Here is a 144,179-nt window from a genome sequence, read left to right as displayed (position 1 = left end):
GAATTCACACCCATCACAAATAAGTGGTTCTCAGCAAAATATGCAGAGATGATGATGATTTGTCTTCATCTTGGAAGTGAATGGCAGTCTTCTCCATGGTAGTGAAGATACCAGTGGACTCCACAATTTTTTCAGCACAAGTACCATAACATGTGATGTATGCAGGATCTTGCCCCTGGAAAGTGAAAGTGAGTTTCTCATTGATGACAAGATTCCTGCTCTTGTATTGACTGGGCCATTGAACTTGGCATTGGTGGAATCATAGTGGAACTATATAGATCATATAGTCGAGGGTAATTAAGAGGTCACTGACAGAAACAATACCCACTTTACCAGAGCTAAAAAGGGTTCTGGCTTCCAGAAACACAATATAGTTAAATTTGTATACAACTTTTATCGTAATGTATTAGGAGCATAGATGGTTCTACATGTCTCTTAATGAGTAGAAATAGAGCCGAAGTGTCATGATTTTCAAGAAGTAAAACTATAAGCTTTACCTAACATAAATATTAATAAACTTCATCATTGAATTTGAATATTTGAATATAATGGCATTATATAATAAATATAATTTTAAAATAACCCAGAACATCTACTAACATTTTTTTTTAATTTGAAAATTTTTTATTAGTGCATATAATTATACATCATAGTAGGGATTGTTATGTCTTATTCATATAAGCACACAACATAATTTGGTCAATCTCATCCCCCCAGGCTACTTGTATCTTTTCTTTATTCAGGGGCCCATGAGGAACCCACACTGGTCTTTCTGATTTCCAAGTAATTTTGATTGTCTCAGTGGCCCTTTTTGAAAACCCAATCATGTCTATTTATTTCTTGATTTATCTGAATTGGTGCTGTCATACCTTGTTCTTGTTTTCTTAATCTTTTTTCTTTCCTAAAGCCTTGTCTAGCCCGAGTAGTGGGCGCGTTAGGACTGATGTTATTTGTTAATGTCAAACCTAATTGATCTAGGACATCTCATCCCCATAAATTTATAGGAAGATGATCCAATACATAGGACTGTATAGTTCCTTCACATCCTTCAGGATCCTTCCAATCTAATACCATTGCACTTCTATGGGGATTAGTCACCACTTCTAGGCCTCAAAGCGTTTGAGCGGCTTGTTGTAATGGCCAATGTTTTGGCCATTCATGACAGGATATGATGCTAAGGTCAGCACCTGTGTCCAGTAGCCCATTAAATTTATGCCCTTGAATATTTAGTTTTAGCATGGGGCGAGAATCTAAATTTAAAGACAGCATAGCCCAATCTACACCTGTGGAGCCTAATCCCCTGGTACGTCTTTCTACAGCACAACTGGAAAATTTATCATGTAGGCTGGGTACTATTAATGCTGGGAGCCATCAGCCAAGTAGGTGTTACAATTTCCTTGCCAGCTTACTCCCATGCTGTCTAGTGGAAGGACTCTTGAAAGGTGACCTTGCTCAAGGACCAGGGCGGATCCTTGTTTAGGGTGTCCACAGTTTAGCATAATAGATTAGGGTGTTCCCCCTTTAGAATAGGGTGGTTTAGCATAATAGGAGATTAGGGTGTTCCCCCTTTAGAATAGGGCGTATCCTGCTGCTGAGTTCCTCTTGAGTTCTTAGGGTCAGACAGTATATTTTGGGAGACAGAAGCCCAGGAGTAGTGGATTTGGGCAGAGTGTGATTTTGGGCAGAGAACGTGGATTTCCCCAGAACGTGTTTGCAGACTGCCGATGTGAGATCGGGAATAAAGAATTGCTGTTTGAATCTGCAAGTTGTGTGGTGGCTCGTGATTTGTGCCCAACCAGAGACTGCAGCATATTAATAACTGTGCTATTCTATCTCCTGGTGAAATAACTGATATACCTATTGGAGAACTAGCTATAATTTTTATTTCACCTTTATAATCGGGATCAATTACCGTGGAACTTATCATAAGTCCTTTTAGTGTAGAAGAACTGCATAACAATAATAAGCCTACTGCTCCTTGGGGAAGAGGTCCTATTACTCCTGTGGGAATGATTTGAACTCCCATCTCTGGAGTTAGTACTGTTCTGACAGAGGCACAGATGTCCAACCCTGCGGTCCCTCTAGTTTGTCTGATGAGGGATTTAATGGATAATATGTCCTGGGCACTACCTTGATGGTGCTGCTGGGTTCCTCCATTGCCAGGTATATTTGTGGTTTGGGGCCCCCAAGCATTGGGCCCTCCAATCCATTTTTTGGCAATGGAGCCTGATGTCTTTTTCCACGATATCGTGGGTAAACACTTGGTCCTTGTCCGTTTTTTGATAACGGAATACCCTCTTTGGTGGTTTGAGAATGGCATTCATTAGCCCAATGTCTCCCTCTACGGCATCGTGGGCAAATACCTGGTATTCTATTCCTTTGAAACCTAGCTTTGTTAAACCCTCCTCCTATGGGGCAACTCCTTTTAAAATGTCCTGTTTGATCACAATTATAGCATGTTTTTGGCCTGGCATCTAAAGCCTGTTGCACTGGTGCTAAGACTTGTCCTTGTTCATTAATGTCTCTACATAATTTAATAAATGTGTTTAAATCTTTATGTCTCCATGGTCTAATGACCTCTTTGTGGCAACGATTTGCTTGGTCATAAGCCAGTTGTTTTATAAATGGCATTGCCTGTTCTGTATCTCCAAGTATTTTAGAAGCTGTTTGAATAAGCCTATCTACAAATTCAGCGTAAGGTTCATTAGTTCCTTGTATTACCTTAGATAATTGTCCTTGTAAATCTCCATGCCCCTGTAAAGTTTTTCAAGCCCTAACCACATCTACAGCAATTTGTGTGTATACACCAGGATCATATTTAATTTGTTGTCGTTGACCCTCATAAGGTCCCTTTCCTAACAACATTTTTAGATTTTTTTTTGAGAGTAACCGGCTGCTGCATTTTGCCTAGCTGTCTCTGTGCAAAATTTTTCATTGGCAACCTTCTATAACAAATATTGTCCTCCATTTAGCACAGATCGAAACATGTTAGCCCAATCTGCTGGTGTCATGTCCAGGTTGGTAATAGATTCAACCATACTTATGGTGAAGGGTGCTTGCGGCCCATAGGTTGTTACAGCCTCCTTTAATTGCTTCACTGTTTTGAAATCTAAAGCATGGTGAATTCATTGCCCTCCTGCCTGTTCAAGTACAGGGCATGCTAATCTTTGGGGTCCTGCCTCAGGATTCCATCCATCAACTACGGGACTTGAGGACCGCTCAGCTGTAGATGGAGCTGTTGGTTGAATTATGCCCTCTGGTGATAGAACGGAGTTAGTAGCAGCCTCCTGTTGTAATTCCCCACCTTATGGTTGTTTTTCCTCTAAGCTTTCTTTTTTCAAATTTTCCTCTGTCTGACTAGCTCAAGAGACCTTCTCTTTTGCTTGACCTAACATGTTTTCTACCATAGTCTGGACCTCTAACAATTTACTTAACAGTCTTTTGGTTTGTTTTTTACTAGTTTCTAATCTACTATAAAGGTAACGCAACCCAATAAGATACCATAAAACAAAACCGAAACACAATGAAACAAAAACAGAACAAAGAGTAGTTGTATCAATTTTCTCTTTCTCAGTGCCGAACAACTTCATACCTTGAGCCAACCATTTTTCCCAGTTTGCCTGAGAAAATTTTAGGGATAGGCAGCTTGAAACAAAAATAAAATGAATCAAAACAAGAACACACTGTTTTTTGAAATGGTCACCCATTCTGTCGCGTTTCCTCAGGGGCAAGCAATTTTACTCACCTCCAAGCTTCAGGCGGTCCCCATACGGGCCACCAATTGCCTCAGTCTGGCTGGGCACAAAATCACGAGCCACTCAAGCAGGAACAAACTTTATTTTTTGAAACTGCCACCAATGCTCCCTACGCGTCCGGGAAGATTCCCAATGGACCCACGCCACATTCTTCTGGAACCCCAGAGGAAGGTCCTCCTCCGGAATTCCCTCCTACCGCACTTCCCCAACCAATGGGAACTCTCCAGGAGTCCTGTAACAGGCCAAGGTGGACAGCAGGAGTCCAATATCCATATAAATGCAAATCTTAACATAATGATATCATCTCAATGGCTTGCTGGCATCACCTAAACCAAAAATGCCATGCATCATATTACTTGGCTGTGGCTCTTAGCAACCATTCACTTTTATCTTTGACTTATTTTATCATTCAGCTCTTGATTTAGGACATCATCTTCATATTTTTTTTTTTTTACTTTAACATATAACATGAATATGGTAATAAAATTTCAACGGGAGTAAATTGATTTCCATTTTAATCTTCATTGCTTACTCAGTCAGGTAAAATAGTTTAAAAATGCCAATTATACCTTGAATTCAGTAGTTACTTCCCATTGGTTCTAGTAAGATATCTTCATAAAAATCAAGAAAGTTTGCATTCTTTGAATTGAAATGATTCCTTTATCCTGTGTGCTCAAGAACTTCTAAGGCAATCATCTTCAAAGTCTTTTCTCTTTTGGGTGGCTATATACACAGCATTTTATAGAGTCTGTGTTCAGTCTTTCTACATGAACCTAACAAAGTACTTTTTGCAATTACAGCCTAAGGTCAGGCTCTGGCTTTCTATTTAAACTTCCTGGAAGTTAGATTTTTATGAAACAACAAATCACACAATTGCAACTCAATCTGAAATCAACTATTTTGTAAGTATAGGAAAAATAATCAATTGCCCTGTAAGGGAGATGACAGAAAAAAGCTTGTATTTCTAATATAATGAAAACAATTATCATGATACGTCATAGAGTGAAATAATTACAATAAAATGTATCCCTCTAGATTTTCTGGGCATCTGTTAGAAGAATTTCTAGTCATGTGTAGTGTTTCACTATAATAAAATGGTTTTCTATTAAATAGTTATTTTCATCTCCTAAAGGCAGAATAATAAATATAATATACTATATATGTAACATAAGGTACATAAAACACATTTAAAATGGTACATAAGAATTTTGATATTAAAATGTATGTTAATATATAAATATTTAATTTAAAATGCATGAGTTCAATTTATTTGTTTATTAAATAATCATTTTTTAGTTGTAGCTGGATACAATACCTTTATTTTATTTATTTTTATGTGGTACTGAGGATCCAATCCAGGGCCTCACACATTCTAGGCAAACACTTTACTGCTTAGTCACAACTCCTGCCCAAGTTCAATTCATTTTTTTAGCTTGAAATAAATTTAGCATTTGTTTCTAAGAATACCCTACATAAAAAGTCATAGGTAAATAATTACTGGACAAAAAGCAAAGTAATAAACAGCACATACAAACGCAAATTTTTAGGAAGACACTCTCTGGAGTGCTATTTATGGATTTTAGTCTGAATATATTTTGTGTGCCCCTTTAAATTAATGAATAATCATTAATTTTCACTTACTTTCTATAATTTGCAGGTATGGGATGGATTCTTTTGTCACAAACACCTTCGTTAGAATAAATGTTTCTCGAGGGTTTCCATGTAACCTCAATTTTAGAAAATATATTAAAAAATAAATGTGAAAAAATATTATCCTGCAATGGTTTGCTTTCTCTAACATAAACAATATTGAGTATTTACTATATGATACTTGAGACATGCCAACATAGACTAGATGAAGTTTTGTTTTCCACATAGATTATTTTTCCTCTGGAAAATATGGAGGAAATAAGAGCTGCCTTCAGGGACTCACAGTGCAGGAAGTTCTGACTCTTTTAGAGTACAGCTAGGACATAGGGCAGTTCCAGGAGAGGCAGAACAGGTGAGGTCACTAGAAGGAAAAGCACAAAGGGAAACCTAGAGGGAGGGTTATGGGAGAAGAAATCAAAAAAGAGCAAAGAGAGCAGCAGCCAGAGAGCTCTCTGAAGTAAATTCTGCATAGCCTAAAGTAATTGGACAAATCTAGATATCTATATTTGATAGAATCAACTTGTATTTGATGTTATCTAATAGTAATATTTCTGATAGTGACAGTACCTAAATATTCTCTTAAACATTATGAAATTATTAAGGAATTGTGGAAAAGTGCCATAATATAGGGGGATACTGAATCATGACATTATTTCCACCTGCACTGAACTTACAGGTTTGGGGTTTCTTCAGTGAGCAATCAAGAAAAGACAGTGCTAAAAACTCTTAGTGGAACAAAGTTTCAATGGTGCTTACATTCTTATTCTCAGATGGAGGGTGAGTTGGAGGTGGTTACAATCAGTGTGCTACAGACAAGAAGGCATAAGGATATAGGAACTGATAATCCATCTAAAAGTTTGGTGATGGGCTTTTCTGTATAATTTTATCTTAAGTATTGTAGGAAGGAACACATGGAGCTTGGTTAACATATCTCAATTGTCCAATATTGGATCACTAAATTTATCACAGAATTGTGCCTGGAAGAGCAATCTCTGGCTCTGCTTAGGCTCCCCCAGGCACCTGGGATAATCCAAGAGAGAGTCTAAAACCAGTAAATTTAAAAGGAACCTTGAGATAAACACTGTCAGACCATCTAGATTCTTCTGGGGATATAGAGTAGTTTTCAGAATTCAAAGTTAATAAAGTATAAACTGAAAGGAGTACAAATACCCATCTAGGAAAGAACCATAATATGAGAAGAGTTGTGTTATTCATTAGAAAATTCCAAAGTGAAGGATAATGTAGCGAAGGGAAACAAGTATAAGTCTAATTATAGGTATTATAGTAAAATTGGGAGATAAAAAAAATAATTATTTGTGAACTGAAAATAATTATTTGTGAAGAAGCTGGACCATGCAGATCAGAGTAATAAAGATAATGGCCATCAGAGCTCCCCATCTTGTTCAAGAGATCTTAAAGTGCCAAGTTAGCAAAACCTACAATACTTCGTATTAATCCTGAAAGTGTCAGAAACAATCATGCTTTAAAAGTGGTAAACTTTTTCATTATTATAGTTGCATTATAATTATATGTAATATAGTGGGATTCATTGTGACATATTCATTTATACATGTGACAATTTGGTCAAATTATCTCCTGTACCTTCAGTTTTTCTCCCCTCTTTCCTCCCTTCCAAATTCACTCTCTCTAGTTTACCTTAGTACTTTTAGTATTATTATTTTAATTAGTGCATTAGTGTTATATACAAAATATGTATTCCTTGTGATATATTTGCATGTGCACATAGAATAATTTCTTGGATTTTGTTCCCTAGTATTTCCCCCATGCCCTAACTTCCTCATTTTCTCTGAATTCCTTCCTCTTCCTTCTATTTTTGTGAGCTCACTAACTGAAGTAACAACATTTCCAGATCATGCAATGTTTTTATCAGTAATATTGTTTCATATTTAGTGACAAGATACATATGAAAAAGTCTAATTCAATCAGATCCCTAAAGATAAGATTATATAAACAAATCCATTGTAAACTATTTGACCTATATGATTGAAGACTAGAGTTTAGAGTACATAGTGAAGAGAGTTGCAAATCACTTCAGCAAGTTTTCAATTTTTATTATTGTTCATAAACCATAAGTAATGAGTCCACACTGATAATTAGATTGTCAGGAGAAATTTTTGCATTACAGTTTTTTTTCTGTCCATTGTAAATGTATAGACTATTCTAAAGTGAATTAGTGATTCACAATCTTCACAACTTTAGTGGGATATATTTGACATGCCATAAATTTTGTCCTTGTTTTAAATGCACTATTCAATAAGTTAAAGGCAATGCTATATTGCATTATGTGTCATTGAACTTTTTAAGAAAGTCTGGACATACACAGTTATTAATGAAAGAGGAGAATTATACCTTAATTGAAGATGTAAAATCTTCTTGTTATTGTTTGAAGTGCAGACTGGACTCATTCTACTGCATTTTTTAATGTGGTACAATACTCTTCTTATTAAAAAGAATTAAGGAGAATCCTAAATCCTTTTTGCCCCAAGTTGGACCCACAATGATTTGTAATTTTACTCTCTGGTTTAGTGCCTGGTTATTGTGAAATTGAGTTGAATGCAGAACTATGAGTTTTAAAAGCCAAAGAAAAATCAATGGTAAGGTTAAATTTTTTTTATAAAATAGGACAAGTTGAATAATATTGTTCCTTCAATGGAAATGATTCTACTAGAGAATGATAACTGGGCAGAGTTAAGATCAGACTTTGATCATTTCACTTAGAGAAATGGCAATTTCAAAATGAAGTTTAAGGATTTAAGATATACATTGTGAAGCAGGTGCATGGTATTCTGGTTTGAGTCCAGTGAGACAGAATACACTTGTAGGTAGCAAGATACATTAAGTAGATTCATTACTTATAAGGAGGCTGCAAGGGACAACAGAAGTTTAGGATTCATTGCATTAATTTAAGGTAAAAAATGTATGTACATGTTTAAAGTATTACATATTTTCTTTGTGATTCCATGACTATCTACCAGTTTCAAGATTTAATCAAAGTAGTCAAATGATTTACCCTAAGTCCATATTTACAGATAAGATTTATGACAATAAAGTTAATAGGAAAAAAATTCAGAAAAACAATATATATATATATATATATATATATATATATATATATATATATATATATATATATACAAAGTCATATATAAGTCAGAGAGGTCATATGCAGTTTCTTTGTCCCTACTCTTATAGAAGTTAAAAGAAAACATCCTTCTCACTTCTTCCAAATGGCAGGAGCATATAAGAGAAATTCCTGACCCTGAAAGTCCTTTTGAAAAAAAGTTGATAAAATGAACTAAGAATCATTTACTTTTACTAAAATGATACAAATATTTATATTTCTCTTAAAAATCAAGGGAAGAAATTGCAGGTTATTGTGGACAAAAGTAATTTATGTTCATTAGTAAATGAAGTATAATATTCTTTATAAAAATACAAGGCATCTCAAATAAAAGTTGGAACACATTCAAAACCAATAGTCTTAGTCTATTATTTTAATTCTCAAATTAGTTAGAAATACTTACACATGTTTTTGTATAATGATGACCCTCTTCTTCCACCATCCTTGCTATTCCCCTTGTATCTCCCTTTCCATCCCACCCCTATTCCCTATCTAGAGATAATCTTCTTCCCATGCTCTCCCTCCCTACCCCACTTTGAATCATACCCCCTTATATCAGAGAAAAGATTCAGCATTTGTTTTTTTTTTTTTTGAGATTGGATAATTTAGCATAATCTTCATGTGAATTTGGTGTCAACATACCTTATATGCAAACAGAGATCTGATAAATTATGGTATAAAGTGTATTAAAAATTGCAATGCAAAAAAATAAGAGAGCTCAGTATAATGGCATAATTTTGCATGAACATACTTTATATACAGAGTTATGAGAAACTGTGCTGTGAATGGATAACTATGAATGTAATACATTCCACTATTGTCATGTATGAAATAAATAAATAAAAAGAAAAAAATACTTACACATGTTCTATTCCCTATGTTTCATTTTCAAGAGTAAAGTTGACAAGTGAAAATATTTATTCAATGTCACAATAAGATTTAAACCATTTTTCCAAATGTAATATGTTATGTTTAAGGCACTATTGTTGAACAAAATGTCTTTCAATAATTTTGTTCTCTAATACTCCTAGGTCTGCATAGCTATTGGCAAAGAGATGTATCACTGCTATGATGGACAAAACCCAATTTTTAATTTTATATTTTATTCATTTTAATTCAATTAGGCCCATGCAAATAATGCCCCCCATATGGGCAGCACAACTTGCAGTTATAGATATGGATATTCTTCTGGACAACCACTTTATCTGGAAACCTGTGGCACATGCTATCAGTGTCCACTCATTGAATATTGTTCATATTGTTCCTGCACTTTCTGTATACTCTCACCCACAAATAGGGAAAACTGTAGGGAAGTTTATTTTCATGAAATATAGCCTTCAGGAAAGAAGCAAGTGGATCGATAGGAAAAGACTATCATTCTCACACTGCAGTGGGTGTGGAGATATTCTGAGGACAATGCTATTACTGGTCTGAGGATCTGCAATAGGATTGAATCCAGTTGCTCACTCCAATTATTTATTTATTAATAGTCCTTATTCTTTTTCCCCTGGTATTCTTCCTTTTCTTAAATGAATTCATTCTTTCTTCTTACCAGTAATTCCTGGAATCATCTCTCATATAAATCCTTGCTTTAGGAATAACTTCCTTATTTACTCGAAACAGAATTAATAGACTTTCACTTCTATCTCTCCATATTCATGATATTCCTTCCTTTTCCCCTCACTAATACATTTGTGAACCATGTCAATATTTTCATCACCATTGCTACTCAAATATTGGTATACTGCCTGACAACATCAATGAATATAAATATTTAATGAATGATTGGTTGGGTAAGTGAATAAATAAATGTATGCATAATCAATAAAAAATTAAACAGAGTAAATTTCAAAACTCAGTGGTAGTTTTCCACTTTTCTACTGCCTCTAAGCTGATGTCAGTTTTCCTTTTTCTTATGATTGCTAATTAATGTATTTGTTATCTACTTTTTATATTATTGGGTTTTGTGTTTTTATTTTCTTTTTTTCATATTTTCACTGTTCTCTCAAGAGAGCTTATGCACATATTTTCTTTGCTAGATTAACATACTTAATCTAGGTCTTATATAGTGCTTTCTTCCAGTTTTATCCTCAGAATCTACCCTGTATGCACAACCTTCTGATTGTTTTGTTATCCAACACTTTCATCAGTGCACAGTTTTTAACAAGCACATAAGCTGGGAATTGTATTTCCTTAGTTTTGCAAATGAGGTTAAACAATAACAATTTTTAAATTAAATGTTGAGAAAAAATTCAGATATCCTAATGTATCTGAGTCCCAATAGGAAACACACAACACATTCTAATTTGAATAATATTACCAAGTGGTTAACTGCAGAAGCACCTCAAGAAATAATAGTGCATAAAGCTGGACCTGATCAAAATTGCTATCAGTGTCCCTAGAGACCTTTTATTGAAGAAATCTAGTTTTCTGAGTTTCTCATACAGGCAGAACCAAGGAAAAGTTACTCTCCCTCTCATTTCTCTGCTTTCTTGCAAGGGCTCCTCATTGGCCAACCCCAGCAGAAACCAGAGGACCCAGGTCTATTCGTCCAAACTATACAGATTGCTCTGTCAGGATGGTTGAATAGAGCAGGAGAAGTTACAGGGTAGACCTGGAGTAGCAATTAGAAGACCTAATACATACTCATGAATAGAAAGCTCAATTCAAAGCTCACTCCTATTCAGACAATTTGTACACTTCCAGATCCCCTTTAGCGAATAAATAAAAATATTTTGAAGAACATCTTAATATTTTGATAATTAGTATAATGAAAAATGTGGTAAGAATATCTTTCTATTCTGCTTCAATCACATTTAAGATATTATAAGGAAGCTTACAACTGCTAATAGCATGCTAATGCTTAAAAATAACAATACAGTTATGTGGCATTTTTAAAGTTCAGAATTAAAGCAGAATTAATAATTCAGGTATGCGATTGCTCAGTAGGGTGACTATATATAATAATAGCATATTGTGTATTTCAAATGGTAGAAGAAGAGGTTTCTTAAGTATTCATTACAAAGAAAAAGTGATAAATATTGGAGAGGGAGAGATATGTTTAATGTGATTCTACAATGTGTACCTATTACAAAACATCACTTGCTGAAACATTAATTGTGTATTTTTGTCTTTTTTAAGTATCAGTTCAAGATAAATTTATTTTAAATAACAAAATTTAAAAATAGTAAAATATTTATGCAAAAGATCTAAAATCAGCATATTATAGTGATATAGTATTCATAACAGCACAATACACAATTGCAAATTTATGAAAGCACTCTATGTGCCCATGAAAGGCAAATGAATTAAGAAAATGTGGCATATAAACACAATGAAGTTGTAATTAACCATAAAGAAGAATGAAAAGATGGCATTTGCAGGTAAACTCATCAAACTGGATAATTTTGCTTAAAAAGTAAAGCAACACATATAATACCATGTGATAAAAACATTTTTCTACCTTCTCAATATCATATGAATATTTTTATTAAAAAATGTAAACTAATTCCCAAGTATTTGATATTTTTATGTTTTTACTGTATTATTATATTTTTTGTTATGTAGTGAAAAATGAATGTATTTTTAAAAATCATTTTTGTGTTCCTGATATTAAAAAATTATAGTTAGTTTTTTGGCTCTTTTAATTGTCTACTCATTCAATATATTAATTTTTACTATGATCATTTCAGAAATTCAATTCTATACTAAATACATTCAAAGATTGAATACCATTTTCAGACACGGTAAAGGCGAGATTCAGTCATGCTAATATAGTTTGTTTAGTAATGGTGATGTTTAACATCACTGTGAATTATCCTAAGGAAATGTTAAGATAATATCTCATGCTTTAACAACTGCAGCTAAAATTTCTAAGAACAAGGCCATTGTCTCTTTAAAGTTGAAAAATATTAACTTTTTCCCCATATAATCTTATAAGTACATTTTCAAAAGCAATTTTAAATATTTGGACATACTTTTAAAATTTGTTGTAGTTGAGAAAATACTTGCCAAATTCCCACAACATAGTTTTAAGTAAAATATAGAATTTATTTTCTTTAAAATATTGACTCGTAGATAATATTTTTGAAAAAAAGTTTTAAGAAATTTGATTTAAAAAATCCATGATTAAACAAATAAAACAAATAACAGTATCCTCAGAAAAATACAACATAACTTATTTCTTAAAACATTAAATATATACTAACCTCAATATAAAAGTGTTGAGAATACACATTACTTTAAAAAAATTGAGTTTTATTTCTTGGAGAATAAGAAAGACAAAAATATGTTTGAATAAATCACACACTGATAGTAGACCTTGTGTTAAATCCAAAAGGAAACTGATTTCTTCTCATGATAAAGGTCCATGTAATATTTATAATTCTCATCCATTCCTCCTTCTTGCAATAATCCTTGGCATCACAGTCTTTCTCCAAATGACTAAATGGTGCTGCATCTACCCTGAAAACATTACTGGATTCCAGTTCAGCTGCTTGCACTCTGTTGTATTACATTTTTCACCTATAAAGTCTGAGTCAGTTAGCATCAAACACACAAATTTCCTCATTGAGAAGGAACATTTAAATCAGAAGTGTAAATATCCCTTTGAAGGAAGCTCTGATTAAGGCAAAGCTCTTGATTAGGACTTATTTTATTAGTATTAATTGATATTAACATTAGTATATTACAAAATATTTTTCATGCATTAATTGACTTACAATATAAAGATTATAGTATATGTTAATATGAAATAAAAGATAAAACAATACTATGCTTATTTAAATTTTGTTTACTGTGGTCTTATTTTGTAAATTCCTCCTACATGATGGTAAAACTCAATGTAAACACATTTGAACTAAACACAGATTATGGCTAACCATATAATCAGACTTCTGCAAAATGTGGGCGTGTGCTGTGATATGTCATATTGCTTTTCTTTCCTTTAATATGAAGATACTACAAAGGCTTTTCTATGAAAATATTTTATTATAGGATTCTGTTTCTCCTAATGTTAAGTAAACTGAACTTTTCTAAGGCTGTGTGGTATCTTGGATGTCTTTGCAAGTTAAGTACATTCATTTAAAATGTTTTATAATTGTGTAAGTTATAGGCAATGAAAGGTTCTAAATTGTGCTATCTGTGTTTTCATTTAACCAGATATAAGTTGTAAGAAACTTTAGGAATATCAATAATTTTTTTGCACATCTGAGTCTCTCTTTGCCAAAATATCTATCATAACAAAAGCAAAATCTCTAAAACTTAGGTAAGTAAAATTGTTTCAGTTTTGAAACCTAAAAAGAGCTCAGGTGGAAAATGGCATGGACAACCAGAATTTTCTCTCTCACAAATCACATTAATTTTGCAATATGTCTCTTTTCCTACAAAAATATGGTTTATTAAATGTTTTGCTAATTTGATTGGGGAAAGATCTGTAATATTTATTTTCCTATATGTACCATTGGTAAAACCATGCTTTGTCCCTCAATGGTGCTTAATAAATAATTTGATAATATTTTGTAAAGTGAGATTGAATTATGTGATAAGGCCTAAGGAAGTTCAGACGTTGAAACAATTAAAGATAATCAATGATGAGAGAATTCCCCAATATATTTTATTACACACTTCATAAAGTTAAAAAAAAATAGTTTATATATTTTTTTCTGATGGAATCCAGATTCTAACACAAACATTTATTGAAATATATTTTCAAAATTCCAAATACTAAAAATTAACTCAGATATTGCTGTCACAAGTGAAATAAGAAGTCAATATTCTTACATGTGAATTTATTTTTTTAATTATGGTGCTTTTTTCAAAAATTGCACAATCTTAAATGATTTTATTTTTAGAATATTAAATATGAAGTACCCTTTGATATCCTTATTTTGGTAGAAAGATTCTTACTGTTATTTCTGACAAAAACACCCGTGAGGCATTCCTCCTCACTTCTACTCTGGCTGGAATCCACATGAGCATTAAGTGGGCTCAGAACTTCTAGTTAGCACCATGATACTTATAAACTGGCTGAACATGTCAAAGAGTTAAATACATCATACTCCAGAAGTTAGTCTATGTTCTCAAAATAGTATCTGGTACAAATACTGGGAACTGAGACTATTTCTTTTTTCTTTCTTCTTTTTTCTTTATTTAATTTATTTATTTACTTGTATTTATTTAAACTTCTTGTTGAACCTCCAGGGAAAAGGAGGTCAAAAATGGTCTCTTTGGAGAATCTTTAATTTGATTACTTTTTTAAGCTGAAATTTTCTAAGGCTGTGTATTATATTGGATGTCTTGGCAAACTTCTTATTTTCTCTAAATTTCAGAACTAAAATTGTGTTGAAGAATAATTTCCTGAATGTGTTTTGCAATACAACTTACTAAAGCTCCATTTTTCAGCATAATGTTCAGTTATAAACCATAAATAGAAAAGTTCTAACTGGAATTAGACTTAATATTCTCATTGCTTTGCTGAAATTTAAAGGCCCAGGTGCTGTTACTCTTAGATCCTATCACCTGAAAACCTATTTACCACTGCTGAAATCAAATGCAGAATACTTTTACTATCAAAATAGCACAGTTCATTAATAATTTTCTTTCAAATAAACTTCTGTCCCTGGGCTATTACTTAAATACCAAATGATCTTTATTCAGAGCTTTAAAAGGCAACAAAAACACATTGAGAAATGGTTTATTTAGCACAGGTTGTACTGGAACACATACAAATAAAGTCAGCCGCTGGTTCTCATGCATTGCAGTAAATCCCACTGTTTCTCCTCATTGCTCCAATTCAGAGATTACGAACATGTATAAACTATTTTCAACTAATAAGATATTCTCTCTGGAAATGCATTGACAATTACAATGAAACATAAATATTAAAAACAATTTTAAAAACAAGACATGATTATATAAAACAGAGACTTCAACCTTTGTGTGTTTCTCTAATCCTCACTGAAGTACTTTAATCACGCTTGTAATCAAATTGGATGCATAAATTTGCTTTATCTATATACTCTATTTTCTATTCCACATCAAGTCACTCTTGTTTCTGGTATTTTCCTGCAGTTTACATCAATAAAAAGCCACACTCATCCCCACGGAGAGCATTTTATTACCAAATACATCTGATTTTCTAAAGTGTAAACAGCTTTGTATCAGTGTTATCCATGCTGTCAACAATTAGCCTGGGAAGCAGCACTATAAAGCACATAGGGCTGATGTTGATCAAATTTCAGTACTTTGACTCAGGATATAATTTTGGAACTAAGTGCCTGACTTGCACTGATAAAGAAACACTATCCTCATTTATCAATGTCTATCTGAGGGGTCAGAATTCCAAATATTCTCAGATGGGAAGTATAGTAGTTAAGACTGGGAAAAAAGGCTATCTTTACTAATAATGTTAAAAATAATATGAGTTTCTTGGAGGTGTTACTCAAAATGTGAGCCCTAATGAAAAGGAACTTATGCTATTTAGCTCTAGTTAATTTTTCACATATGGTGCTGGTAACCTACAGCAGCATAATTTTTTCATCTCTATGTGTTTTTAGGAGTCAGAAAATTTAAATTCTTTTCTGACTTCTCCAATAGTTAAATGTTAGCAAAAATACTGACAGTTCTCACAAAAGACTAAACACTATATAACTACTCTTGTGAGCTCTCAAGTAGAATAATAGTTTTTTATTTAATACAACACATGTCCTTAATTGAACACTGGTGGTACAACCAGTATGGAAAGTGGGATGTATATTTCCCAAGAAACTTGGAATGGAACCACCACTGGCCCAGTTCTCCCACTCCTTAGTATATAGCCAAATAACTTAAAATCAGCATACTACAGTGATGCAGCCACATTGATGTTTAGAACAGCTCAATTCACAATAGCTAAATTATGGAGCCAAACTAGGTGCCCTTCAACAGATGAATGGTTAAGAAATGTGGAATGAATATATATAATGGAATATTACTCTGTCATAAAGAAGAGTGAAATTATAGCATCTCCCAATAAATGGATGGAAACAGATACTATAATGCTAAGTGAATAAGCCACTCTTAAAAAATTCATAGGGCAAATGTTCTCTCTGATACATGAATGCTAACCCACAATAAGGCAAGGTGTGGTGAGATGAATGGAAACTCATTGGATTATATAAAGAAGGATAAAGGGAAGAGAAGAGGGATGGGAATAGGAAAGACAATAAATGAATCAGACATAACTTTCCTATGTTCATATATGAATACACACCAGTGAAACTCCACATCATGTACAACCATAAGAATGGGATCCTAATTTTATACTCCATGTATGTATAATGTGTCAAAATACATTCTACTGCCATGCATAAAGGGAAATTGCATGGAAGTGGAAGGAGACCCTCAGTGTTATACAAAATTACATATAAGAGGTTGTGAGGGGAATGGGAAAAAAACAAGGAGAGAAATGAATTACAGTAGATGGGGTAGAGAGAGAAGATGGGAGGGGAGAGGAGGGAAGATAGTAGAGGATAGGAAAGGTAGCAGAATACCACAGTCACTAGAATGGCAATATGTAAAAACGTGAATGTGTAACCGATGTGATTCTGAAATCTGTATTTGGGGTAAAAATGGGAGTTCATAACCCACTTGAATTTAATGTATGAAATATGATATGTCAAGAGTTTTGTAATGTTTTGAACAACCAATAAAAAATAAAAAAAATAAAATAAAATAGAAAAATTTAAAAAATATATTTTAAATAACAAAATTAAAAAAAAACTTTAAATAATATTAGAAGTAACCTTGTGACTTTCTCTTATTTTACATATAGTATGGATCTAATCTTGTAGGTTATTTGCCTTGAAGTCAAAAGAGTATATCAAATTATGCACACCAGCAAGGGACATGTCTCTCTCTTTCTTTCTCTCTAACTCTCTCTCTGATTTCATTAAAATGTGAACGAATTAAAACAATGAAAAACTTTCTTTGTTTTAATGAAAATGGGTGAATGTAATGCATTAAAAATTGAGTCTGGGGTTGTGGCTCTGTGGTAGAGTGTTTGCTTGCGTGGACCTACACATGCAAGGCACTGGGTTTGATCCTCAGAAGCACATACAAATAAATAAATAAAATTAAAGTATTAAAACAGTTTATTTTATTTCATTTTAAGTCACATAAATTTTTAAATGAATCAATATTTTAGGAAAAGAGTAAGACAAAATAAAGCAATAATAAATTTTATAAACATCTTTTAATCAAATCAGTATTTGTAACAAAATTGATAGAATTCCTTTCACCATTCATATATAATACATTTATATATTCATGCAACTAACATTGATATTTATAATTATGAACTTAGAAAGACCTAAAGAGAAACAGAAAATTTGATTAAAATCTCTATCCTTCACTGTTAAAGCACAAATAATTTAATGTGGTTAATCGAATTAATTTCTTATTGAAATGCAAATTTAAACTACATTGAGGACTGGTATTGTAGCTTCGCAATGGAATGCTTGCCTTGCAAGTATGAGGCACTGGTTTGATCCTCAGCATCATTCATAAAATAAATAAGATAATAAAATGTATTATATCCATCTACAACTAAAAGTATTAAAAAACAAACAACAACAACAAAAAAAACTACACTGAGATTTTTATCATAATCCAGTCAGAAAGGCAATTATCAAGAATATAAGTAACAATAAATGTTGGCAAGGATGTGGGAAAAAAAGATACATGCATACATTACTAGTGGGACTACAAATTTGTGCAAACACTCTAGAAAGCAGTATGGAGATTCTTCAGAAAACTTGGAATGAAACCACATTTGACTCAGTTATCCCACTCCTCAGCATATACCCAAAGGAATTAAAATCAGCATACTATAGTGACTCAGCCACATCAATGTTCATAGCAGCTCAATTCATAATAGTTATGCTATGGAACCAACCGAGGTGCCATTCAACAGATAAATGGATAATGTGGTACATATATATAATTTAATATTACTCACCCAGAAAGACAAATGAAATTATGACATATGTCAGTAAATGGATGGAACTGGAGACTATCATGCAAAGTGAAATAAGCCAATCCCTGGAAAACAAATGAGTGTTCTCTCTGGTAGGTGGATACTGACTTACAATAGATTTGGGGGTGGGCAGGGAGAGAGGAGTGAAGTTCATCAGATTACATGGGGGAGGGGGGATAGGAGGAATGGAAGATGGATAGGAATAGGAAAAACAATAGAATAAATCATACATAACTTTTCTATGTTCTTATATGTATATACCACCATTGTAACTCCACATCATGTGCAACCACAAGAATGGGAAGTTATACTCCATGTATGTATGAGATGTCAAAATAACATTCTACTGTCATGTATAACTCAGAAGAACAAATAAATATTTTTCAACCACTGTAAATTCCTAAAAACTCAATTTCAACTTTTTTAAGAAAATAAGGGATTAGACTTTAACAAATTAAAAAATTCAAAAGCATGGCACTGAGATTTAGCTTTGCCCGTTTTACTTCTGACTTTCCTCTCCCTTAGTTCTGTGAATAAATTCTTAGACTCTATTGTGATCAAGTAGCTATTTGTTGCTTCCAAGTTCATCAAAGTAAAGGGATTTTTTTTTCATCTACCAAGAATCTCAGTTTTTTTTTTCATGTATTTAGTCTTGTTTTCATATTTTAAGTGCTCTCTGTGGGGATCTGACTCACCAAACAAACAAAACAAGGTTGTCACTGGTCTAGTGGGTGTGTTCGGTGACATCAGAATCAAAGGGCCAACAATGTGAACTGTATGTAATTCACAATTTCTTGGCAAGAATGAATGCTGACTGGGTGATAAACCCTTCTATATTGAAAATATCTTATGAATTGCATATTTGAATAATTTGATACGGAAATGGAAACTGAATAAATAAAAATCAGTGAATTATTTAAGTTTCTGAATAATTTAAATCCAAATACAAGTAAAATATGTCAGTCCTCCAATGAAAATTCATCATCTTCTTTTCACCTTCAAGCATGTTCAAAATGTCATTGAAAGTCTATAGTCATGCTACAGCTGTTATCAGTGGGTGGTGGGCTTACCACTGTAAATATGTCCCTACCTGCTGCTGCTTCTCATGGTGACTTAGATTTTTCTTTATTTTGGAGGTCATTTAAAATGTTAATTTAAAAGATATTTTAAATTTTATTTCTTGGCAAAATGTTGTTTTAATAATTTTCCATACATGCTATGAAAAATTACATTTGTTGGATTTGAACAACAGTAATTTATGTTTGCACAGGTCTGGAGGAAGAAGTTTGATATTAGTTCCAGTAGATCAAAACTGAAATATTGGCAGGGCCACATGCCCCCCAGAGGAAAAGTTGCTCCATTCCTGTTTGCCTTCTGATGATTGGCAACGGTTTTGGTCTGTTGGCTCTGTGCAGCGTTCAAGGAGAACATCTTCAGATTTTACCTTACTTTGTATTGACATCACCTTCTCTCCTCTGTTTATTAGACACCCTTTTTCCCTCTTTCATAAGGTCACATGTAATTGTATTTAGAAACCAAGCACAAGCTGAGATAATTTCTCTCAAAGTTCTTTTCCTTATCACATCATTTTGCAGGGAGACATTTTTTAGCATAGCACAATAAAATCTGATTTATCAAAGATCTGAATGTAAACCTTTGTAAATATACTATTATTGTCTGTAGATTTAAACATTCAGATTTTCTTTTTTCTACTAAATACACTCAAGCACTATAATTTTGAGTTATTTGAATATATAATTGCTTGATCAACTATATGAAATAAAATATATAATTTAATTGCATATAATTGTAATATTTGTTTTTTTTTTTCAAGATTATCTTTTGTCTTTGATTCTGCTGATGGTCCACTGCTCATTAAACACTTTCTGGACCTTTGCCATATGCTACCCTTAGTTCCATAGGTATGTGGTATAGCAGAAAACAAATGAATAAAAACAATAAGAAAGAAATTTTAAAGCCATAAAAACTTAGAAGTCTGTAGGAACAAGCAAAAGAGTAACTGTGAAGGCATATTGCCTCTAAATTGCTATGCAGATATTATATATTATTTAATAAACCCCACACTAATCACATAGTCCCTATAGCTAGAACAATCTCAACATATATCTTTGTATCATGCTGTTATAGAAGAAAATTCTCTAAAATGTAGGGGTTTAAAAAAGCATTTCTTCTGTCAGTCAACAGTGTGCCTTGGGCCAACTTTTGTGGTTGTTTGCTGGTCTTCTATGATTACTCAAAAGGCTGTGATCAATAAACTTGGCTTGAGCTGTATGATCATGAGGGCCACGTTTAGGATACTCATGATTTTTCTTCTGGCCATGTGTTTCCGTAAAATCAACATAGGCATTCTCATAAGGTGAATAAATCCAAAGCAAAAATGGAACAGAGCATGCCCCAGGTGCAGTTTTGGCTCCCTATTTACCCAAATCATGTCACATGATGAGGTCCTCAGGCAATGTTCAGAGCATGGATATAAAGAAGCATGTATCATTGATTATTGGTGTTATAATATTCTCCCACAATTCTTGTTTTTTTTAAGCAATTTATGCAGTGTCATTAAAAATGCTTGATTATTCCATACCCGGGACCTAAGGGAATCTTTAATTATTTACAGGAAAGATTTTATGCCCTTGAAAATGCTCAATTTATTAGTGTCTACAGCTTCATACATGAAATATTATTACATTGTTTTAAATTAAAAAGGGTCTTCTGTTTACCCTTTGGAAATTCAATATATCACTGAACAAAATATTTTGGAACAATGATATTACCACTGTACAAGAGTTACTAAGTTTCTTAGGCATGTAAGCCAAAAGAAACCAGAAAATGTGGATAGAAAACATACTTGGATGAGACTGTAGAATGAGATGCTTTCAAATAATGTACTTTCATAATATCTAACCAAATAGTTTCTTATTAAATCCTCCTCAAATTTCTCTCATATCTGAATGTTCTTGTTAAAATTAACTACCTGTTCATTATTTTCTAACATGCTAAATTTTGTGTTAAGCATAAAGAAAACAATTGAATAGTTTATTACTTCATTTATTCTTGTAAGAATTTGTTTCCTGCTTTATGGACAGAATACTAAGATAAGTCTATACATGCCATACTATGAACAGAAAAGTAAAACAAATCCACATGTGATTAGTTAAAGAGAATTAGGCTACATAATAAAGTGAAAGTGTCACCTCATTAATTTTGCAAAGATAAAATTCATGAATAATAATTATGTTTCATGACATTTATTGACTACTTTGCATGGATTTCAAGAAGGTACACTAAGCACTGGGAAAATGTGCAATTGATTAATCCACAATATAAACACAATTTCCTTCAGATATCTAGTATATATACATACAATCTGATGGAATTCTTTTATTTTAATAGAATGGAAAAAATAAGAATGAGCCACATGCGGTGGCTGGAATGCCAGTGGCTTGGAAGGCTGAGACAGGAGGATCCTGAGTTCAAAGCCAGCCAGCAAGAATGTGAGGTACTAAGTAACTCAGTGAAAACTTGTCTCTAAATAAAATGTAAAATAGGACTGGAGATGTGGTTAAGTGGTAGAGTGGTCCTGAGTTCAATCATCAGTATCAAAAAAAAAAAAGGAAGAAAAATGACTTTATAATTTTTACATTTCCTTGTGTAATATAACATCTCAGCCTACTAAATTATCAATAAATATTTGTTGCAAAAATAAACAAAATGTTGAATTATTGAATATAAAGCTACCTGCCTATTTAATAAAATGCTAAAATTTATAAAAATTATGACTTGAAAAAGTTTTATATTGTTGTAGGCTATTTTTAAAATGAACCTGTTATCTGATTGGATAAATGAGTTTTGGTACAGCTACTATGAAAAAAGTTATTTGTTTATCTGAAGCAAAACATTTCATATAAGCCTAAGAAAAAAAATCATTCTTAAATACTTCAGTAACTTTCAGTGATAATCTTAGTAACCTGAGCCTGAAAACTTGCAAAAAAAGATGGCTCTATTAAAGAAGCTTTATACCATTTATTTTTGTGTGTGTGTTATCTAAAGAAAAAACAATTGAATATTTGTTACTTATGTTATATGGATGTATTAAGAAATGAACAGTTTTGTGTCCAAATTATTTATTGTTTATCTGGCCTAATTCATGTAAAGACATATAAAAATGCCATCGTTTTTATTTTTCCAATGTAGCTTCTTTTCTGACTGGCACAAAATAGATACACAAGGAATGGTATTTCTTGAAAGAATTTATAAATGACAATGACAGCACTCAAGAGAATATTAACATAATTCTGATAGTTGATTTGAAAACCCTGACAACTTGATAATCAGCAAAATAAAAGATAGATAAATTCTTAGAAGAAAAAAGATAAAAAAATGTATAGTGACTTGAAAAATATCTTCCTTGGAGCTTTATCCGTTAAAATAATTTTCAAGAGTACAAGCAGTATAGTATGCTTTGGCTCAGATACTATCAAATTGACACTACTGAAAATTGTGCAAATGCTATCTATAAGAGACAAGGGAAGAAGGATGAAGTGGGAAACTGTGGAACAAAGAGAATTACTAGTTACTCTATAAAGCTGCAAGTATGATTTTCTGCAGAGGTGGGTGTGTGCCAGTGAACGTAAATGAAACCACCAGATAATTTTTAAACAACTTCTATAACAAATGACAAGAGAAACCGGCCAGGGCTAAGTAAGTGATTATCAAGCTTAGGTATGTCAAGAAGAGACAGAGAAATGAAATTGGAAGAGCTTAACTCCTGAAGGAAATTCAACAAAAGCTCCTATTAGAGTTTTCAAAATTATTAACTTTGAGGCCGTGGAAAATTGTATAACTTCTAGTGTCTCAGTTTTCACACCTGAAAAAAAAAAATTAGACGTTCAAATCTGACCACAAACAAATTGACAAAACAGCATATTTTGCTTTTCCTTCAGAGTGAAAACTGAATCTTAAAACAAGACTTTTGTTAGGGAAGAGGTTTGCCTGTCTAATTGTACTGATTGTCAATGAGAGTGGCTTCTTTTGATAGAAGGGTCCACTTCAGAAGTGAAGTGCCTGAGAAGGAAAAGAACAGACATCAGAGCAGATGAACTTCTACATCTTTATGCAGAAACAATTCTTTGTGGAGTTTAAAACTGAGCATTTTTTTTTTCTGATCTCATTTTTATCATTCCTGTTTTTGTAAAACTGGGCTTTTTTTCTGACCTTTGTTTTTACTGTTACTATTTTTATTTTACCTTTTTTAAGAGAGAGAGAGAGAGAGAGAGAGAGAGAGAGAGAGAATTTTTTAATATTTTTTTTTAGTTTTTTGGCGGACACAACATTTTGTTTGTATGTGGTGCTGAGGATTGAACCTGGGTCACACCCGCACGCATGCCAGGTGAGCACACTACCACTTGAGCCACATCCCCAGCCCACTGTTATCATTTTTATTGGAAATACTTTTCTCCTCAGAAAACTTGTCACGTAAGAGTTATGTAACTGTAGGTGCATTTTAAACTCAAGCTGATAATTTCCATAAGGTTTTTGTGTAGATTAAATGAAAAGATGGCAGTAACTGAAACATGAATGTTATTGCTTAATATTCATTCAAATAATTATTCCAGTCGAAAATTACATGTCTATATTTTAAAATGCATTTCACTAAGTCTTAAATATTTTTAAATTATGAATTGTGCTATTGTTTCTTTATGAAGCTTTCTTAGAACTCTATAAATTAATCATATTATTTGAATATCTACAAGGTAGCATTCCTTGAGAGATAAATTCTCTGAAACAAAATACAGCATACTTATGAGAGCAAAGCTTTAAGCATATGTCTAATTTGCTTTGTGAATTTGACTTAATCTTTTTTAGCCATTCAGAGATGCCATAATGAGGCTGGATTTTTAAGGGTAATAATTTCAGATTTTCCTCATTTTCTATCTACAGCTGGAACATTCATATGCTGTGTGCATGATGTATTTTTATCATTTTAGTTTGCATATGACCTTTTCATTTTTCAAGAATTTAAAGGAGTTTATAATAAATGCTCATTATTAACCACTAATGAGCAAAGCCTAAGGTTTTTCTCTGCTCATTTTTTGTGTCCATAGTTTAATAATTTGTTGAGAAATGGCATCTTCCATGTTTTATTCCTAAATAACAACTTGGTATGTGATATTGCCATAATTGAACAAGTGTGTATAAAATAGCCAGCCATAATATACCAAACCCTACTTCCATTTCATAATGTTGCGGGGTTAAAGAACAGTACATCCAACGTGTTTAATATTTAGAGGAATGTGTATATGTATACACACACACACATAAACAATGATATTTCAAAAATCATCTGAACAGGCTATTATAATTGAATGTTCAGCAAATTTTACTTGTTTTTTTCTCATGTATCATCAGCAACTCACTTTTATTCTAGTATATAATTAGGCAGGTCTAATTTTCACTTTTTATTTTAACTTTGCATTTTTGTATAGAGAAAATTGAAGCAACAACTTATAAGAGTATATGTTGACAATGAATGAAAAAAACATTTCTGAACTACAAATAGAAAAAAAAATAGTTTGGAAACACTAAAGAGAGTAAACACCAGATAATAAAATAAAATTCTTTGTCACAGAAAAGTACTTTGAAAAGTCATATACTTGAGATATATTTTTAGTGAAACATTGATATTTAATCAGAAGAGTAGAGAAGTCTCCTAGTCCCTCACACTCCCCAAATGCAAATGAACTGTAGTATAATATTTCATATATGCCAATTAAAAGTCATAGATGATCAGAGTAAAGAAAAAAGAAGTATTGATTTTTCTATATAAATACTGAGTATACAAAAATAAGAAATGGATGCAACAAGATGTGTTTCAGATTTTGGTTTATTTTTTGTATATTTGAATATTTGCATGTGCATAATGAGATATCTTGGGGATAGAACCCAAACCTAATCATAAAATGATTCATTTGCAATTTATATTCATAATCTCTTGGTATTTTTGTACCATATTTTTAGAGTGCATATATTTTGACTGTGACTTCTTCCATGAAGCCTATTATGACATTTCAACTTGTGGTGTCATGATGGTAATCATAAGATTTTAGATTTTGAAGCATATTGAATTTGGCTTTTCAGATAACCTGCACTTGAAAATAGGTTTAAAATTATTAAGAGGTAAAAATCAAGAGGTAAATGTATGCAATGCTAGCATTAATCAAAAGAAAGCTGTATTAGCTATACAAAATTTAGAAAAAGCTAATTTCAAAACACAAATTTTCAGGCATAAAGAAGGACATTTATCAGGTGTTAGGAAGGTATCAACTCTCCAAGAAGAACCACAATTATAGATAAGTGAATGAGGCAAAAGAAACAGACATGGGAGAGATAGAAAAATCCAAAATTTTAATAGGAACTTCCACATCTATTTGTTGGATAGATATTTACAAATCAAATTGGTAAAAAAGTCAGTGAAGATATGAATGAGATGTACCTACCTGTCCATTTTATGTAATTGACATTGAATATTCCATCCAAAGACAGTACCATGCACATTCTTTTCAAACAGGTATGGAACATTAACCAAAATAAACCATATTCTTGGCTAAAATCTTGCCCGAGCAAACTTATAAAATTAAAAATAATACAAAATAAAATGCAGAAGTCAAACAAAATATTTTCTAGATTTTCAGTGGAATTAAAAGTATAAATCACTTGAATCAAAGTGTGAAATATGATATATCAAGAACGATGTAATGTTTTGAACAACCAACAATAAAAATTAATAAAAATAAAAATAAATAAAAGTATAAATCAATAACAGAAACTTGGAAAAAAACTTAACTGTTTCTACATTAAAGATTCCTCTCTAAATAATACATAAACTAAGGAAGTTTTCAGAGAAGTTAAAAATATGTAGGACCCAATAGAAATTAAAATGTATCCTGTTAAAATTTCAGGGACACGGTGTAAATTCTCTCTTCAGAGAAAAGCATGTATGAAGTTGGACCACTGTGGAGTGTACCTGCAATCCCATCTCCACATAAACAGAGAAGGAGCATCAGGAATGCAAGAAAAGCCTGGAAAACATATAAAAACCCCACCTCAAAAATGCATATATTTAAAAACTAGTTAAACTGATGTTCTACCTAAAACATCATAGAAAAAAGATTAATATAAACCACATAAGGTAAAAGAAATAGTAACAATTAGAACAGAAGGTGGGAGTGGTTGCTCAAAACTGTAATGTAGCTACTAGGCATGATGAGGCAGGAGGTGCAGGAATTCAAAGTCAGCCTGGGCAACACAGTGAGACCCTGTCTTAAAAGTTTGAAAAAAGGTGCCCAGGGATATCTCAGTGATAAAGTGCTGCTGAAGTCATTCCCAGCCCTGCAAAACAAAAACAACAACTATAAATAAAATAAAATAAAATAGAGCAGAAATAAATGAAAATAGGAAACAGTATAATAAAAAATCTGTTTCATTTAAAAATATAAATGACCAATTTATTTTTATTTAGCAATCAAACTAACCATGAATAAAAGTAATAAGACAAAGATTAGCAACACCAGAAACAAATTAAAATTGATCACCATTGTTGTGAATTTGAGAGGCATAGAAATTATAACTAGTGAATACTGTGACCAAGCCTAGGGTCACAAATTTTATATCCTTGATACCAGAGTTCTATTGTAAGACACAAACTAAAAACAAAAACAAACAAAACCCCACCTCACACAAGGAGAAATATATATCCCTGAACCTATTAAATCAATTAAACACACAATAAGTTTATACTAAAAATGTAACAGGTCCTGATTATATCACTTGGGATTTCTTACAAACTTCAAGTAAGAATAATACCAATTCTAAATAATATGTTTCCAAAATATGCAAGGATATATAATACTAGCTAATGTATTTTATGAAGCTAACATTACCCTAATATCAAAACTACAAGTGATATTCAAAGAAAGGAAATCCAGGTTATATGTATATAACAAACACAGGTGATTCATTTCAAGTCTGCTTCGATATTCAATATTTGTAAATGTTATCTACAATGCCAATTGATTTACCAAGAAAAATCATTATAATCATACAATGAATAGAAAAAATATTGACAAAGTCCAACAATCATTCTCTATTTTTTAAAAAGTCTCAATAAATTAAGAATAGAAAGGAATATTCCTAACTTGATTTTACCTAAAAAAAAATTATCTAACATCAATCACAATACAGGAACATGACAAGAATATCTGCCATAACTATTTCTTCAACATTGCAGTGAAATTCTTACCTAGAATAATGAAATAAATAAAAGGATATATTGATTTTAAAGGAAGAAATAAATATTTGTTTATTTGAGTATGACATAAATGTCTATGTATAAAATTTGCAATGTACAAAAATCTCAAATGATTAGCAAATATAGCAATATTACAGGATGCAAGTTTATTTAGAATGAGTCAATTGCTTTCCTATATACCAGTGAACAATTAAAATTTTAAAAGTTTTATATGCCATTTACAATACACACCAAAAAAGAACCATTTGTGTATAAATCTAATAAATTATATACAAGGTCTTTACACAGACTACAAAAACTATTAAATAAAGTAAGAGACATATAAATAAATTGAGAAGTAGTCAATGTTTAAGGATTAGGATATTCATTTTTGTTGAGAAGTGAATCCCTTCCAAATCAATTTAAAGATTTGAGTCATTACAATGAAATTCTAAGAAAATTACCTCCTGACTATCAACAAATTTGTTCAAAATGAGTATTAAAAAGCAAAAACCTTCAATGACCAACACAACATTGAAAAGAAAAACAGGAGTACTCACATTCTCTATCTCAAGACTTAAAGAAAGTGATGGTGATCAAAAGACTGTGGTTTTGTGAAGGAGTAGACACAAAGATCAATAGCACTGAACAGAAAGTCCAGAAATATCCTCCTAAAAGCCACTGGACTTCTAAATATTTTCCCAAGTAATTTGAAAATGTGTGTTTACACAAAGACCTGTATGTGAATCTGTATAAATCTTTATTTACCATCTCTGAAAGCTAGAAGCAACCAAGGTGTCCTTCAGTAGCCAAATTGATAAACTGGTACATCCATACAGTGGAATGAATTCCATAAAAACAAATGCATTATCACATCACACAAAGTCAAAGATGACTCTTAAATTCATATTGCCAAGAAAAACATCCAGTGTACAAGGGCTACACAATGTATTATTCTATTTATATAACAGCATGGAAGTCAAAAACACAAAGATAGTTCATAATTTATGTTTCACAATAGTCTAGAGAAGTCTCTGGAGATTACGAGAAGTGCAGCAGATTTTCTTTTTTAAAGCAGTAAAACTATTTTGTTGAGACTAAAATGGTAAACTAACAACACTATAAATGTGTCAAAATCTATAGACCATTATATTACAAACAGTAACTTTTAATATGCAAACTAGAATTTTTATTTAGGAGATAAAATGATCTAAAAATTGAAAGAGAATGTGACAAAATAATCTCACTGTTTGACAAATGGTCAAAACTGCATCACTGGTAAAGTTATGATGAGTGACATTGAAAAATCTAAGACTGAAGGCTAAAGAATTCTGATAAAGTCGTCTTATGGCTTAATAGTTCTTAAACACTATACTGGGATTGAAGAATTCCTAAATGGAGGACCGATGCTAAGAAGTAGTTTTCTCAGTAATGGAGTGAACGTTTTTCATAAACAAGAAAGACTACAAACAATGATGTAGGTGGTAAAGAATTATAGATGTGATGTTACCCTGACTCATTCTGAGCCTAATGAAGCCACCACAGATGGTTACACACTGCAACACTTACAGACAGATTCTGATCCTCACACATGTATTTTCTTGTTCTATTATCTGAAGACCTGAAACACACACCTGGTAATGAGAAGCACTTTTACCTTCCCACAAATTTGTAAGATAATTTCCAACAAAAAGAAATAAGCCTTTTTGAAGAAATGGCTAATTCCAGAACTCTGTCAAAATAGTTTATAAGACAAGACTGGAGATTGCAGTGGCAGACTGTAAGATAGTGTTCAGAATAAACTAACAACCAAACACACACACACACACACACAAAAAAAAAAAAAAAACTATTGAGGACATGCAAAGGGCTATATGAATGAATGGAAATAGGTTTATGAATAAAGTAACATTGAATTATAGGCCAAAATATCAAATATCTATGAGTCCATTGTCATATAAATAGATGACTAAATATTTAAATTGAGAATAGACACATATCTCATGCAAAATTAAAACGTTTTATGATGAAACTCTGCTCTTAAGTCACAGAACATAGCTCCATGCCTCTTACATGTGTGCAACATGAATTAACTCTCTTGCAAGAACTGCATAAGGATTTGGGGAAAATTAGCAATGTACAATAAGAAAACCTGAAAAACTAACTCAGCCAGAGGGTAAAAGTTAATATCAGCAGTGATGTCATTTGAATAGCATATCATTCTGATCTATGTGAAGAGAGTGGCACTTTATCTCTCTGTTCTTCCCCAGAACACATCCTCAGTCAAATCATGAAGTGAAAATATCTGACCAATACCCAGTGAGGGACAGTCCACAAAGCACCTGATCAGTAATCCTTCAGACTTCCAAGAACCTGTGAAGTAGAAATCTGAGAAACTGTCACAGCCATGAGAATCTTAGAGTGACCATATGAAATGACAACCCTGCATGGGATCCTGAATGGTGAAAGCACATTAGGTAAAAATAAGGAAAAATACAGATTTTAATTGACTGAAAATTATCAGTACTGGTTCATGTCTGTAATCCCAGCAGCCCAGGGAGCTGAGACAGGAGGATTTTGAGTTCAAATCCAGCCTCAACATAGTGAGGACTTAAGCAACTCAATGAGACCCTGTCTCTAAATAAAATACAAAATAGGGCTGTAGAAGTGGCTCAGTGGTCGAGTGGCCCTGAGTTCAATCTCTGGTACCCTAACAAAAAATTATGTAAGAGTAGGGGAAACTAAATATAGGGTATTTATATGTATATATACATATATGTTCATATTTATACATATATAAGTTTTCTGCACTTAGTAATTTTAAAAGTTTATTTTTAACAGTTGTTTTATTACTATAACAGCAATACAATGAGACAGTGGCAATAGTATTGGAAATAAAGATTATTCATATCTCGGTGGAAGTATATTGACATAATAGGGCAAGTGATAGGAAGGTTTTGTGTGTGTGTGTGTGTATGTGTGTGTGTGTGTGTGTGTGTGTGTGAAAGAGAGAGAGAGAGAGAGAGAAAGAGAGAGAGGGGGGGGCAAAGAGTTTAGAGTACATTAGAGTTCATTTAACAACAGAAATATTACATTCAGAAAGTGGAATACATAGATTTGGATCTAATGAATTCAAAGCCAGTGAATTGCCAGGAGTATATATTTAGAAAGTAGCAAATACTACTTACATATGAATATGTTTTATATATAAATATATATATATATATATATATATATATATATATATATATATATATATATATATATATGCTATAGGAATTATATGTATGTATATTGTGTATATAGATATACACACATAAATTTAAGAATTCTTTGAATGCTATTTTCTATAGAGATAAAAATTGCTTCATGAAAGAACTCCAAATGTTGATGATACCAAAACAAAGAAAGAAATGAAAACAGAGTGAGCACTCAGTGGAATTACCTCTGTAGAACATGCGAGGGTATAAAATACTTAAAAAAAAGAATGAACCGAGGGGTAGAAGCAGAATTTGAAGATGAGAGATGACAATGTGCTTAAAACCATGGAAATCACAGGAAGATGAAAGGAAAGGTCGTTGGAGGGTTTCAATTTTGAAGTTACTAGTGAGCTTCAAAAGAGACAGACTTCAGGCTGTTAGTCATGAGTGAGTGAGGTAGGAGAGTACAGTACACTGTACCTCATTACTGACTGAAGTGTGCATTTCAGAATTCTGTTAGGGTCCTGGCTCTGCCACTTGCTTTTGTCTAAATAGAGGCCTTTCGTTACATTTTTAAACCTGATATACTAATTTACAAAATAATAATGATAATTAGTGTCTCATAAATGTATTATAAGAATTAAATGTTTATAGTATAATTGTTAGCATAGTGTGTGCTCAGTAGAAACTCTATTTTAGTTGTTGCATTCTTTAAAAATGGTTACAGAGCAGAAATTTGGAAAGAAAAATTTGATAATTGTTACTGACCATCTTAAATCATTCAGTGACCATATATATATAGTAATTTTCAATCAGGTCAAGCATCATATTCAGTGAATGATGTATTGGGAGAAATATAAGGTAAGTAAATTACTTTTGGAATTTGTATCTTTAGTGTTGCTAAAGGTTAAGGTAGAAGTGCACTCAAGGCAGCTAAAAAGAAATGACGTTGAACATAACTGCATTGAAAAATAAAGGCCAAGGTTGTATTTAGATGACTTATGTGAATGCAGTAAAAGGTAAAATGCAAGGTGGTTTCATATATTTGGATTACTGGTAATACACACATGGATATCTTCAATTTTGTAATAGAGTTCTATTTGTACTGGGGAAAAATATTGTGTCATTCAGTCTTGACTCTTGGGTAAGATATTGGATATCAGAAATAATGATGTTATTTTCTTGATTAAGTATAATAATATGTTGTATTATGAACCATAATTCCAAGAAGTTCCTGTTGTTTTTATTTTTCATTGTAGAGTAGTAAATAACAGTGTTGTGGTTGGAAAACCAGTGAGAAAATACCAAGAATGGAAGTTAACATTAGATTTATTTAACTCTCCATGAATAAAGAACTTTGCTTCCTATTCATTTTTTATTTCTCAACTTTGCACAAGTTGTTTGGGTATCAGTACATCCCATAACATTAATTTTAAAGTGAGAGAATAAAAAATGTGATTAAATATAAATACCTAAGGAATTTAAGAACTTTGGAAAAAATAGAGATTCAGACTGACTGTTATAAAAATATGTGCACTAAGAATTTCAAGAAACTTGAACAACGTGGTGGTTCATAATAAAATTTAGACTTATTAACATGCAATGGCTAATATATAAGTGTATTATTTATATAGTGTAACATATATTAACCAACCATGAGGATTTAGTCTCACTGTTTTATAACAAATGTCAGAGACAAATTATTAAGGTTTTCCAAGTCTTTATATAATTGTGACTGTTTATATGTCTCTGCCATAATTAGACAGAGTGATGAAGATAAATAACATAATGTTAAGGAAACAAATATTTATGAATCATCTAGATATGCTATTTTTATATTATTCATATATGCACATCAGTGTATTTGTATTTTTACACAATAAAGAATGTGGCATATTGTCTAATAGCAGTCAAGAGTTTTGGGTAAATGACTGGAAGTTTGGTGTGAAATTATAAACTCCAGAACTCATATTGCTGCTGTTTGAGATTCTATCTTCTCAACAGAAAACTTAAAAGTTTCAGAATTTGTTCATATCATGTTTGGCAGAAAACTGAAATGAGATCTGAATTTGAAATGGAACACATTACAATTAAATCTATAGTTCTTTTTCCTGTACTCATTGAAGCTCATAATGTATGAAAGAATAAAAAAGTGTAACTGTTTTTAAAAAGAAACTACAATTAACATCATCACAGAAAATGAAGACTCATTTAAATATGACTCATCTAAATATAAGAGCAGAGCAAGCAGGAAAAAAAGAGAACTACCAAGAAAATTATTATCACAAAAATAGGATAAAATATTAAAAGATACAAAATTAAGTATAAGACAATGAGCCATTACATCCAGACCACCAAACAAACAAACTAACAAAACAGCAACAAAATAATGAATACCAGAAAATCTGCCAGAAGTGAAGGTTCTGAGGCTGCATATTTACAGAAGCCCTCAAATGTCTAGTCCTAAGAATTAGGAAATTCTCATCCTTGGCTCATTAGTATGAAATTTTGTAAATCCGAGGGTAAGAAAAAAAATTTTAATATCATCCAACACAAACCATTTCACATACACATGAAAGAGTAGTGCAATCATATTTGTCTCTTCAGCTGAGTTGTATGCCAGAATATGATAGAATACTTAAAATAATGAGGAAGGAACGATTACAACAAGAACTGAATATCCGGACAAGCTGCTGTAGTTGAGGAGGCAAAAATAGATATTTTCAAGCAGGGGGTGATTTATACAATGATCCATTGTACAGGCATACTCTTTGGAAGGATACTGAGACTGTTTACTGATTTTTTTTATCACCTCGTTTTTATTTCTAGTCACAGTTTGACCACCTCACATATAATACATACGCAGTTACATCTGTTATTAGTAATTCTCAGTTTTATACAATAGCTATTGAAAATTTTGCAAAGATTTCTATAGGGAATAGTGAATATCTTTTAATCTTTCCTTTCGATGATTTATTTTTCCTCTTTGCCTCAAGATCTGGGCTGTAGCTATTTTCATACTATTTTCTCTCTCTTCCTATGCACACCTAAAGAACTTCTGCATCTGTATTTTAAAAATGACTCCTTTCTGTGATAGAAGTGGAAAATTTTAATGTATGATCAATCAACAACATACTTCAAAGATTTCTGTGATTTATGACTTAAAGATCTCTATGAGTCTCAAGATTATTTTGTAATCCACAAATGATTTAATGGACTTGTGATTATAGCTAGAATTTAATAGCCAATAAATTTCAGAGGAAGCTTACAAAACATTAGGGTGCAACAAATTAAGTTTACCACAGTGACCACTAGAACATTGAGAGATGAAGAAGGAACTTGCCTCCTTGGACATTACTAGCCAGAGACAGAATTTGGTACAAAAGCAATTTTATATTATTTCTAGTGTATCAATCACAAAGTTTCACTGCTGGATGTTGATAAAATTTCTTTGAATAAAATCAAAGGTAGTATATTTAAAAATTTATAAGTAACATACTTACTTATATATAATATGTACATATATATTTCTATAAAGATACATATGCAAGACAATAAAATTATAGTTTAATTATAGTTAATAGTCAATATTTACCCATATAAATATAAATTATTAATAGTTTTATATTGCTTAAAACTTGAATGAAATTTTGTGATTGTTAATATAAATTTTTTAAAAAAATTGACTGGGTATCTGGTTCAGTGAGAGAGTGCTTGCCTGCTACATTGAGGTACTGAGTTCTATATTCAGCAGCACATAAAAATAATTTAAAAATAAAGGTATTGTGTCCATCTACAACTAAAAAATATTTAAAAATAAAAATATTGATATATTAAATCTATTTTTTGTCATACCATAAAAAGTATTCTGTAACACTTCTAATTAGTTAATACTAACAGATCTCTTTCCCCATATCGATTTTTCTAGTTTCCCATTGTAATGAAGATTATTTCCATCACTTTCTTTTGACATAATTGGGTGGTTGGCTATTAGAAATCAAATGCTTTTTTGGTTGAAAAAAAGTTTGCTGTGATTATCTGTATTATTGTTATATGCCAAATCCCTATGCTGAAATCTATCTCCTAATTTGTCTTTGCGACTGCATTCAATGCTAGGGACCTAGAAGAGATAAGTAAGGTAACAAAAAGGTTACATGACTAAGACCAAATCTAATATTCAGCAGGTTCTTTTAAAAAAGTAAATAAAAACATAAACACAGAGTGAAGACAATGTAAAAACACAGAACAAAGAATTTATCCTAAAGAAAAGAGAAATGCCTCAGAAGAAACCAACCCTCCAGAACTGTAAGGAAAAGCACCTCTTGTTAAGCATTTCAATCTTTGATATTTTGTTAAAGTAGCCCTACCACACAAATAGTGTTGAAAATGTAAAAGAGATAGATGTCCTAAAAATAAAATTTATTAATATGATTAAAATAAGATCCACAGGTTTCATACTTTTGCTTAGTATTTTAGTCACATGGTTTCACATAATCTGCCCCTCCTAATTTTCTTCACGTCACATGGCTTCTGTTGAATGTAGATCCAATGATATTCCTTTACAAAATGTCAAATGCAATAATTTCTGCCAATAATAATCATTTCAAAAGGGAATGATATTGCACATTAACCTTCTTCAGGAGGTTTTTCTTCATTACATAGTGAATCATGTTGTGTGGGCAAATCTAGAAATTATCTTAATTTTTCTCTTGGGAAAGATGATGATATTATAAGCTTCCTAAAAAAGTATGTAAATATTTCCCAAAGTGTACTATATTAGAAAGTATTATACTACATGAATATTGTAGTTCTCAGGAATGAGACTGAAGTAAAAACTGGGTGATCAGTAGAGGAAAGCAAGTTCGTCAGTCATTCCTCAGAAGGAGAAAAGGAAACTATGCAACTGGTAGAAAGAGGAAAAAGATGGGAAATGCAGATTTGAAGGATCCCATTGCCATAGCATCAATAATAGATAATTTTAAAGTAAGCATTTGTGTGTGCATATGGCTGAGTATAATTTACCAGTTATTCATATTTCCAGGTGATTTTCCTATATGTGAATTCTTGGTTTTATGATCTTGTAAATGTTAAATATATTCATAGATATTTTAAAACTATAGTTAGATATTGATCTTAGATTTCAGATGGAACTACAACAACTTTAATTTTCTAATTATACATAGTGTTTATCTTTCAGAAGACACATTTATAGGTTTAATATTGAGAAATATACAACTTTAATTATTTAATATCTGTTATGTGTATTTCTAAATAGTATACAATCCAGTTGAAATTAACATGAGTGAAGTTTACTAATATGCTCATTAAATTCAATATTTCTTAGGAACTTGTATCAAATTAAAAATCTATTTACAGGGAAGTTGTAAGGGATGATGAATCTGAGGATTGTTGTTTGTGAGATAGCAAAGAGTTAACTCTGAGCTGTAGTATAGAAGGGCATTCACAAAGTACATGTTAGTAAGTGCATCAGCTGACTGATTTTGCATTTGTGTCCCTTTTAAGATTTAGTCATTGGATTCAACATTCTGAAGTCCCTGACTTATTTGTTCAATAACATAAAAAATATTTAGAGATGTATTGTACATCTAGCCTATGTTATTTGGTATGTATTTTTTTCATTGGCCAAGAAAGAATCACTAGAATGTAATAAAAATCTAAGAAACTGTAATGAATTGCTCTTTCTCTATTTAAATTAATAGTTGTTGTTCCCTTTGAAAATATTCATAGAAATAGAAGCTGGTATTTTATCTACAACTGAGAGTTTAAATGATTTGGTGACTTTTTAAAACCAATTTCCACACACCACTACAGTATAAAACAAAACCAATATTTATTTTAATGTGGAATTTTAGCCCTGAGGCCTCCCTTTATAAAGAAGGATTTTTTTCCATTTCTTTTTTAAAATTTTATTTTTTTGGAAAAAAACTAATATATTAATTAACATTCTTTAATATGAACTAATGTTACGATCAAACATTGCTTTTCAAATTCATGGGTTACATATTTAATTTGATATTATTATATTTATTTCAATTTTCTGAAAGGGTAGGAAAAGCAAATATGTCTTGGCATACAGTTTTAAAAAGAAACACCTTTGAATTATAAGAAGATGGAGATCAGAGTTTCCTTTTTGTCTCAAAAGGAATGAGAAGAGTCAGCAGGGTGCTGTTGCTCCTTGAAGATGACTTTGTTTATTCCTCTTTATCACTGAATCCTGCAACCACATCACAGCAGAGTGTAGGGTACACCACTTTAAATGATAAGAGTTTCAATAGGCACTTTAGTGGAATTAAGAAAAATCTAACACTCTTCCACCGTGATGCCACATAGCTATCTTCGTTGTAGGTTGTCATGTCAGTAAATCGTATTTAATAGGCCTGAGCTTGTCTCAGCGTGTTTCTGAAATAACAAAACAAAACAAAGCAAGTACATATTATAGGATTTATCTTGTGACAACAGAATAAACCAAAACTTACAGTGTGATAAATACAGCCACTTGCTAGAAACCAGATCGTCAAAAGAATCCTGCATTATAAAGCCTGTGTGTGTGCGCGTGCGTTGATGTCTACTTGTGTTGCTCCTGTTAAAAAATCTCTCCTCCTCTGCACCTAGCCTCCGCCTCTCTCTAAGTGACTTTGTAGGGGTTGTAGCTCTCTTCTTCACGGAACATGTCAGCAAGGACCTTGAAGCCCGCTCCCCAGTCCGCCGGGTAGTCGTAGTCCTGGTCAGCATCAGTGGCGAGCGAGTCAATGGAGCTGAGCGACCTGGCTAGCGACCCTGCGCCCTCGTAGGCGAAGGTGGCCAGCGAGTCATAGGGCGGGGCAGCAGGGTCCAGGTCGTGCTCCTGCAGCCTCTGATGGATGAAGTCCCTGATGTCCGTGCTGTCTTCCACCGGGGGCCTCTGGCGGGGCAGGCAAAGTGAGTCTGGCTTGATATCCCTGCGGGTTTTGTTTTCTTCGACTGCTGTCGGGTTTCTCAGCGCCCCATGTCGAAGGCCTGCGTGTCCTCCTCTCCACCTCCTTCGTCGTCATAGTGAATAACGTTGTCTCTTATGTCTTCTTTGGAGGTCATCAAGGTATCCTTCTTCCTCTGCCTGCGCAATGCGATGTACAGCACAACTATGGCTGAGAGGAGACAAATTGCAATTGGGGAAAAGAAGGCAGATGAGTCATTTATCATTCCAAGAAAGTTAAAATTGATCAAGGCATGCTGTTTCCAATCTTAGATTAAAAACACTACAATCAATAGGAGCACGTATGTGTTTATGTTTTTCTCATTGTCTGAAGTCAACAACTTTATTTGGAAATGATAACAAGAAACCACAGAACAGTTATTCAAAATATCATTTTTGTCCTTATATTTCCATATTTTAGATTTCAGTTTGACAAAAATGCCGGGGTGGGTGGGGGTGGGGATGTTCTAACCATACAGAGTTGTAAGAATTGATACCAAAAAAAAAAAAAAAACTTAAATATCATCATCATCTGCAAGATGTAATTATCATGGTTAATTTCCAAATTGTAGTATTCTCATTTGGAAATTGGAAATTTGTGTTTTTAATGAAATAAATAATTTTTTGAGGTAATCAATTAAAAATAATTAGGGGAGCAAAATCATTTTGATTTACAATGGAAGAGTCTGGAAGACTCTTGTCATAAAACTAGAGAGAAGAGAAGAATACATCATGATGAAAGTACATTATTTCACTTTCTCCAAAATTAGAGTCAGGGCATTGGAAGAAGGGATAGAACCTAGGGAGGACTTCTGTACACTGAGACTTTGAGAGAAGTTTAGCAGCTCTGCACTTTCCCTATGACTTAGAGAATCCCCAAACCTAAGAGACTGTTGTTTGATTGCCTGGGGAGTATGTGAGAGACTGAAAGCCTCATAGAGAATTCCTGAATGCAAACTGGTTTAGGAGTCATCATGGCAGTAAAGCAGACTATTATAGACTTCCCTGAAGTCCACCTAAAAGAAAATCAAGTAACACTGAATTCTTGGGCTTCCCATCAACTCACAAAGGAAATGAAAATGGCAGACCTAGTGAAGTCTGTTATTGGTTACAGAAGTCAAAGAATAGTGGATATTTAAGCAGACACCATGGAAAGATGAAGAGTGCCAATATTCACTACTCTGTTTGAGTGAATTCACAGCCTCTAAAATAGCACAGGTATTTTGCAGGCATTAGGAAGCATAGAATGAAGGAGTGCATGGTAGATTTCAGGGCTTTGTAATGATGAGCAGACATGTTACTTGCTACCCTGTTTCAAGGTAACAATACAAATAGACCAATACACTCCCAATGTGCCTTCTCATTTTAATCAATTAAAAATAATTAGGGGAGCAAAATCCTTTTTACTTATATTGGAAGAGTTTGGAAGACTCTTGTCATAGAACTATAGAGTTCTTTCATCATGATGAAACTCGGTTATTTCTCCCCAGGCAATCAAACAAGTCTCCTAGGTTTTGGGATTCCCTAAGTCATAGGGAAAGTGCAGAGCTGCTAAATTGCTATGGAATTACTCTGGCATTCCAGTAGTCACAAGACAAATGAGCAGAATGAGAAAGGAACACTTGATTTGAACTTAAACCTAATTGATTATGTTCAATTCCAGATGTTAGAATTTTTTTGAATGTGCTCTTTTAAGTTTTATATCAACAGCACAAATAGATACTAATAATTATTTATTATAAATTATAAGGACATAATATTTCATTATGCTTATGAAAGTTATTTAGATGTAATTAATAATACACATGTAAATTGGACTACAACTTTATCATTCAACACAGCATGAACATTTGACTCAAGGCATGTTCCCACAAGGTATCATCGAATTTCTTACTCCATGTTCTACCTCCTACAAGTGGTTTAACAGTTTTGCTTTCTATCCTATAGTTACTAGAAAGTGTTCATCTTTTTCAGAATATTTTTTCCTGAATGGAAAATATGCATATACAAACTTATCCCACAGTGCCCAGCAGTGCATCTGTTGTAATTTGATTTTAAAATTTAAATCTCTCTGTACTAGTGTGAATATGGCAATAAATTAGAAAGTGAAATAGAAAAGCTGAACAGTTGATGGGAGAGGCAAAGCCCTGAAATTGGTTGACAGTCACCATCACAGAGATGGTGAACACATTTTACTTCAGTCCTTTTCCTTTGTTGTGTACCTAGATATTTTAGTCAGTTTTCTTCAGAGTAGGAATAGCTAAAATTTTGATGTGAGGGGATGTGGGAAAATTGGAAGAAGAATTGCTTCTGAAAGGCAGTTTTAACTGAAGAAAATAAAATTTGGGGATTCCTGTATATTCTATTTCTTTACTGCCCTTTTCTTTCTTCTCTTTTCAGAATTTGAGACCTTTTGTTCACCTAGTACATTTCTTAGAAGACTATAGGATCTTTTATTCAATTGTAGTAATTACTAGAATATAAAATGAATTGAGAAATTGTTGCCAAAAAATAGATATATTTAGAGAGAATCTCATTTTGCAAAGGCCACAAACTTGAAAATCCAGTTTTATATTTTAAATTATGTGACTTATGAGGGATTAAATAAAAAATATATCTCATAAAATATTGTAATATAGATAAATTATAACAAGAAGTGACAGCTCACTGAACAAAAATCTATTTACATGGTAAACTGAGAGGGAGAGCATGCCCGCTCAAGAGAGAGAGACAGACAGAGATAGAGACATAGGAGTGTGTGAGAGAGAACTTGATCAATGTTGAAACTAACCTAAAAGTATAATGATACATAGTAGGATTGCAATTAAAGTGCCAGTGCTCAATCCAACAGGCAGAAAAATTGCTTCCACATTACAAGACAGGATGGTACCGTCAGAGTCACACCTACAAACATGAATAGTCATTGTGTTTGTACTGCTCTGGACAGGGTAGCTGCTGTCTTCTATTACAACAGGGAGAAAATACAACTCTTATTGTCTGCGGCTGTATCCATTTCTTCTGGTTTCAATTCCAGCTGTGTTGTCTACAAAACAGGACATTCAGATAACATGGTTACTGTGAGTTTCACTTCAATTCTTTAAGTTGGTATCCACTAAGTATAAGAAGACCTTCTTGAATTGGTAAAATGCAACCTTATATTAGTTATGTCATATATCATCATGAAAGCTGCCAGAAAAATAATCCTTAAAGAAGGAGGAAACACTAATCTTGTCTGCTACAAGAATTACCTTTCGTATTTGGAAAAAAAATACAGAATGTTTTATGAGAAAAGAAGTCGTTGGGTTACTCTTTTTTCTTTTCTTATATGAAAATGTCATTGAGGAAAAGAATATTTCCACACATATTAGCATAACAAAAAAATTAAAGCATTAATCTGTTGAATATCTTATATAAGAATCTATTCTTTAAAATTCATTAAAAATCTATTGACGGAGGCTATGGTTGTAGCTCAGTGGTGGAGTTCTTGCTTGCCTAGCATGTGAGGCATTGGGTTCTATTTCAGAACCACATAAACAAAATTAATTAATTAATTAAAGGTATTGTGTCCATCTGCAGCTAAAAAGAATATTTTTTAAAAAATCTATTGACTCTTTCAGATTAAACTTGTGATTTTTCCTGTGTTTTACATGGATCATTTATACATAAACAAATAAACATGTTTATATATGGACCCCCCATATTCACACATTCCATAGCCATGGATTGAAAATTTGAGAAAACAAGCAATGGAAAAAAATTTCCATTGCTATACATAAAGAGTAAAATTGACTGTTTATTTTTGTATCATTTACATTGTGTTAGGTATGATAAGTAACATAGAAATGATTTGAATTTTTCAGAAGGCTGTGCACAGATTATGTGTAAATATTATGAAATTCTTTATAAGAAATTTGTATTTCTGAAATCTTTGGACTCTATGGGTGTTAGGGTCCTGGAATTAATCATTAACATACCAACAGACAACTGCAGGTATGAGTGTGTGTGTGTGTGTGTGTGTGTGTGTGTGTGTGTGTGTGTGTATGCATGTGTAGGTATTTAAATGCTTTCACTCTTGCACATCAGATAAAAAAAGAGAGATGGAAAAATACATTCCAATTATAAATGTAAAAATACATAACAATTTGTGAAAATCATGAACTATTACCACTTTAATGTAATTAAAAAGGAAAATCATTTTAACTTGAATAAAATTAATAGTAGTGATATTTGTAGAAATAAAAGACACCAAAATTCCATTTCATATAAATTTAATTAATGTTTCAATTGAAAATATTATTTTGCATTCATTTGCTCTTTTCTTATATGTTTCTATTCATGAAAGCATAAATTTTAGTTTATTTGAAAACTCTTCATTATTATTTCCAATAAACTCCCCCCAAATGTTTTATTTTTACAAATAAATTGACATGTAGTTTATTATTTATCAATATATTAACATTCATAATTCCCACTTGAAAATAGATTTAAAAAATTAGAAAAATATATTACTCAATAAAATATAAGTCTGTTAAAAATGTTATCATTTCCATTATGTTACATTGTACTGTTTGTTGATACTCAATGGAGCCAACAGAAGTTACTGAAAAATGGAGTACCTTGATGAACAAAGTATACATGTGATAAGATCAGGGTTTGTTTTGGTAAGATTACTTTGTTATTATTACAGACATAACACTTTAAAATTAAGAAACAAAACTTTAAAATGCCAGGTGTCTACTAGGATACTCCCAATTAAATTTACGTGTCAAATGATTGTGGGGACAATAAGGATAGAAAAGTGGAGACTAGTCGAAGCAATGCTAAAATCTTCAGCACTTGATGTTTTTCTACATGAATCTGAGGAAAAGGAACAAATATTAAGTGTTGTAACCTGAGTGAAAATAATAAATAGGTTTATTTGTGTAGCAGTACTGAGGATTGAACAAAGGAATGTTCTACCTCCCAGCTACTTCCCCAGCCTTTTATGTTTTTATTTTGACACGGGTCTCGCTAGTTTGCAGAACCTCAAACTTGTGATCTTTCTGTCTCATACTCTTGAACTATTGGAATTACAGAAATGCACCACAGTGTCTAGAATCTTTTGGGATATTTAAAATATTTATTTTCAGTTTATTATTTTTTGAAAATAGATTGCATGAAAATTGTACATTGTCAATAGTGAGAAAAAAAAGATACAGTAAACCTCATTTCCCCACTTAAAACATTTTCTGTACCCTAAAAAGTGTACAAATATAGCTTGCAGTAAAGAAGAGCAATAATTGACATTAAATTCTGTAGCAGGTATATGTGCAGTCTATAAGCAAACACTGCTCCTGAGACCAGAGGGTCTGGTCCATATTATCATGATTATCTTGGTCTTCCAACAAAGATGAATTAGGGGGGCATAGCAGATACTCAGAGTGAGTAAGTGATATGAGCGTCAATCTTATGATCTGGAAATCTGATTTGTCTGCATTATATTCATGAATTAAACCAAGGGCATCTTGCATTGAGCTCTATGAATTCTTTCTCCATCCTCTTGTCTTCATCTTCACAGCCAGTCTCACACGATAATGCAAAGGTGCCAGGACTAATCTTTTCTCCCTCTCATGTCTTTTCCATATTACATAAGACTGATCTTCCCAAAATGAATATCTGAACATGTTATACTGTTACATAAACTTTTCAATGACTTATAAAATTAATCTATTTGAATTACTATACCTTTAGCTTATTTATAAATAGTGTGAACATAATGACCTGATTTGTTTTGGACAGCTCTATTTTAGATGAGTTGCTCTAACTGAAAACTATAAATATTGTCTACTTCTGTTCTCAGAAGTGTTACCATTTTCATGATAAAACATGTGGTTTTTTTATTCATAAAATCCTTCAACTTTGGGGTGCTGTTTCATGTACAGCTGTTCTTCAGTCATTCTCACTCAACTTTCTTTGGTGACAATACATGGGTACTCCAATTTCTTTCTGTAATTATTTAAAGCAAACCCAGTTTTCTCAAAACATCCTTGGGCGTCTACCAATAATCACCATCATTATCATCCCATTATAATTTAAGTACTTAGTTCTAGAAACAGAATTTATTAAAACTTTAGCTTCTCACTACCCAATATTATAAAAATTGGCATTTTAATTCTTATTTTTTAGCATATAGAAATTTTGAAGCCAGGAGCAGTGTGGCACATGCCTGTAATCCCAGTGGCTCAGGAGGCTGAGACAGGGGAATAACAAGTTCAAAGCCAGCCGCAGCAAAGGCAAGGCTCAAAACAACACATTAAGAACCTGTATCTAAATAAAATATAAAATAAGGTTGGGGATGTGGCTTAGTGGTCGAGTGCCCCTTAAGTTTAAACTCCAGTGGTCACTTTATTTATAAAATCAAAAAAAAAATTAAGAGATAAAAATGTCAAAGCAAAAAACAAAAACAAACAAAAAGGCAAAAAGCAAAATTATAATTTGCAATTACTTAATAGAGAACACATAAACCTTAATATAGACAGTTCCCAACTTCATGGTTAAATATTTTTAGTCCATATGTTGTATGAAAGCATACCCATAGTATGAAATTGTTACCCTTTTCATTTTTAGTATGATATTTAAAAATTGCATGATATATTCCAAACTTTATTCTAATATAGACAATCTGTTAGATGATTTTGACCAACTGCAGATTAACAAACTGTTCTAAACACATTTAAGATAGGATATGCTAATCCCTGATGTTTAGTAGGGTAGGTATATGATATGCAATTTCAATTTAGTATATTTTCAACTTTACGATGAGTTTATGGAGACATAATCCTATCATACATTGAGAAGCATCTGAAATCCAGTATTCTTAATGTTTTTTGTAGTGGATATAATAGTGTCACATGCAATAGTAGTAGCAGAAGTAGTAGCAATGTTGGCGAGAATAGTAGTAGAAAGTAAGTATAAACATGGTATATGAGGGGATAACTAAAATTATAGTGGCAGTAATATATTATAACCATTATGTTTTATACTTTGTATACATGAATTTAATACAAGTTGGGTGAAGTTCTCATTGTTTAGTACAATTTTCTGAGCGTCAACCATTTTGGTATGGCCTGGGAATCATTCTGATTACAATATCTACATTAGTAACCAGTGCTATACTGAGTGTTATTAAAATAAAACAGATACTATAGAGTTACCTATTTGTATGTACAAGAAATATGCATGGGAGCCAAAGGATATATTTGATAGGGACAACTTTCAATTTGTCTGGTAGCTTTTTACATGCATGGCTCATTAAGAGACATTCCTTTGTATGGTGGAAATACATTGGCCTTCTAGATAGATCCATATAGATTAAATATTTAACTTATTACTATTTAGGCAATGTTGGATTTCTCATATGTGGATTTCTTTATTTTACAAAATTGAATGCTTTTAGGAAAAGTATTGATTCCTCTATGTGTGCCCTTTGAAAAAGCTACTTGAAAAAGGTAAATCTTTAAGTGTTTATACTTACTTCTGAAGTCACGGACTGTAAAATTTGGTTTGATGGCAGCCTCAGGGGATAATCTAAAGGAGAACTGCTGCCCAGCAGGTGAAAGATCTCGATCTGCAGCACTGACTATCTGAATTATCTGAAACAAAGTTAAGATTAAACTTGAAGTCAATCAGTTTTGAAAGGAACTTTACATAACAGGTTTATAAATCCATTTAATAAAGTATGCTACAGAAATTATACTTTTTGAATTCATTTTAACAGGCCAATTACTCACACATAATTTTTTTAAACAATTTTCTAAATGTTTACAGGTTTTAATAGCAGGCTCAATTATAGGACACAGGTTAATTCTAAATCAATATATGTCAAACTGAAAAGCTTAACAGCATTGAAAATTCTCACTAATAAGCAAAATGAAATTAAAATGTACTTGTTTGCATTTTAAATTAGATGAATTAAATTCTTTCCAGCCTAAACATGAAGCTGCCTACTGGAAACAAATATTTGATTATCTAAAAGTGATAGAAATAGCAAAATTTTAGAACTGTTGTTTGTTAGAATGAGTTTTATTTTCATGTATAAAACAATGGGAAACAAAGAAAGAATGTGTATATTGTTTCTGTTGTTACGTTAATTTTCCTTCATTGGTTAGGAACAAAAATATGTTTTTATAGATTTCCATAATAAGCATTACAATTCCTATTTCAAAAAATGTTCTTTGTCACCAAAAGTAGCACATAGTCTAGTTAAATTCCTGATATTTCAGTGAGATGCTCTTAAATTTGAAAATAATCAAAAAGTAATTTCTCAGAGCCAAACTATTACATTCATAATTCACTACATAGATAAGCAAGTTACAATGGCTTTAAGTGATTAGACAGTCAGCTCAGTGGTAGAGTGCTTACTTAGCATGCACAAGAATATGGATTCCATTCCACCAAAAACAAAACAAAACAAAACAAAATCAGAATGGCTTCCAGGCACTTTTGAATCAACATATCCAATAGCTGTGTTCCAGAAAGACTAATTTCAGGAAGCATGTGTGGGAAAAGACAAAAGATGTGTGCTGATCAGAGGATCATGCTTTTGAACTAAATTTCAATCTGGCAGATGAAGACGTTATATTCAATTATGGTAACCTGCCATAATTGTGAAAAATATTCATCATATGGCTGATGCTATTAAACTGATGCTTTTGATTTTTGTTTTATTTCTGGTTTTTATTCCTGGTTAAATCCAGTCTCCGGAATACAATTTACCTTCCCATATGTTTGGGCACACAGAGAGATACCTAAATAATGGATAGATGAATCACAGTTGTTATTGGCATTTATGTATCAGTGCAGCATTAGTAACAAAATTAGGGATTTTGGATTCTGGATTTGAAATTTTAATTTCTTACCATAGTGCAAACTCTTTGCACAGAATTTATTTTCCTTGTATAATTGTCATAAATGAGACTTTTATAATTCATCATTAGACAATGGAATATGATAATTTAGAAAGAATCTTGATACATATCCTGAAAAATTAACTTTTTTGACTCAGACCAATGTACTCCAATCATAGAATTTCACCCCTAAAAGTTCTGTACATTACTTAGGGACCAATATTTGATTGTCAATTTTTATTTTGTTTTCTTAATGTTGTTAGCTAGTGCCACTATTAAATTAAAAAATATTTAACAACAAAATATCAAGAACATATTTTTGAAGAAAGAAAATCATCTTAGGACAGCATATAGAAACTATTAAAGACATTCATTTATCTGGAAACGTTATTTGGATAGCACTGCCCTGAAGAAAATAACTCTCACATAAATTTTCACAGGTTTACATAAGACCAACTTATTCCCTACTATTTCTCTCCTTTTTAGAAAAGTACACACACACACACACACACACACACACACACACACACACATATATATATATATATATATATATATATATATATATACCCATATATGTATTTTATATATATTCAAGAATAATCCAGAAGAGAGAGCTATTTGCTATGCATGGTTTGTAGGCCAGGGGCACTATAGTCGGGTACCCAAAGCAGAAATGGCAATATATCACACACCCTGCAAACTCAAGGGACATTTCAGCACTGTGCTTTGAACATAAGTATTGAGGAGTAGGACACAAAAACCCAAAAGATATTTTTTGATATAGAGTTCGCAAGAACACAACAGATTTTTCACTACTTTGTCCACAAATAAGAAAATCTGGTTGATCTCTAGTAACATGCACTTGTATCAGTATTTCAAATCTTTTACTTTATTAGACAAATAGAGCTAAATAGAGCTCTGTTCCCAGAGGCTAATTTCATTTGGAGCATTATAAGATTTTGATTAGTCTGATATTATTGATATTCCTAAGTATCCAGAAGACAAAAAATGGCTTTTTTATATACTTTGGCACAGTGGAGCTCCTCAAAAGTGAAAAAATAGTTAATTTGTAGAAGTTTTGTAAACTTCTTTTAATTTTCCAATTATCAAAAAAATTAATTTATCCTCAAATACTTATGTAGCATCTACTATTAAAAACATTGGAGCAGAACAAGCGAAACAGACATCCATATTGTGGATGCTTTCAAGGTGATAAGGTTTAATCCATTCTGTGACTATTATAAATTAATGATGCAGATTTCTTATTTGAGGTAACATGATGAAAATATGTAGTAATGTAATTCATTTAGTGATTTCCTCACATCATCTATGAATGATTGGGACAACACAGTCAATCTAGAAGTCTCCATGCTTATGAAAATGTAACTTTACTCAAGAAAATGGTGTCTGCTTGACACATACAATTACTGAGCACTTGAAATGTTACTAGAGTGAACATGGGCTCTAAATTTTATTTAAACTTCATATAATAGTTATATTGATAGTACATATCACTGGTGCACAGCTTTTGGACAAATAATCTACTAAGTAGTATTACATGCACAAATTGAAAGACAGTAAATTTTAAAGCGTGCCCTTTAAAAATATTGTTTCAAATGTAAAATTTATTTCAAGAATTAAAACTCATTCAATTTACCTGAGTAAGTGGTTATGTTATTTAAAAGTGATTGAAGTTCACATCAATATATCAGCATAGAGTGTTTGCTCACAGTTAAGTTCTTTAGAAAAGCCACAGTAAGAGAGTACAAAAATGGCAGAATGCATAATCCAAAGAACTTGCTAGGAAATCAAAACTTTATTTCCCATGGGATTATTTTCACATCCATATTCACCATAATCCACTCAAGTTTAATATCTCTTATGATGTATTTTATGAGGACTTGTTCTGAAATATGAGCATATGCACATGTATATATGTCTGGACTTAGAGTTGAAAATATACACATATGATGTGTCTTTAAACATTTTTTTTTGGCATGGGGCAGTGGGTTCTGGGATTGAACCCGGGGTTTCTTTACCAATGAGTTACATTTCACTTTTCTCTTTTTGAAATAGGGTTTCACTAAATTTCTGAGGCTGACCTCAAACTTGTTATCTTCATTTCTCAGCCTCACAAGTCAATGAAATTACAAGTGTAATTGGTGTACTCTCGATTCACACTATTTGTAAGATACTCTCGATTCACACTATTTGTAAGATACCTGTCCTGGTTTTGCATTTTCACAGACGGCTGTCTCCTATGGCACAGATATTTCTGGAGGAAATTCATTGACATCTAAGACATTAATTAGTATGTTGACTTTGCTGGTAAATAATGGATTACCTGTTGAAACATAAAAACATAAATTATGATTAAAATTGTTTTAGTTATTCTTTATTCAATAAAGAACATCAGTGCAACACTGATGCTTAGGTGTCAGAACACAAACAAGGCATATTACCAGGGTTCATCCCTGAAACTCACCATTAGGTAAGACCAACCACTTAGCTGGCATTTTATAAGTTCAGGGCATTTCTGGTGGAATGACTTACCTATCTTACCAGGATTAGTTCACAAGACTAATCTTTGCCATTAGCAATATTTTTTATTAGATTAAAAAAATATAGTTTTCTAAGTTTTACAAATGTAGTAAAAATTTTACTCTCTGCCATGTTTTACATCTTAAATTACCCTTTTGAAATTAATCGTCTCAGAAGTTTCTTCCTGAATAAAAGAATGATGAGTATGAAGAAGAAAGAGAAATTGATTTACATAAGTTATAATTAGAAAAAATAGCTTTAAGGGAGTAAAATCAAGGAATATCATAGAAAGCTAGGATATCCTGAAATTACTTGTTGATTATATGAAAGAAAAGAATAAGCAAACTTTTGTTAGAGAATAGGTTCTTTCTACAGTATCAAAATAAATCTCAACTGAAAAGGTATCAGTTAAAATCCCATCACAGGGTTTGGGATCAACTTAATAACTTACCCTTTGCTACCTGTCATTTGCTGAAGTATGCTCTAAATAATTTCTTACAAAACATAAAAGTATTACTTACAAAACATAAAAGTATTATGTTTTAAATAATTAGTTTAATAAATTATAACATAATACTTTAATATTTTGTAAGTTTTAGCTTACAACATACAAAATTTACCTTTAAGATTTTACAGATGAATCAGTTGTCTCAAATTTTTAAAGGCCTACCCAGATCACACAGCTAGAAGAAAGGGGAGTTAAAAATGTAAGTCCAGGAGTATGAAAATTGAAAGACGTATATATTCTACCATACATTCTGTCTTGATTCTTCTGTAGAAGAAGTTAAATTCTTCTATAGTGTTATTGAAAATTCAAAATATTCTTATACACCTCTATCTGGAAAGCTTTAAAGAAATGAGTACACAAATATTTTGAATGACTGATTGTCATAAGTCTATAAAATTCAGTAGAAAGAAATTTTAAAATGTTGAACGTTAACACAAAAAATATCTACACGTTGCCATATGTCACTGTGAAATCTACTCATGTATACCAGTATGGACAGAGAATATATGAAATGAGGATACTTGGTGTAATTATGAAAACTATGTTGTTAATCTTGAAGAATGATTGTGAAAATACATATGATGTAGACATTGATATTGGTGAAAGCATACTAAATTATTTGATAAGAAAAACTTTGGCTTAGTTTTCAAAAGTTATTGAACCTTTCTTATTCAGTTATTTCACTGAGTTTCCCCATATAAAACACAGGATATCAATAAGTCCTACCTCATAGATTTGTTGTATTAAATAAGATGATGTTTTACATAACTTTCAATGTTTTGGTGAAATTCTTATTATTCTTATGACCAGTTATATTCTGTGGAGATTAGCTAGAGACAGTTATTTTATTAGTACTTACATTTATGTAGTGCAGAATAGGGATAAAAGTCAGTAAATTTGCTAAACTTGGTTTAAATTTCTAAAAAAAACTGTATATCAACAATAAAAATAAAACAAATGCTTAATACTTTAAAAAGTAAACAATGAATCAACAACATTCTAAAACACATTATACAGATTAACTCATTTATGGTTCATGGTAACTATTATATAGACACTATCATCAACCCTATTATGCATATGGAACTCTTAAAAAAAATGGCGAGTTGTGACTTTTCCAAAAACCACAATTGAAGGTAAAAATGCTGACTTGGAATCAGATGTTCTGGCTCCTTAGTGCTTCTCAATTCTATTATTTATTATTATTTTTAAAAAGCACACTGATAATTATACAGCCACTTAAAATAGATAAATAATTTATATTATGTCTTAGATTTTGCTGTTAAGAAGAATGACAACCTGTTCAACATCTGGACAATGGGAAACAGTCTACTTCCTATTTTACATGGTAAAGTGGGTTCAAGTCCAGAGCCCACATGAAGAGGAGAATTTCTTTTCCACTTTTTTCTAGGGTAGGAGTTTTATTTCATTAGGTTAGAATGAGAGGGAATTTCTTCAAGAGGAGACAAGTCTTATCCCTCAATTGTATTTATCTTAACAATCTACTTTTATAATATGTAAAAAGATTATCAAAATGAATTCAGGCCTACATTCATTCATCAAAAATTCTGGGTATTCTTTGAATTATTGAATTATTGCCCTAAAATGTCATTTTAGTTGATGTTTTCTATGAGTAAATTTTCACAAAAAAAACATCAATACTGTAATAACTTATTATTAATAGTGTTTCTCCAGGGGATGCTTTAAGCGTTTTAACTAAGACAAATCTTTGTTGTGTGAAACAATTCTGTGCACTGCAGGACACCTAGATTTCCTGAAATTAAATGTCAGAAGCCAGCATTGCAAAAGCCATAAAATAAATGTTCAATCAAGGATAGAGGAAAAACAATAAAAACAGCATGTTTATATTGCTGAAAATGAGTAATGGGTTTATGGATTTAATTCTGTTATTTTTTCTCTATTAAATACATTTTTAATTTTTCAAAATTAAGGGCTTAAAAACAATATACTGAATTCCATAGTGCCAAGCTAGGTAGGAAGAACATCTCTGTTTGAGAACTACTGAAGTCTAATAAGCTTTGAACTTTTTGCCATAGTATATAATTTATAAAAGTAATGCAGCATTCTTTCATTTAGGTATACAATTTACTAAAGTATGTTGACAAAGTAATGACATATTTTCTTTCTGACCCATCTAATCTATATTTCACAGAGCAATAATGAAATTTTATTTAACTTTGATTCAGCAAGAGTATAATGACCAAATATTTGACAACAAAATTATACAGGGTTTAGTTATTATTTAATACTTAAAAAACAAATTCAATTGTTGGCTTAGTAAACATTAAACAACTGATGTCACACATAATTGTGATGTTCCTAATAGACCGTTTAAATTTCCATTATCATTAGTCTACTTTGTTTATATTTTAATTATCTGCTAATTAATAATTTGTGGTCCATTTATGATAACCAAGATATAATTCTGGTCAGGTGCAGGGTGCACATATGGCTGCTTTGAAGGCTGAGACAGGAGGGTCAAACAAGCCTCAGCAATAGCAAGGCACTAAGCAACTCAATGAGACCCTCTCTCTAAATAAAATACAAAATAGGGCTGGGGATGTGGCTCAGTGGTTGAGTGCCCCTGAGTTTAATCCCTGGTACCAAAAAAAAAAAAAAAAAAAAAAAAGAAAAAGAAAAAAAGAAAAAAGAAAGAAAGAAGAGAAATAAAAGAAAGTATTCTGTATTTGTATCTCATGCCTTCAAAATATTTTGTCAGATGTTTGTCCAAATCCTAAACGATATTGCAGTCCGTTCTCATGCTCACTCAGTGAATGAGAATTAGAATTGTTTATTCATATTTAAAGTACAACTTTAAAATAAGGAAAAAGAAAAAAAAATACCAAAATCAGAATAAAATAAGAAATATATTTTAATCATAAACAAAACAAAATATTGTAAAGAAATATGATAAGTTATTTTATTGCAAAAAATAGTAAAAAAAAATTATGGTCAAATTCTTATAAAGATTCAAATGATCAAAACTGACAGAAGAAATAGGAAACATTTGTGTTCCTAAAACAGGTATGAAAATTTAGGTATAATGAAAAATCTCTTCACGATTAAAAGCCTTTTTCCAGATGTCTTTACTAGAAATTCTATCAAACGTTTAAAAACCAAATAGTGTAAATTCTTCAAAATAGAGGAAACATTTATCACTTGATAACAAAGCCAAACAGAAACTTCACAAGAAAGCAAAAGTACAGACCAGTATATTTTATAAACAAAGGCCTTTACCCCCTAGCTCAGCAACAGAGCCCACTTCAAGCCCTACCTGGGCGTTACTTAAAGGGAATGAGCAAACCCCTAAAACCCAATCCTTGCCTTATTTGAGTAGAATATTCTTGAATATCTTTTCCCCAATAAACAGAAAGTTTCTCCGTGTGCTCACTCTTTTGTCTTTCCAGGGCTGGAGCTGACCCTTGGGTTCACCGAGCTGAGCCATCCTGTCTTATGTTTCTGTACTGTGTGGTTAATTAACCATTTTCTTAGTTATTGATACAGTCAGGTCCTTTGATCCCTGCTCATCGCCAGTCCAGCTAGGTGGTGATAGGAAAGGAGAACATTCTCAAGGCGAAAGCTGGGTTGGTCCTCTCAGAGAATGAGAATATTTCCTTTCCTGTCTTTAATTTTATTGGGGATCCCAGGGAAGTTTCCAGAGAATCCTACCCAGGTCCACCTCTTGTCTTGACTGATAGCAGGATGACATTGGACTTTCAAGTCCTCACTGTCATCACAACTGTAGGTCACTTTGGACCAAGCTGCCTGTACTCACAGGAAGCTGTTCTTATAGATTCTATGATTTGGGTGGATCATACTTTTCATCCTGAGTTACAGGATCTGGTATGTGTAAAAAGCCCCCCTTTTCAGAGAGAATAATTTGCATTCTAATTGGCATTTGGGTCTGCATTTTTCCTTCATATAATAGATAGTGTGCTGAGGACTGTTAACATATTCTGTCAACTTAAGCCAGGCAGGACTGCAGGTAAATTGGTTTTTAAAAAAGAAAGCATGTGGGAATTAACACAATTAGTACATTTAATAAAATTATTCCCTTCATGTTCCCATAACTCTAGTCTGCCTGTTATCAATTGGAAATTAAATCAGAAATCTTTTTTAGAAACAGGTAACTAGTGACTATTCTTTATATATAACATTGATAATCCTAGATAAATAAGACTATTACCTAAAGAGAATGTAAAATTCATGTAACTGTACTATTCTCTCCCAGGTCTTCTCAGTGCCAAGTGGTTTCATAGAGAGCAAACCGAAGGCAATACATTTATGGAGAGCTCTCTTTTACATAGTACCTTGAGACTCTGTACCAGATTTAAATTTGCCATAGTGTCCTAGTGATCTACAAAATCTTAAAATTTTATATCTATGAATAGGTGAGAAAATGGGCAGAATCTTCCCTAAGATTTCTGCAGAAGCCAAAGCAGAATTCTGAGTCTCCTCAGTGTTTTTATCAAATCCTGAGATCTGAGATGTCTATGAAGGAACTGAAGAGCAAGAAGGCATGCTGCCTGAGATTGCCCAGGCAATTATCACCTCTCTTCCACAAGTCACCTCATAATGCACTCCAGCCACCATGCTATGGGGAAACCCCTTTCAGAGCCAAGAGAGAGTTTTGCAGTATTCAGCTCTGTAGATACTCAATAAATATAGTCAAATAATGCAACATTTCTTAGAACCAAGTGAGAAGTCTAATACAAAATGTTTTGAAAATTGTAAAGTTCTAACAAATACCAGGTTTTGGTTATATTAATAAACATGGGAGCTACTTTGCTTCCTTATTTAAAAATGACAAGAGCTTTGGAATAGCTATATCAGTGAAAATTCCATTTTGTGATTGTGTACTAAATTATAACTACAATCACTTCAAAATTGGAATTGTAGCCTTTTATACCAAAAACTGAATTATAATTGTACAAACTGAGTATGACACATGTAAATGAGTGAATAATAAAGGCTTTCTTTGGCTTTCCTCTTTAAACCAGTTCACTTCTAAATTGCAAGTCAAGTTAAACTATGTTTAATAATAGCTCTGTTTTGTGGTGTGATCTGCAACTAGACTGAGCAATCCATAAAAAGGATTTAAATTATTCATAGATGCCTATGGTGAAGTCAAATATTACCTTTTGTGCTTCTGGTTACAAAATGTGATCTCCAAAGGAAAAAAAATCCCTAACAATACCACTAATCTTTTTATTTTTCATAATGAAAACTGTATGAAGTGTAAATTATATATATATATATATATATATATATATATATATATATATATATAAATTTAAAATAATATGAAGTATTAGATACTTTGAATTCCTTGAGGACAAGAACTGTGCCATATTTATCTTGACATTTAGAATATAACACAGTGCTACTACATGATACTCAATAAAATATACAAACAAATAAATATAGTATTAAAAACAGACTAGGCTGAAAAGCTAAAACAGTTTCTATGGAGTTGACAAGACAAGAAAACTGTATGGATCACGCCCCACTGATTCCTTGGTTCTCAGTGTATGTTCCCTGAATTAATCCATGCTTAATAAAATCTATACACCTATCAATTCTATTTTACTTTATGTAAAACCATTAATATAATATAAAAGGTTATTCTCAAATTACTTTCTCTATAATAATTACAACAACATTAGATTAATATTTTATGGTCAACAAAGAATAAGAAAACATGCTAAACATCACTAATCATCAGGGAAAAAAATGAAAACCACAATGAGGCATTTCATCATCCCAGCAAGAATGCTGTCATCAAAACACTAAAGATAACAAGTGCTGGGAGAAAATAGAAAAAAAGGACCCCATGCACATTGTTGGTGGGAATGTAAACTAGTACAGCCATTTAGGAAAACAGAATAATAATCCCTCAGAAACTTCAAAATTGGGCTACCATATGATATAATATTTCCACTCCTGGGTATATACACAAAGGAAATGGAATAAGTATGTCAAAAAGAAAAAATACACTGCCACGTTTACTGTAGCCAAGAAAAGGAAACAACAGAAATGCAACACTTGATAAATAAATAAAGAAAATTTGGTAGATATTTACAATGGAATATTATTCAGCCATGAAAACAAAATGAAATTCTATTACTTATGACAATAAAAATAGAAATAGAGATAATTATACTGTATACTTCAGAAAGCTAGAGAAAGGATTCTGTTTTCACCATAAAGAAATGATTAATGTCCAGGCAATAGATATAGTGATCCTGATATAAATATTACACAAGTTCAAAGATTTTGAGATATTACTTGTTATTCCACAAATATGTATACTTTTTAGACCTTAATGTATTAGTTAAAGATAAATGTAAATAAAATTAATAAATGAACAATAAATAATTTGAAATATTTGAATTTTGAAAACACATAGAATTCACTAATATTAATTTTATAATAAAGATGATTTTATATCAAAATTAATGAACAAATGTCCTTTGGTAAGTAATTAAATTTCTGAAACACCCAGTTACAGAGATTTAATAAATCATTAATAGTTTATATTTCTATGTAATTTTCTTTCATTATAATCAACTAAGATGCAAAAGCAATAAGAATATAATGCACAAAATAATCAGTTGTGTTTAAGCCTCTTCTATAATTTCTTGATTATTCAAAATGTGGTTTATAGCTCCTAAAAATATTTGTTCATTTCTAGGCATTCATGTCTTGTTTGTCTTTCTACATCCTCATCATTTTTTTCTTCTATGGGCACATTTTCAGTTTACTTAACTTTTCTTTTTCATACTCACTTATAATCTATTTTGCTGATAAACACATATATCTACTGAAATCGAACACAGCCCCTCATACATGCTAGGTGAGGGTTCACCACTGAGCCTCAACCCCAGCCCCACCAAATATATTTTTCAAAGCTAAATTGTTACTGAATTATGACAAGTATACACAAATGATGGCAATGATTTGTATGAGGAGCAAGCATATTCTACCCTTTATGTTCAAAACTAAGCTCAGAGTTTGCAAAACACCATTATTTCTGTTTCTCTGTTCTACATCAGTTTACTGCACCCCTTACTCTTATCTCCTACCTGAAACCTGACCCCTAATACTGATGTCTCACTCCCCACCCTGTATTTTAACATTAAATGAGTTTCAATTTTCATCATTTTAATCTTTCCATTTTCATCCACTGTCAACGCTTCATAGAACACTCAAGTTTTTGTCTTAAATTATAACAAAATTATTTATTAGCTTTTTCTACTGTTCTCCAAACCTGCTTTTCTTAAATCCTTTTAATTATTCTTCAATCAGCATACATTTTCAAAAATACAATTCATACTTCTATTTCATTTTTTTCAGCTTTTACCTCTTCATAATAATATTGAAATATCACATAGGCTGGAACAGAACACAAACCTTAATTTTTTCTCACCTTGATTATCTTTATTATAGAGATGAGAAAAGTATAGGGAAAGAGAAAAAGACAAATACAAAAGAGTGTCACCTTTTACTCACCCTAAATATTTTCCATATACTTATTTCTTTTATATTCAATTACTTTATTCTTAGTATCAGTGCTTTTTACAATCAAGAATGAAATAGATGATATTTCTAGTATCCAATATACTAAAATTTTAATATCTTTTCCCTGACATTATAGTTAACATGCAGCAGTATTGTGGAGGTACTCCCTGATACCTTTCTCTCTGCTCCCACAGCACCCTCCTTCTTTGCTTTCTTTTGATTGACATTTTTACATGCTATTTTTTTTACAGTATACTGTGCTTTATGGTCATTATTCCATAAGCCCATCTAATGAAGTTTTTTTTTTTTTGTTTTATAAACATTAAAAATGGCATGTTAAGATACACAAAGGAATAAATAAATGAAAAAATATTAAAATATTGCTGTCTTATTTATACTCATGATGAATAGTTTTGAGATTCTAATGAATAGAAGGTATAATGTAGTGTTGGTGACTTAAATTGTTAATATGTAATATATTTCAAGAAAGGTTGAACATACACAATATATTAATTACAAACATATCCATGTAGTTCATAATGAGTAATATACCTTGGAATCAAAGATGTATAAGATAAAGACATTTCTTCTAAAAGTTCATGCTAAATTGATAATATCACTCTACAAATATATTAGATATGATATATCATGTCAATGTAATAGTTTTGATATTTTTTTTTCTATTCTTGAACTCTGTCAGGTTAAAGGAATATTTCTGTGTTAATGGAACTTTATCATATTTGTATAAATATATATTTGTATATGGATTTCAGCAATTAGGTGAAAAGTTCATCATGTAGTTTTTACTTCTTGAGAAAACTGATACTAATTAAGTAAAAAATAAGGCTGACATTAATGTTGTACATGTGATTTTGTTGAAGCAATTATATTGATTTAAAGTACTCTTAAGCAGTTTGATTATGTTAGTATAATCATAAGCAGTTGAAGGTTTAAAATAAAATATAAGCTCTCACAACATAAATTTGGATTTCATTATATTTGCATAGCATATAATAGTGAGCAAAATGGAAACATTTCTAAATTAAGTTGATGATCGAGATAACATTAATGATTATTTTTCCATGTTTTATGATACACTGCAGAGCTTTATGAAATAGTTTGAAAACTTTACAAGTGATTCATTCTTCACAGTATCAGTCTTAGAACTACTATTGAAATGTTGCCAATTCTAGTATAAATAAAATTTATTTTCATTTGAGAATACAAATTAGTTTCAAATAGTTACTTGGGGGAAGAAAAAAAGAAAATTATAAAATGGTAGACAAACTACCTAGATTCTACCAGGAATCTATGAAAAGGCTTCTATGAAAAGTAAGAGAAGGTTAATTATCTGGGCAACTGAAGGAAGAAAAAATGACATGGGGTTAGAATCATAAGCAATTGCTCCATGCCATCATCAAACCTCATCTACGCTGAGTAGTGACAGGTTTCACATTTTTATTTCCCTCAATTTGTGCTCATCTTTAGGACACTGGAGAGTTTGGCAACATTCCCTCTGTACATCCAACTGTCCCACAATGGTTGCAGTATCTGATCTCAACATGAACTTTGATGCCTCTATGACTTTGCTTAAGCAGTTTCCCCACCTGATGTTTGTTTAATGACATAGGGTGCTTGTTTCCAGTACAGGTTTCTTGACAATAATCCCAGAAATTCTGATCCAATGTGACTTGAATGTACCCAAACATCTGTCTTATAAAAAAAATTATCCCAGATGACTGTGATACTTGTGATCATAGTTGGGGAGTAGAGGAACAATAGTAGGAAAAAAAAGGCAACCCAAGGATATTAGTTTTCAACAGCATGCATAGAAATATTATAACTATTTTGAAAAGTGATCCAATCAACGGGGGAAGGAGAGTAGGAGAGTACTGCTGGTCAGACACCACAAAGAATTCCAACTCACCCTTGTCACCAGCTCCCTGGTCAATCACAGTGAACCAGATAATACACTGTGAGGCAGTCAGTGCTGGACTAAAGAAATGCATTCCAAATCCACCAACAAAAAAAGTTGGAGAAATACATGCCTTTTAGAAAGGTGTTAAGCAAAGGACATACAGGTAGAAACAACAAAATGAGGGTAGACTCAAACATATTGGAAAAACTAAATTTTCAGTGAAGCTTTAGCTGGCTGAATGAGACTACAGACAATCTTTCCCCTCTATTCCCTCTGTACATCCAACTGTCCCACAAAGCTTGCAGGATCTGATCTCAACATGAACTTTGATACCTCTACGACTTTGCTTAAGCAGTTTCCCCACCTGTAATCCCCTCTTCTCCCTATGACAAGGTACATTTTTCCGTATGTTTCTTTAAGCTTTAAAGTTTTATGTGGTGGTAGGACTTATTGTTCCTTGTTCTTACATGCACACAATGTATGTGTGTGTGTTTTAATGTTTTAAACACTCAGTTTAAATTAAAAGTTATATGGGATGTAGTGAGAACACTTTTTATTTTGAATTGGCATTTAAATCATTTCACCAGATATTTGCTTCTCTCACAAAATTTTCAGGACTTAGAGGCCAGATAATATGGTTCCTAAATTTTCTTCTTTTTAAAATAACTTATTTAGTTGCCAAGAGTCACATAAAATAGTCAACCTTTTTAAAATGGTCTATAATTATCACTGCCTTCTTTTTACACACTTGCTTTACTCTCTGTTTTTACATGTTGTTTAGATTTAGTAGTTTGCCTCTACTGAACCAAAATGTGGCAAAAGCGATGTGATGCAATTTCTCAGAGTAGGTTACAGAAAGTTCAATTTCATGGAGTTCAGGTTGAGGCTCAGTGGTAGAGCGCTTACCCAGTATATGTGAGGCACTGAGTTCGATTCTCAGCACCGCATATAAATAAAAAACAAAATAAAGGCCCATTAATGTCTAAAAAAAATTACAAAAAGGATTAATTTTGATCTTTCACACATTCTCTGTCTCCTGTGTTTATTTTGATCGCACTGACTGAGAGTTGTAAACTGCCCTAGAAGCTCTCATTTACAGGAAACTGAGAACATCCTGGGAACAACAGCCTCTGAAATTCTAAGTCTCAAGTCCATCATCCTACAAGAAACTGAATCTTAATATCACCTATGGAGTGAACTTAATTAAGGTCTAATGAGAGAACATTTAGAGGACTCATTTCACCCATGAATGAATAAATGAGATAATAAATGTTGGTGTTCTATGTGACCGAATTCTGATGCAATTCGTAACATAGCATAATTATCTAATATCCCAAAGTTAAATAACACCACACCTTTAAGGAGAGGTCTTTTTTCTACTTTCTCATAGGCTTCCTCTGCAAAGACTGAGAACCTGCTGACAAACAGCAGTGATGTGCTTGAGAACACATTTCAAATCTTCCTCTCTTAATGTGTAAATATAATTCCCAGTCTCATGTCCATCTATTTTTGGAAAAAGTGTTACTGGTTTGTTTTTGTAGCATAGCCAGCCCATTTACAGAACATCTGTACCATATTTTTTATTCAAAATGCATTTGAAAATTACCATGACTATTGTTATTACTCATTTAAAATAAAGGAAGGAAGCAGAAGTTAGTGGATACGCATCCCAAAATGTATTTTGGAGAGTCAAAGGGTCCAAACCCAGGTTTGTTCTCTTTAGCTGTGTGGTGCTGGGCTACGAAGAAATGTCTCAAAGCATTGATTTCTTCACTCCTACACCATGGATAGTAATACTAACCTTGAAGTATTATCAAAGGGGACCATATGAGTTAATGGGTACACAAGTATTAGAATAGTTTAACTATTTTATTATTACTTCACCTTGTCTGAGAATATAATTTCATAGCTAGTTTTTTGGCATACAGAGAATCATTTCAGAATATTCTGCCAGGGGCTGGGGCTCAATGGTAGAGGACATATGAGGCACTGGGTTCAATCTTCAGCACCACATAAAAATAAATAAATAAAATAAAGGTATTGTGTCCATCTACATCTAAAAAATGTTTTAAAAAAGGTCATTTATTTTTACTTAAATCTTTCATCACTTTAAAACCACATAGTGGTCAGTCAACCCTTTGCAACTTCTTTCTAGTGTTTACTTAAATATGAATTTTATGGAATTAAACACAATTTTAACAATTATAACTTATTTTAATTCATTAATTTGGTTAATTTCTATCTATACTTTCAACTGCAATGTCCTTAAGAATTGACATTATTTATAGTTTTCTCATAACCTACAACAAATGATGTTTGCACAAATGGTTCTTAATATAGTAAATAAAATAAATGCATAATTCATGTTGAGCTTGAATTATAGTAAAAAATCTTATAACTTGATTTTTCTGTACATATGAAAATCATATCACATGTTCTATATTAAGTAAAATAAGTTCTAACATAAAACTATCTTCATGCAGACACCTTAAAAATTGATTACCAAACAATTAAATTTCAACTCATGAACTTACACAAATATATGAAATTTCACAAAAATAGCATTTAGGAAAAGAGTTCATTGATTTTTTTTTACTTATTTCATAATAAATAAAACCAATCCATGTTATTATTTGAATATCAATAAGAAGAAAATTGTCTCTTATGTAATTTGTATATATTATAAATATGAAATAAATTATAGGACTTCAGTGTCATGGTCACTTACCCTCTTTAACTAAGGGCATTTGTTACATTAACACCAAAATATTTAGATACATTGGCCTTTTGAAATTTTCTGATAATTTGAATGAGGTGAAATTTTGAAGCTTCCCTCTCTTTTAAAATTCTTGAGAATTATTTGGACCTCTGACTATAGCAACACTGATAAATGATTGATTTTTAATTAATTTAAAGTTGTTCTGTCATTGTACCATTTCACTTAACCTGAGAGGTTTTAATAGAAGAGTCAGGTCAAAACATATACTAGTTCAACCTGCAGTTTGGTCTACTTAAACAATTTCATTCTTCATGCAAGAGCAAGTATTGGGTATTTATTTCTCATCCATTCACTATGATAATAATATCTGATCAGTGGGATAGCTTGATCAACGAAGTCAGCTTAAGGAATTGGAATATGAATCATGTTTACTTTACAAGTTCATTTGCAAAAAATAAAGACTCAAAATTAGCTTTTATTATGGAATCTCTAATTATCATGTGATGATATTTTGGCATCTTTATTTTGTCCTAGAAGACTTCTTTGATGGGTCTAATATACATTCAATCATCTTTGAAGAGATACTGAATTCCTCAAAATGGAATTGATGGTCAGTCTGTTTTAGGAATATTAATTTGGCATCACTCTCATATTGTGTGTGTATGTGTGTGTGTGAGAGAGAGAGAGAAAGAGAGAGAGAGAGAGAGAGAGAGAGGAGTATATATAACCCACGTAACTCTCATGAATAAGCATGGCTATACAACTGTTGGTACCCAATCCACAAAATCTACTTTGGTAAAGAGTCCAGGGCTCTAATCTTAGGTTTGTCATCATTAGCTGTGTGACACAGTGCTATAAACAATTTGAATTCCTTTACTCCTATACTGTAGATAGTAATACCTTGCAAGTTTATTGAGGAAATTGATTTCTTAGACACATGAGATACATATGTACAGATGTATCTTATATACCTAAGTTCCAGTGCTGACTATTAGGGCTAAGAAACTACTTGTTATCCATAAACTAGGATTTCCTTACTCGCATTTTGCTAAAATCTACAGCTTACAATTTGGGAGAGCATTGCACTAATTATAGAGATAAGTAACCAAATATGGTTCTATAAATTTAGGAAATCTAATTTTTCAGTGACTGAAGACTTTTATTTTCACACAAGGGTTTATACTTTCTTCCCTGCTTCAAGCAGTTGAAGCTAAAGGCTCTAAAAGGAGGCCCTGGACATTATTTTTATGTCTATTCTCACACCATTACCATGGTTTTGTAGCTACTGGGAGAAAGAAAACTTTTATAGTATGGTAAAGATTACCAATGGATTATCCACAAACATTTAGCTTGAAGTAAGGCAGGGGTCTATTACTCCTACTTCAAAGTGATTTTAGCATTACTCACAATGGTTTTGTATTAAATAGTTTAGGAAAATAATTTTCATAAATTAATTGTCCTCAAAATTCTATAGAAATTAATCATTGAAAGTTATCAAGAGGGAAGAATTAACCTATGCAAGTACAGCAGATACAGAACAGAAAGGAAGAAAGATGTTCACCACAAGTGAGACTACAGCAAACAGTGTACAGAGAATGCAGGTGGAGGGTCCACCAAGACTAGCTGACTGGTATTCAACTCTACAATAGCACATTCGCTCAAGTAGTTCACTTCATACTCTGTGTCTGAGTCTAGCTGAGCAAGAAGGTCCAATCTGAACAAAAATGACAAGAAAAAGACATTGTGGTAGCACAGCCTGTAATTTACCTTGGCAAGAGTTTTTGAGTTTTCGTAGGGTACAGTGGACATAGCAGATAGGAACTGGCATGGAGAAATTATACTGTTATCCAGAATTATACTGTTATCAAGAAGGCTGCTTGACAATCAAGAGGAAGTTAAGAATGTTTAAGGTTTACCATTGTGTGGTGGTATCTGATTCCTATGCAAATGTCTCCAAAAGCCCCCAACATTAAAGGATCAAATCACACAAGAAAATAATTGGCCTTCAAACATTTACCTTTACTATCAGTGCAACTCAACGCTAAAAGTGGTGGGACAGATAAGAGGAATTCATGCATTTTTATTTCCTTCACTCCCAACCCAAGAGACCTGAATGTCTATATCCTTATCCTCACATTCTCAAATATACAAATTATGGTTTCTTTGGAATCTTCAGTGATTTATTTCCATTTTACCAAAAAACAACCTTGACATGGAAAGTAAAAAATAACATTTTCATGTTTCTCACAATTCCATGAGTTAATATTAGTTTCATAAGGCAATGGGGAGTACACTGTGGTATTCATCTAGCAAGTGGAATTCATCTAGAAAGTAGATTGGATGAGGGGTTTCAAGACTGACATAACCATCAACTGACATGTAGTGTTGGAAGGCTGAACTGAGCCCCAGTTGTAATCTGAGCATCAACAGGCGATCTCTCTTTTATGGCAGCCTCAGAATAGCTAGACTTTCCACATGACAGGTTAAAATTTTAAGAGTTAAGTATTGAAACAAACAATGCAGTAGTTATTTAGCAATCAAGAGTTACCTGAAAGTCGTAAAATTGGCTAACAATATTCTAAAAGCATGGGGGTAAGGTATCTGACTGTTCATGTTGAGCCGCAGTTGTTACAGATAAAAAAATTGTTCCACATTTATGCCCCCACCGAGTTGAGACTGATCAAAACCCTTCCACAGAACTATTCATAGCTTCTCTCTGATCTGAAAGGTGAAATTAGCAGCAAAAGTGTTATAAATTTGCACCAGATGCACAAAACAAATGAGAAAACGAAATGAAAGATACTTAGGGATTTTCCAAAACTTTTAGGAAATCATAAGCAGAAGAACTAGGGGAATGCATTTCTGTTGAAAACAACCAAGTAAAAAGAGTCAAATGTCACATTTCCACTCTAATTGATTACTTAAAGAAATTTTTATCACATTCTCTATTATACTGTTAAACCATAAGAACTACAATTAAGCTCAGTTGACAGGATTCTATTTTGGACCAAGCAGAAATGAACACAAGGAACAATTAAAAACAATTCTAGGGATTCTCTGCAGCTCTTTGCAGAATCGCACTTAAAAGTGTATTCCACAGTTACATTTATTAAAAATATATTCTAGTTACAGGAAAGAGACAGGGAGAAGATTTTTTAAATGCTCTTCTTGATTTCAAAAAATATTTTAGAGTGAGTAATTTTATTTGATTATTATTTCTTCTTGACCAGCCTATGAAACTCTTAGGATCATGCATGGCAGAAAAGCTGTCACTCTGGTGACTTTTTGAGAGTACAGAGTGAAAACGATGAGACCTCACAATGAAATGCTTTTCTAGGTATTCATGCGATACTGCAAACAGGGCTCATTGGCAGCTGTCACAATATCTCTGGACTTATGCTAGGAGGAAAAGGAACAGGTTTCTGAGTTTCCCCGGGAGACCACTCAGCTCTTATTGCAAAAATAAAAAACATCTCAGCAGGGACTCATTTAAAAGTGTTAAATCCAAAGAACTGTGGTATAACATTGATTCTGTCCATGCCATACTTACTAACTTTACTCACAATTATGGAGAAATTATACTCTGTCTAGTAATTCATTAGTGGCGATGGTTCCTTCTGTTCCATCTATTGTAAAGTAGCTGTCCCCATAACTCTTCCAATTTATGAAGTACCTGCATGTGAAAAGAGTAAATGCAAATGTGCAATGGTTACACATTAATCATAATGGCAGTTAGGCTAACTTGACACAGTTCCTTATTTTTCTCCCTGTAGCTATTACCCACCTTGCAATAAAGAAGAGTGTAAATGACAGCTTCTTTATTGCAAAGTCAGTATGCTCAAGGGGAAACTGGAAATAATGAAAGATTTAGTACTCCTGCTGTTCATATTATTTTAGGGTCTTGACACCTTGAAAGCTCAGCAGAGACTGAAATTCTAAAGCTGACCATGGGTTTCCTTAACCTGCTGAATACTAAACTTTTTTGAGCAGTAAAAAAAAAATCCTTAACAGTGGCTGTGAAAGGGCTTTGGATGAGGGAGATTTCTGCAAACAATAACAAAAATCTATGCCAGAACTGAGGTAGAATCTTGATTTTAACACAGACAGGGGAAAAAATCACATTATGGAAAATGAAGGAAAAACTTTGACAATTTGGTGATTGTACAAAAATATTTGTCTTTATACAAACATAAAAGAGCCATTGCTGTTTTATTATACTATATGTCAGGACAACTTTCAAAAAGAAGTGGTGACCTTTGCTAATGATGTCTTTTTTATCGTTTTTATTGTCTGACATATTTGGTAATAAATGTTGCTGACTTATGTGAAGCAATAGGAGTAGAACATCCAAGAAAATGAATAACAAAACAGAAATTTCATTCACTTAAGTCGTTAGGAAATGGTGAACACATTAACTGGTATGTTATCAATTATAATAACAAGAGTTAGCATTTTTAAAGCTTGCCATATTTCTCTCGATGTTGATAAATATTATCATTAATTCATACAGTAGCTCTAAAAATATATTATCAATCTCCCCACTTTACTTATGAAATTATAGAAATGAAACCATAGAAACAAGAAAGAATTTGTCCAAGTTTCCATAGATTCAATGTTTTATGCTGATATTTGAACAAGTCAGTAATGATCCCCATATGATCATCACTCTGTATTATTACCAAATTGACAAGGGATATTATAAGGAAGAGCTCTGCTAATCATATGGTGTGATGCACAGAACATTTACAAACATTATGTTTCTGGCAGGGGAACAAAAGATAGGTTCATAACAGTGGCTGAGAGCAGGTGACATTATTGCAGCTGGCCCATTAAAATACCCATGCCACAAAAAGTGATCCTGTGTTCATCATGAAAATTCAGTTAAGGGAAGTGTATCTCCAAAGAGCAGGTTATTATTCTGGCAAGCTTGTTATTATTCTGATAAGTTTGTAGTTCTCATGTCACTGCAGTCAGAGATCAAAACTTATTTGCCTGTACAAATGAGATTTATGAACTAAACTTGTCAATATTTGTTAGTAATTGATTTTCCCACCTGAAGTTACTGAATGTAATGGAACAGGGTATAAACCGTGCAATTAATCTTTTTATATCATGGCTGTTGATTTGAGGTGTGAGAATGCATTGAAGCCATGTGATTTCAATATAATAGCTTATCTTTTAGAAATGCTCTCAAAAATATAAATGAAGTTAAGTTACATTTAAAAGTCAGGAAGCATGAGGATATAATAAGTCTAATTCTCTCTGTAGCATGTTCTTTTTTGAACAAGAAAGAATTGTCTCACAATAGTCCTTTTAAGCACTTCTATTCAACTAAATATATGCCTAATTGAAGAAGAAAATTGCTACTGAATGTGTTTATCAGCTAGCATTTTAAAAAGAATTTTCAATGCATACTATGTTCAATCATGCAACTCATTATATTTGCTGGGTGTACATCATGCAGTAGACACCTTGCTAGAGCTGAAACATGAAAATTAAGTAAAATAAACAAGAATTGGGGTTACACATATCAACACATGATCTTAATGACTGATAGAGGGATAGGGAAGACCATAGGAGAGCCAAGAAAAGGCATCAAGTGTAAAATCAAATGGTTCAGGCAAGACATCCTGTGCCTGATGTTTGGTGGCACTAGAAGGATATGGAGAAATGATCTTGAAAAAGAGACTAAAAAACCCAAAGTGAAAGGGAAAAGATGGTATTTTAGAGAGCAATGCAACCACACTATCAGACCTGTGAAAGTAGTATAGAGAATTATACATTGTTAGTAATTGCTATAGAAAATACTTGAGAGGAACAATAATGAGAAGATGAGTGATTTAGGTCAAAGAAGACCTTAGACATACTATTAAGTAGGTAGACCACATGCTAAGGGAGATCAACACTGCTGAGCAGGGTCACAGGGGCTTACATTTAACCCCTAGAAAAGTAACTTGTTGGATGTATTTGAAGAGGATGAGACTGTGAGCATTTCTGGATCTTCAAAATCTTGACAAAAGACGGAGAGTAAGCAGGGTTGTAAAGAGACTTGATTCAACAGGCTTTGAGGAGTGATGAGGAAAACTAGGGACACTTGCAGCCCAAAGAAGACACAAGATACATTAGCTGACTTTAAATTGGTAGAAATGGACACGTGCAGGGGTGACAGAATTACTTGTTATGTTTTGAGGGAATAGGTAGGACTGAAGAAGAGAACATATATAAACACAGATTTCAGATACTTAAAGCAAATATGTTTATATTAGAACTGTAAACATTTATAAGGGGTTTCCTCAGGAAATAGTACACACTGTGGGCGATTTTGGAACTGCTCCAGTAAGTTCCCACTTTGCTAAAATGTACTTCACCTTCCATAAACTTTATTGAGATATAATTTATATGCTAAAAATTTCACCCACTTCATCCGTAAAATTCATTCATTTTAGGTATAATGAATGTTGTGCAAGAATGTGGTAGTTTTTAGAAAATATTTTAAATTTATTAACTCTATATGTATATATTGTTATGTGTTTAATTTTCTGGAAATTTTATTTTTATGGATAAAAATTGTGATGGGGTCAAGGAATAAAATAATTCTGTCCCTGAGGAGTTTTTAATGATAAAAGACATTCTCTTGCCTCCTGTTTAAAAGTCATTTGTTCTTGTGTAGGTAGACCTTGGTGCATGATTTATATTAGGTACTCTCCAACGTGACAGACAAGAACTGCTACTTTATGTTATTTTTAAATTTAAATTCATCATACATTTCTAAGAACATTTTAGAATACCTCTCCAATATATTACTTGATAATACTTTCCACATTCATTTTTAACTACATGTACACACATGTATTAATGTTTTAACAGACATATTTGAGAGTACCTTAGAGGTTTTATATCCCCTGGATCCTAAATATTAACATGTTTCTCCAAAATCAAAGACAACTAATTTGTCCCAATATTGTTGAGGGTTAATGTTAACAATTTGGTTAGTGCAGAAATAAATACTTACTCATACACTTAATCTCAGAATAAAGTAAAAATAAACAGAGGTGAGTTCCCTGTAATTTCAGGCAATTCTGATGCCCAGCCTATGGGAAACTACAAGTCAAAATTAGTGGCTTTAACGTTTTTATGGTTTAGATATTAGGTATCGCCCAAAATATTATGTGTGAAGCAATGCAAGAAGGTTTAGAGAAGAAATGATGAGGTTATGAGAGTCTGAACCTAATCAGTGAGTTAGTCCCCTGGTGGAATTGGCTAAGTGGTAACTAAAGGCAGGTAGGGTGTGTACAGAGGACACAGGATGTCTTTGGGGTATGTATTTTGTATTTGGTAAACGGAGTCTCTCTCTTTTCTTTTTCATCATCATGTGAGCTGCTTCCCACTGTCACACTCTTTCATATAATGTTCTACCTGACCTCGAGGCCTAAGGAATAGAACAGGCTGTCTATGAACAGGACCCCTGCAACTGTGAGTACTCAAATAATCTTTTTCTCCAATAAAATTGTTTTTTATCAGATATTTAAGTCACAGAAATGAAAAAGCTAACCTTTATTGAAATCCTATGCTAAGCGGCAGAAGGAGACCCTCTTACCAAGAAAGGTCACTGACTAAATGTTTTCTCAGGGTCAATTAATCTGTGTTTACAGACTGACTTCACTTCACCCACTTTCATATTGCCCCACACTCTGTGGCAGGCCGAGTCTGATAGGCAGAAACTTTCTCAGCTCTCCAAGATCAATATCCCTGAGCCCTTCCCCTATCTATGATCTTTGAAGTCCCACAGTATCAGATTCACTGAGGGAAAGATGGGATATACTGCAAAATGATATAAGTGTGTTATCTATACAAAAAAGGGTTGAGACATTTGTGAGGCCCAAAGAAGTAAGGTTGCCTAGTGTAGTTACTTGCTACAAAATGTTGAAAAAAAATGCGTGGCCATTTGCACAGAACCAAGGACTCAAATTGGATAACTTTGCTACCAGAAATTTATAATCATACAAATCATGTTTCATCAGATTTTATGTAGTTTTATATTTTCTGCCATTTGATTAGATTGTTTATTCCTTTTACATATAAGGTCTTTGAATTAATATTGAATCTGCATTTGCCAGTTTTTTTTCCATAAGTTTTGTTTCTTTTTTCCTCTATTCCTTCTCTACTGTTTCCTTTTTCATTAAGTGAATATTTTGCATTGTAATATAAATCCTTATACTTTTTTTCATTGATTTATTTTTTCTTATACCTATTCTGAGGTTTGACCATATACACCTTATCAGATTCAAATTCCCTAACTGAATTCCAGTACTATCTAGAAATATTGCTCCTATATATCTATGTGCTTTTATTAAATATGGTATAAACATATTTACACCAACCTTTATGTATCTATGTCACAAGTCTAATAAAACATGGTAATAATTATGAAATATGTCTATTAAGGCTTAATAAAAGCAAGTAATTGGAGAAGAGCTTCAGATCTCTGGGTTCTCAAGGACTCTGTTTCAGCCTGGGCAAATTCTCTGAGCCAGTGCTCTAGGCATTGGGTGTAGACTGCAGCCTGTGGACTTCCTGTTCTGCCTCTCATTGTTCAGGGTGTTTGGGCCCCACATTATTAGTCTCACTGGGATAGAACCTCCAGCTGTGTGTGATACTGACTGGAGGAGAGATGCTACTGGTCCCTTAGTCACACTCACTAGAAATTTAGCTTCTGAAACCTGGAGGTGGAGGGGATGAGAAATATTGGCAGCCTGACCCTCCTAGCAAACCATTATCTCTTGATTGGCTACTGAAGAGAGGGAAGACATGTCTCTTTAACCACAAATACCCAGGGCAGGCATTTCTACCAAGGTAGCTGGGACATAATAAGGAGGGAGGTAGTGGCTTTGGGTCCACTGCCAAAGTCTGTTGCTTTTCACAAATTTTTGTTTACTTACTTGAGTAAATAGTTCTTCTTGTGCTGTTAGCCTTTAGAAAAGTTTTGAGAGACAGTAAATAATTGTTTTTTAGTTTGATCATTTTTTTAAAATTTTTATTTGTTTATTTGTTTTACCAAGGAAGGCCTCTGCAGAGTTCCACATTGGCCATTCATTAAGTGGAATCTTCATCAATTTTTACAATTCTTTTCTTCCTTTATATTGCACTTAACCTGCATTTTATTTTTAAAATATTTCATTATTTGAGACTCTACCCATCTTGGAAATGTGAACATCTTTCTTCCATGCAATGTAATATGTTAGGGTCTGTAAACAAGTCAAGATGGCGCCTGGCATTTTGCCAGAGGGAGTGGTTTGTGAAGTAACGCCAGAGAGCCATTAAGTGTGGAGATTCCTTATTGGTTGACTGCTGTATCTAGTTTATGTTAATTAAGATACGCTGTGTGGAATGTATATATACCCCTCCTATTCTACAATAAACGTCTCCCACTCCTGCTGTATCAATCTACACAAGTCCCTTGTCACCCCCCGGTTATTTTGCTGCAGCCGGACCCCAGCAGATGGTGGCCCATATGGGGAGCCCCAGGACACTCGGGGGTAAGTGACGAAAAAAAAAAAAAGCTGCCCGTCCATAGATAGGAAGGAAGCAAATCTGCTCGTCCCTAGACAGATAGGGCGAGAGGACAAATGGCCATTTCGAGAAAATGGAGAAGATTGATACAGTATGTTTGTGTCTTGTTTTGTCTTGAAATGTTGTATTGTCTTTGTGACGAAAATATGGAAGGGGTGAGAAGTAAATTACTAAGAGAAGAAGGCACCCCAGTGGAACCAAGAGGAGTTAGGGCATGTGTTGATGGAAGTCCAGGAACTCTAGTCAGAAAGAAGAAAGTTCAGAGGAGCAAGGATTATCAGGAAAAATGTTGCAGCAAAAGGCTATTACTGAATCTTTTCGTTACTGGAGGGTGCATGAATTGGCGTGGCACGGTGGCTGCCATGTGCGTGAGCCAGTCATGGCACAGCAAGGACTTTCCAACCGGTGGCAGTAGGCTCTTCCCCGCCCCCCCCCCCGCCCGGGGAGCAGGACACCACTGCGAGAGAGCCCAAATCCAAACCTGACCCAGAGGCACAGTCTCACAGGCTCTTGCTCCCTGTGCCCAGTGGCAGTTTGAGTCCGGAACACTCCCCGGACTCTCCCTGGGTCCATCTGGGGCTGCCCGGGATGCTGCAGGCGAAAGATGGCCCGCATCCCTGAAGTTTGATCATTTCCAAGGCCGGTAACTACAATGGTTCCCCCACACCTGGAAGCTAATGAGTAATGAGCAATATTAAGGCTTATTTCAAATGTTAAAAAAAACCTTGAGATAATGTACTAAATTGTTCAGAAGGTTGTTTTCTTAGCACCTGCTGGAATACTACAGGATTTTCTTTAGCATCATTGCTGGAGTTCCTGCCTTTGTCCCAGTGCCGGTGAGGACGAGGGTGGAAGAATTTCCAGTGTTGTTGAGAACCAAACAAGACTTCGGATCAAGCTAGCTGCCTGCAGAACTTACCTGGACTGTGATTTAAGCTAGCTGCCTGCACAACTAACCTAGACTGTGATTTACCTGAACTGTGAGTTAATCTATTGAGACACTGCTTTACCTGGACTGAGACAACAAACTGTAATCTACAACAAATTATAACTCGATATCTTTGCTAACAGTGTCATTGCTGGTATTATTTTTCCAAGGGCTCCTTGCATAGAGCCATCAATTGGCTTGGAATTGTGGCATTTTGTATCCTCCCCTTCTGCTTGTAGCAGATTATTTATGGTGTTTGTGTAAAAATCACTATGGTTGTTATTTAAATTAAACAAAAGGGGGAAATGTTAGGGTCTGTAAACAAGTCAAGATGGTGCCTGGCATTTTGCCAGAGGGAGTGGTTTGTGAAGTAACTCCAGCGAGCCATTAAGTGTGGAGATTCCTTATTGGTTGACTGCTGTATCTAATTTATGTTAATTAAGATAAGCTGTGGGGAATGTGCATATACCACTCCTATCCTACAATAAACAATGGCTCCCACTCCTGCTGTATCAGTCTACACAAGTTCCTTGTCACCCTCAGGTTATTTTGCTGCAGCCGAACCCCGGCAATAATATTCGATTAATACGGTAGATTCCAAATAAGATAACATAGCTTGTATATATTTCCTGTAGGTGATTCAATCTCTTTTCTTTCCCACTGCCTTTTAAATTATTTAAAAGTAGAGACTAGTTTTGTTCATCTTTCTGTTACCAACTGCCTGGGATAGTAATCTCCACAGACAACTTGCAACTTACATTTTGCACTTAATTTGATGCACAGAAACAATAATTCCAGTTTATATGACAGCCAAATATTTCCACTAGAAGGCAATAAGAAATTTTAACATGTTTTATTCAGGAAAACCAATTTATTTTTCTGATTTGCAGAAGAATTTATTAGCTTTAATACTCAAATTCCTAAATCCCAGAAAAAACTTCACATTCCCAGACAAAATAAAAATTTACCATTTTACTTATACTTAATACTTGGAGACATGTCATAATTTACAAATTTGATTCAAACAGAAATACAACTTTGTTTAGTTAATTACATACATTTTAAGTTTTTTGACAACATATTAAATATTCAATGATTTGCATAATGTATGCATAAAATAATATGTCAGGCTGAGGACTTAACTCAGTAATATAGTACTTCCCTAGAATGCACAAGGCCTTAAATTCAGTCTACAAAACAAATAAAACCTCTAAATAAATAATAATGTGTCTACAGCATCCTGTATTTTGTTACCATAGTAAGCAAATTTCATTTACTTTGCTCAGTCTGACACTGACATATAAGTGCACTGCATAAATTGACTATTACTGAAATGCAATGAAATAGTTTGAAGAACACTTGTTTTCTGGACAGAGTGAGTGATGTAAAATATCACTCATTCTTTTTACAGTTAGGTGTGAAATCTTTCTTTCTAATGCACACTATTCTTCATTTCTACAAAATTTGGAAAATAATATGTACCCGACTGTGTAACTGTCTTGTTAAAAAGATAAAATGTGTTGCTTAGACCCAGAATCACACGTGTCAACTTGCACTGTGTGTTTTTGTGTGTGTGTTTTCCCTTTCCTCTGTCTGTCAACATTATTTCATTTAATTTCCAGATAAAATATACTTCCATACCCACAAACTTATGCTTAGTTCTAGCATCAAGTTATGCTATACATTATCTTCAACTTTAAAATACCTGAACTACGAAGCTCCGCACAAATCTCTCAAACACAAACCATGAGCACAGATTCTCAGGCTCTGTATTATAAATGGTTTCTGTGTTTGGCTCTCATTCACCATTTTATGTCACCCAGTTTTTAGATTGTCCCCTGGTGAGATTTGGTACCCTTTTCTCTGGATGTTCTCCTATGAGGAAGCCCCCTGACTTCTGGAATATGGCTGAAACTTATACAGACTAGTATTTTTCTGATGTCCTGCCTTCACATGACTGACTGAATCCAGTGCCCAATGAAAGAGTAAATGTTGAACAAGAGCTATCATTTTTTTATTGTGATATTTTACCCAATATAACAATTGGGAGACCAGTAGCAGAAAAAAAAATTGCCATGATCTAACTGACAATGAAACCACAACTATAATTTTTGAACATTTCAAGAAGACACGGCATAGTTTCTAAATATAGAAGGGCTTTTCAGGAGATACACGTTCCTAGAGACAACAATCACACACTTTGAGTTTCCAAGAGTCTTCATTAAAATCTAAGGATAGATTGATATTTACTTGCAACTAATCCCAGCAGTACCCTTTTCAATAAACAAGAGACATAACAATAAAGTATGTTTGTACCATCTTCTACTTACTCAGTAATAGTTGAGATTTAAATGAAAAACTAAATACTTATGATATATAAAACAATTCATACAATTTTTCAATGACTATTGCAAAGAAAACTGGTTTAACAATTGAATAGAAATAAATTAAAAAAAAAAAAACAGTAACCTGACCTGTGAAGGCTACCTGATAGAGTACAGTTTTTATTACTTCTTTGTAAATGAGTTTTTAGAAATGCCTCAAAAACTTTTATTCTCTTCATTAGGTAAGCATTCCCCTTAAAATTCTTTCTTTTAATTTACCTAAATAACTTCCTCTGAGTTAATGGAAATGCTAACTTTGACCCTGTCCTAATTCTCAAAACATTTTGTAAAAAGTACTTGATGGTATTGAACTATACTAAAACTATTACATCTTATACTTAGTTAATAAAATGTAAAAATAATAATTCAGGTCAATCTAGAAAACAGTCTTTTGTTTAGGTAATTATTATATATCAAAATCTCTTCATTCTTATCTCTAAGTTGCTAATATTTTGTTGTTGTTGTTGTTGTTGTTGTTGTTGTTGCTTTTGTGTTTGGACAGCTAATGAAATGAAAGTCAATTGAATCTATTTGCAGAAACATTTTAATGAAAACTTCAGCCATATACATCAACACTCAGAGTGTAATTGCTTCCTTAACAATAACAATTAAGCTTTAAACTTTTTTCTTAGAGATCTCAGTGTTTATATGAACCTTTTTAGGCAAATATAAGTTTAAAAAGGTTCATATAAACACTGAGATCTTTATTTCTTTCATTTATTTATTTCTTTATCTTATATTTCTCCTTATTTTTAAATTTTTCTTAATAAATTCAAAGTTGTATCTCAGTTTGGATAGTTGATTGTTTGTTTTAGATGTTTAATGACAAACTAAACACATTATAAAGTTAGAATGGTTAAATAGTTGGCACTCTTGCTGGGACATGGGACACAGTGAAAGGGGAGGCTAAGGAAGAATGATTGTAAGTTTCAGGCCAGCCCAGGAAGTTCATTGAAACCTTGTATCAAAATAAAATAAAAAGAACTAGGGACATAGCTTAGTTGCAAAAACACCCTGGGTTCAAGAGAGTATTAGAGAGTAACACACACACACACACACACACACACACACACACACACACACAGAAATGTTTCACTTCTTTGTTTAAATATCTCATTTGGATATAAGTAATATGCTTAGAATAGGTGTCTAAAGAGGTATAAATATAAAATGTGTTAATAAAATTATATATATATATATATATATATATATATATATATATATATATATATATATTAGAGAGAGAGAGAAAATTTTAATATTTATTTTTTAGTTTTCGGTGGACACAATATCTTTGTATGTGGTGCTGAGGATCGAACCCGGGCGGCACACATGCCAGGCGAGCACGCAACCGCTTGAGCCACATCCCCAGCCCCTAAAATTATATTTGTTATGTATTCATTTTCCTTTAATTTTCTCATACTTTCCTTTTTTTTTGGTTTGGTATTGAGGATTGAACCCAGAGATGCTTTACCATTGAACTATATGAACTATATTTTCATTCCTTTTAAGTTAAGACAGAGTCTCACTAAGTTGTCCAGAATAGCTTTAAAATTGCCACCCTTCTGCCTCTGCCTCCTGAGTACCTGGGATTACAGTTGTGCACCAAAGTGACAGGCCTGTTTTTGTTGTTGTTGTTGTGGTTGTTTGTTGTTTGTTTTTTTTCTTAAACAGTCACACATTGTATTCTAACTATGAATCTTTTGATACATGTGCATGTCAGTGTTCAGACTCCCCTGTACTCTGCCATTCTCTTGTTCTATGTGGACCATGTATTTTGTCTTTAGATACTCTCAGAAAAAGATTTTTTTTTCTTTAAAAAAACATCATCTGTTCCCAGAGCATTATATATGACCATTTGTTCAATTTGTTGAGACCTTGAAGCAGCTTGCTGTAATGGTGGAAAATGTGGTTTACACCAATACTAAGCTTGGGTTCTGAACTTGATGTCTTGAATATAAAACACAGGTTCTCAGCTTTGTTATGTATTGAAACATACAGATAGCAGGGTTTGATAATACAAATAAAGAATGTGCTTAATAAATGTAGGCATTTCATCCCTAGAAATATTTCTGACTCTGGATCTTATGCGTCCTTCATTGGGCCGTGGTTCTCAATTCAATCCAGCTATTTTCTGAATTCCCTGCAGCACTAAATGCATGTTTTGCCTTTGCTCGTGGTGTTCCTATGAAGGGGCCTCAAGTCCTTATGAGTGACATCCATCACTTCTTTCCTACAAAATCCTCCTGTGTTATTTCTTTTGTCTAACCTACATGTTTAAATTGATGTTAATGTTGGTTTCTCAAAAATGAAAATAGCAAAACAAGAGTTTTGTATTTTGTTTTGTTGAGTACATAAGAAGTTCCTTTCATTAGAGTTTATCAGTGAGTTCCCTGTTCAGTCATAGGGCCTTGTACTTACATGGGTGCACTGTATTATTTTATAAGAACATCTGACTGCTCTTATTAACAATATCCAGGCTAGAGGGTAGACATGGAATTTCTTAATTTATATCAATGAGTGTTAAACATACTTATCCTGAAGTACTTTCCAGATAGCTTCATCATAACTACTTCATATTAGTGCCTTGAAGTAGTATGTTTGTTCATGTCATCATTAATTTTATTTACTGTCTCTAGGAGCCACAGCAAAATGGTCTGGATCTGTTTGCTATTTTATCTAAAGCAATTTACCATTTGTGTCTTAAAAGCTTATATTATGCTTTAAAGAATTTTTTATTTCTTTTATTTCTTCTAAGTAAGCTTGATTTCCTACAAAACTAGACATGTGTACTCTTTAGTTAATTTACACTAAAATTATTCACATTCTAATAATTCATTGAATGGTTTATGACAGATTATTTCATGGACTAATTTCTTTAATTTTCTAATGATTATTGACTTTTACCGTATTTTTTCAGGAAAATATATGATGATTATTTACTATGCATTTAAAATAACTAATTATTATAGGTCAAACACATACATACACAATTTCAAATTAGTGTGACAAAATAATTATTCTCCAAAAGCAACTGAAGAAATTATAGAGAGAATGAATGGAGCCAAGTGTTGTGGTACACGCCCATAGTCCCAGCAGCTCAGGAGGCTGAGGCAAGAGGAGCAAAAAGTTAAAGCCAGTCTTAGCAAAGGTGAGGCACTAAGCAACTCCTGTCTCTAAATAAAATACAAAATAGGGCAGGGGATGTGTCTCAGTGGTTGAGTACCTCTGAGTTCAATCCCTGTTACCATCACCCTGCACACACACACACACAAACACACACACACACACACACACACACACACACACACACACACACGGTAGAAAAGAAAAGAAAGAGAATGGAAAGGGTTTTTTAAATGTTTGCTCCCTCAGCACTTGGAGATAAAGCAAGTAACCTGAACTACTACAAAAGGAAAGCATAGCAATTCAGGTCCATGATACATCCCATGTTCACCTGGGTGGTCAGAACTCCTGAGGAGTTACCTAAGGCAAAACAGGTTGGCCTCTGAAATAAATCACCATCCTTTCCATTACAGTGACACTGCGTAATTGAATGTATTACTAAACTAATATAAAATTTCTTTGTAAATTAAAGCTAATTCTTTGGCTATTTGTTCCAAGGTTTATAATAATGAGAACTTGGGGATCTAGCTGTATTTCTTCAAATCTTTTGCCATCCTTTCTGAAGACATGATTTGATCTTCTGGTATCTTGATTTCTCTCTCTGTAAAATAATATGAGCTATTCTATTGTGTGTGATGTGAGACATGTGCACATTCCAGAACTAGTACAAATTAAATATGATGATATCATTATATGTTGATAGTCGCTTGCTACCAATATAAATAAATCCTTATTTGGATATAAGGTTTGAGGGAACAGAATTTTTTTTCCTAGTGAAAACAAAATAAGCAATGCATGCTTGTAAGAGTGTTGTTGTCATTTTGTATTGTCAACTAGAAATATGGTATATGAGCAAGATTCAGAAGGACCAATAACATGATAAGAGCATGTCTACAACAAGTATACCTTATTGTCTCCCAGGGGCGGGTTCCTGCTGAGTTTACAAGCAATGGTTACCCAAGGTGATTAGGTGAGATCACAGTTATGAAAATCAAATCACTGATAAGTTTTAAAATGCATTTGAACAATTATGAAGACATGATTTAGCACCACTTTTTTATTGTTCAAAAAATCACATTCCCTATCACTAAAATAATTTCTTATACTCCACTTCTTTTTCTTCATCCTAGACTTCTGCTTTCACAGGTACCAAAAGAATATGCATATTTCATTGCCAATTCCAAATTACTGAAAGAACATTTAAGAGACATAGCGTAGTGGAAGGAAGTTACCTCCATCATTGGGAGCAAGGCTATGACAGGGATAGTGAGAGCAGGACTTTTTTTCTTTGGTTTTCTGGTCACCCCGAGGTGGACAGACATTCTATGCCCCAATTTTCCACTGCATAAGATACTGAGATGCCACAAGTCAAAAGCATCTTGGCCAAGAATCTGTGAACTGAAATCGTAAGCCCAAATAAGTCATCTTTCATTTAAGTTTATTTTTCTCATGTATTCTGTGACTTTGATGAAGAGCTGACTAACATGGTACTATTTAACAATAACCCCCAAAATGTGCAAGTGAAAACCTACTTGATTCAATACTTTTATTGAACAAGCTTTAAATGCAATATACAAAGTTAATATTTTTGAAGTAAAACATGTATCCTAATATGCAATGCAATGTTATTAATAAAATGTAGTATGCATATGCTTATGAATATATGAAAGGGCATTTTTCCAAATCTATCCTAAGCAGAGGTGTGTGTGTGTGTGTGTGTGTGTGTGTGTGTGTGTGTGTGTGTGTGTTGGCCTTTTTTTCTTAAGGGCTTACATGCATGAGGATTTTGATATTATATTTATAGAACTTATGCTCTAATGTCATAGCAAAAGGAAGTTTGATCAATCTCTTCTCAGAAAAATTAATTTCCTCCCCCACTCTTTTTTTCCCTTTGTGTAAAATGATTATCTGTTCTTAGCTTCTATAAATGCAGTTAATGAAAGCTATATGCCATCAGCATATTTGCAAGTAGACTTCATACAAAAACCAATTTCAGAAAAATAATTCTCTTGAGGGTCCTAAATCTTAAGGATAGCATAGTTGTGACAAATTCAAATAAGGCAAACTCCCCAGAGATTAACACATTCAGCTGTTACTGCAGTTTCTAAATTAGTGTCCCCTTTAATGCATGTTTGCCTTGAGTTTCTTTGAAGTATTTCAAATCAAGTCCTGTCTGCTTTTTCTCTTTGGTCCACCAATATTTATACACAATATATTTATGTTTTTCATTTAACATTTTTGGAGTTGTTTCTTCTCATTTGATTCTGCAGGTTTTCAAGTGATGTAAGAATTCATAATATATCTTTTACTGGAAATTAGTTTCAACTATTGTAAATAGTTAGCTCTTCCTAACTTAATAAAATAATCCACGAAGAATAGTTTATGGCATAGAAACCAACACACTATTTGTTTCTTATTGTAAACTTGAAACATACTTCCTTTTCTAGAGTCCAGTTGGTTTTATGACTCTAGTAAGTTTTTCCTGTATTATATTTTATCAGTTAGTAGAAGAGAATTATTTCTGTTTTCATGACCACTTTTTATTTTAAAATACTGTGATTCAGATCACAGTATTCAGATACTGTGATCTTAAGGAAAAGTAGTACCTATAAAACTTTATAAAATATTTATTAAGATAAAATATTTAATACTTTTTAGAACTGCAGCCTTATCTCTTTACTTTGTATTTGCAATGTGAATTTTAATTATATATATATATTCTTAGAATCATTTAAAGAGTGTATGCACTACAAGAATTTGTTATATATAATGATACATGGTCATGATCCATAAAAAATATATATGCAGTGTTTCTTAGAAGCAAGTCCTATTAATTAATTACTGAGTTTCCCATGTATTGTTCTATATTTGTAAACAAAATATTTAATCATTTTGATTTTTGCATCATACAGAAAATATTTATAAATGAATAGTTTGCTATTTGGTTGTAGTTTATAATATAGAAATCAAGTCATTAATTTAACCAATATTTATTTATCTACCCCTATGTTCTAGGTAATTGTATTAGTCAGCTGTGTATTGCTTTGAGCAAAATAACTCTCAAGAATAATTTAGAGTAGAAAAAATTATTTTGGGATCACAGTTTCAAAACTTCAGTTTATAGTTGGCCAACTCCATTGCTCTAAACTTATGATGTAGCAGAAGAAAGTCACAAAACCTATGGCAGTCAGAGATGAGGGGCAGGAAGAGAAAGGGAGGGAGGAAGAGCATAGAGACAAATATATTATTATAATTATATATATGTAATATGATGTTATATATAATATAATACAATTCAAGAACCAGGCTTCCAGTGGCATTCTGTATTGTATTGTATATAATATTATATACAATACAATATATATAATATAATACAATACAATTTTTTATGGATCATGACCATATATCTTTATATAAAACAAATTCTTATAGTGCACATATTCTTTAAATAAATATATATATTATAATTACATATATAATATAATATATGTATCATATTATATATAATACAATACAGAAACCAGACTTCCTTTAGCTATGCCCCATCTGCCTACAGTTACCACCCAATAATCCACTCAAGTTATTATTCCATTAAATATATTAATCCACCAATTATCTTCTAGCCCTAATCACTGTCAAAAATCCCTACCTCTGAACCACTGCTTCATGGAGTGAAGTTTCTAGAACAAATTATAACATTAATGTTTGAGGTATGTGGGATTCATCAAGACCAATGCAGAAGAGAGGGGATTGGTGGATTGTGATCATATCTCAGCTACTATTAAGACTGATACAGAAGAATTGTGAATTTAGGTCAAGCTTGGGCAACATAGTAGAACCCTGACTCCAAATATAAATAAATAGATAGATAGATAGATAGATAGATAGATAGATAGATAGATAGATAAAAATCCAGTGAAGAGCAGTATCTGGCCTTCTGAACTTTATATGCTGAAGGAAAAGTAACAAATCACATATGCAGCTCATAGAATGTGGCAGATTAATCTAGAAATATTTTATACCACCACTTATTTTAATCATCACAAAATTCCTGCTAAGGAAGATAAAAAAATAGAATGGACATTTTTTGAACATGTAGTATCTCCCCATCCAATTTTATCAATAATTAAAATAAATTTTATCTGTTGCCTTAGCATGCCATATGGGAAGCTTGGCTTCACTTTTGTGTCTCTTCCCACATGTGCTTTGTGGATAAATGTGTATTTTTGCCCATCTGATTAAATTTCTGGTGTATTGAAAAAGTAGCTAGTAATAGGTACACATGTTGCAGTCAGACTTGCCTCACTAGAAATCATTTTTATGACCTTTATTGTAACATGTTCTACCACAAAGGGTAGACAATACTAGGGGCAGAAGAAGAGAGCATTAAAAGGCAAAGGCTGGAAGAACAAAGGGGAAAATATTTACAAATTAAACTAAGACTACTAGGGAACTGTGTGGTAAGTTTGCCAGGCAGAAAATCAAAGCCAATCTTTCTTTGAAGCTGGTTTAGTTCTTGGTGATGATATTACTTCTGGCTTTACTGTGCTCAGTGTAATGATAAGAATAATAGCAGTAATAAAATATCCAGAATAAAAGATTAACACTACTAAATTTTACCTTGCATAGTAACACTGTTAAAAGATATTAAACAAAGAAAAAAAACAAATAGATTGTACCCTAATGTGTCAAATAATTATATATTTGATATTTAGTTTTCAGAACATATTTTCACTATCATTGTTAAGTGAGCAAACATGTTTTTACACCAAACGAAGATGACTCAACAGGATATTTCCACAACTGGCATGATTCAAGTTTGTTGTTTACTCCATGAACATGGACCAGTTTCATGTTTTCAAAACAATTCTGTCTTTCGACAACTCTCACAGAATCAATTAGATCCATCTTCATCTTGGAAGCAGGCACTACTCATTAGAAGAAAGACTAGGGTGTGACTTTAAAATAAAGTGGCATTGCCCTGACTCCTATGACATAAACAATGAAACTTGAAAGCCCACTTGTGCAGGATAATTTCTCTGAAATGTATCTTTCTTTTCCTTCTCATACCAGGATCATTAATTTGACAATTTTCCTGGGTTTGAAACTGTCCCTTTACCTAAGGATGTGTTCTACTTATGTAATCTTTAAATTTTTCTGCGTGAAAGGGTTTTGAAGTGCTGCATTAGAAGGACAACTTTTGTTAATGTTTTTTGTATCATCATGTAATTCAACAATTAAAAAATTGAATGTGATTTTGACATATGCAATTGGACTGTTACCCCAATTCTCTTTTATTAAACTGTATAGAGTTTTAATCAGTGTTTTTTTTCAATGTTTTCATTATTTTTTGTTACAATCTTCAGTATTTCTTTAATAGCTTTACACATTTATTAAAAAAACTATAATTTTGTTTGCAAGGCATTTTCTACTCATTCTCTTTAGATTAACTGGAACTGAAACATGTTGCAATGTTGACATGCAGAAAAACAGCCTGAGCCCCATGAGTAAACTGGCCAGTACTTGACCTGAAAAGTAAGGTATGCTCATTACTATAATTTTTCTCCCTTTTTGTGAGACAGATGTGCTTCTTTTAGAGTTCTGTCCTTATCACAGATGTGCTATAGAAAATAAAGAATCTGTTGTGATCTGAGTGGCCATGCTCCCCTTGTATATATATTGATGTTGTAACCTGCAATGTAATGGTATTACAGGTCAGCATTTTGTGGAGTATTTAGGTTCAGAGGTGAAACCCTTATGGATGGTATTAGGGACCTTTGCATTTCTATAAATTATGGGCATTCAGAGTCATCCTGCATAAGGCACAGAAAGAAGAAAAGAAGTATAAAGAAAGTTTCTGTCTACTTAGAGAACAGGTATGAAATCACCAACAAGTGTTGTAGAAGGTAGATGGTAAAACCATTCTGTTGAAGTTCAGAGAGAAATAAAGAACCTACTAGGAACTGGAGGAAAGGCAATATTTATTATCAAAGATCAAAGAACTTGGGGAAGTGTGTTCACAGTCTAGCATTTTGTGGAACATAGAACTTTCAAGGTGTGAAACTTACTATTTAGCTGAGTTTTCTACACAAAATGTTGGAGAAGAAACTTGGTTCATTCTAATTACTTACAGCAAAACGTGGAGGGAGATTAACTAAAGATGGAATGGTTAAGCCAGTGGAAATCATAATCTTAAAATGTGGAAATAGCTCATCCATACTGTAAAACATGAGAAAGTGTGTTTAGAAGAGCACAGTAGGGGTTGGCAGACTACTAATTTGATAAAGGGATTCCTGTGGGTGTGAGCAACAGACTCTAACCACCATAACAACAAAAGCCAGGAGTAAAGATGTCATCACAGCAGCAGCAGCTCTGCCAAAAAGAACTGAAGAAACCAGTGAGAAAAACAAAAGAAGGCTCGCAGACTTCCAAAGCCCTACAGTACCTTCAACTGAGAACATGTGCTTTCCTTAGTTCAAAAGAAGGACTCCAACATAATCTAACCTCCCTAGGGCTAGGGTCATGGCTGCCTTCCCAGTGATTTCACAGTGCAAGATCAATGCCTGTAGAGCCAAAGGGTGAGGATGCCAAATAGAGGGCTGGGAGGCCACCTTCCTACATGGGTAGGGCCAACATAGAGAGCAACAGCATGTGTAGAGTCCTGCTCAGGAGTAGGGGTGATGTTAGCACCCTGATGAGTGCAAAAGCCTGGAGCTCTGCCCCAGTGGTCCAGGAGGGCAGAGGACTGACCGAGAGAAGGTTTATTCTTAAATCTTAGGGCTGAAGGGAGTCTGGCCTGCTGCAGTACACATTCACATAGGACTTGTCATCACTTTTGCATTGCCTGCTTTTCCCTTTTTGAATGGTGATGTCTGACTTAGGTCACAGAATTGTATTTTGGGAATACATAACTTGTTTGGTTTCATTGGTTCATAGCTGGAGGGAATTTTTGCCTCAGCATGAATCTTACCTTGAATCTCAACCATATTTGGTTTAGATATTATTTAGCTAGACTTTGTACTTTAGACTCAAATGATTATGTTGGAATAATTTGAGACTTTGGGAGCTCTGGGGAAGGAATGAACACATTTTGAAGGTGAGGACAAGAATCTTGATAGGTCAGAATGGAATGTTAAGGACATAGTGCTTGTGAACATCTCACCCCCTTAAGTCATGATACAAAATCTGAATCTCCAATATGATGGTATTAAGAGATGGTGGTGATTAAGCTGTGTGAGTGGGGCCCACATGCTCCTAAACAGTGGACCACAGAGAACTTTCTGTCTCTTTCTGCCTCATGACCACTGAAGAAGATGACCACCATCTTCTAAATATTCACCAGATACCAGACTTGCTGGCACATGGATTTTGAAAGTTACGGCCTCCAGAAATCTGGGAAATAAATGTTTATTGTTTAATTCACCCAGTCTGTGGTAATCTAAGACTACAGCCTAGACTGACTGAGCACCCCATGGGATAGATTCAGATGAATACAATAAAAAAATACATGCTTTCAAACCACTTCTTCAGATTGTGCTATCTACAGTGATGTGCTTTCTACCACTGAATACATGACACAATTTTTTGGTATTTACTTACCACATGTCATAAAATCTTAAGAGATATGTTTATTCCTCTCTGTATCAATAGAGTATTTTTGTTTTAAAAGACTACATAATGTTTTCTTAATTTGGTCCAGAATAGCTTTTATTGCTGTTCTTTATTGGTTCTCAAGAGTTGAAGATGTGTAAGGTCAGTTAGCAAACAACAGAATATGGGAGAAAGTCTCAATCCTATTGCAGGATCAATGTAAGGAAAGGAAATTTTATCATCCATCCACAGTGCTATTGTAAGTTATAGCTTTATGGGAGGGAGGGAAAGAGGAAGAGAGGAAGAGAAGGAGAGAGAGAGAGAGAGAGAGAGAGAGAGAGAGAGAGAGAGAGATTGATTGATTAGTGAGGAGGTATTGATAGGAAAGAGCTCTGTGCAAAGTCTGGGTTCGGGTCAGTTAGCAAACAACAGAATATGGAAGGAAGTCTCAATCCTATTGCAGGATCAATGTAAGGAAAAGGGGATTTTATTATCCCTCCACAGTGCTATTGTAAGTTATAGCTTTATGGGAGGGAGGGAAAGAGGAAGGGAGGGAGAGGGAGAGAGAGATTAGTGAGGAGGTATCCATAGAAAAGAGCTCCATGCAAAGTCTGAGTTCTGGGCAATTCCTTAATTCATCTTACTCTTGGACTGACTAAATGTGTTTTCATTGTCTCAATCTCACATTCAGAATGAAAAGTCATTACAATAAGAAAAAAAATTGCTTTCAAATAGCAAATGACAAAACCATCCATTTTTAAACACTAACTTTGGGGACAGAAATTTTAAAATAATTATAACATGGCTGCTACATTCTAGGCACTGTGAAAGTGTCTTAAATTAACTAATTTGGAAAATCATTCTTTGAACTTCATTTATTAAATCTTTCATAGATTAAAAATTGAGATTTGTTAGTTTGTGTGACATATCCAATAGCTTATCTGTGGTAAATGTTGCAAGGAGGACTGATACAGATGTTTTGTCCAAATCCTACAGCACTTCCTCTATTCTTATATATAATTTATAGCATCGTATTCTATATGTGAATCATGATGCACTTTTGGTCAGAAAATTGTTATTTGTTAGTTTTTGTTTTGTTTTCAAGACACATAAAAAGAAAATATTTCTTATTCTTACCTAACAGCACTACTGCCCACATCCAGGTCTTGTGCAGTTACAGCGACAATTATGGTCCTGACAGGGGTGTCTTCATAAACTTCCATGGTGTAAAGTGGCTTGCTAAATACAGGAGGCTCATCTACATCCAGAACACTGATCTTCACTGTAGCAGTGTCTTTGAAAGGGCCAGCAGAGTGAAACCGGTGGTCAAGGTGAAGGTTGGAGGCCTCTACTTTAAAAGTATATGCCTTCTTCGTTTCAAAATATAAAGGCTGTAGTGAGGACAAATCCAAATTGAAGTGTTACATTTTTTATAGAATGTGGCATAAACCATGAGCATCATTTCAGAGCAATGCAAGTTGGTATTAATTATACTGGTTTTGAAATGTCTCACTTTTATAATTAGTGTGTAAGTAAAGCACAAGGTCAAACTTTCTGGGTAACTCATAAACATAATCTTTTGCACATATTAAATTTACATAATGTACTTATGAGCATACATACTAGATAGGGGTTACACATTTTATAAAAGCAGTTTGAAATCAGTTAATAGTTTAAGGAAAGCACTTCTCACATCTTATCCAATACTGACATCTAGTGGAAGCAAGCAGTGATAAAGAAATGGAACAAAAATGGAATTGTATAATTGAAAATTTCTAGATTCCATTTGTAAATTTGGCATAACAGCACATTTTTAAGTTCATTTTTCCTATTGTGACATTAGTATCATTTTCTTTTAAATAATTATGAATTAATAAGTCGTTTTATTAGAAAACATTTGTATCAAGATTCAAAATCACACACAATGGTAATTATGAAGAGTGTTGGTCTTTTGTGTTCTCAGAACTCCATATAAATACTGGTTCTCCCATGCATTGTCAGTAAGTATCACCAAGAATTCAGGCTTCCAACATATATGAACAAATTAAAGAAGGCATTGGAACAAACATACAAGTCATTTTCCAGATTTTCAGTAATGCTCAATTTTAACTTGCTACTATTTACATTCACCCTCACTGTAAATGTTAGTTTTATTATGAAAGTAACTGAAAATGCTATATTCCAGAAATATGGTGCTACTATGTTGCTTTGTTAAGTGATAAGCTTAAGTGTAATGACTCAGACTTCTAATCTCCAAGGAAAAACTAAGACAACACAAATTTAACATTAACAGTGAATACGGGGACCCTTAAGTTTCTGTTTGCTAAAGCAGTTCCCTATAGTGTGACCACAATGATTTGCTAATTGCCTTATCAGCATCTGTTCCTTTATCTAGCACACCAGAGGAAACTAAAGGAGGTTTATTTTCACTTTTAAAGACATGAGTATTATTTTATGTATTTCTTCTGAGAAAAAGAGAAAAAAATCACTTATGTATTTAAAAACTCTCACAATTCAATGAAATCTGCTATGGTAAAATCAGTTATAAGTCTTGTATATGCATCAAGTAAGTCTCCACACAATATTTTTAATGCATGAGACCATACATTTATTCCCCTTTAATTATTCCCTTCATTTTATCAAGTTCATTATATTCTTATTCCTATTTTTATCTTTGTTCTATGCAAATAATTGATTTGACTTTCTGATAATTTAGTCATACCTGTTAACATATAACATTGATTTCTTTCAGTTTTTATTACTTTCCTGTTAGAAATGTTTATTTCTCTTAAAACAAATAGAAATAAAATTGATAATATGGCCACTGGTCCCATGATTAGAAATGAAATATCTAAGAAAGCATAGATAGAGGATAATTCCATGATGATATTTTGACCCATCTCAAGCTTGACTCTCATGCTTTGAGAAAGGAATCAGACTCAGGAAAATACAGCTAATTTCCAGAAAAATATGTCAAAATGTTATTTAAAACAAAAAGAAGAAATCAGTACAAATAGTGAGAATGAACAGTTTCGAATAAATAAGACCAAAACAAGACAGGACACATATTTTAAATATTAAGGACTATAATGGTGAATATAAGTTAGGATTATTATGTAAGTTTCTGAGTAGTGAATTAGTAATAATTTAAATTCTTTACAACAATAACTTTCGTTTGTAAAAAGGAAGAAACAAATAACAAATTAAAACTTTCACCACTGAATTAGTTAAAATATAAAAGGTTCTGGCAAAGCAAGAGGTATCCCCTTGGAAAAACAGAAAGGTACAAAGGTAAATAAGATTTTTTTTTCTCTCAGCATTCAATAAATTATAGAATAAAGGCATGTTGTCTAATGGAGAAGTTTGAAGAAGCAATAAATTTCATTTAAAACACCATAGTAGTTGTCTGAAAAAAAGAGAAAAAAAAGTAAATTGAAAGAGTTCACTGGCTAATTCAAATTAAAGAAAATACAAAGTTCTTCTTGCATGTAAAAAAATAAGTGCTCCATAAATGTTAAACAATGTATTTTCCTGACAGTGAACCCTAACATCTATCTTAGAGCAATCTAATTTTAACAACTTTGGAGTCCTTGATTTCAAAGCAAACTGAGTTGCCCCAGCTCAGACTTATTCTCTTTTGGGCACCAAATCCACGGCTATCCTAAAATGTAGGCATTCTTACCAACTGTTTCCCATCTCTAATTTTCCTCTAGATGTTGAAATGCCTCTGACTATCTGTACTAATGTGTATATTTGTATATATAGCTTATATATTGTATATATGGTTTTATTTTCCCTCTTAATAATACATTACATCTGTCTGGATGAACTTGACTCTTTACTGGTAAACCGATTTCAAGCCAGAGACAGAAAGAGACTTCTGAAACATTTTTCGCTTTTTTAATTTTACTTTTATTTTTAGGAGATAAGACATGATGTATGTTTTTAAAGAAGTCCTGGCCTATCACAACAGGTAAGAATTTGGCAGTGAGGGAAATAGAGAGTGAGATGAAAGAAGCTTTTTGTACATTTAGATTTTTTTTTTGCAACCAAAACGTTATTTCCTACGAAGATCAAAGAACAGGAGAAAATTGTAAGAGAAATGCCACAATTATATTCTATGTGGACTTCTTCACGACTCTGACCCTTAGGCAAATTCACAAAATGGTGTAACTCTGAAAGAGCAAAGAATCACCAATCATCTCTACTTGCCTGTACTCACCCATCTGACAGACCAAAGCCATATTTGGAGGGAGATTTTGTAATCGACAAAAATTCTAACATTTGATATAATTATAGAACAGAAAAGATTTTTTTTGGTAATTGCTAGAAAATTGGTTCTATTTTTGATGGGATTAAATAAATTTGAAATATTTATTTTTTACACAGTACTTTGAGAATTTTATGACATTGCTCTGGGCATATTTAATTCAGTGAGCCTTTCTAGAAGAATAAGAAAAAGACTGACTAAAGAGAGTTTAACTGAGCAACTTCTTTGGATTTTTCTGTAACAAAAGATTAGTAAGATCAGAACTTTTGAAAAACAATTCACAATATAGGAAATTGTGCTACATAAGACCGTGACTATGGTGAATTGGAGAATGGCATATTTAGTTTCTCTCTGGAATACAAAGTGAGAGAAGGGTCAAATTTTCACCTTTTACTTCTTTTTGTTACATTGCTTTATTTACTCTTTGCTGAAGTCCAGATAATTAAATATACATAAAATGTTCAGTGACAAATAATTTTTGTTTCACTTAAAAGGAGGATAAGCTATTTTTAATATTAAATATCAGAATAACCCCCTGGGCTCTTTTAGGCCTCCTGTTGTTTCCAGATAATGTTGAGTGGAAACAGGTACCTATAATTACAGATACATGAGAACTGGAAAAAAACAGCTGTGGCAGACAGAATTCTGAGATGCTCCCTATTTTTGTCCCCATTGCCCCCAACCATTTTATGTAATAATTCTGCTCCTTAGAGTGAGGGACTTGTGAATTAAATGGCATATTACTCTTGTCAACTTGTTCAGTTCTGTGGAAAAAATAATATGAATATAGAACTAAGGCCCTTAATCATTTGACATTGACTGAAGACACATTCTGGTGATGTCTGACCTAGCAAATGGTGCAAATGATTCTGGCTGGACTTTTTTTTTTTCTCGGTGGTGCTGGGGATTGAACCCACGGCCATGTACATGCAAGGCAAGCACTCTACCAACTGAGCTATATCCCCAGCAGCTCTGGCTGGTCTTGAGCAAGTGAACATGTGAGCACAGGAGCCAGTGTGGCAAGTGCCTAAATGATACCTATGAGGATTGAGACATGATCTCAGCCAGGAATTAACAAAACAATCATAAAACCTCAGCAAAGTTAATTCTGCAGGCAACCAGTTAGCTTGGTAAAGAGTTCCAACCTTGTATCAGATTTCAACCTCAACCCACACCTTCAATTCAGCCTGAAAAGCCGACAGTGAAGGACCAGGGATGTGGCTTAGCCGTCTTCCCATCTATAATGTTATTGCAGCAGTTTTCATGATGAGCATCTATCAGTTTTACCAACAAAGTGAAGGGAACACTCCAAAAATGAACAAAAAACAATGTATCCTTGGCATTAAGGCTGTACTCAATCACTTTGTAGGTCTTCACAGTCAAGAGAATAGAAAACTGTGAAGGGACACAAATGAGCGAGGAGTGTAATGTTTTACAAAATGTACTAGTCCCTTTCAAGATAAGGAGTTAGAAAACAGATTTAAATCAGACTGAACCATGATGAAAATACATTAGAAAAACACTCTTCCAAAGCAAGTTTATATACCAGCTGAACAATAAAGATAAGATGTTCAGAACACATATTATTTTGAAAGAAAGTCAAGTTTTCCATGAGTTAATTTTATGATCAATAAAGTCAATTCCTCTCTGAGAGAAGAGATGGGAAAGCTTATATATATATAATCTCCATTGAAGAAGGAATTAAATTCAATATTTCACTAAAAATAATCAAAGATTTGATGAATAATTGATGTTCTTGTACCACATGAGAAAGTCCCTATAGTGAAGAAGCATGCAACAAAATAAAATGTGGATATTTTAAATATAGGCTTTACTTTTGACAGTGTTCACAGTATTTCTTATACAGTTAAAAATTATATAACTATAAATAAAAAATTGCCATTTTATTTAAAGAATAAAATAAACACTACATCCAACTTATCTCTAAAAATATTACAACAGAACTACTTATTTAAAATGGATTTAGTTTTTCTTTGCAAAGTTATTGCATTCCAGTCTTTTGTAATACTGAAAATATTTTGACGGTCATTTAGCAAGTACCTGAAAGACCATGGACATTAGTTCAATGTCTGTTTTTTAGTGACAATAATTTCTGGAACAAATCTAGTAACAAAGACAAAATAAATCAAAACAAAGGCAATAATGTCAGGGCTTCTTGCTACACATTGTCAATAATAATTTTCATAAAATGACAAAAGGTTTCATCAAGTATTATAAATGCTTAAGTGAAATATATGAGTCACATACATGTACAGTATAAATCATTCCTATCTGGAGAGGCCAGTTATTTTTTTTTTTGTCACATATCATTATTCATTGCAATGAAAGTATATGCTTTTCAAAATACACCATAGTTGAAAATAAGCCATGTGATTTTGAAAAATGTATCCTTCTTCCATGCACTTCAAATTTCCCATTAATGAAATCAATAAAACACTGCTTTTCTTATATACTTTGCAAAATATTTTGAACTTTATATAGTACGTAAGTGAACATGAAATGTTTTTTGTCTTATCCAACAAAACATTAATACCCTATATATTTTAGAGATTTTCTTTAACAAACAGGACAAAACATAAACACGATAAAGGACTTCAAATAAGAAAAATCAGATATGTCATAAATGAGTGTCATAAGTACAACAAGTGCTGTTGCAGAAATGCTGAAATTTTGTAAAATAAAGTAAGAGACAACCAGTTTGGGAAGGAGGGCTCAAAAAAACCGTTGATGATAAGCAAGGGAGATAATACTAAGTAACAGGAAAGTATTGAAATTCCTGTGAGCAAGAGACTTCCATGAGAATGTGGAACAGCTCAACAACTCAGGTAGACACCTGCAGTGAATTTGGTGTGGGTGAAAAGGAGCTTGTACATGTGTGTGACAGTGTGTACAGAGGCTGGTAAAAGAAAATATGCAGCCTGCTATTGACCTTTCCAGCAATGGGGACCAGATAAAAGTCTAAGTAAGATAATCAGATGTAGTTCCCACCCTTCATTCACAGGATGAAAGAGTTCCTGAAGGAAGATAAGGGGTGAAGCTGGCAAATACTTAGCAGTGTTGGATGGGAGTATTAAAGAAGGATATAAGCCACAACATTAATTTCTGCTCAGAAGAAATCACTGGCTAAGCTCTTGCCCTGTTTTTGGAAAACAAAGGTCTAAGGGAATGGTAGAAACCTAAGAAGCATTCTGGACTTTTTGTTAAAAAAAAACTAGAAAGGACAAAAATAAGACAGGTCACATGTTTATTGGAGAAAAAGAAGGAATATGGCTTTATACATTTTGAGGTTGAAAAAAGCATTAAGAAATATTCAAATAGAAAAATCTGCAAAGCAGTAGAAAAATTGGCCTTGGTTTTGTTAATTCGGGGTTAATTTAGAGTTGAATCTATTAAGAAAAGTTGGGCAAGGTATTTAAAGAATATAAACAAGGTTTAGAAATTAAAAAAAAAAAAAAACAAGAGAAAGACAAATATTTGGAAAAAAAACAGGAACATAATATTTGTAGAAACAACATAAGGAGTACCCCTTTCTCTGAAATTAGGAATGTCAGAGTTACTAAAAATAGAATTTTTAAATTTTATTAATTTTTTGAGCATATAAATTAGTCTACAATTTATTTTCATTTTATTCCTAAGAGATATTCTAAAATTTACCACATGATGGTGCTGTTACCAAGTCATATAGTGTGAAAATAATTCTCAGTCATATAAAATGATAAAATTAATGAGTTTTACTGATTCATGAGTAAATATAAAATATAGATTCCCAATGGAACCAATTGAGGCCACAGCCTATTTATAAAAGCGTTCTGTTGAAAAGTCAAATATTTCATCTCCTATTTAAAAATCCTTCTACTTTACATTTAATGTGATCTTTAGTTATGTAAATTCAAAATAAAAATATGCTAAGATAACATCAAACTGGTTAAACTTTTTAATTTCAAAAAATGTTTTACTTATTTTATAGTAAATAGGCCACTACTTCATCATTCTTCATTTTAAACAGATGCCACCACTACTTTGTAGTTCTTAACAGACATTTTTATAGAGATGGTACAGGACTCTTTCTGAAATTCTGCAGGATATTAAACTGTTCTTTGTATAACTGAAGTATTCACTCTACTGTTTTAATTACCTAAGTTTTCATTCAGCAACAAGCAAACCAAAGTGTTTCTCAATATATTTATCCATTTAGAGTTTTTTAACTAATGTAAATTCCTCTTCATTTTTATATTCAATAAGTATATATTTTATTTTTATTTTTCTCATAGGGAGTAATTACTAAGATATAGTTTATTTGTCTTTTAAATATAAGAATTTTTTTGAATTTAAAACAGCTGATTTTCTAATTGCAAATATATCCCAGCTCCTAGATTTTAAGATGTGATTGAAACTTTCAGTAGCATTATTCTAGTTTTTCTAGTGTTGGTATTGCTATATTATTCAAAAACACATAAGAGAATTTTAATTTGTGTATACTTTGTTCAGTGTAACATGCAAGAGTAGAGTAAGAGTTGGTTTGGGTTTTTACCAGTATTGTGTGCTTTGGAGAGATTTACAAATTTTCCTAATTTTACTCTGAATTCAACGTAATACAGTGAAATGACACCTTTCTTCATTCTCCTCAGCTTATATAAACCTGAGTTTCATTTTTATATATCCTCACCCTACAGAGGAAAAGGAGAGAAGTATACAGTAAAATAAAACTAAATAAAAGATTTTGAAGATAAAACAACATTGAAAATATGTGCTTCAGAACATTGAGCATTTGAATGTATTTTAAGTGGGTTAAAAAAAGAGAAGCTCTGTTAAATTGAAGAATATATTATTTCATTCCTCTACTGCTGCTTAAAAGTTTGTCAGCCAAAAATTTAAAATAACTCATCTTTAAAATACAGCTATGTATTCATATGTAGGATATATATTTATGGATTTCCTAAAAGTATTTAGTATACTTAAAAATATGATTTATGTAGGAACTGTAAAAAAATAATTTTAAGATCATATGGAAAATTAAAATACTACTGTTGATGTTTACATTCATATTTATTTTTGCTCATTTCATTCTTCAAAGACCAATAATAAGTGCAAGATAAAGTTTTCTGAGAACCTACTTCATGTAATGCTTGAATAGTCTTATTACATGAGCTTTAACCAAAAGGATTCTGTATTTTAAATACAGCTGCCATTTTAATTTATTTTGAGTTTTCCATGCACTTTATTCAGCTGAATATTTTTCCATTATTCCTTTTTCATAAAATCATACCACCATGTTTGAGATATATATATATATATATATATATATATATATATATATATATATATATATATATGTGTGTGTGTGTGTGTGTGTCTGTGTGTGTGTGTCTGTGTGTATGTACATAAGCACATTTCATGCAATCCAACACGTAGATAGATGTTAGATATTTCAAAAATTGTGTTGCAAAACTTACTTCTTAGATTTAATAGATGTAGTCTATAGATTGCATTTTTTTCAACAGAATAGGTTACTAGGTAGAGATTGCCCCTGGTGGATCCTTATTTAGAGATCACAGCAAGTTAAAACATTGAAAGTGACTCCAAGTATTCTGTCAGGCTTTGTAAGTACTGAATTGTTTGGTGTAATTTTCTACATGATAAAAATAGTTATAACAATATGTTTTGACTGTTTCTTTAAATTTAGCCAGAATCACCAATTCTCGCAGTCTTTACTTCTATGAGCATCTCAATCTGTTTCTTGGATTAATTTCAGTGATCTTTTCACTGGGCTTTTCTCAGCCTTACTTAAGTAAGTCTTACTTGCTTAAGTCTGATTTTCCTCAAAGCATACAGAGTAAACTGACTCTATTAGAACAGAGGTGATTTACATATAACTCCCCTCATTATTACCAAGCTCAGAGTCCTTGACCTGACCTACAAGACCTCCATCATGGGACATTGAATACCTTTTCTCCAATCAACATTCCTTTTATTCACTGACCTTTCCAGTCTCTTTGTCCATCAGTCCCTCCTCAGAGAGAGATTTTGCAATTGTTGCTTAGTTTTTCTGAACACATGTAATGTACACAGTTGTTGTTCATCTGTCTTTCTTCAGAAATATGCTTATATTTCACCATAGCCCCAAAGTCTTCTTGACCTTTACTATAAGACTGCCTTTCACATTCCTGTAATCTCTTTACCTTGATTTATGTCTATCAGCTTGAATCTATCATTGCTGATAGAGATATTTCATGTGTCAATTTTCCGATTTTCCCAATTGAATGGATGGAGCTGGAGAACAGGGAATGTCTATCTTTGAGTCCAAAATGGATCTGGGACATGGTGGCTACACCATAAATATCCCTTGAATGATGAAGGGAAAGGTATAATCACAGATTTATTTGGACAAGGAGTTTTATGCCAGTAAGATGAATGATTAATTTACCTCAGGAGGAAACACTGTTTTGTCTTTTTTAGAGATACATTTTTCAGATTGATTATCTGCATTATGTAATTCAATTTTAATAAGGCATTTCCATAGTTTTATAAATCTCAAAGTCAATCCAATAATTTTTTTTTAAATTCTCAAAAATTCAAACAAAAAATGATGTAGCACCTACTCACTATTAATCTTTCCTTGGACTGAAAATGCATTTTTACTGATTAATAATAGTTAAGTTTTTTATAATTTATAACTGCAACACTTCCTTTAAACATTATATTTTTGACTTCATAAAATAATAAAGAAATATAACACTATTTCTTTCCAAATATATTTAAAAATAAAGATTTTTCTGATTGACATATAATCATCAGTTACTTACAGGCATGGATGAAAAATAGGTGTCTATAAAAGTAAATATAAAATATATAAAACTACATTGATGAATATAAAATACTTTTATAATAGCAAGATGAAAGAATATTTAAATGTAGATATGCATAATTTAGTATTAATTCTGTCACTCAGATTAACTTTGTAAATCTAATTAATTTAATGGTTAAATTTTAAATTTTAAGATACTATTTATTATCATAAATAGTAAAATATTTTCTACCATTTTTAGTATTATTAGCTTATTAATATTTGTTACAGTTGTTTCATTTGGATTGATTTTGAAAAATATTTAAATATTATACTTTTACATAAAATTAATAAGAATATTCACTGATATGTTACTGAGTAGAAAAGAGAAATACTAAATAACAATAGAGAAATACACAAGAATCATACACCTTTTTTCTTTGTGTAATTCTCAAATTCAGCATTAATGCATAATTTTAGATGGTATCATGTGTGTTAACTAACTTCTGGACTAAGTACAATTTATGTACATTTGTGGGAATAAAAACAAAATGACTATCTATATGAAGCTTACATTTACTTTTATGATGATTTTCATTATAATTCATAGTGTTTCTTATTAAAATTCAGAGCTCCTAACAAATATGAGAAGAAAAGACTGATTAATAGCACTGATTTCAAAAATATTTCTTCTGGGTTGAAATGTTCATAAATAGTAACAGAAATGACATGTACTGCAGTTTGGGGTTAAGAGAGTATACATTGTACAACGAGAGGGGGAAAGAAGACCTAAATTTAATAAGATTCACTTTTTTGCTATACTTCACTACTCAAAATTCATTGTTTTCTTCATTATAATGGAAGCAATCTACATGCCTCAAATGGAATCAGGTTTCTTTCTCACATTTACACACTCCTTCATGTGCCACTACCCAATAAAAGACAAAACTACATATTGGGCAAGTAACGATTTCTTTCAAGGGTCTGAACAACTTTGCTGTCCTCCTCCACTGCTCTTTCCACTCTCCCTTTCTTTCTCTTGCTCTAAAGTTTGGCCAGAATCACAATTCTCTCAATCTTCACTACTATTAGCATCTAAATCTCTTTCTTGTATTATTTCAATGATCTCTTCACTGGGGATATTTCTAGTCTTACTTCCTAACTGATAAAAGTAAAAGTCTCTGTAGGCTTTTTTCTTACAGAATTCTCAAGTCCATTATTATCCTTTCTTATTTCTTCCACTTCTGCACTGAATAAAACTTACCAACAATAGTGTTTCTCCACTGTGATATCAACTCTCACCAATAATGTGCTAACTTAGATATTTATACTCTGTGTTCTCCAAAAAGTCATGAAATGTCAAGATCAAATTTGGTAAGATAAAAGTTATTGATTGTTTTTTTTATTTTTAAATTGATCATTTTTGTACATATATTGCTATAAAATTAATTAGAAATTAAACTCTGATAAGAGTGTTAAAAAAGTACAGAATCAAATTATTATGCTTCAATTTTCAATATAAATCCATATTTGTTAAATCATAGAATAACACTATCTGTGGGAGTGAATATTTCATAATAATTACTTTTTTATTTAAAATATTACTAATTAAAGTAAAATTAAAATTGCTTATACTCTTTCATTTTCTTTAATTATTTTTAGATAGTAAACTGTCAAAACCTTTGTTTATGTACCTTTTTTAGTTTGATAACTCCTTCTTGTGTATCCTCATCTGTGACGATGTCAAACAAATTCCCTCCATCTCCGGGAACAATAGTGTACTCAATTTCTGCATTTTGTCCAAAATCAGGATCCAGAGCTCTTATTTTTCCAATAGCTGAGCCAACAGGAGAAGATTCAGGAACTTTCAGATGGAAGATGCCTGATAAAATATATGTAATTTGCATTGACAGTGAACTAGTAAAGGAAGATTATCAGGTTTGAAAAATGTAGACTGCACAAAGTAAATCAAATTTGGAACATTATAGAGCAAAATGCAAAGGCAATTTGCTGTCAAGGATTATGATTATATGTAATAACTTCATTTTCACTTCAGTAGACCTGCTTTTGATTTTTAAATGGGTATTATAAATAATAGAGTGTGCTATATTAAAATTACTGTGTGGAAATATTTTAATATGATGGATATCAAATTATACCTTCTATGTGAGGGTAAAAGTCTTCATAATTGTCACCAAAGTAATCAATACCAATAAAATAGAATCTAAAACACAATAAAAAGATATATATATATATCTCTATATAGATATATAGAGATATATATATATAATTAATAAATTGATAATAAATAGATAATAGATAGATGGATAGTTATTTATGAATTTGAAGGTTATGTATCCAGAAAGTAACCATTACAATGACTATGAATTCATCTTACAATGAACTGAAATGATAAGCTGTACACTAATACAAAATTCTACCTCAATGAATTTAAATAAGGCAAATTGGAGACAAAGATTCAGCTCATTTTTTTAATAGGGAGAGAGAGAGAGAGAGAGAGAGAGAGAGAGAGAGAGAGAGAGAGAGAGATTTTTTAATATTTATTTTTTAGTTTTTGGCAGACACAACATCTTTATTTGTATGAGGTGCATCAAACCCAGAGCTGCGCGCATGCCAGGCGTCAGCTCATTTTTAATACATATTAACTTGGCATACTTTCTAATATTTAAACTGAGTACATAAAGTTTGAACTCCCCAATTTTTTTCTTTTTCTCATTAAAGGAGAAAAAATTAAAATGATCATTTTTACCACCAAATAGAATACTTACATTACATGAAATATGTACTGGATCAGAAAAAAATGTAAAAAAAAGAATACTTATCTGTGGAAAATATTCCAGAACTATGAAAATAGTAGACATAATTTAAAACCTTTGTCAAAAATTTAAGGTTTAAGATAAAGAAAATAAATAAGACATACTATTTTTTGAATATCTCATCAAAGTGAATATTAATGGGGTAAACAATAATATTCAAATCAAAGTTAAAAATTTTAGCAGATGCTAAAATGAATGAAGAAGTTTAATGTTTAATTTTGATACTGGAATTCCAGTTTCAAATTCTATAAATAAATTTTGAATGTCACTTTCCCATGGACAAAGAAAGTGCAGTGATTAAGTTCTTTTAGAATTCTAGTACATGTGTGAATATTGAGTTATGACGGCACTCAAGACTTTTCTTGCATGGTGAAGTTCACTCAACAAATTACTTTTTAAACTTATAATTATTTGCTTCAAGATGGCATGAAAAATTATTAAATTAAGTCACTTCATTTTTCATTACCAATTATTTTTATAGAATATATAGTTATTTCACAATCAGTTGGCAAAACTTGGTAATCTCATCAGCCCTGGTAACAGTTAAATTTTGCCAGCTACCCTCTACCTCCCAAATATTTCCCATTTTTTCTTGTAAATTATTTTGAAATCTGCCTTATTTTAACTGACATTGAAAGAACATCACCTCAATAGAACACACATTCTGTCTTAAGAGGGCTAAATATCCACCTATATCTTGTTTATTTGATGCACAAGAAAGAAGGTATATATATATTTGGGGTTGGTACCAGATTTTGAATTCAGGGGCACTCAACCACTTAGCCACATCCTCAGCCCTATTTTGTATTTTATTTAGAGACAAGGTCTCACCAAGTTGATCAGCGCCTTGCTTTTGCTGAGGCTGACTTTGAATTTGCAATGATTCTGTCTCAGTCACCTGAGCTGCTGGGATTACAGGCATGAGCCACTGTGTCCCACTAGAAGGTATAGTTTATACTGACCTAAAATAATTGTGAGTAAGTAATTAATTGTTTAGTATTATACATGTAAGATGACTTTCTAAAAGAATACACCATATACAGTTTAAATAAGTAAATATACAATACAAACAAATGATAATAAAACTTTCTAATGACAATGTTGGAGCATTAATATAGACTTTATTAAGGAATCATATTTAATGAAAGTCATAGTAATTGATCAAAGTAGCCATTTCTCATAAACTAGTATTATTTTCATTAGGTTTTATTTGCCAAACAACACAGTTGCTGCCAGATGTTCAATGTTCACTAAATTCTAAGCAGGGTTTGAAACCTAGGCCACCAGATCAACTAGAAAAATCAAAAATGAAAGGATTAAATGTTGCCCAATTGTCTCCAAGAAGGATAAAGTGGGAAGTGGGACATTCAAGGGCAATCTGTCTTTTATCAAAAAGTGACAAGTACCTAGTAGAAATTAATGTGACCATTGTCACCTACATTCTTCAGATCACAAATATTTCTCAATAAGTACAGATTTGAGGGACTCCTGAGTTTTGAGCAAGCATTAAGATGCTTGAATTTATTTTTAGTGTGGCAGTAAGGCATGGGGCATAGTCACTCAAGTTTTACTCAACATCTCAAAGAGAAAATTCAGAGAAAAGGAACAGAGCACAGAATATATGAGATATTTTTCAATACCTTTTGAATTTTTTTTCAGAGTAGAAATTAGAAGTTTATTAAGGGACAGCACAAAAGACTTCTCCCGGAGGAAGAAGGGGACCCAAGAAGTGGAATCCCCCTTTTAAAATTTTTAATGTCAATTAAATGTAAATATGATTTATTAGGAAGTGAGTCTACAACATTTGATTCTCACTGTGTGATTGGGATAAAAATCAGTAGAAACAATAAAACCCTTAAATTGATAGTATGATTAGTCACAGTTCAATCTCATGGTCCATCAGTGTTAGAGTCTTAAATTTTTTGCTGAAAAAATAGAGAAATGGAGGTTTAAGTTGAATGAGTACTATAAATCTCCCTCTAATAGGATATTTAGTTAGGAAATTTATTGTTAAACATTACAATAAAAATTGATTTGAGAGCAATAGCATGATGCTCTATACAGGGGATTTCTGTTGGGTTGGTGAGGATACCTCCCTGAGGAGTGCAGGGCAGGTGTTGGATGATATCTTTAGGGAAATAGGAGGATATAAAGAGCATAGGGTATTTCTGCAGACACTTTCCAATATATTCAGTGAGAGCAGCTTCAAGTTGCGTATTAAATTTTATAAGGTAGCTTTTCATTTGAAAAGTATAGAAGCAAAAATAAATAAATTGTATATTGAGAAAAATAATAAAGACTAGAGTCATGTCCACTGGATAATGGTTAGTAAATATGGAAAGTCTAGCCAGAACTGAGACCCTCTATTGTGAGAAAACCACTTTAAACTTTGAAGGGTACCAAATAATGCAGACTAGAGATGAAATAACCCCCCTTGAAGACACTATGCTGAGATGTGAATTTTATGCTTTAAAAAAGAACACTTTATGAGGCCATTAACAATAAATGTGAAGATAGCTATACTTTGTAGTACTCTGTCAATATAAGTTATAAGTTATCTAAGCAGTTCTTTTTGAGAATTGTCATCTCAGAGCATTCTCACAAATTTCATTAATATTTAATGGCTTTGGAAAACTTGTGGTAAATTCAGAGTGGCATTGTCCATATATGGTTGATGTAACAGCATTTGACTAATCTGTATCCCTTAAAATTAAGACATAATGAAGAAATTATTTATCACTTACATTTCTTCTGTGCATCGAGGTTTTAGTGCATGTACTTAAAAAAATATAAATAATGTTTTAATTTACTGAGAAAATATGATATAACCAAATATATTAAATGAATGAACAATTTATAAATATCATAAAAACTTTCAGCAATGTGAAAATTTTTTTAAAAAGATGAAATAAATTTTTACAAATTTACTTTTAAAATACATTTTATATTTAAAGCAATAAGTCTTCAGATAACAAAAAAATTGTGTAAGAGCTCAACATTCAACTATTTATAAAGATCATTTGTATATGACAGGTAATAATTGGAGCTTAAAAATACTAGAACTTCATTGGATTAGATAAATGAGAATGAAGGGAAGGGAGAGATGGGAATAGGAAAGACCACAGAATAATTTGGACATAATTTTCCTATGTTCTTATATGAATATACAACCACTATAACTCCACATTGTAAACCAAAAAAATGGGAAGTTATACTCCATGTATGTATAATATGTCAAAATATATTTTACTGTCATGTATACCTAGAAAGAACAAATTAAAAAATTTAAATACTAGAATGTTAGGGTCTGTAAACAAGTCAAGTTGGCGCCTGGCATTTTGCCAGAGGGAGTGGTTTGTGAAGTAATGCCAGAGAGCCATTAAGTGTGGAGATTCCTTATTGGTTGACTCTTGTATCTAGTTTACGTTAATTAAGATAAGCTGTGTGGAATGTATATATACCCCTCCTGTCTTACAATAAATGGCTCCCACTCCTGCTGTATCAATGTACACAAGTTGCTCGTCACCCCCCCCCATTAGTTTGGTGCAGCCGGACTGCGGCACTAGAATGCTAGAAATATGAAATGTTTAAGAATAAATTGATATGAATTATTAAACATTTTAAGAACTCAAAATTGTATCCTTGAGCCCACCTAAATAATTATACTATTTTTTAAAAAAGTTTACATTTAATATTCAGAATGTGTATATGCATATACATACACAATCACCTAACTGTAGATTACATAATTAGATTTAGACATAGAATTGTTTAAATACTGATCCTGTATGGTTTTTCCTTGAAATGCCATCTAATTGCACCTAATTGCATATGATTTGATTTCTTAAGCAAATGTAATAATAGACAAATAATGTAGTATGTCAAGAACATACCAAGAGAAAGCAACCAACATTGTTGTAAATTAAAAAAATAATAATAACTTTATAGAAACTTTACCTATATCTCTGTGACCTTGGGCAAAATATTTAGTGATTCTTTTATTTGTAAGATTGGTGTAATAATAATTTTGATTCATCTTGTAGATTTATTTTCAAAAATTCACTGGTACAATAGTAAATAAAATTTAGTATTTTATATATATATATATATATATATATATATATATATATATATATATATATATATAATAACATACTTTGTATTATCCATTACTACTAATTAAATTTTAAATAATATTTTTATTGATAATGTCCCCATGAATATGCATTATAATATTTTTTTCTATATGAATAACAGTAAGAAAGAGAAAGCTGCATACAAATGTGTGAGAATGAAAAAAAGAGAATGCTGAAAAATTATTTTATATTTTACTAAAATATTTATTTTCTTGTTCTGAAAATTTTAGAATTCAGGAATAACAAAATATTTTGATAGTTTAGTAATATTTTAGGTCCTCTGTCTTCAAAATCCTAAAGCACTTTTTTAATTAAAAAAAAATAAGTCCGCAAGAAAAGACCTTTCTGATGACAAAATTGAGTTCAATCTGGGCTTAAACCAAACACATTAAACATCTGTAAATAGAACCTCAGGAATGACAAATCTATCCCTACTCAGTCTCAGAATGGCTATGAGACCAGTGACAATAAATTTGAAGAGAACTAGTGTTCATTCTACTCTACTGATATAAGTTTTCTAAAAAAGTTTTGAAATTTTTCATCTTAAATTGTTCACAAACTTATCATTACCTAAAGCCATTGAAAAACTTGTATCAATTAAAAGAGAAGCATTTTCTAGCAATGATTGACTTAGTAAAAGTGCAGGTTGAACACGTTTTAAAATGTCAAGGATTGGGCACCAATAACTTTACTATTTTAGTTAAATTATTTCCCTTTTTAAATTCAATAGTAGAAAAAAAAGGAAATTCAAAGAACTCAGAAGAGGAAAGGAAAACAAAATGTTTGTAAAATCTAGTGCAATTCAGAAATGTTTATATCTAATACAATCTCAGTTCTCAACAACTAAAAGAGAAAAGAAAGTTTACAAAGGTTATAAATGTCCCTTCTAAATTGTACAAGCATGTACATGAATTGTTAAGTATATATCTAAAATTAATGGATTAAGTTTTATAAATTCTATGTAATGATAGCAATAAATCTTTTCTAAGAGTGATAAGAACTCATCCATCTAAAACTTCTGGTTCTATGCAAATAAGACAATGCAAAAATATAGGGCCAGATGTAAATCATATTTATATAGTAAGTTAATTACTTAGCATGCCTGTAATTCAGGTAAAAGATTAGGTCCAACTGCAGCTTCTAGTAGCTTTGTCCACAGGATGTTGAAGACAATATAAAAATGGATAAACAGATTTTTTATAGTTTTGTCTTTCTCAGAATTCAATAATTTTCTTTTGAATGATTACATAAGAGCATAAATTTATACATATTTATGAGGTTCCCCATCTTTTAACAATATGTATATATTGTGTAATGTTCAAATGAGTTTAAACATATCTAGGAGTGTTAACAATTTAATGTCATTGAAGAATTTAATTGAAAAATCAGAAATATTAATCTAGCATGGCAACTTCGAAGGTCTGAAGCAATGTTTATAATTCTATTCCATGTATGATATTTAGACTGAGAGTGTGAACTGAGCCAACTTGATATTGGGTCTGTGAGGTCATCTAATAGGAAACAATCCACAGAACCATCAATCCATAGAATCAAACCACAGAAACAACCACATGAAAAAGCTAATAGGCTAAGAATTTCCTGACTTACAATTTTCTTTGTTCAGCTACTCCCACTGTGATCTATCAACTCCAATATCAGAAGGACCACTGGTATATTAATCTGTATAAATTCTCATCTTGTTCCTGTCCTTTCCATATCCACTTGAAAAGTTTGATTTATCATTTCAATAAAATACTAATGTGTGGCCCATATATATTCCCAATGCCCCCCACCTTTTTTGTACAAGGGATTGAATTCAGGGATGCTTAAACATTAAGCCACATCCCCAGCCCTTTTTAATATTTCATTTAGAGACAGGGTCTTGCTGAGTTGTTCAGGGTCTTGCTAAATTGCTGAAGCTGGATTTGAACTTGTGATTCCCCTGCCTCAGCTTCCCAAGCTGCTGGCATTACAGGATAAGCCACCATGCCTGGTTTCTGATATTCTTTTATTACTATATCTGACAAAAGACAACCCTTAATAGTCATAATTAATCTTCTAAAGAGGAGAGATGTATGACTAAGAAAAAACAAGAAAGACAGCTAGATATTGGTTTAAATTATGATCATTAACCTAGAATTCACCTTCCTCATTGCTTGCAAAGTATGCAGATGCTAAAGTAACTACCATTCTCTTTTCATTTCTATTTTAAACCAATCCACTCTCCACAAACTCAGCTTTACTAACTTCACTAATTCTTTTCCCAGATAACGACTGTGAACTGTATTTCACAGAATGAAATTAGAATGGTGTTATGTAGATTTTTCACTTTCCCAAACCTGCAAACAATCCCTCATTAATATTCCTGTTATTGGAATAGGTACAGCATGTTCATTTTTCTCCTTCTTCCCCTCTCCATTTCCTCAGTGAATGTCTTTCCTTGGATGAAAACAATGTTGAGCCAGAACATCATCTGCAGCAGTAACTACAATATAGTGGTCAGTTTTTTGTTCCCTATTAATTCTCCAAGATATTACTCCCCAACTGTAGGATACAGCAAAGCTAGGGGTTTGGTGTGTCCTTGTTTTAAGGTATAGTTTTGCTTCTCCAGGTCTGATTTATCTGAGTGGCAGTGAGTGAAGAATTCTTGGAAGCATCTCATCCTGCAACCCCCAAGAGCAAGGAATTGCCTCTACTTTGATAGAACACTGCCTCACCCTCCAGATCCCTCAGTGATGCACTCCACGCACAGATTCTCAATATGAGGAAAATCTCCTTTGTAGGACTTAAAATGACTCTTGGGTATTTTTCCCTTCTGCAGCGACATCTTTACCCTTCCTTTTGTTATCATGTAATTATTTTTACAAACAGCTTTCCTTGGGTACTTCAACATTCTTAAACATATGGAAAACACTATCCCAAGGATTTGCTCCCTGTCTGGGAAAATAACAGCAGCCATTGTGATCTGCCCTGGTTGTTGAGGAGGCTCTTCTCTACATACCTGAGGCTAGGAAAAGAGCAACCACACTACTTACTTTGATTATATGGGAACTCTTCATCACTCTCTCAAAGAATACCTCAGCATAAACTTTTTCTATTATTTCCCATACTCTATAAAAAGTGTTTAAAAACACACACACACACAAAAAAAATATCTTGTTCTGACTAATGACTCAACAGCCTTAAATGCATTCTGACATTTTCATTTTAAATTCTACATTTGACTTTGGACAATACTTGGCTAGATGATATTCACTGCATTTTAGCATCATGGTAAAAATTTAAATAATAAACTTTTATCACATCTGTAAGCATCCCCCTCCCGCTATTTAGCCAATTTCAATTGAGATATCCTTCATCTTCCCTTCTTACTATTGAACTCCAGCAATATGCAAATACTGGTACAATTTATCACACAGTCTGTTTTCACAATCAATATTCTTCTTAACTGAGATATTCCCAAGAATAGACAGTGTTCATATTTGATTATTTCACAAAGGTTTTCTTTTGCTCCAAACTGACTCCAGGCACCCTTTTAATTATTGTCCCCTTTTTAACATAATTTCTCCTTTATTGTCACTGTGACCTATTTCTACCTAACAAGCAAGCCACATGTAGACTTAGGCTGGTTTTTGAAGCCACTATTCTGTTAAAGATTTCCTCTGATATTGCCAGTTTTATTTCTTTGTCATTAAATTCTTAACAATTTTTGGGCATCATTCAACCCTCTTCATCATTCCCTCTTTTTTGAAGCACACTTCTAACATCTCTTACATTCTCTATATAGAGTTCTGGTTTCTTCCACTTCACAGCTGTCCCCTCCCCAATGCCCTTTGTTATGTCCTCAAGATCAGATAAAATTCCTGCTGCATGTTAGCATCATATGGAAAGATTTGGATACAATGCTGCAGCCCAAGAATAACCCAAAGAGGAGTTACTTTAGTGGTTCTGTGTTTAGACCTGAATAACAGGATTTTTTACATTCCTTCTGGTTCTATTGACAATCATGGTCAAGAGCCATTGTCTCCAGCCACCCCTTTGATTTTTCTCTTCTAGTTAATTTCATCTATCCTCTTGACTTCATTTACTCTATTCACACTAATTTTTTTTTTATATTTTAAATTTCTCTATATACACCTTCTGAGTTTCATACTTGGCAAAACATTATGATGTTCCAAAACTTCAAGGCATCGATCTTGTTGCATTCCACATAGAGCTTATAGGATTGCCATGTCCCCCAAAAGATATCTAATATGCAATGTCTCAGCAAGTAGTATTTCTCCTGTTCCATAAATTAAAATCCTCCATTGATAGAAAATAAATACTACCATTTTTTATCCAATAAAATTGTTCAAATCCATACACATATTATCATTTTCACAACTATCATAGTCTTTGCTAACAGAGATCTCACACATATTTCTTCTCTGTATTACTGTTATTGTGTGCTAACTGAGTCTCCCGTAGTACTTCTCTCTGAGGTACCTGCAATGTCTTCCTCATGCTCTTCTGCAAGAAGAGACAGGGTCATGTCTATCACTCACAGGGAGTGAGTACATTATTTTCTGACACAGAAATAACATGGAATAAATGTATAAAGCTTTTAGAAAGTCAATGGACATAAATATGAAGGAAAGAAAGACATTTTAAAATACATATTACCCTTTAAGAAGAATAAATATTTTTAGGAATCATTTCTAAACTTCTTTACATTTTGTAGCATGTATCTAAAATCTTTCCCATCAATAAATATTTTTATCATCACATTAGAACTATGATGTCTATACTGTTATCATAATTCCCATTCATACCCTGGTAGGGTATGACTATGAACATACATATTGAGTAGGGAGGGAATGCAGGTATAAGCCCTGAGTTTTAGTGTTTGTCAACTTCTGTGGCATAAGAACTCCCACCACAGATAATTTCAAGTCAACTATGTGTCATCATTGAACACAGTCCTGGGAGATGTGCCCTATAAGCTCAGATAATCTGTTCAACACCTCTTTCAGGTGTTCTAGGTTATGAGAAGGACAAGTCAAGTGGCATCTCTGACCCACAGAATGATTACTTTATTTGGTTTGTCCACTTGTTCTCATTTTACTACCTGAAATCAATTAAACTGAGGCAATTTTTTGTTAGTAAGCAAGCTTTTACAATACAAATAACTCAAAATTAATACTTTCAGCCATATTGAAGCATGTACATTTCAATAATGTGTGACTTAGTGGGTTAGGCATAAACAGGAGGGTTTCTATTTTCAAAGTTTAAAGAGCACAGTCAGTGAAAATACGGAGAAAAAGATCATCAGGAGATTTAAAAATATTCAAAAGGGGATGGGGCTTTAAAGATAAAATTTATTTATTTCTACACTCTTTCTATGCCAGTAGTGCAAAAAAAGAAGGAAAACTGACTACATTTTTTTCTGGACTTCTGATTCTCCTTTCCTTTTTACAAAGTACCTCTATGCAAGTATAAGTTTTACATCTAATACTGCAGTTATAGTAACTACAGTTTCAATAAACATATCTATATTTCCCTACAAATCTAATTGTCCTTTATATTTTTTTCAAAAATTTGCATTGGAATTTCAACAGCCCATTTATATTACTTAATTATTATCAGAATAAAAATCTTTTTCACATTCTATAATATATATATATATATATGTATATATATATATATATACATATATATATATATATATTCAATACATATGAATTATATACTCACTATTCCTGTTACATGGTAATAAACATGATGTGGATCTTGGCAAGAGTTCACATCCTTTCAAGTGCATCAATAACTTTCCATTGTTTATTCATCTTAACAGAGTGCATTTAATATTCCCTTAAATCCTCCTTTAAATATGTAAATAGTTCTTTCAGTTGACTTTATCCCTATAATTTCTGATTAATCAAATAAGATATAGCACATTAAGAATTCTAGCATATATTGTCAAATAACCTTATCAAAATATTCCACAAAAATAATACAAATTTTCTTATGATTTAGAAAAAAAATTGAGCACCTTTAAACTAAGATCCTATCTGGGCATGGTGGCAGATGCCTGTAATCCCAGCAGTTGAGGAAGCTGAGGTAGGAGCATCACAAGTTCAAAGTCACGCTCAGCAAATTTAGGAGGCCCTAAGAAATTTAGCAAGACTCTGTCTCAATATAAAAATAAATAAATAAAAATGGCCAAGGACGTAGCTCAGTGGTTATTTGCCATTGGGTTCAATTCCTGGTACCAAAAATAAGTAAACTAACAAAATTTTAATAAATATTTAGACTTTCAAGACTGGTATTGTGGCTCAGTAGTAGAGCACTTGCCTTGAACCTGTGAGGCACTGGGTTTGATCCTCAGCACCACATAAAAACAAATAAAAATAAAGATCAATATAGATATAGATAGATATAGAAATACTTAAAACAAATAAATATTTAGACTTTCAAATTCAGCTGACCTCATCTATTTATTCAAAGGATTGGTTACTCATGAATTTCCTTTTGAGACTTTAATAAGATAATCTGGAAGAGATGAAGTTTTGTAATATTCTCTCTCATGGCAGAGTTTAGTTTCTTTTAGCCAAAACCAATTCGTTAACTGACAGTCCAACTAGCTGTCTCTTAATTTGATTTCTTAATGGCCATCATACCATCATGAATCATGTGCAAATGCACTGGCTTTTCTTTTTTTCTATTGCCTGTATTTGACTGTTGGACTTTCCCTGTTTAGTTGCCCGTGCCTTAATGTTTCACTAGCTATCACTACAAATCTCTTCATGTATAAATATCTGACTATCATTTATTTTTTCAGGAATGGTTTCAATGCACTCTTTGATTTTTTTTCTCTCTCCCCCTTCTCTTTCTTCTTCCTTCTTTCATTCCTTCCCTTTCTGTCTTTTCACTTCTAATTTTTTATAGTTCTATATATACAAACCTTTAAATAGGATGTCATGTTTTGCAGTGCTGTAAGTATTTCAGTATAGCTTTGGTTTCCCACTAACACTATTATAATAATATTATTTCAGGAATCAATGTCGATATCACTTCTTCCAACATTTCCATTGTTCTGTAATGATATGGATTCCCATCCAGTACATTTATATATATTGTGTTCATAAGTTTATCACTGTTTTTATTCCAAGTTGTGTGATTGTCAGTTACTTAAAAAATCTATACTTGGTGCTTGAGGGAAGAAATTTAAAAATTTATTCTCTTTATGCAGGTTCAAATAAAAAATTATATTATTTTTACATTATTCAATTACTTCAATTCATTACTTCAATAAAACTGCAGTTTTAATTATTTTTCTATTGAATGATATATTTTATTACATCTAATATTTGTTAATAAGATATATTTCTTACATATCAGAATTTTGTTTCCAAGGTTTTTACTATTAAACTTGGTTCTGTGTTGCTCTTATTAACAAAACAGTTTCAAAATCCAGTTTCTTTGTCTATATAGCTCCTAAGACCAATAATAAAGCAAAAATGAAGTAGAGAAATGTGAACCATATGGAGTTAAAGGTAGCTTTAGGATTCTTTCACAACTATGGTTAAAGACTGTCACTAATGTCAGAAATTTAAGTAATAAAGACTTGATCTGCTTTTTTTCATCTTCTCATAACTTCATTTTCTTTTCAAGATTTTTCATACTCTAATGATAAACAGAGCATGATTTCTTTAATTCAGTTATTTTTTATCTTTGTGTGAGAGTTCATGTATCACTTCTTTGCTTATATATCTTAGAAATATTTCTTTGTGGCTTTGATTTTGAAAACACTTTTTAAGAATTTTAAAGCCTTTTTCAATGGCCTTTTGCTTTCTCCCCTCCATCAAGCTCATCATATTAACACAAAAGCTATCTTCTTGCTGAAGTCATTTCTTCATTGGTCTTCCTCTTACTTAACTTCCTTTTTGAGTCCAGAAGATCCCCGTGTCCTTTCCACTCTGTTATTGAGATATCTTCAGGCTCTGCTTCACTTACTGTTTCTGTGGGCTTTCTCTACACTACTGTATACTTCAGTCCTTATCACATATAAAAGCTATTTTATCTAAAAAGCAATACATTGCATTTTGTTTTATGTTACATTATTGCCCTTAATGTAATTTATGTTACATTATTGCCCTTCTGCAATAATGTAACATAAATACATAGTGTATACATATTACAACTTTGTAACATTTGTATTCAACTTACTCCAGGCTCAAAGGCTTTGATTAGCCATATTATTGGAGTGTTATTAGGTTTTGTTTGTTTATTTTTTTGTGTTTGGAGAATAAACAGGTCGCCTGCCCTTAGCCAGAATTTCCAGGCAAGATAGGAAGTGAGGTGTAAAAAATGCACTTGAGAGTAACAAGGAAGCTTGTGAAAGGAACTGAGTGATCCTCACCATATCCAGATGAGTAGTATAAGGCCTTCTCTGAACTCAAAGGCCAGGAGATATTCTATTTTAACACATATAACACATATTCTGAGACTGTGTGTATGCTTGTGTATATATAACCACATAAATATCTATGTGCGTATATGTTTATACTCTTGAATTGACCCCATTACTTAAGTAATTTGATTTCATAATATATACTTTAGATCAGCTTGTTAGATGGTTTAGCCACTTAAAATTCATGTAATAGAAATCATTAATATTTTTGTAGCTTACTTACAAATAAAGATCCTCTAGAGATATCCCTGATTGTAATAGATAGGAGCCATATAACTCTCATGCAAAACATTTTTAAAAGAAAATGCTTTCTCTTCATATGATTTCAGATAGAGTTCTTTTTGTAGGTATCAGGTTATTTCCACTTCTGATCCAGTATTGTTGGTTTCATTTGTGGACACTTTTCTGGGTTACTTGGAGGAACTTTTTGGGTAAACATAGGCATCAAAAATAAATTTCCACTCTAGAGAGAGAGTTAATTTAAAAATGAAGTTCCTGGATGAATCTCTTTTACTTTTTAAACAATATAGCATTGCAATTTTATTTCTGAAACTGAGTCATTATAAGAATTAAGTGAGAAGGAACATCCAAATCATTGTCACACAACAATTTCTATGTTGTGTGAAACATAGTAATTTATTAGTCAATACCATAGTCATCATCATCATTATCAGACTGAGAAAAGTTATAAAATCATGGGGCAATCAATTTTAAATCAACAGTAAAATGACAAACTATTTTCATAAGTTTTATACAAATACATTTGCCATTTATGGTTTCCCATCTTCTTTTATAGAAGAAAATGGATGCAAATGGGGGCTTAATAAGTCATACATGCATATGAATACACATTGCCATAATGCACTGTGATAAGTAAATTCTAAGAAATTATGATGTGCATGTTTAAGCAATGGAAAAAGTATGTCAAATTCATCTGAAGCAAGATTTTTTATCATAACTGCTTAAGAGTCATGAGCAAATATAGCTAGTCTGGGGAATTCTCCTTTAAGTTATTTATGTAGGAAATACATGTTTCCTTGACATTAACATTCAAATAGATATCATTTCAGTTCATAATTTTATGTCACATTTGCTGTTTAATTGCTCCATATGAGAAATGTTTCTGCTAGATGAGCACTGGCCTCAAAAGAAATGGTTTTACTGTGTATAAATGTATTCTGTCTTTTTCTCTGACGAATGTAATTCAAAATGATGTTACACTAAAAAGGTTTTGACACAAAGACATGTAAAACTTCAGGCAGTTGGACTAATTTTTTATTCATGCAAAACATGAAAACATTCTTCCTTCAAATAATTCAACAATATCTCCCACTTATTATAATGCTAGACAGTGGTTCAAATGTGCATGTAATACAATCATAAAATAATTTGATCACAGTGATCTGCTAGGTAATTTTCTATTGCCCTCTTATTTTTCTCTTTATGAGTATAGGCAGTTTAATATATGTTATGATTGTTTTAGAAGTGCATTTAAAATAATATTGTTTTAGAGTGGCATATAAAGAAAACCATAGTTTTTATTTTTAATATCATGTTAAATTAGAAGAATTGTGAACTTCAGAGTTAAAAAACTTGTAACTTCAATTCATTGTTGATAACTGAGTATTTATCTCTCTAAGGGTCCATCTTCTTTATAGGCAAAGTGATAAATATTAATCTAATAATGTTATTGTAAAAAAGAAGATAAGACAGTTATCATAAAGTTCATGGAATAGCTTATAAATGCTCTAACAGTTTCAATGCTCTGTTCTTTCACATACTTTCTTGTTTAATCACCCTTAAAAACACAAATTGAAACTTGAATAAATACCCAACAAGCCTATGGACCTATCCATATTCTTTTACGCCCTACATACGATCTAAAGTTATCTTTCTGTTTCAGTGGGATCTAAGCAGGAATTTGTGTCTCCTAACTATATGTAGCTTCTCTTGAATCAAGACTTTCACTGTGTATTTTCCAGGTCTATTATCCCTGCCAAAACTTCTACAAAATACTCTTCACCCATACCTGTAGGACATGACTTGCTGCCTGCTTCCCAGTCTTGGGGCCGCACATGTGGCTGGGATGGCGCCTGGCAATCAGCCAGTAGGTAGTGTGGTGGTGACAGAAAAAACAGACCACCTCCAGGATAGGTCCAGTACTCTTCCACCCTCGTGGATAGCTTATGCCTTCCCTTACAGAACATGGGAAGGGTGTATAAGTGAACTCACCCCACCCCTCTGACCTTTATCCTGATTGGCTCCTGAGCATTATATTAGCTGTGTGTACTTCCTCAATAAACAAGATCCTGCTTTGAAGGTCTCCCTAGCGTGTCTGATTGTCTTTCGGCGAGGGAGGGCAGGGTGTGGGTGCCTGGGTGGCGAAGGCCAATCAACCTTTGCCTTTCTTGGCTCATCCTGGTCAGGGCATGCTTTCCCCATGTCTCCCGCAGGTCAGGAGGAAACCAGGGGCTAAAACCCTGACACATACCCACTAATAGGACATCTTTCCACTGGTAGTGGTTTTGAATTTCTGACCTGGAAACACCACTATCACCCATATAAATAAGAATATCACATTTCCCAGAACGTATTTGCTACACTATAGATTCCACAGACTTTATATACACAAAACCTGAATCTGAACCCATGTTTAATATTGCACATTTTACATGCAAACAGAAAAATCTCTCAATCCACACTGCTCAATAATCTATCACAGCTTGCCGAATTTAAAGCAGACATAAAAAAATAAAAAAAATAAAAAATAAAACAGAAAGAAAGGAATAAGAAAGAACTACAGGAAAAAAGAAAAGAAAAAACATGGATAGCTTTTAGAATTTGAACCATATTCTTTAATGAGATCATATAATAGGTAATCAAAGTAATTATTTGTTTCTCCTTTTAATGTTTTTTCTGTTTCCCTCAATAAAAAAGTAAGAAAAAATATTGCTTTAAGGAATTTTGTGTTATTGCTCATAACGTTATCTAGTAAACTTTGTTATATACTTTCCATGTTCTAAAGTTTGGTGTTATCTTTGAAACAAATTCATACTTTTTTTTAAATTGACAGAAACTATGTATGTTTAGCATGAATCACATGGCATTTTTTAATATGTGTCCTGGTAGAATGGTTCAATTGACTAATCAACATATGCATTAAAGTATAATGATTTCTAAATGCCATTCCAAACATTTGGCAATTAGACTTTCTGATTACTAAATAAAAATATATACCAATGAAGAAAATATAGGTTGACACTATAAAGAAAAAAGTGACAAAGCATTCAAATATGAAAACATGTAGCCAAAGCAATAAAACATACAATTATTTAAATATTCTTAGTGCTACAGATTTTAGTAGATGAACTCCCTAATTGTCCTTCTGAAGTGGAAAAAGAAAAATCATTTTGGTTTTTAAACTCTCTAGACAAAAAAACTACCTGATGACTTAATCAAATTTCTTATAAAACTATGACTAAAACCATTCAGCATCAATATTCTAACTCTGAGGAACAGAGAAATAATTCCCCAAAATGCACTGGGAAGTGAATAGGTACTGATTGGTGTTAAATGTAATACTACTGTAACAGAAAACTAGATGAAATACAAGTGAGAAATACTCATTTTCAAAGGGAAACACAGAGTTATAGAGAGGATACAGGTGTGAACCATTCTATTATCAAAAGAAACTGTAGCAATTTTCACCTATTGCAAAACTAAAATGAAATAACTAGTCAGAACTAAAATAATAAAATATCATCAATATCATCCTATTCACAAAAGTATATGAAAATAGTTCCATGTGTATATTTACAAAAATGGAGTCACAGAATTATTATCTTAAATATATAATAAAAAATATGATGGTACATGTGTTATAAATAGGATGCCTTATATCAGATTATGTATATTTGTGTTACGTCTTAAGTTAATAATGTATCACGGTAAGATCCCACCCAAATAACTATAAATATTTTGTTTTAGTTAACATTGATTTAATAAGTCTGATTGTTCAATTATAACTCTATTTTCTATTAAAATAATATGGGATGTGAAATACATTGAAATTATAAATTCTGAAGTCATGCAATTTTTATCTGTTGACTTATGTTCCCTGAAACCAAAAAAAATGTCTGGGAAATGATTTTAATTGCTAATGCATTATATAACATTGTAATTTAATAATTTCATATGGCTCTGCAAATTTTGAGTTAGGGTAAATTACATACTTTTGGGGAAGCGAATTGGATTGTCGTTGACGTCACTGAGGGTGATGTTGACTACTGTTGTTCCAGCCAGTCCTCCTAGTTGTCCTCCCATATCTTTGGCTTGAATGAGAACTTGGTATTGTTCTTTGACTTCTCTATCCATGTTTGCCAAAGCTGTTCTAATAATACCTTGAGGGGGAAATAGTAACAGAAGACAAACATCACAAATCCTGTACTTTCCATAATAAAATAGATTGCAACCACAATAAAATGATTCTATGTAGATTCACTAGCAAAGTTATGCCGGTGAGAAATCATGTGTTATTTAAAAACACCTTAAATGCTCAATACTTAAGATATAATTTAATTTCGGAAACAACCCTACAATGAGATATAGAGCAGCAGTGAGGAATTATTAAAAACTACCATATTAGTTCTAAAATGTAACTAAGAACATTAGGTTAAATTTTATTTATACAAGTGTGTCTATTTCAAATAAGAATTTTTTAAAAAATTGGTAAACATAATCATGTGAAAAAATGTACATGGTCAATTTGTGTTGAGTGTTCACTTTCTAATGATTACCATTTTCTTTTTCACTTTCATTTTCTAGGATAAATATGCCACTTAGTTTTTTATAATTCGTGAATAATCTCCTTTGCACATCATATTTTGTCTTTCACCATCTCCCTCAGTTACTTTAGCAATAGATTTTTCACTTAGGTATCATTAAGCTTTATAATTGCTGGGACTTCTGTCTCCTTTGTCACCAGGTCCTCCAGCACCTAGGACAGTGCCCGATATTTGGAAGGAACTCAACAGCTGGTTGACCAAATAAATGATTGTTCGAGTGAATTTATCCATAATTACATTTTTAGTCATAAATTTAATGGTTCATATGCATATTTATACATGATGTTCAGTTTCTGCTTTTGTGTCCAAATTTAGAACTAATTTATATTTACACTTATTCAAAAGGAAGTAAGTAAAAGCTTCCAGCATTCTTTAAAAAAAAAAAACTGAATGCATTAACCTAATTCCTATTTTCAGTCAATGGTTTTAGGGTAAGATGGGACAGCCTTTGCCTTCAACCTGTGTGGCACTAATACTGGTGTTTCGTAATGGAACAAGTATGTATGACAAAGAGTGTCAACAGGAGCACATAGCATTGAAATCACAAACCAAATATACATCCTCATTTTATCTTTACTTTCTACTTACTATCCAACTACCAAATGCCATTTTGAAGCCAATTCAGATTTAACTGCAATCTGAAATTTTTTTTGACACTTGGAAGAAATAATTATAAAATGACAGCCTTCATTTTGCTAATGATGTTTTATTCAAGAATTGGTACTGACACCATTTTGATTCAATCTGTTTGTCTCCACCTTAAGCTCCTGATGCCTTATTTCCAATTAAATCTTACAACTAAGATTTTTCATCTCTAGTTTTTAATGTCTCTGTCCTGCCTACCTTAATCTGTGTGACTTCTTTCTGAGTTATGCTTTCTGCAAATTTTAGATAAATCCCTGAGTTTGATTCATATGTTCATATGCTTACTGACTTGTTCTTCTATTCACTAAGGCCTAGCTTTGCACAATTTATTTTAAATATAATAATTACAAATATATATAAAATATTTTTATTTGTTTAATTCGTTTGTGTTTGAAAATCCTCAATATCAAATTAGAGAGAAAGAAAAGAGAGAGAAGGCAGGAAAGAGAGAAAAGGAGAGAGAATTTTGGACTTGTTTCTTTCTGCTTAGTGAAGTGTATAAAAAAAGCTATGTACTGAAATGAAGTTAGATCAAAACATTAAGATAGAATTGCAAAGGGGGTAGATACATATAACTCACTTTCAGAATATCTGTTTTTTCCTGTGATCTTTTTTCCCCCTGTGATTTTTAATTTTGTCAAGTTGTCCCCATGGCATCTGCCACCCTGCCCTCTTCATCTGCCCTGGGTATGATAGGTGACCTGCCTTCTGTTCCTTGCCCTCTTTTGGTACCATGCTGCCTAACTAACTATAAGGTAGTACATTAAAATTTCGGAAGAGCAAGAATATATGTGATGATGAGAATGATGCTCTTTCCGCCATCACTTACATTCAAGAAACCACGGTTCCACAAAAATAAAATGCAACATTTGCAAATTTTTGTAACTTGTACAAATCTGGGGAATCGGGAAGACTATAATATTGAACATGAAAAGAGAATTTTTCATTACATCACTTTTTAAAATGCTGAAAATTTCTCTTTCAGGAAATTATTCCTCTTATGGCCACTTGTGTATCAATCAATTAAAATATAAAAACCAATCAAACAAGCAAGAATAGATTACATGGTTTTGATGTAGGAGGACTTTGCAAAGAACTGAGCTGCAGTACTTCCATACCAGACAGCAGGAAGCAGAAGAAAATGCTTCAAGCCAACTAAGTTTTCATGTTAGTATTAGTGTCCATCCTATCTACCTTCCTTTTGGTATTTGTATATAGATACAGTGGCTGACTTATAGGAGAGCAGTTGAAAACAAACCAATGAATTTTATAGAACAGTATAAATATTTCACAAAAATGATGCCACTTACTTTAATTCATCCCATAGAATTCTAAAATAAATCATTTTTGTTGGATAAAAGGAGACAGAGATAATTAATCCTGGGATTATTTTAATATCTTCTAACTGAGGATATTTCTAATGTATTAATCAAGACAACTAGAATGGGAAGAATATTGTTACATAGTTTCTGCCAATATAAATGGACATATATGATTGAGATAGTTTTACACATTTAAAATAATATAACAAAGAAAAATAGTCTTCAGAGAGTTTATTTTCTTTGGCAATAGTCCCTCAATCTTGATGAATGTCTGATTATTTTTTAAAATACAGTAAATGTTCCAAGAATGCCATTTTGAGATGAAAAATAATACAATATTATATAGGAAAAAATATCATAAACAGCATCTGTGATCATCTAGTATATAATTTTACAAAAGCTAATTTTTGAATGAAGAGGTAAAGTTCAGTACTAAGACATGGGACCACAGATCAGGCAAGCCTTGTACTAAAGTAAACATTTCATTCACCTTTTGTTATTAGAATTGAGGATATAATCTTCTTCTCCTGCTCTTCCTCCCTATCCCATTTTGAGTCACCCCCCTTATATCAGAGAAGACATTTGGCATTTGTTTTTTAGGGATTGGCTAACTTCACTTAGCATAATCTGCTCTAATGCCATCCATTTCCCTGCAAATGCCATGATCTTGTTATTTTTTAGTGCTGAGTAATACTCCATTGTGTATAAATGCCACATTTTTTTTAACAATTCATCTATTGAAGGGCATCTAGGTTGGTTCCACAGTGTAGCTATTGTGAGTTGTGCTGCTATAAACATTGATGTGGCTGTGCACCTGTACTATGCTCTTTTTAGGTCTTTAAATAGGGAAGAGAGATGGGTGGGAAAAAGAGGGAGAAGGGGAATTGCATGGAAGATGAAAGGAGACCCTCATCATTATACAGAATACACATATAATGTTGTGAGGAGAAAAAAAAGAAGAAGTGTGTCACATTAGATTGGGTAGAGAGATGTGATGGGAGGGGAGTGGGGAGAGGAAGGGAGGTAGGAAGGGCAGCAGAATAAAATAGACATTATATTGTTATTATTACATTATTATTGCTATATGTATATACGTGACTGTATGACCAATATGATTCTGCAACCTGTACAATCAGAAAAATGAGAAATTACACCCCATTTGATTCAAATGTATGAATTGTCAAGATCATTTTACTGTCATGTGTAACTAATAAAAAAATAAAAATAATTAAAAAAAGAATTGAGGATATAATAGACACAATCAATTGCTGCCTCCCCTCTCCTTCCCCCCCCCCCCGCCCCACAGATCTACTTTAATACTTTTCTAGACTTTGCTCCTTGGCTCCAGGAAGCCTTAGGTCTATTGGCAGTGTATTGTCAAGTAAAACAGAAATTAGCCTGGGCTTTTATTCCCATAGTAGCCCACATCCCATTTCTTCTATCCCAGGGGCCCTCACTAGATAATGCCTGTGTCCCTAGACCCTCTCTCTCCTTCAGTCTTAGTAAGCTAACAGCACCCTCTTGTTATTCCTTCTCCAGGTACTATGTATGCCTTAGTGATTCTCTAAAGTGTGCATGTGCTTTAGCCAATTGTAGTTTAATTAAACTAATCTCAAACTGTCCCATAGTGGCATATGAGACATATGGGATGATAATTCATACACTCTCTGTACAGTTCCTTTCAAAATTTATATTTAATGGTTTTGTGTTTGTGGGAGTAAAAAGCAGATCATAAGGAAGTACACAGTGATTTAGGCAATTTCATATGGTGATGAGTGTTGTGAAGACTATAAGAGCAAGTGCCTTGGACGTGGGGGTGTCAGAATAATCTCCTCTGAGGAAAGACTGTGGAGATGAAATCTCAGAGAAGAGGAGGCAGATCTGGAAAAAAACAGGGTGGGGCATTCTAAGGAGAGGAGACAGCAGAGCGTCCCTACTTCAAAGCCCACTGGAAGAGCCCTCAGGCCCAGCAGATGAGAGAACATGACATGAAACAAGACTCCAGAGGGGCAAAACAGGCAGACAAGTGTGTTATTCAAAGACAAATAAGCCTTTTGAGAAAGCATCTTGAAAATTATGTGATCACTTTTCAGTTTCACAAAAAGTCTTCTGACATCTACTTGGTGACAGTCCAGAATAAAAACACAATTTGGGGGACTATTATGCACAATCCCCAAGTTATTACAGATCCTACTGGATTTAATATAGATTTATTATTATTGTTGTTGTTGTTATCATTACAGTTGTTATTATTATTATCTGAGGCAGATTGACAGATTCATCCTGCTGTCTTTCTTTTTCAGCAGTGTAGTGACTGTGTCAATCAGCGGGAGACTGACATTTCTAATTTGTGGGTGACCATGGATTAGTAGCATTGATAACCTAACTTTTAGTCTTGGACCAATCATGATATTAGACATATATTCAAAATGATGGTGATTTAACGAAAGGACAAGGTGGTTGGGATTCATTTGAGCAATGCAAATTCCAGAATTGTTATATTCCCTATAAACATAGTTGGGATAGAGAAACTCCCAGGAGAAATGGCTTCACTGCAGTCACACACCACCACCAGTCATAGATTCCGAGAGGGTGGCATTTGAGGTTCACACCTTGGAGCACTCTACCTCTGCTATCCCAGCTACCTGTGCCCCTGTACTTTTCCAGACATCTCACTCTTATTGTCTCTGTTCCACAGATGGCAGGCTGCTCATCTTTCTCGTTCCCATGTTAGTGTGTTTTTCCTAAGAAGTCATTTCTGCCTCAATGACCAGCTCCATCTCTGACCCATATGTGACTATATCCAACAGGATTCAGGCTCAGATGCCCGTTATTCATGGTACACACTTGCTCTTTTTTTCTTATCTTCCCTCAATAGACAGAAGGCTGCAAGAAGACTGAAAAGATTCTTAATAATTTTTATGAATGTATATCTATTTTCCTGTTTCACCTTTATTAATACAACTCTCTATATTTTTCCTATATGTAATAAAGGTAAAATTATTTACCTTCACGTAATAGAGGTAAAATAATATGCAATACTTTTAGTGTACTTGATACTCATTATTTTGAAACCACTTTTCTTTATGTTTTGTTGCCTGCAAATCAGAAAATACAAGCATGTTTTTTTCTTTCCTTTTATTCAGGGAAGATACACAATATCCCCCATATCAATGCCCTGATTTAGCAATTCACTATGGTCTTTTCCCTGTGTATCTATTTATTTTGCAATAAATATCAAATAAATACATAGAATAAGGTTCATTGCAAAAGCCTTTTACATTCTTCCCAATTCATCTTCATGTCACTTTAAAGCTTAATTCTGAGACAGAAATGTCTATGCTATATTTTAATCAATCTTTATTGTGTCATGGAAGAAGAAAATATTTTCAAAGACAGAAGGGAATCAGGTTATTTTCTTCCCTCCAAGTCCTAGAGATTTAGAATAGCATTATAGTTTGGGTTTGGGAGATGAACAACAAATGAATCCCATCATTCTCCATTCACTGAGTAATCTAGCCCCAAGAAGTCCCAAAGGCCACCAATGTGTTCTCATTAGAGCAGCTATAATGGTGAGTTTCCAATGATCTTCTCTCTGAAGTCTTCAGAAACTGCAGGACTCTCAAAGTTTTCACAAAATCCCCACCTTCCCACTGAGCTCTCTGATTGTCTCCCCTTAACACCCTTCCTGACTCACTGGAGGAATCTACCTTCTCTTCTTGCCTCCTGCAAATGTTATCCCATCGTAGGTTCATGAAAATTTTCTCAACTTCCTTCAGATTTTTTTTCCTCAAAGTTATCTTTTAAAACATTCTTGGTCATTTGATCCAAACTCTCATGCTAAATTTGTTTCCTATTGCTTCTGTCACCAATTACCATAAATATAATAGCTTGATACCATATCAACTCTAGAGGGTCTTGTTAGCCTCAAGTCCAGCTGTCAGCAGTGCTGTGTTCCTTTCTAAACATTTTCATCTTCTGGAGGATGCCTAACTGCCTGTATCCTCATCACTATTCACCATCTTCTGAGGCAGCAACAGAAGCAGCTTCTTTAATTCTTTTTTGACTCCTCTGATTCATTAAGAAAGACCCTTGGGATTACTTGGGTCCACTGAAAGGAAACAGGATGATCCCCATCTCCATAGCAGATTATCTGATGGATAAATTATACCTGCTTCTTAGCTCTTCTTTGCATATAATATAACACATCTGCAAGTTCAAGCAATTAACAACTTTTAATACTCGGGTTGGGTCATTATTCTATGAGAGATACTACTCCTCAGCATTTCATGACCTTTGTCATTTTCTCTTTAGTTCTTATTGCTATTCAAAACCCTGTTTATTTTTCTTAATTATTCTCTTTGGTTTGTGGTCGCCAACAAAATATCAGTTGCTGAAAGCAAGCTTTTTTCTCTGTATTTTTGGAGAATACTTACTTAGAATAATTTCAAGGATACAGTAGCCACTTAATAAATAATATTTTAAAAAGTAGATTTTAATAAAGTAACAGTTAATTTACCATATGGAAAAAAAGCAAACATACATTTTTTATTCAAGAGAGATTATTATTTAATGTGTTTTTAAAAATTCTGGTCACTATTTGCAGAAAAGAATTTCTGATATAATTTTGAATGGGATGAAGGATTTAGTTTGGACTTAGATGTATTATAATTGCTCTATCATGAGAAACATCTTGAATAAGCATTATTTTTGACCAGAGAGTGATCTCTTTAAGTAAATCATAGGCTCCATGATTGACCAAGTAATAATCAACCTTTACACAAGTAATAATGTGGAGAAAGCAGTATAAAATATATTTTATATATAAGCCTGTTAAAGATAGATGGCAGGATAGAAACAATAATAATAGTGTAAGAACTAAGAACTTTAGCAGCATAATATATATTTCCATTTTCAATTTCACAGCTAAGTAATTAAAAACACTATATAAGAGATCTGTTTTTTGTTATCAGTTGATTTGAAAAGTTACTGAGTTTCATTTCCTTTTAGACTTAATTGGCCAAAAATGATGCATATTGAAACCATATTGTTTTGATTTTATCTCTCTGACAGAAATTATCAACAAGAACAAATAAGAAGAAGAACTGTTTATTAGCGGTTCACAATTTCAGAGGTCTAGTCCATCGCAGACTGACTCCATTGCCCTGGGCTTAAGATGATGCAACACATTATGGGGGAACATGTTCGGTGAAGGAAAGCTTCTCCCCTGTGGCTGGGTGAGGAAGTAGAGAAAGAGAAAGGATGTGGTGAGGAAGGGCCACAGGGAAGATACACTTTCAGGCCACATCCTTTAGTGATCTATCTCCTCCAGCCACATCCCACCTGCCTGTAGTTATTACCCAGTGATTTAAAATAAGATGGACAGATAAGTTTATAGGTCTCATGGCCAAATAAGTTTACCTCTAAATATTACTGCATAAACAGTAATTTTCAGAAAACACCTCATACCCATGCCATTATACATATTAGTAAAAATTCTGCATCCATCACTGCATAGATGAAGTTTATATGAACTTCATGTATGCAGTGATGGATGCAGATGTAAATGTTGTCAACAATGTATTTAGATAATAAGAAGAATTAACAAGTTATTTTTAACAGGGAACTCCCACTATAATAGGCCTTAACAGTTCCATAGGACTTAGGAGTCATTTTCCCCAGGAGATGTTCCTCAAGAAGTTTCACCCCTCTAATCAGTCTATATCTGTAGTGTCCATTAGTAGCATTATTCATCATAGAAAATTGTGTATTACAAAATTCAAATATAACCTTCTGAGGACTTGATGGGCTCCACCCAGTAGATGGGAATCTACTTGATTCATCTCAGTATCACTGTGGCCAAGAACCTGCCAGACCATAGGTTATAAATAAATGTACATTAAAAAATTATTAATTAAACACATTACCGATTATGGTATTGATCTATGATACCAAATCCAGTGATGTCAAGCTCATAAGATTATGACACATCCCCTTTTTACACACAAACAGTGTATTTAGATTAGAGAGCCATTGAGAGAGCTTCTCCTCGAAAGCAACACAGAATGAAACTAATTCCTACCGGCATATTTTACATCCCTCTGAAGTATTGTCTTTTCAAGGTCAAACATTCTTATATCTTTCTGCTTATTCTAAATCAAGGCTAGTGGAACTCAATTACACTTCTCTTAAAGAGGGACAATGCCCAATACAAGGGGATCTTTTTCTATAATGAATTCATGGCCAGCTAATATTGCTACACATATGCAAAACATTGCAGAATAGCTAAACATGTGTGCTTTTTTATCTTAATAATGGTGTGTTTCCTTGACACATTTTTCTTCTTAATATGCACTGCATCTATTGATTTTCTTGCCCTTGGTGTGTCCATAACGAGTCCTTGTTTAATGTTTCCTGGCAATTCATTCACTCTGGCCAACACATATTGAAAGAATGGCTACTTTGTGTGAGCACTCTTATCCTTGAAGGATGGAGATATTAGAAATTTAAGTTTGACAAAATTATATTATGAATTAATATGAAAATAATTTTCAAGACACAAGATATCACAGGCATTTGCATGGTCTTATAAAGTATTGGTTCAAAACATATGGTATGGTCCATGCTGCAATATTAGTATGAAGTTTAGAATACCAAAACACTTTAAAACCTAAAAAAAAAGTCAAAACATAAGAACACATAGAATATAGATTTGAAGATTATTATATCTGAATGAACGATGATAGACTCAAGAACAAAAATCTTGGTAAGGTCACTGAACTAAGGAGGGTCACACAGCCTGGAATATCAGAACAACAAAAAAAAAAAAAAAAAAAAAAACAAAGTAGCTCATGCAACTGCATTTTCCCTTAACTGTTTTGGTATAAATTATACAAATGATGTATACATACACAAATTCTAAAAGAATTTAGAAAGGACACATGTTTCAAATTTAATGTAAATAAATTGGCCAAAAATTTCTGGATATAGAATACTAGTTTTATATCTATACCTTGTTATTTATACAATATATCTGTCCATTGTTGGTTGCATAACAATGTAAATATACATAATACTGCTAAAATTTGCATTTAAAAAGTTAAAATGTTGATTTTTTTATATCTTGTATACAGACAAAATTAAAGTTTATGGAATAACAAATATATTGAAATTGATATTAATAAGCTTCCTCAAGTAGGGCTCAGATATTTTAGAAAAGTACAAAATATCATCACCATATGATACACAATGTAGATATACAATGTGGAAATCACTAGTTAATTAATGCAGACTAGTTACTTGGAATCATTTGGAAAAAAAACTAAATGCATTAAAAAATGTTAAACATTAATTAATGCATTAGATTCAGTTATTAAGAGTAATATTTTTTGTTCTAACTTGAATATCTCTATTATTAAGGTTACTATGTTCAGCAGTATTCTGATGCCATGCATTAGATAAAATACTACATTATTTTGCGTTTTAAAAAATATTTTATAACTTATAAAGGCTTTTCATTGCTCTTTAAACATTAAGTGTAATTAAGCATTATGATTTATATAATTAGCTGATAAAAGCTTATGATATAATAACATATCATTATATGATATAATAAATAATTCAATGTCTTATAAACATTAAATATAATAAAATAATGCATGTTTTATAGATGCACTTACATTTGGATTTTTACGAATATTATTGATTTATAACTTAAGGCATATATATGAACATGCTATAGCAAAGTATTTCTTGGTTAAGACAAAAAATTATCTAATAAATAAATTTTAAAAAGTACCATTTCTTGATTTATTTCATTCAATAAATTAATTTATACTAAGGTCATGTGTTTATATTTAGAAAAAAAATCTTGCCATATCTACTCAGAAATGTTAGGAAGGCTTATCAAAGTGAAATATCAGTACAAGCATCAATTTTATTTTCTCATGTCTAGTAAATAAAATATAGAAATATTTATCTCTTCCTAAGTATTTATGCACCAGAAGTTTTGATGAGACTCTTCCTTTAAGAATTGTTTTAAACTGTTCTCTACACTCAAATGTGGAAAATTTTAGATAATATTGGCTTTTCATGCATTTTATTAATAACAGAAAGAGGAATCACAAAAAGAAGGTATATGGCTGGAACAAATGGAAAGTATTTCTGAGAAATTGCAATTATCCTTGATTTTTGATTTATTCTTATCTATCACAAGGTGATAAATTTGACAAAAAGTCTTCTTAATTGTTTTTGTGCATGAAGAACTAGTTTTCATTCTTTTAATGAAGTGTCCCATTCACTCTTTTTCTGTCTAGTGGTCTGAGGCATGGCTACTATGAAGACTTCTGTCTCCAGTGAAAATCAATGCTTCAAAAATCTATTATGTACTTTGTGCCAGAATTGTTTCACATTTAGTTCTATATAATAAGCATTATACAAAAATATAAACATGAAATTATGAAGTCATAATGTGTATTCATATATTATGGTGTAGTGTAATACTTTTGAAATGAATTAGAATTTATTTAAAGTTAACACTGCCCAAGTAGACTCAAAAGGAGAGCATTTGTCTTGACTCACATACTTGATATCTGTATGGCATTAATTTGACTATAGCTAGTATATTCTTAACACAAGTATTTAGTTTATCTCTGTATATTTTTTTCTTATTTTCAGTTAGGTTTTAATTATATCCACATCACCTAAAGTTTTTCTTAACAGCATGAAGTCATTCATCTTTCATTGGCCACCCTGCTTAGGATATAAACACATGCAGTCTATAGAGTACATAATTGCAAACCCATGAAAGTATTCTAAAACTGACCCTCTTTCTTCACAAGTTGCTATATACTTTTTTTTTCTTTCTTTTTTTCTCTCAGGAGTGCTCCTCAGAGACTGAAGTAATTCATATTTTCATTTCTTATCAGATTTTCAATAAAAGTAAATTTGGATATGATTTAAAACTCTTTAAGAAAAAAATAGCCCAGGGGCTGGGTTTGTAGCTCAGTGGTAGAGTACTCACATAGTACATATGAGGCACTGGATTTGAGCCTTATCACCACATTAAAAAAATAATTAAATATAGGTATTTTTTCCACCTACAACTAAGAAAATCACATTTATATTTATATATGAAGAAAAACTAATGACCCAATCTAATGAAAGGATACATTTTAGATGATGTCCCTTCATTAATCCTTTATATATTCTGCCCATTTTCCAAAACTCTGTAATTTCTTGGAAACTTTGTGTCAACATAAACTTCATTGAACAACATCCTCAACTTTTTTCTTCTTCAATTTCCCCCGTTCTTCTAAAATAAATAATTTTCCCATAGTTAACAATAATCAAAAATCTTGTTTAATAATGTTATTGACATATATCTTCCTACATTCACTGCCATATTTACTGTACAATACCTTCTAAAGGTTACTTCCCCATTACACACTCACTGGTAGCATTTCATGGTCTGAGTTTTAATCTACAATACTCTGTCTAAACCAGAGGAAATTTTCACCTTCTGGATTCTCTTCCCCTTATAATTGCTTCTTGTTTTAGTTAGCCTTTTATCTCTGTCCCACAAATACTCAACAAGAACACCTTAAAAAAGGAAAATTTATTTGAGGTTCACAGTTTCAGAGGTCTCAGTCCATTGATGGCCAATTCCTTGCTCTGGGCCCAAGGTGAGGCAGCATATCATGGGGGGAAGGGTATGGTAAAAGAATCCTGCTCTTCTTGCACTAAGGAGGCAGAAGGTGGGGAAAGGAAGATGTACCCTTGCAGGGCACATTCCCAGTCATATGTCTCCTCCAGCCATGCCCAACCAGCTTACAGTTACCATCTAGTCCTTTCAAACAAAGATGAACTTTAGGTTTCAGATCTCCCAATCCAATTACTGTACCTCTGGACATTGCTTCATTAACAGAGGAGTTTTGTAGCAATACCTCATATCCAAACTATAACATTTCTCAACAGAATTCTTAAAGGAAAGATGTGTTCTCTTTACTCTCAACTCTTTTTCTGGGTCTAGACAAAGAAGAAATTCACTATCTTACTCTCAGCTTCAAAATTTCTGTTTTCCCCATTGACTTCATCACAAGGGAAAGAAGTGAGCATTGACAGTAAGTTCTGTATGCCCTGCATTTGTTTCCAATTTAGTAGAAAAACAATATGCTTTGTTTCTAGGCAACATTAGTAGATGGCTAACTATTAATAACATATCTCATTGGCATACCAGATTTCAGCACATACCTCTTTTAGGAAATATATTTGGATTATATCAATAAATTGTATACAAATATATATATATATATATATATATATATATATATATATATATATATAGATAGATAGATAGATATAATGTGTCTTAAAATTTATAAATTTAATATTTTTCATCAAGAGTAATTGATCTGCAAATTTTAAAGATAGTTTATTTTAGTATATGTTGACAATTCCCATTATCTTAAGCTAACATAAATAATAGTGCCCAATTTATTTTGCAACTTATTTAATTGCACTATATAAGAGGGGATAGAATGGCTATCACCTGGAGTTCCTGCTTTAACTCTGATGTGACATGGAATACCTTCTTCATTCACTGGTTAGAGTGGATGACTCTCCATAACAATGTATTTAGTGTTCAAAAACAGACTGCTTAGAAGAACAGAGATCTCATGTGATATATCAGGGAAAATAGGGCTGAGGGTTTCCTCAGTGGTAGATCACTTGCTTAACATGCATGAGATCTTGGGTTTAATCCCCTGCACCACAAAAAAAGTGGGAGGGATATAAGATCTTTCATGTGCATATGTTCCTGCCCTTTCTACATCATCCATATTATATTTGACTTTTAAATCTGCAATTTAGGTTAGGTTGTTGTTGTTGTTTTTTTTTGTTGTTGTTGTTTTGTTTTGTTTTTTTTAGAAGTGTGATGGCTTTGAAGACACAGACTACAGAATCAATGGTCTTCATGTCTGTCATGCTCTCCTTTGCTTTATTACAAACGTGTCTCTTGGCTTTAGCCAGCCACTTATGACACTTATACAGACAGCAAAAATAATCTAGGATTTCTCCATGCACTGATAAGCCTAAAAATGGAATGTAATTTAATTCAGTTAAGAAACCTGGAATGAAAAGTTATTTAGCCAGATATTAAAAAAGTAGACTTTTGAAAATTTAAAATAAGACAACCAGAGAAGTTGTAAGTATATGTGAAAATGTTTAGATTTACACATGTCACTATCTATAGCAGATAGGTGAGATGCTAGTTTCTTTACTCAGTATGAAGCTCACAGAATCTTTTTTGCTGTATTAGAATAGGTGATTTACATGCCAAGAATTAATTAAAGTTTAAATATTTGAAGGATTGGTGATTAGGTTTTCTCTAATAAAAAAATTACCTGTCTTGGGATCAATAGAGAAATAAGGTTGTCCCTGAAGAATGCTGTAAACAACTCTGCCACTGTTTCCATAGGTCGGGTCATCTGCATCCGTGGCCTTGACCTGGAGCACATATGCACCTGGAAAATAAGAGAGTGTGATTCTAGCTTTCTTCCTGTACAGAGTTGAAAGCCATTTCTATAATTTGCTGCACTCTGTTTTCCTTTGGAATTTGGCATTTCTCATGGATGTCATGAGATTTTATGCCAATGAAGAAAATTTAACTGTTACTATCAAAACATCATATAACAATACATCAGAACCACAGTGAGATATCACATCACCGTATTACAAATGGTTAGTATCAAAAAGACTTAGAGGCTAACAAGAGCTGGTGAAGATAGGGAAATAACAGAACTCTTGCTCAATGCTTGATAGAATGCACATTAGTACATCCATTTGGGAAATTAGTGTGAAAGATCCTCAAAAATCTTATAACAAAACAACTTTTTGAACCAGTGGTTCTAAGAGAAATATATCTAAAGAAAATGAAATCAGAATGTGGAAGTCCATCTGCATTCCTCTGCTCATTGTGGCACTATTCACAATAGCCAAGAAATGGAAACAACCAAAGTGTTGCTCAACTGATGAGGAGATTAAAAAAAAAGTTACAAAGAGGATAATAATCTGCCCCAGAAATTAAACCCTGTCCCTTGTGGCAGCATGGATGGAACTATAGATCATTATGTTAAATGAAATAAGCCAGGCACAGAAAGACAAGTATTGCATGATCTCACCTTTGTATGGAATCTAAACATCTGATATTATAAAGGTGGAGAGTGATATGGTGGTTCACGAAGGCTGGGGAAGTCAGAGTTGTGGAGAATAGGGGAAATGTTGATGAATATTCTGAGTAACAAGAGGAAGAGCAAGATGCTCTGGTGTGGTACTGCATCTAGGGGACTATAGATAACAATAATTTATCATCTAAAAGCAAGAAAATAGTATTTTTAAGGTTTTCATCATAAATAAATAATGAATATTTGAGGAGATTCATTAATTTTATTTAAACATTTCACAATTTTTACATGTGTCAAAGGATAACACAACATATCATTAATATATATAATTGCTATATTTTCACATATGAGTTAAAATAAATTTAAAAATGTGGAATCATAGAGCTGTTCTTCAAATAGCACATATTTTAGACATCTATTTTAAAAGTTAAGTCCATTTCCAGTAGATAGATCATTGAACTGAAAGTTTTCAAGATAGTATTATTGAATTCTACACTAAAGAAAACATGGACACCACTTACATTAGCTCATCTGCTTACTGTGGATGCTTTAATTTCATGATTAGAATATCAATAGCTAAGCTAAAATGTTTAGAGGCTTACTGAACTTTAGAGGTTAAGTGATTTGCAATTTCAGGTTACAAATCAGCAACTGCATACACGCATTAGGAAGCCTTTAATTAGAAAAGAATACTTAAAAAAGTGAAAAAACATATTTAATTGCAGTGTCAAATAGCTACAGAACACCTCTTGGTCTCAAGACTAAATTAAACTGAGGGTTCATTGGCATTGAAAAACACTGAAGACAGTCCAAATTATCTGCAGCTTTACTCCTTTTTTTTGAAATTGAGAATATTATTTAAGTACTAAAGGGAAGTTGGAGAGAATTTTTCTGTATTTTTATCTTATCTACTTAAGCACGTTCATAAATCAGTCTTCAAGAACCTTTTAAGTACAGTTTCCCAATGTCTTCTTCGACATTGTTATTCTTAAATGAGTAAAATAAATCAAAGATATCATACATAACTTGTAAAAAATTATATTTTGCTTTTAATTAGAAATCTCTGCTAAGCATAAACACACACACATATGTATATGCTGAGCAGGGATATATATATTGTGTGTGTGTGTGTGTGTGTGTGCATGTGTGCATCCTAAGTTTTACTGTGCACTCTATCCCTTGGAGGCATTTAGAGTAGTTGCTGTTTTTGGGGAAAGCACAGTTGGCCCTTTCTATTCAGTTATTTATTTAGCCTTTTCTCTCAAGTTGAACTTTGAATAAACTAAGTCTTATAAAGTCTAAAGGAATGAATCCACTCTTCACCATTACTTTTTTAAAAAAAGTAAAGTATTAGAGATTAGAGTGCTAACTTTCCCTGGGCACAGTGGAGTGTACTTCAAATCCCAGCTCAGTAAGAACCTGAGGCAGGTGGATTCCAAGTTCAAAACCAATCTCTGCCTCTTAGCAAGACTTTGTCTCAAAATACAAAATAGAAGAGCTGAGGGTATTGTACCACAAAACAATAAATCAATAATAAACAAATAAATAAAAATTATGAAATAAATGACAACTTTTTGTAGATATTCAATATCAAATGCTTTTGCTTAATATGCTTTGGTATATTCTATCAACAAATGAAAAACATGTTATAGCAGCCTTTCCCAGGGCAAGAAACTTCTAGAAGGAAAGGAGGAATATATTGCTAAGTAGATAAGAGTGATGAGTAGTATTTTCCTTCACCAGCACCAACATTTCCATGCCATCAATAGTTGCATTAATCATACCACTAATCATAACGAAACCATAATCACACACATACACACACACACACACAAGAAATTTCATTATTGATTAGTGTTTGCTTCTGTGAATCACTATGTTCCTGTCGTAAGGAGTCATCAAAACTGATCTTTGCTCAATGTTGTAGATATGAACATTTTATCAAGAATAAATTTTCCTCTCCTCAACAGTGATCTTTACCCTCAGATTCATTACCTGTATTTCTTTACCATACATGTGTTTTATAGAAAAGCCTATCAATTTTAAATATTACCCCAATCCTAAATATGAAATTGCAGTTTGAGAGGTGTGAATTGTTCTACTGTATAGGTACATTTGAACTTAAAACATTTTTTAATAAGTAGCAAATAAAAATATTTAACAAAATAGACATATGTAGTAATAAATTTAATAAAAGTTTGCCAAACCTATACCACATGCAATATCAAAGTTATTATGAACTTCCAATAAACATGTTGAAGAAATTTTTTTCTTGAAATCTAATATTAAAATCTTGTGTAAATCATTTATAAAGTTTGTCACTTAAAAGAGTGAGAGTACTTCATTAATACATATAAGTAGCAGAGATTTTTCATTGAATTCTATTAGTCACATGATAGCAAGAATACATGTTTCTCTACTTGAAGCACATTATTAAAAAGAGCTGTCTGTTCAATTTAAGAATAGGTGAGGCCTGGCTTGCTATGTCAACTTTCCCATGCTTTTCTCTATACTAACACAAAAAACAAAACTTTCATGTTGTTACATGTTTCATGTTGTTAAGAATTCTCAGTTAGAGGGCTGGGGCTGTAGCTCAGTGCAGAGTGCTTGCCTAGAGTGTGTGAGGCACTGAGTTCGATCATTATCAGCCACAAAAAATAAAATAAAATAAAGGCATTCTGTTCATCTAAAACTATAAAAAATTTAAAAAAATAATTCTCAGTTAAATTTAAGGAATATTTATGCTTCTAAGCAAGACTACCTTCTTCAGTGCTAAACTCGCACACCAGTTGTTCTTAACATTATTAATTACTAAATGCCCAGGAAGTAGAAAAAGATTGTGGATTTGAGGCGAAGGCATTTAGTGTGCAATAGGAAAATAATATACTAATCAATGATTTGCACTGAAAATGGAGGGGTCTTCTATGTTGACAACAGCCTGGAATTTATTTCCTATGCCTCAAATTCAAATACAATAATACAACATTCTAACTGCAGTGCAGAGAGAATGTAGTTCACAGACAAAACATTACTTTATAAATGGTTGCAGATAGTGTGCAAAATGTTTGAGGCAGAGTATCAAATCACTTCAAGTTCACTTTACACTGCCCTAATCATTACAAATTTAATAGTGTATTTTTAGTAATAGTTAAGCCAACCTTAACATATACATATAAAACTAAGAGCAACAGAAAAATTGAACATGGAGTTGTATTATACAATAATGAAGAAAGAAAATGCATCAGGGAACCCAATTGAGAGAAACTGAACTAAGTAAGTGTTCCCTAACATCTAAATGATCATATTTAGAATTCATTTGAGATCCAATTTGGATGTGGTATTAGTAAGACTATGATAAACAATAGCAGCAACAAAATACTAAAGGCTGGGTTGGCTTAAACAACAGAAAGCAATGATCTCACATTTCTGGAGGGAAGAAGTCTAAGACCAAACTGTGAATTTTTTTTTTTCTGGTAAGACTTTTCTTCTTCCCTTCCAGATGGCCACTTTCTCACTCTGTCCACATGGTCTTTCCTTTGTGCTCATGTGAACTGGGAGAGCTCTGCCATCTCTTCATCTTCATATAAGGTGACCAGATCTATCAGTTTAGGGCCCCACCCTTATGACTTCATTTATGCTTAAAAACTCTTGAAATGCTGTGTTGTGAAATACACATGAATAGTTTGGTATTGGACATATAAATTTAGGGGTGGATTACAATTCAGAATAAAATTGAGGAATGTTTTCTATAGTGATCAGGAAAAAATATTTGAGAAAAATAATTTATATGGACAAATGAATAAAATGAGGTAAAATTTTTGTACTTTTTTCTAGTTCATTTCTTTTTTTAAGAAAAGAGAGAGAGAGAGAGAGAGAGAGAGAGAGAATCTTTTTTGTAGACGGACACAACAAAATGCTTTTATTTTTACATGGTGCTGAGAATGGAACCCGGGTCCCGCCTGTGCTAGGTGAGAGCTGTACTGCTGAGCCACAGTCCCAGCCCTAGTTCATTTCTTTAACAAATAAAATTCTATATCCTTATTGTATACAGCGTGATGTTTAAAATATTTGCATACACTATGGAGTAGCTAAATTGAGTTACTTTTTATATGCATTACTTGACATACTTATCAATCTTTGGGTTAAAAAAACCTTAAAATTTGTACTAATTTCATTAGTGATTTTCAAGTATATAATACAGATAGTTTCTGACTTAGTGACAATTCAACTTAAGACTTTTTGTTTTAGTTTCAAAATAATATGAAATTTGTGCATACATTCATTTTACAGTCAGTAAAAACCATACTTCAAATTGTGAAATATGCTCTTTGCCTGAGCTAGTGATACACAGTAGATAGGACACCCCCTTAGTAATCTCAGAAGCATCAACAGAAGGCAACAGCTCCCACAGTCAACCGTTTGACCATGAGGGTAAACCACCAATGCTCTTTTTTGGAGATAGGTATAACGAATTAAATAAAATATTCAGCACTTTCTTATAAAATAAGTTCATGTTGATTTCACCCAACTCTAACCTAACATAACGGTTCTTAACATGTTGAAAGCAGGTTTAGGCTCAACTGTGATTTTCGTATGTTGAGTGTATTATTCAATACTTAAATTATTTTCAAATCACAATGTTTTCATTGTATGTAAATCCACCTGTACATTGTTATTAATTACAGTCACTGTGTTGTACAGTACATCTCCTGAATATATTTACCCTGAGATTTTGACCAAGAACTCCACAATCCCCCTCTTCCCAGCTCTTGGGAACCATCATTCTACTCCTGGCTTCTATGAGGATTTTTGAAGAAAGTTTATTCCACGGAGAGACAAACTCTAGGGATAAGTCACATTAAATGTGCTGAGGGATCCAGGAATAACTGAGCCACACTCACTGGGGATAACAAATGACACAGAAGGGATAATAGAGAAAATGAATGTGTATGGCTTTCCAAAGCCATTGTTAGGCCTATCCTACTTCTCCAACACGTCATTGTCTTTGTCTCATTATAACTCATTGTACCGTCTAATTACCCAATTATCCCTGTTTCAGCTTTCTTTTATATAAAATATAGAAACATGCACACATTCTCAAACCTTACTTTGATCACTCAAATCTTGAGTAGACATCCTACAAAAGCACAAAAAAATTCTTCTGATTTTTAACTAATATTTACTTAGTGAGTACTCGTTTTAGAAGTTTCTGTTTATTGTCTCTAACACAAATAATTTTGAACACAAATAATTCTAACACAAATAATTCCATTGGCACAGCTCAGTCTAAAGGCATTTGAATTCAAACATATCAATATCCATTGTCAAGTTGTTCTACAAAGGACTATACTAATTTACATTTTGGCCAATGTATGATTTCTAGCATTCTCATCAGTTCTCATATACAGTTGTGTTTTGACTGCACTTTGGTAGTCCATCACCTTATGTTTATTGTCATTTCCATCTTGTGTATGCATTAGATACACACACACATACACACACACACACACACACAAATATAAATTGGTATCATATTCTTAATCATCTGTCCTTTACACATTATGTTATATATTAATCGGCAAATTGGTCATTTTCTAGCTTATTTTTATTTATTTTTTTGCCTTTAGTTTTTTATTTTATCTTGGTTCGTGATTTTTGTGGAACACCCTTTTTTGGTTTGTTTGTTTTTCCCTTTAGCATTTCTAGGGGTTTAATCAAGGGATACTTTATCACTGAAATACACCCCAACACCCCTCCCTTTTAAAATTTTGATGCAGAGTCTTGATAAGTTCCCAAGATTGGCCTCAAACTTGTGATCCTCCTGCCCCAGTCTCTCAGGTTGCTAGAATTAGGTGTGAGCCACCACAACAGGGTTCATGAAATTAGGTTGTACTAATTAGAAATTTTTATGCATATATGTTAACATATTGTGTGTGCATGTACATTGCATACATACTTTAAAATATTATGCTTTGTCCCTGGTGAGATTAAGTTGTCTTTATTGTCTCTTCTTCATAATTTCTATCACAGTGTATATGGGTTCTGGAACACAGAAAAGACTAGTCACTTTCTTTCACAATGGAACCACATAGGCCTTGCTTCTGCTTGCATATGTCTTGTGATAATTATGCTTTATTTATTTGATTAAGTTAAGAGTGATATCATCAGTGTCTGAAAGTCATTATAGTATCTCTACGGTCTGCATTTCATAACACAGGAATTGAAGGTCAATGCTATTATCACTGTCTTTGATACTTCCACAGATGACTGTAGCAAGACAATGGTAGATTGCAGTCATATTAATTCACAACTTCAACTGAAGTAGTCATTAATTTGTTGGTGCATGAATTTATCCTTTCAGTCAACATACATTCTATTGTATCTACAGATATCACTTTCAGCATACAAGAAAGCATATTGCATAAACATATATTCTGCCAATGCCACTTTTAGCATGAAAATTTTATATTCTGCATATTATATTACTTGCATTTTGGGTACTTAGTAAATAAGTACATAAACTTGCTGGAAATGCATAGACAATTTAAGTGTATTAAATCTAACATACAGTTTCTATTAAATTTTTCTTTAAAATATTCCCAATGTATAGGAATATTCTATTCATCAAATACGTCCTTTGCTGTTTATCATTCTGAGACTGCCTAAATCCATTTGCATCCTCACCACTATGAATTAAAAAGCATCTCAAATGCTTGGGGAAAGATTAGATTTATCAAGAGGTGCATCATTTTTTTTTGTTTTTTGTTTTTTTTACTTTTGCCTTATGTACATTGTATTAGAACATTGTAAATGTTCTAGACATATAATAGGATGTATGGAATGATATACATTCTGACACTTATTCAGCTAACATTTGAAAAGAAAAATACATAAAATTGAAAAATCATGAATTATATTATCTAGAAAAGTGTATGTAGTATATGCTATTTAAATACATGTAAAATAAATTAAATACACAGAAATTTATGTTTTTTCTTTTTTCATCACCTATAGGCTAACAAAGTTTAACACTAACATGAGTGATGAGCTCTTCCCTTAATATTAAATTCTCATCTGAATTTTATTTTCTATGTATTAGACAAAGTGACTTTGGGACGTATTTTTAAAATATAATAAAATACAAAAAAAGTAGACTATAATAAAATTGGCCCACTATATATACTTGAATTCAGAAGTACTCTAATTAAATGGAAATGTGATCTTATGAAAGTTATTATAAAGATAAAGTAATTTCAGTGCATGTGTAGTACTAGAGATTAAATCTAAGACCTCACACATGCTAAGCAAGTGCTCTACCACTGAGCTACATACCTTTATTTTTATTTATTTATTTTAAATTTTGGGACAGTGTCTCAGTAAAGTACAGCTGAATTCCAACTTGCAGTCCTCCAACCTGTTTCCTGGATCGCTGTGATTACAGGCATTTGCCATCATATCCAGTGAAAATACAATAAAATACGAGAGAGAGAGAGAGAGAGAGAGAGAGAGAGAGAGAGAGAGAGAGAGAAAGCAGAAAGCAGTCCCTAAACTGTCCATACACTAGCACTATTTCTATCACCCACTCTTCCATGCATGCAAAAGTAGAATTCTGTGGAATCAATAGGCTCACGTTTAAACTACATAATTTTTTTTAAATTTTTTTAACAATGATTATTTCAGGATTGTATATGTGACTCATTTCAAGCCAACAAAACTCAAAGAGCTAGGTGCTGGGACTTTCTAGAAAATGTTCTCTTTATTTTTTTCTCTAGAAATAGGTGTGTGGATGTCTGAAATTGATAGTCTTTTAGAACACCTTGGGAAGAACTTGAATGGAAAAAGTCAATCAGAAAAGGACATAACCCTAGAATTACAAGAATGGAAATAAAGTTTGATTTTTTTTTGTTTTGTTTTTGTTTTTTTTTTTTGTTGTTGTTGTTTTTACAAATGATGCCTGAAGCTCAACCATCAACACTTTCTATAATTTGAGACCAGAAACCATTTTTTAAATGCTACTTTAGACTTTGACTTAGATTTTCTGTTACTTCTACACAAACAATATTTTGCAAGTTATTTAAACCCTATTGGCCGCTTTTACCTCAGAATGGAAGCATAAACTGTTCAGTCTTCATTGAACTCATTAATGCATTAATTCATGTAAAAATATGAAAAACTCCTAAGTGTAATAATTGGCACATAGAGAAAGCTTATCACGACAGTTGTCACAGTCCTTTAGCATTGCAATGAAAGCATAGAGTCTTCCTCTATTTCCAGTAATTTATTGTATAATTTGAGATGGAATTCTATCAGAACTCCTCTCACAAAAACTTTTCTATTACTGCAGCATTATCTTTTGGATACAGGATTTTAAACATATCACTGCTCTTTCCAAAACCAGGCCCAGGCATAGCTGTAGTGTGAACATCAAGACAGTCTGATTTCTGTTTTCCATTCTAAAATTTACCTAGTCAGCACCTCCAAACTCGATCTATAGGACATTTGTTTTTTTTTTCTGCTGTCCAACAAAAGTTAGAACTTGGCTGTTTAATTTTGGAGACTAACAAGTCTGAATTGCTAAGAATTGAAAATTTTGTGTTGCACCTTGACAGTGTGATGTCACTGACAGTTCACCTTAATTAAAATCCTGGTTCCCCTGAGACTCCAAATATCTCTTCAGCATTTAGAACTCACAACAGCACTGCTTCAGCTTTCAGGTACTGCTTCCAATCAACTCAGTTTGCTCTCAAGAGAGAAAGGTGCTCCTCATGTTTCCTGGTCTCTTTGAAGGCATTTAATTTGGAGGTCCCAATCTTTCTTCAAGTTATTTCACTTTATGGTTTCCTTAACACCATTTCCTCTTTGCTTTCTACTTGCTTCTCTGATCATCAGTTAACCTTTTATATAAAATCACATTTAGCTCCCTACGTGGAAAGGTTTCTGTGCTGTAGACTTTTACTCTAAAGCTGTATGTTCTACTCCTTAATCTCATTCCTATTAGCTGCTAGGTGCTAGACCTTGGTCAACATCCATAGTTTTCAGTTGTTTCAGAAGCAAAATTGCCAGTAACTAGAACAAGATAAGTCTTGATTGTATTCTAGAATAATTTTTTTAGAACTTATTTTTCAAATTAATTCCAGTCTATTATTAGTGAATCATTGATAAAATATGTCCCTCCTATCTGATATAATTTTTAATTAAAATATTAGTTTCTCATCTAGATCATAGTATTGCAATTTTTAATAACCCCAAAGCTGCTTGTTTAGTACCTAGCATCAATTCTGTGTAATTCAATCACACTTGTCTTTTATGTAAAAATGTAAATTTGACTTTGTCCTCAGCAGTATCTCAGATGTTCTTGTAAACTGCCTCTCCCAACACCTCCAGGTTCATCTCTCACTAAGGACTCGTGTTTATGTTGCCTCTGTAAGATAGCAGTTTCCTAAGAGATAGTGCTGGTCCATATTCTGCTATGGATTCATGCTGTTGTTGATGTTAGAAATATCTTCTTTGCCTACTTCAAAGACTGGATCAGTAGCTCCTCTTACAGAAACTCACTTCCTATATGTTCAGAATGTCTTGGTTCCTGTCTATCCTTCCCCTACTGTGTCTTCCACCAGTGACCTACAGACTGATTCAGCTTTACTTTCTTTTGGAATCTCAGAAATACTATAGATCTTGGTTTATAGTACGTACTTAATTCGTGTCTCTTGTGTAAGTTTATAAAGGAACAAATATGTCTGGCTAAAAAAGTAGTTTCAATCAATTGATGTTAGAAGTTTTTCAATGAAGCCTTAGATTCCTTGACTTAGCCTAAAGGCTCAATGTTCCACCCTGTCAATAATTGTGACAGCAGCACTCTTTTGCTGTCTGTTGCAGAAATCAAAGGAGAAGCTTCAAATCAAAAGTGTCTTGAGAACTCTTAAGGGCAATGGCAAAATAGTACAACAAAAGTGATTACTAGCATATTGGTAATCCTGACACTTTAAGCCTGCTAAGTTTACAGAAGAGTGCACAATTCTACTTTTATTTCCCACAAAGAGAATATACTTTCCTAAGAGCAAAAATTAATCTGACATCATATGCAGAAAATTTGTTTGAATAACATTTAGAGATTGTTATTGTAGTTCACATGACCTGCAACTAGGTGACATTAATACTGATTATCACACAGAATCAAAGGCATGATGATACATATGACTTTACCACACTTGCAAAATTGTTTCGCATTCCCTTGAGTGCTAGGCCCCATGTTGTAAATGTGTGATACCAGTAACCCTGGAGTCTGAGATAGGAGAATAGCAGGTTTGAGGGCAGCCTGGGCAACTTTACAAGACCTTCTGCAACTTAGTGAGATCCTGTCTCAAAATAAAAAACAAAAATGTCTGGCTTGGTTCAAGTGCCTTCTGATCCAAATTCTCCCAATTCATTAACGTGACATCAGTTTCTTCTTCTATAAAACAGGAAATGTTGGAATAGATTCTTCTATGCAGATAAATATTATGACTACTGACAGAGATAGATTGTTTTTATAGTTCCTGAAATCAAACACTGTTGAATGGCCCAATCTTCACATATGATCAAGTTATCATTTCACATCAAAGGTTTCTGTATGAAGATTGGAACGTGTGATTTGCTTTACAGCTGCAATATAGCAATCATTCTCAGGATGATTTTTATTTTAATATTAGAAAACAACTTTAAAAGTTAGGTATCACTTTCAAAGCTCACTAAAAATAAATAAATATTTGTTTTTATAACTATTTGTTTATTACTAATTTATCATTTATAGAATAATGTTTTATTGACCACTTTGAAAATTTCAGAGTAGCACACACATGAAAAGGAAGAAATATTATATCATTAAACTATAATTTCCATGCATACTATATGGAACACTGAATTTAACCAAGAACTTGCACGATTAATTCAGATAGCTGGAGGCATTCCTGTTACTTATAAAAGAAAAAAATGTGTTTTTTTTGTTTTTTTTTTTGTGCTGTACACTTTTTTATGACACTTTTTATGACAAAAGTAGAATTAAGTATGCCATTTATTTCCAAATAAATGTGATGGGTCTTCACTAATTTAGGACTTCAGTATTTATCTTGAAGCTTCTGCCTCTATACTGAAGTTTTTTTTTTTTTTTAATATCTCAGTGATTATGTCATTACATGGAAATTTTCACATATAGTATTTTTAGAAAAGCTTTCAGGTTGTAAACCAATGATAAAATATAGTAGAGATTAAAAGACAAAAAAGGGATTAAAAGTCCAAGGGAGAATGAGTCCTAGTTAGCTGAGTTTACTTAGAAATGTATTTTATGACCCAGCTGTGGAGACAGAAAAAAAAAAAACCTAATAAAAATCCAGGGCAGCAGTAGCTGATGCTCTGGGATGAATATTAAAACAGTGAATTTGATTCATATTTGATTTAAAAGGTAGATTAAAAATTTGGTGAGGGGCAAGTTTGCTTAGTAGAATTGAAAATTGTTAATGAGTGCTATTTAAAATAATAATACAAATAAAAAAGAAAACTGTGAGAAGATAAATTTCAATAAATTTAGCAGCTGGCTAGAAGTCCATCAGGCAATTCAGAGTCCTGAATGTGTGCTAGGCCTGAGATTGGGCTCAGTTGTCCTCTCCTTTCCTGAGCATTGACCTGGGGCCACATTCAGGCAAAGGCTGCCATGACTCTGATATTTTGGCTACCAGTATATATGGCTTTGAAGTTCCAGAAAGCAGTTTGGTCTATTCCATAAATCTTACCCCAAGGAGGACCTCTTACTCAAACAAATTTATATTTCCTTCAAACCATCCACCCCCACTGCTATCATGATTTCCTTCATGACCTCTTTTGTAGAGATGCTCTTTTCCTTACAGCGGAGTTGTACCTGGAGTGTGGCTTCCTTTTCCTCTTCAATATCACTGCACTAGGCTGGCACTTGTTTATTAGAGGATTATGTTAGCATGGAGTACTTTACATGTAGTGCTCCTTTAGTTTTTCTTCTTTAATCTGACATATTTAATAACCAGAAGTGAATACCCTATGAACTAGAAGTAATAGATAGCTAAGTCCTTGTGGTCCCCAGCCATTAGCATTTTCTTCTTCAGAAAGGTAACTATATAGGCTCAGGACTTCTTTTTTTTTTCTTTTTCTTTTTCTAATGGTAAAAGGTGGAATTTTTGCATTTAAATGCAATCACAAGACTTCCCAAATTTCAAAGTTCTGAAACCACAGAACTTTCATTTACTCTTCCAGTAACTGACACTGAAGATACATATTTAATACCAGGGGACATTTTTTAGATGTTCTCTGGTGTGTTTTTTCTTTATTTTTAAAATTTTTTTTCTCAGTTTTTAGTTGTTTTTTTTAAATTTTAAGGCATGCATTAAGTGACCAGAGTTTCAAGCAGCTAACTGAAAATAAGACCCCAAAACAAGCAAAAGCAAGAACAAGAAGCACCACCATAAGAGCAACCAAAAAACTCTGCTGTTAAAAACAATGTTTGAAGAACTTAAGACCATTTTATATGAGTTTTGGGGAATTCAGAAAGTAATTCTCATCTGTAGCCCCTCTTCTTCCCTAAAATGATAGAAACACAGCAATTAATATATTAGGAGGTACTACAATATGTGAAACACAGTATAAAATATTTGATGTGTATTATTGCATTGAAAGTTAAAACTATCCTACCTCTATGACTCACACTTTTTTTATAAATATAAACATTTACATGAAGTTTTACTCAGATTTTTTATTGCTGTGACCAAATGATCTGACAAGAACAATTTAGAGGAGAAAAAGTTTATTTGGGGGCTTATAGTTACAAAGATCTCAATCCATAGACAGCCTCCTCCATTCCTTGGGGCTCAAGGTGAGGCAGAATATCATGGACTAAGATTATGGTGGAGGAAAGTGGTTTAAGATATCATA

General features: G+C 32.6%; 1 pseudogene; it reads right to left on the bottom strand.

Annotated features, from left to right (window-relative positions):
• Positions 1-37,712: 37,712 nt before the first annotated feature.
• On the bottom strand, positions 37,713-130,581 carry LOC143641232 (cadherin-12-like; annotated as a pseudogene).
• Between the last annotated feature and the right edge of the window lie 13,598 nt (positions 130,582-144,179).

This window comes from Callospermophilus lateralis, unplaced genomic scaffold (genome assembly GCF_048772815.1).
Source record: "Callospermophilus lateralis isolate mCalLat2 unplaced genomic scaffold, mCalLat2.hap1 Scaffold_91, whole genome shotgun sequence".
NCBI classification, from domain to species: domain Eukaryota; kingdom Metazoa; phylum Chordata; class Mammalia; order Rodentia; family Sciuridae; genus Callospermophilus; species Callospermophilus lateralis.
This window is presented reverse-complemented; position numbering and strand designations above follow the sequence as displayed.